Consider the following 144,179-nt stretch of genomic DNA (forward strand, 5'->3'; position numbering starts at 1 on the left):
AAACTAATTTCGGAAGCTGAACATATACATGTTTGAAATGATTTTTCATGATGAGAAATACAGAAGAGCTTCCTGTACAAGTTGCTAATCAAAACAATTTTAAATAGTATTTTCTTACAGTAAACAGCAGTTAAAATACTTAGCTCTTTTTGATTCCCACAGAATGAACATCAAGTGAATAATTACAGCTATAATCTTCTCGGTCTCTTTCCAGAAGTTTTCTGCAGAATTATGTCATTAAGACAGAGCTTTCTGCAAGTAACACGGCTCTAATTCAATTGTACTTAATGGCTCCTACTTCATTTTACTGATTTTCCTTCATATTTAGGACTTTGTGAATGCTTTGTCATGGTTTGTGAAATTGATGACAAATAGAACATTAAATTTTCATTTTTATATATATATAAAGAAACTGACTTAACGATAAAACTACAGGAGAAACCCATATACCTAATAAGGATAAAAAATCCTTTAAAGAAAACTTTTTATTTAAACTCCACATCTTAAACACGGTGACAAAGTATAGTTTTGAAAACTGCATTAAGTCTGAAACTTTTGTCCCTCACCATGCCCTCCCTCCAAATAAATGAGCCAATTTTATACATATCTACAGTATTTAATAAAGATGTCCAAACCAGCCAAAGTTCTACATAAATGTTTCAGCACTTAAAAAGAAACATTTAATTTCTTCTCACTCGGCAAAATTAAATGGAAACATAGCATTTATCCAAATAAAGAATGCATTAAACTGTTTTCCTCTATGGGAAAAGGCAGTATCTTAATATGATGATTTAATAAAAACAACAGGTTAACTCGAGAAGGTAGAAACTCTGTTCTTGTTTAAATGTTTGCCAGTTAATCATATCTGATCAATAATAAACCAGTACTTCTTTTGGAGTCGGAACGAGTATTTTAAACATTATAAGTTAATTGATAGGGTATTCTATACATTCTTTGGCTACATATGTTAAGGAAGTTAAATACACATGAAAGCTACTAGCTACAAGTACCTTAAAATAATACACATTTACAGATTATACAGGGATCAGAGTGCAAACACGATACAAGCATTGTTTTCAGGGACTGTCTTTTTTTCTTTAAAAGAATGAAGAAGTTCAGAAATTGCTCATATAAAGAACAGAAATACTGGTTGTATCCCAATATGGAATTATAACAATTTTAGATTCTTTTACGTCTTTTGAAGATCCTTAGGAAACAAAACATGAAAGCAGAAATCCATGTCAGTTTTCAGAAAAAGTTTAGGGTTATAGTGATTTTGTGAAAATGCTTAACTTTCTTCTTGCAGCATTTCTTCTATTTCTTTATCCCAGTTTTCATCACGTTTTTCTGATTCTGTCACCACCTCATACTCTTGAAGCTCTTGTTGCAATTCCTTTTCCCAATCAGCAGTCTCTTCTGTGAGAGAGAAATTATTTCTGAGAATAAACTTGATGACATAAAATGTTGCTTATTTATATAAAACAAGATGAATTTGCACTGAGTCTCACTTATGTCCCTTGAATTTTATGGACAAGCCTCCTTCAAAACTAAAGAAACCACAAGATCAGAAATTCATCTTCTGACTGACCACAGATAGGAATTAATTAATATACTAGTCTGTATTCCTGTGTGCACACTATAATAAAGAAAGATAAAAAGCAAATACATAGCTTAGCTGTAACAAGCATCCATTTGCTAACTTTTTTCCTACAGACTTTCAGTTTACTATCAATGGAATCTCCCTTCATGCTTTTAAATCTTGGGGGGATGTGGAGGGAAGCTGTGCTATTTAGAAAATGAATGAAGTTATAAAGTTCGTTGAATATACTGTTAAGAAAAAAACAGGATCAAATACTATGGATAATTTTGAAGTGAAGCAATTTTTCTCCTCACTGACATTTGTAGCTAGGCAAACCCATTTAATCCCAGTTGAAGGTAATCATATTTCATACTTCGGGGCAAAAAAATGAGTCAGAAGGCACTCCTGTGTTTTTAATCTGTTTAATTAACTTTGCCTATGATATGTAAGAGCGTGGGGGAAGAAGTGGGTGTTTGATGTGTTACATGTTGGTCAGTACTTCAGCCTAGAAGGTGGGTAATTCCATAGTCCAAGTCAGTAAGGCCAGCTGAGATTTCTTTGAACAAATTACTCATTAATGGATTATTGAAACACTTCCATTAAAAAATTTAGATGCAAGCTTGGCTACATATTGGAAAAAGCAATTTCAAAAAACAAGGATTCAGCAACATCCAAAACAATGAAAAATAACTTCTGAAAAATGTATTATAATTATCTACTCATAAAAGTGTCTTCACTGTAAGTAGCTCATTGAGTATGGCCAGAGCTACATCATTATAGAGTGTTTTTATGCTTTTTTACATTAGTTCTTCTGAACCACTTTTTTTTTTTTTTTTTTTTAAGAATAAACCCTGCTTTTTTTTTTTCTTCTTCTCAACATTGTCAAAGCTATTTATTGAAGGTTAACCATTCCAAATGCATGTAAACCTTTTACAGCAAAGGCACCTGGCAAACTCAGTCTGGTGCAAAAAATGACTTTTTAGCTGGTATCACAAGAAGCCTGACTTCCAAATACTGTACTTTACCTACATTAAATAAAGAAAAAAACACATGCACATAATGACCTATGAAAGAGAATGAATAGAAAGGTAGACAAAACAATACTTCACCATCACTTTCATAAAACAGCCACCTAAGAATTGTCAGTTTCTTTGGACTTACACTCCTCACAGATAACATTCTGTACACGGCATAGTTTGGTGGTAAGAACTATTATTAATTTCTGTAATATTTAATTGCAGAACATTTAATACAATTTGAAAAAGGGTCACAAATCTACTTTTCTAAACTTAATTAAAATATATATTTTTTTTAAAACAACCTATCTTAGAATTACTGTATTTAAGACACAGAAGGTACTAACTGTTTTACCTTCTACTACTGAGGTCTCTTCTCTCTTTTTGTCTAGCACCAGTTGTTCCATTTCTTTTCTTAGGTCTTCCTGATTCAAATTACAGGCATCAAAGGCATCACTCACAAATTCTGATACACCTGGACTTGTGGAAATCTCTTCCTCATCCTGTAATAAGATAGTGTTGTAAAAGTTTACCCAAAAAGTGGGAGGATAGAATGTCACCAATATAAACTTTCACACATTCAAATGACTGCCTTTTAGTTACAGCCAGAAAAAAAAAAACAAACCAAAACAAAACAGAAAACCCAACAAACCAAATGCATTACCCTGACAATTCTTTTCCTGCACAGGCTATTTTCCTTTAAGAACATTTTTTGTACAGTTAACAACAGACACTTAATCTGAAAACGATCTGCTTTTCATCCTAGGCCCTTTCTGCATTCTCTTAAAAACTTTAAAACTGTTTTCGTAGTGTTCAGAAACAATACTGAACTCATAAGTAGTTTAGAAAAGTATGTAAGACTGATACTAAATTTTGACCATTAATTCAATAATGGTTTTCTACACACAAATAAGATTAAGAGAGGACTGTTCTTCGGAAATGTTTCTAGCTTCATTTAGTCCACCGCGTATTATTGCCAAGTGAATGCACAGATGTGCTTTGCCAAGAGTGTTCTCTGGCACTGATTTTACAGTCCAGAAATGAACAAGGGTCATTAGGTGTCTAAGGTAAAGTTTTTTGCAGTGTCAAGCAAAGCTCTTCTTGCTGTTGCAACAAAATAATGTTGCTATGGCAATGCATAATTTAGATTTCCCGCATTTATGCTCGATGTTGCTGAAGAGTTGGACAAAACATAGTACACATTTTTATGAAGGTATCCACTGTGTCTAAATACAATGCAAACCTTCTACTCTGAACATTTTGGAAGTGCTACTCTGAAGAGTAAAAAAATCTTTGTTATTATAATGTGCAGGATACTAATGAAAGTATACTTCAGATAAATTATTATTTCTCTACTGAAAATGAATATTATGGCAGAACAGCAGCAAGTTAGAAGTGGACTGTCAGATATTATAATAGTTTTAACTTACTCAAAAGGATGCATAATTAACTATGAAATAACAGTTTCACATAATAAATGCCAGATAAATATGTTTTTACCTCTTGAGATTTTATCTGAGGCTTTATTGTAACAGGTGGTGTTTTTGGCCGTATTGTTTCTAGCAAGAGAGAAAATCATAGATTACATGTAAATACATAAAGACTACATGAAATCTCAACAGATACTAAATATAGAAGGAAACATTGTATTTTAAATTTTAATGAATCCTGGTGGTTAGAGGCTGAGTTCATCTATAAGTGGTAAGGCATTTGCAACAAACACAAAACCTAGAGAAGGAAATTTCTGATCTTAATTAACTAAGGCAAATTCAGCAAACCATTTACTTATTATGAATCCAAAGTTAAATCACTGGAACCCCTCTGCCCCATTAAACAATCCAAAGAACCACATAAATAGGAACAGCTGGAAATGGGGAAAAATGTTTTCTATAAAAAACTCACAGATTGCATCACGTGCTGCGAGATCTTTCAAGTACAAACATGTAGACTTCCTCAGGAAATACAGGTACGACCTACCATGGAACTTACCAAACTTCCCTGCTCGGGAACTACTACTGACATGGGTACCAGCTCTTACATACAGCAGACTATCTGCACACATACCCCTAAAACTACACAAGAGTGCTCCGGAGTCTCACCTTTCACACAGGTAGAAGTCACTGAAAAACAAACCCTAGAAGGTGTTCCAGATTTCCTAAAACTCACTGCACATTCTCAATGTAGCAGCACGGTACTGGGAAGACAATGACTGTTTACAAAGAAGTACAGATCTTTTTCTTGGTAGATAAAGGAACACCCCAACTTTCCTCCTCATGTCACTAGTTGGGTAGAGGGTTAACAATAAGAGATGGCTGCAGGAACAATTAACCTGCTGGGCAGGTTGTAGTAGTGATGGAGTGCTTGCTTAGCAGTTTATTTGTTTAAACGTGCAAAGCAGCTGTGAGCTTGCAGCTGTGTTTATTGCAGTGTAGCCGGGTGGACCTTTCCTGCTTACTCAGTGATTTCTGAAGAGGGAATTTTTCAGGTTTAATTTCTAAAATTAAGATCAGCTCTAATTAAAATAATTCTCTAAATTGGTAGCTGTCACAGCTTATACAGCTCATCTGCTAAACGGCCACTGCTCTGTCACATCCTCTTTTCTCCTTCCCCTCCCTAAATCTTCACAGGATCTGTTCTTGTACCCAACACCACGTCCAAAGAGGCTCCACCATTCCCAGCCCATTCCCAGGGGAGGCTGTGGAACACGGCACTAACACTTTGCTGTTCAATGGGTGCCCAAAGCACTGGGCAGAAGAGGTGCCTCAGGCTGCACCTCCTTCTCTCATGCAGAAGCATCACAGCAGCGCTGTGCCGGGCCGTGCACCAGTCTACTGCAACTAACGTACCATTGGCACTGTTCTGCATCTACTGGCCTAGCGTCATACCCTCTGCTGCTGATGTGCTCCCTGCCCATGAGGTAACTTAACTCCCAAGTAAATAGCTCTGCCTGAAGGAGCAGAATCTAACATTGTCATAGAACTTATATGCATAGAGTTTCTAGGTCAGAACATGAAAAGCTTTCCATTTGTTCCTTTTTTCCTCCTTCACATGAATCATGCTAGTTAAACTTTGTGAAAACAACACGTAAAGAGGAGACAGATGGAGATAAAATGAAGGCAATTAATTCTGTTTTGTAGACGTTAGCTTTACAAGACACTCTGAATATTATGAAAAGTTACCAACAGGCAAGTACTTCTAGTTTTACCCCCCCAGTTAGGGAATCCAACCTTCAAAAAGGTCATATAAAACAAAATCAACACAGATGATTCAGAGCTCCTACACCTAGGAAGTCTCGAAATCAAACAAAACATATTTACTATAGTTTAGTAAATGTATCTTTGCCATTGCATAAAATATAGCCATTAGGATGGTTAACCTATCTGCATATCCCTATAGCAGTCTTCTGAATCATATGAGAACCTTCACAGGCCAAAAGATGCTACATATTTTTCCCCCCAAAATGAACATATGTTTTGTTTTCAGTCACAATGGTAAAGTTTTACTGGAAGAGCTCTTTGGGTATAATCCAGCAACTTTCTCTAGCACTTTCTAAGCACTTGGATGACTCAACGATGACAGGTTTTGTTGTTCAGTTGCCCTGTCTCTCCTGTAGAATTGAGACACTTCCACCAGAACAGACATGGCTTGGCAAATTTGAGCATTGAACTTTTTTAAAAAAACAAGGTTGTAAAGGAAACCTTCAGCATTTTAATTAACGACAGAAAAAGCTTCTATTTGACTAGCCAATCAGCCACAACAGTGATAGCTTTCTTTTTTTCTGAAATTGGTTTACTGAAGCAGTGATATGCAGAAACAGAAATCAAAAAGCTCAGGGGTAAGGGGAAGCTTACTAATAGTAAAAAGGCTTTGCAAGGAATATGCTTATCAACGATAATGAAGAAAATCTTTTGGCAGAACTTTTGTTTTCTGGTCTTTCCAAATGCAACCAAAAGAACTAAAAGGCAGTAATAAATGAAAGGATACAATATGAAGATTTACTGTGAGGCACTACAGAAACCAGAGAAGACAGTCACCACTCTTAATAGTCTACAATATAATCCTATCAGTTGGTGTAATGAAAAAACCAAAGGAAAAGAAATCTAAAAGGAAATCCAAAAGAAAAAAAAAAGAACAAAATTACCACTACCAAGAACAAAAGCAAGCCAATCCCTCAAACTCTCAAAAAATAAAGACATCCAAGAAGAAAAAAATGATATAAATGCATTTAGATGGCAGTCAGGTGTAAAGGTTTATGAAATAGTGAGAATCCCAGCAATTTCCTGAGTTGGATGGCACCTATACAGGGTAGCAGTAAACACAATTCGTAGAATACAACAAAAATGGGGGCTGAATGTGGTGAGACTGTAGGAGTGCTACAACATGGACAGTTAATTAGGAAACAAGCTTAAGTACAGCCTGCACCAGAAGCTAAAGACAGAAAATCTCTGCTTTGATGAAAGAGTTAGCGTAAGGCATTGAAGAACAGTTCTTTTATGCAAGGAAAAAAATAAAGTTGCAGCTTCCACAAAAACGAATCTTGGGGGATTCTCAGTTAACTCTTGGTAAGAAGTGACTTTGCGTTTTCTTTTTTCCTTTTTTTTTTTTTTTTTTTTTACACAGACATCTAATTATGTGAACTTTGTCAAGAATTAACATCTTTGAGGCTGTTTTTCATATAGAGTTGACTTTTTTCACTCATCTCAAACTATCCTTCCTTTATAATTGCTGACCAGTTTATAGCTTCCTGAAGAAATGACTTTTTGGCCCATATTTCGATGAGCATAAGGGTTAAGAAATGCATGAACACATGAAAAATATTTTATGAAAAAATTAGAAATCCTAAATAATGCTAGTTATCAACAGTATTACTATACATCTTGTCTGATTTCCAATTAATGCAATTAAGTATGGAAAAAGTATAAAAAAGGAAGAAAAACAAGGTTCATGGTTTTGGGCAAGCAAAATGTAAGACACCTATGACAAGATGCTAGATTTACATGAGAATACAGAGCTACATGACACGTAAAAATGAGATGAGTAGACTTTAGTAATTATTACTAGTAAAAAAGTACAGAATTGAAGCTACTTATGCACGTAAGATTAAAAAGAGAATGTGAGTGCAAATGATCAGGAGGAGTCTGTCAAATAGACAGACAAAATAGACAAAACCATACAGCACAGCACAAAAGAGCAGGAGACTATCCACTGAAACAGTTGCCACAGAGGCAGGGAAGGTGACACCAAAAGGCAGCACCTTTAGCAGTGTCAAAGTCATCTATGAGAATACAACTATGGAACAAGGACTCCACTCTGCTTTGTTCATTCTAGAGGGTCTTTGCCTGTGCTAAAACACACACACACTCTGAACAAATCCTACAAGAAAGAAACAGAATGAGACAAAGTGACAGAGGCATGCACACACACAAAACGAAATCAAACAAAAAAACTTGAGGAAACTACAATCCTTTTTGAAAAAAGTACCTTCTATGCAACATGCCAGCCCAGCTCTGTAATCTCCCAATAACCTTCCCTGCAACCCAAGATTTAGCTGCCTGTATCCAAGGAACCAGGGCCCAGATGAGTAACCTTGGCTCAGATTGTGTGGAAAATTACCAAGTTGAGCAAAAATGCTGTGAGAAAGTCTGTAAAAAGTTAAGAAAGGTGATACTAGAGACTGAAGTAGCATTACAAAGATGGGATCATTAGTAGTGTAAAGACTAGAGAGGAAAACTGACATGGAAAGACATATCTGAAAGATCTGAAAAAGGGAAAAAGGAGTCAGCTTGACACTGATCAGCGGGTTGTCAGTCAGGCTGGCAGTGTCATCAGGACAACATCAGCACTAGTGGATTTGATGATGATTTTTTTTTTTTAATCTGGGGATACGCAAATCTTTCCAAGGTACAGCAAAGGCTTTATCCTCCTGCCCAGTGCCTATTCCGCCTGCAAAAATTCCTTGGAGGTGGTGAATGTAACCTAGCTTAGGCTATTATTTTATGAGCTACTAGATATCTTTTGTGTCTCAGCCAGTAACTGCTTCGTACTCTTAAGCTGCACATATTCCTGCAGGAAGAATTTGTTTGCATGCAGGTAAAGATGCCCAGTAAGAATATATTGCATACACTGATCAGCATAACTGAAGAAACATACGTTAAGGTGGCTTTTTTATCTCAAGGTTGAATCTCGGATAGCCTTATGTACTGATCTTCCTCCATTTCTATAACACTTTGCATGCCTTTCCATGTCCTACGTGCCTCTGCCACCACAGTAATTTTACCCCAATATCACTAACTTACTTCTGTTTGACCTGAGGCCTAAGCAAAAGAAGGTGCTGAGACAAGCGAGAGCAAAGGGCATGCTGGGTTGGCTAGGACCTGTTATCTGTCAGGTGAACCAAAGGTACCTGGGACTTCTGGCAGGTCAAAATAGCGCACCAGAAACCACTGGTGGTGGAGAGCCATTATAAGCAGAGTACAAAATTTCATCTCTTGAGACTTGCAGTCTTCTGGCAAAGTTGGCTGAAATTGCAAAACCGGTTAAAAGCACTGGGAGCCCCCTTCCCCCCTTCTAACAAACAGACTGAGTATGAGGAGAGAGATCCTGATTTCATAGAAAATCAAGGATGAAAATTCTGTCACCTGAAGCATACAGTCAGTAGGCATGACTTTAACTTAATAACCTGTGCCAAAAATTTCTTCCACACCTGTCAGTTGACTATCCTCTTCTCTGCCTTTGTTCTCTTCTTTCCCTGCTGCTTGCTGTTGAGCAGCAAGCGCGGTGAGCTGTGCAGATTGTTTAATTAGGGACACTCTGTAGAAATAATTTCTCCAGAACACCTCCTCCTTTACACTAGAGAGAGAAACAGATATCGATTACTACATTTGGAAATATGTTTGCTTTCACCATCTAGCAATGAACTAAAAATAAATATGCAGAGGAAAGGGATAAGCGGAGTTGCCTCAAGTGAAAACTTAGAGATTTGTGATATAAGCAATTAAAAAAAATCCATCATTATAAAAATTCTTGATCTCTTCCACAACAGTTACATTGTCTGCTCAAAACCAGTTTCTCTTGCTTGCAATACGGCTGTTTTGTATTCTTTTGTCATTTCTCCAGGGGGCCTCTGACTATCTGTAATCATCTCTTTGGGGTGTCAATTACACCCTTGGATATGAAGTTTTTTGTTGCTGCATTTACCTTTGTTTGGGAAACAGGTTTTCAACTATTTACCACAATAGACTTAGAAAAAATTAAGACTTCTCCTATACTAAAAACAAGGGGTCCTTAGTAGTTCCAAATTTGTAAGACTTCTGTTCTTTACTTTAATTGCTAAACTGCAATGCACTTGCAATATCCCATGTATTTGAAACTGGTAGATATAAAATACGTACAGAGGAAGTACAGAAAGAATTGAAGGAAGTAGAAAAAAGGTTGTAAGTTAGGAATATTTACAGATACATTAAAAGTACTGTGTTACACAGTTACCAGCAAAAATTACTTACTGTTTAGGGACGAGATCAAACCTCATCCTATTGAGAAGCTGATCTTCTTGTAACATCACCATCGCAACAGGATACATTTGATCAAAGTCAAAATTAAACTGAACACCTGCTGGAGGATCCCTTAGAAAGTTTCGTTTATCCTTTGAAGAACATATGACAGTTATTAACTAATCTCAGAAAAAGGTTATTGCGTTTCACACACACCACCACCAAATCCCACTTCTGACATAATTCTATTACAGCACAAAGCTGTAAAGCTTTTTATAAAAATGAAAAATCATACTGTTGATCTACTTTGACTCAAGTTAATGCTGAAATAAATCCTGCTTACTTCGCACAAGATCAGTACTGTGACACACATTTAAAAAAGTATTTTGAAAATAATTTAACAATGTCAGACAAACTTGTTTTAGAAAAAAAGCAGTTTTAATCTTCCAACAACAAAAAAAACAGATAAATACTTACTGCTGATAAGGCCAGTATTTGTTGTTGAATTGTCTCTTCTTCATTGCTGTCTACCCATGGAGGAACTGCTGCTTCTGTTATTGAAAGAAGGAAAATATTTGCATTTGTACTACTTTAAAAAACAAAAGTTGCAAAAATAAGCAGACTTGCATCAGCAAGTTAGTTCATTGTTCCTTTTTCCTAAACTAAGCTTGAGGCATAAGACATCCATAAGACCACTGTAGGCCTGGATCTTTGCTTACCAGAGGTAAACAAAAACTTTAAATAGTTGCTGATTTCTGTAATTATAAAACAAAAACTGTGGAGGTTTCTTCAGTGTCAGAATTTACTGCCTCTTTGTTTAGTTACTGAAGTAAAGCTGTATAACTGTGTAAGCTGCCTGCAAATAGAAATTTCTAGACTCACTTTAAACATGTAAACTTTGCTTAAATTAAAATTTCAAAATATTAGCATATTAATTTTCTGATAACCAGAGGACACCAATTCTTCACCTATGGTGAAAAATACAGATTTATTACAAATTACAATGAATTATACATTGAAAAAGCATACTGCAGCTGACCTGATTTACATATTTACACAGATGCTTCCAGAATAATTCTGTAGCCTGTACGCAGAGGAAATAAACTATTCTAGATATGTAAAAATTTATTAATCTCTTCACTGCTGATGCAAATTCAGCCCGCAGAGATACTATAATTCATCTGAACAAGTTAACACAATTCTTGTGCACTCAACTATCTATGCCTATTTGCCTATTCACTTGATATAAGCAAACTTCTACCCACATGGATTCACATGCTAATGTGAATGCTAATCCATTAGGCCATCTCTGTCTCTGTCTCCCCTTTCTTGTCAATGTAGCCACCCAGTTTCATGAAACTTGTAGGAATATTTCATCAGATTCCAAAGTTTACTCACAGATACAAGATTAACAATAAAGCCACTAATTATTCAAACTGTAACAAATTATTATATCCAGGTAACACATTAAAAGAGATATAACCCAAATGATGAAGCGTAATGTAGAAAAAAGCGCCTATTTTAAAGTCTCACATAGATCCACTTGTCTTAATAGTACATGGGTGGATAACTCATAGGATTTAGATCACAGATAATTACAGAGCAAAAGAGTTACGGGAAAGCAAAAGAGCAATTATGCCTTTAATGTAAGCAGAGCAACTACTCCTACAGTGACTCATTAAATATTACAGTGCAACCCCTAACCCGTGTTTTTCATTTCATTATGAAAACGTGACGCGACTGCCAAAACTCAAAAGAAAGGTAATCAGCATGACTGTTTTCAATAAATACACAGGCTTGAAATTCAAAACAACCGTGAGGCAACAGCTTTGCTAGCACACTGATCTTTCAGTTGATTTCAGAAGTTGAATTTGGTTAAAAAGCCAAATCTAAACTTACAAGACAACGTAACAATGACATCGCTTAAAAATGTCATCTTCCTATCCCATTGAATATATAAAATTCTGCCATATAAATGTTTCGTTAAACAGAGATCTGATGGATTAGGCCTAGATATAGCTCAGTTACCCAGCCCTCAGAAAACTTTAGTTTATGCAGTATCGTGCATTATTCAAAATAGTTTATATTACCTGATTTTTTTGTTTGTTGTTCTTGGACAAACTTCTTTTGTTCCTTCTGAAAGTCTCCAATAATCGTCTAAAATAAAAATTAGGGAACCACAATAAATAAATTTGCTTCCTTTGTTTCATGTCTGTTCAGAAAATGCTTTCAAATACTTCTCAGTAACACATTCTTGTATCTCTTCTCTCAGGCCCTTTCTGTAAGTTAAGGACTCTGCGGCAATCATACGTTCTGCTTTACTCGAGCATTTGATTTTGCATTTAAACTAAATGAACTCTTTCAAAAATTACATTTATAACTTTATTAAGTTCAGGGGACAAAGATCACAACGGAAAGTCCTAATTTATGGACTTAACCTGAACATCAGCATACCATGCATACCTTTCCCTCCTTACATATCAGACAGACAGACTGTTTAGACCTATTTAAACGTGTTTTAAGAAAGACTAAGAACTTAAAGATACCCTTGGTCTTAGGGTAAGATTCAAGACTTGACTAAGAAATATATCCATTGCAATAAATCAGACTTAAAATTGTTAAGTATGACTTTCAGAAGGTGTGCTTAGCTGAAATCAAATAATTTCTCCACCTATAACGGTGACAAATTTTCATCACAAAATTACATTCAGAAATATCCTTTATAGAAATTAACATTGAAAAATAGGCAATGGTCATGGAAGAGTTATACACTTGATGTAAAACACAGCATTGTGCATTTTGCGGCAAAAGTTTCAGAGATTTAGAATCATAGAATCATTTAGGTTGGAAAAGACCTGTAAGATACCTGGTCCAACCTTTAACCTAGCACTGGCAAGCCCACCGTGTCCCTAAGCAAGCCCCATGTCCCTAAACTCTACATCTACACATTTTTTGAAGACCTCCAGGGATTGTGACTCAACTGCTTGCCTAGGTAGCGTGTTCCAATACTTCACAACCCTTTCAGTAATGAAATTTTTCCTAATAACCAACCTAATCTTCCCCTGGTGCAAACTTGAGGCCATTTAAAACAAATTTCATAGGTAGGAATGCCATAACCTATGTAACAATGCAAATGTTGTTCTGTACTTGAAAGCACAGGCAAAAAAGAAAAAGGAATATTGCTGGAAATTAGAAGTGAATACTTAAACCTATTGTAAGATATTTTAAGATACAAATTTTAAGCAGTAATCAAACAGATCAACAAGTTGCCAAAAAGCATGTAAGATGTCAGGAAAAACCTATCAATTTTTTTTTTTTTAATTCAACGCCCCACCATTTCAGCTTAAGGCTAGTATCACTGAGAAAGCTATTGTAGTGCCTATTATAATAATAAATCATTGTGGTTCCTTCTGGGTGTAAGTTACCTGAATTTTTAGCATTTATAGAATAAAATAATTGATATGGTTAAGAGAACAGCTTTAGGATGCTATAGAAGCTATAATCCTATTTCTCCCATATGTAAACTTTTAAGTCAAAGTACAGAATTTACATTACCTAAAGTACAGAGAAAAGAAAATGAAACTTTAGGCGTAAGAAACTGTCACTAAGTACCTACAGCATATTTTATGAGTGTTACTGCTTGTGTAATAAATGATCAAATAACCTTCTTAGTCTATTTTTCCTTTTTTTCCCCAGCATCATTAAAAATTAAACCATAACAGAAATTTAAAGTGTGTTTTGATGATTAATTTGGAAAAAGGACACAAACATTTATTACAACAAAAACTGAATCTCATTGTATTTAAAAAAAAAAAAGAGGAATTCTTTAGTTTCTGGGAAGGGGTGTCTGAGAGTAGCTGTAGGATGGGGCTGGCTGTATCTCCTGTGCCTGGCACTCCCGGATGCACAGTCCCACTACAACTGGCTTGGTTTTGGCCACTTCCCTTCCAAGCTACCTTTGCTCTACAAAAACACTTGCTGCAGAATTAAAGCAACTGGAGCCTGCAGCCAAGAAATGGGAGGGCAAGAGATGAATGGCAGGGTGAGGGAAAAGAACAGGACCATAGCAAGGTGTTTCATTAGCTCACTGGGTCTTATGAACACATACCTGTATAGCTCTAGGCCCTTACTACACAATATCCACAAAGCTGACCTCATTCTGAATCTTGCTACAGAGACACATTTATGAGACATGTTACAGCATTTCCTCTTCCCACTTAATTGGAAAAAGAAAAATAACTACACATCTCCCAACTGTCTAATTCTTCCAGCCTTTTCCCCTATTTCATCGCTTTGTTTTCTGCTGTTCTTTCTCCAGTATATTTACATCCTGAAGGAAGTAAACACAGGTGCAGCATCGAGTAAAGCAGATTTGGCTTTTTTTTTGCACACCTATCCTGAATGAACATTTCAGTCACATCATTTATCATGACAGGAGATACCTGTAATTGAAATACGCAATTGCTAAAACCAGCTTAAAGAAATGTTATCACATGCTGGATTTGTTACACATTACCAGGACAGTATGCAGGCAGATCTTTCAGATAAAGTATCAAGAAATAAAATACCTTATCAATGATACTGTCGATTTTTCCTTCTTCTACAGACTTCTTTATGGTCTGTGCTGTTTCGGCAACAGATTCAGATATCTTTTTTGTGGCAGCAGTGGCAAAATTGAAGAGGTAACCTTTCACAGATGAGAAGGACAAGAGTTGAAAAAAGGTATCTTTACATCCAGTTCTCATACTAAAATCACATTTCTCTTTATACGTTTGGATACCTACTTGAAGTCTTCTTTCAAAATCATTTAACCCAGCTCTGACCTCCAAAGAACTCCTAAAATCCTATTTTTATCCCTTTCTAGTTCATATCTTCTCTAGTCTAGACAATGATCAAACCATATATTTGATCAAAGTTTCCTGGGAAACAAATCTCTATACTTGAATGCTGATTACTAAATCAAACACTCCTAATTTCTCTTGACATACTGCTTTCCAATCAATATTCTGAAACAATAGCTTTCATAATTTCACTTCAGTATTTCTGAGACCTTAAGCAACGAAGTAACTCTAGCAACAGTTAAAACAATTATATTTTTTAGAATATCAACATGCACAATAAAGTCTGATGAAGCAAGACAAATGAATGCATGAAAAAGTCCTGGTAAGTAACACTTCACATTCCTTCAAAATTCTTAAGACTGAAGCTTGCTCTTGGTGCTTGCCCTTTCCCATTTCCCACTGTGGCGTTCTTCTAACTCCATTAGAAACAGTGTGACAATGTTTGTTTTTCTAAATATGTTCAGTGGGAGAACAGCAATAACAATTACTTTAAAAACTGTAACTAGCATTTTCTGTATCAGCAGTGCTGAAGGGAAGAAAGATGGCAGGGAAGGAACTATGTAGCACAGGCAGTTGCTTGTATTGTTAGCTTCCAATTAAAGGAGTCAGAACAAAGGCAAGCAGCAAGAGGTCTACCAGGAACCTTTAGAAACATTAAATACCAGTTTATTGACAGAGGATCTTAAAAACAACATTGACACTGTTTATTTCTCAGATAATTACACGATGTCACAAACACTTTATTACGTTTAATCAGATCTATTATTACTGTAATATCACTGCCGCGGTATTTACAATGTCAGTAAGTGCTATAGTAAATAATATAATTTTAGGGTTAGAAGGAGGGAAGAAGTAATGGTGGACCTAAATTGCATGGTCGCTACCGAAGATACATTTGAAACATTAGTAAGAACGCAAAACACGTGGGACAATAAGGATCTTTCAGTTATCCCGGAACTGACCCGCACTTTTATACACGGGGCTTTCAAAAACAAACATCACTTCTGTTTAAAACAAACAAATGAAAAAACACCTTCGTTTTTCAGGAAGGGTCTCACAAAAATTCAAGTTCCTTATCAGTTAGAAATGTAACAAATAACCTTACCACGTGAAGAAAAATGTTTTAACACATGGTTGCTCACCACTGGTAGAATGAGTTACTTTGGAACATTCATGTCACCTTCTGGAAAGCTGACTGTCGTTCTCTGAAGCACATGAAACATTCTTTCTTAACGATACCACCAAATTAATACTGAAAAATGGAGAGGCCTAGCTGTCCCTTAAGCCAGCCAGTTTTTTCATACACAACTTCCTTCTGTAAGGCACAGAATGGTGGCAACCAAATTTCTTCCAATAACTTGCTCATATCTTTGTCATCTGTTATCAGGCTTCACATCCCATCACGTGCTTGATAAAAAAAAACACACACATCTGCCTATCTACTACCCTTCATATAGACAGAAATACAGTATCCCTCTTGGGACAGTAGAGGAAGCAGCAGCCTACTGTATTATTTCCTCCTCACAAGCTTTTATTGGTTATTTTATGTATCCATGGAAGCTTCCTTTGCAACGCAATTGTTTTGCATTTGATACGCAATTGCTTTAAGTGCAAAACAGTCTGAAACATTTGCTGCCTGGCAACTTTTTGGTATTGAGCAAAGTGCTTTTGGCCAGTCCTGAAAACAGTCTGAAAAGCAAAATGTTTTTTTTTCTTTCCATTAAGGACGGATATTCTTCTTATGCCAAGGCACTTACAAAGCCCCAGTACGAGGTGGTACTTAACCTTGGAATGGAATTAGTGGTGGAAAAACACTTTGACTTTCAAATGAAAGAGAAAGTTTTGGTTCCTCTTACAAATCTATGCCTGTATTAAGAATATATACCTAACAATACGTTTATTGTTAATTTGTAATGACAAATTCTCCTATCTTTTCTAATGGCATAAGAAGCAAAAAAAAAAAGAAGAACAAATATAAGGCTTTGGTTTTATCAGTAGAATACTTTTTAAGTGCTAGGGGAGTCTTTCACACAGCTACCTTGGTCATTAGTCACGCAAATATTTCTAGGATTATCACGCGTTACAGTAGCGATGTCCAAATTCTTACAAAAGGACCTTTCCCCGACAGTCTTTTCTGGTGTCACAGGGAACGTATGCATGCATCTATTTATCAGTTTCTTTATCAGAGCAAATTATAGGACGGACTTTTTTATCCATAACACTCAATACTTATTCTTCTGAAAATTCAAAGTATTTTTTCCCTCCTGGACAACCAGAGGGGACAGCAGATTAGGTTCTACTTAGATGAACAACCAGGCAAGTGTCTGACCAAACTACACAGATAATTTGCTGCGTTTCAGAAACCCAGGACAAGTAACAAGTTTAAAGCAACACCTCAGACTAATGTCACAGAAGATCAGGGCACCAGTGAGAAACGCCTTGCCTGCAGAGCCGTGTTTTGGAGGAGTTTTACTTAAGAATCTACAACAGCAGTGCAGAATCCTTGCCTACAGCCCTACCTCACAAGGGATAAGCTCCCTGAAATCATCAAAAAAAATTACTTTCCTAAGAAAGATGACAAAAACCCATAGGCACCACTCCTCCTGCAACGACAACAGGACCAGCGGCTAAGCAGGCCCCGTTTAGGCACCGGGAGGACGGGGACACTCGGCCCGGGGGGTACCGGAGGGGAAGCGGGGCGGTGGTGGCGGCGTGTGGGGGTTTCCCCCCCCAGCCCCCGGCACGGCGGCGGGCCGACACTCACTGCCGAGTCCCTTGGCCTGGCTGAGGAGCGCCTCCGAGTCCGCCGGCTCCTGGCTCCGCACGGCTTCATCCTCCTCCTCCTCCTCCCGCTGCTTCCGCTCCTCCTCCTCAGCGGGGCCGCCGCCCTCCTCGGCCGACGGCAGCAGCTTCTCCTCGCCCGCCCGCTCCAGCCCCAGCCAGCTGCCCAGCCCGCGCAACATGGCTGCCGGCCGCTTAACGGCGGTTAACGGCAGCGCCCCTCCGGCCAACAGCCGAGCCCCCCCGCTCCTTCCGCATACGTTACTTCCGGGTGGGCGTGGCCCCCGAGGCGGGGCGGGGCTCACAACCCCCGCGGCGGCGGTCGCACCCCCGGCGCCCCCTCCCCCCCCCCCCCCTCCCCATTTCACGTGCGCGTGCGCGCGCCTCGCGTGGACGCCGCGCGGAAGGTAACGGCCGCGGCGCGAGGCTGCGCCTGCCCGGGGGGAGGGGCCCCAACGGCCGCCCCCCAACGGCCGCCCCCCAACGGCCGCCCCCCAACGGCCGCTCCCCAACGGCCGCTCCCCGCCGCGGCTGAGGGGGGCGGGGGGGAGCCGCTGCCCTGGGGTGGTCCCGTCCCCGTCCCCGTACCCCCGGCTGGGCCCTGCAAGTCACGGCCCTGGGGCTCTTTGTGTCTGCTGCGAGGCAGCGCTGGGCTTCCTCTCGCTGCTGGGGGTCTGCCCTCGGGGGCGTCACGTCACGGGGAGCTCCGCGGTTCGGTGCTGACAGGAAGGTGATGGGCTTCGTCAGTTTTGAGTGGCACGTAGTCAAGGTTTATACCTGTGGATGAAGTTTCTCCCTCTTTTTCCCTCTTTTTTTTTTTTCTTTCTTTCTATAAACAGCTTTGAAACTGACTTACATGGTTATGAAATGTTAATGTTGACAACTCCATTAGCTAATTTACAAAGAGTCTGAAACAGAGTGTTTGCAAACCTTAAGATCTCTACTGTAAAAAAAAAAAAAGTTACCTGTTAAAATTAAATAGCAGGGAAAAGTTATTTCCTAATTATGCGGATTGGGGTTTGTTTTCCTGTGGAGCGCGCTTTCATGCTCTGTGTGTCTTTAAAATTTGTCTTAACAGATGTCTGGTTTGGCTTGTTTCAGTAAACGAATTTTGCATGTTTTTTATTTCTCGATTTGCTTTATGTTACTCTGCAGTTGTGTTATTGGCATGTTTGCAGGTAATGATGGGGAAGGTAAGGAAACTTTCTGTTCCCCCGTTAGTGTTTGCTGTGTGTCCACCTATATCAGTCTTGAGTAAATTCCAAGGGTCACTTTCTCCTGAGTTAAGTGCTTTTGATGGCTACAGTCTCCCTTTTGTCCACAGTGGCACAGAAGTAACGCTTTATTATTTCCTATTATTAGTTGTAAGAGCATTGATAACAACATTGTTACCTCCTTGAACTCTGCCTCCTGAAGCTGTAGACCATATTTATTTATGTTACTTAATAACTTAATAGGAGGAGCTACAACACTCATTCACAAGCGGCTGCTTACAACCAGTGCGTGAAGAACTGTACTGCTTTTATTTGTTGTAAGCACTGTTAGATCATGTGCTGTTACATGTTTTGAACAAATTAGGTACGTAGGTAAGGAAAGATGATTCTTGACCGTAAAATTTTTGCTCTGTGGCAAAATGGTCAAGCATTATTCCAAGGATTAGCCCCTACATCTGCCTGAATATAATGTGAGTGCAGTTACAGATGAGACACGTTCAACATCTGTCTGTTTCAGGTGGGGTGAAGAAATGGTAGTAAAATCTATGCTTGTGTGAAAGGCAGAAGCAGGAGAATAGGAGGGACAGCATCAGCAGCATTTGATGAGAATAGCAGATTAGCGCAACAAGAAGGATGATGAAAAACTTTTAATTGGGATTGTAGTTTTCTAAATTTTTCATCAAAAGTCCTTGTGTTTTTGTAATAATTCTGGCTCTGTTACCGTCCACACTCATCTTGCTCCCATGCAGGCATTCATATATTCTGTGGTCTGGCCTAGTCTTGTCCTACGTGCAAGTCCTCCTAGAGAGTAAAGTTCTCCAGCTCTAAAAATTTCTTTTTATTTTTCCTTCTCACTAGTAACTTGGAGAGGGAGAGTGGGTAGGCATGTGAAGAAAGGCTTCTAGACTCACGATTAATAATTTGCTATTGTGTAAATATGGATGTTTGGGTTCAGTTTTTCTTTCTTGCTCTCATGTTCCATTGTTCTGTAGGATATTGTAAGACCTTTGGTGATACACTTGATATACTGTGAATTGGAGAGGGGAAATCTGCTGAAAAACATAGCGGATGGTATAGCGTTCTGACTTCAATACGTATGGTTAGCTACAATCAGAATTTTTGGAGGGTAAATCAGCTGGAGAGAGAATGTGACTGTTCTGGCTGATGTAGCAAGGAACAACCTTTGAGCTAACTTCTCAACACAAATTAAATTTTTTATTTCTTTAATTTAGAAAGAACCCAGGGTGAGATTCATCTTCACAAAATCACAGAATGGCTGAGGTTGGAAGGGACCTCTGAAGATCACCTAATCCGATCTTCCTGCCTAGGAGGATCACCTAGAGCACGTTGCACAGGATGGCATCCAGGCGGGTTTTGGATATCTCCAGAGAAGGAGACTCCGCGACCTCTCTGGGCAACCTGTCCCAGTGCTCTGTCACCCTCACAGTAAAGAAGTGCCCCCTCGTATTGATCTGGAACCTTCTGTGCTTCAGCTTGTGTCCGTTGCTGCTTGTCCTGTCACTGGGCACAACTGAAAAGAAACCGGCTCCATCCTCTCGACACCCTCCCCTCAGATATTTGTACATATTGATGAAGTCTCCCTTCAGTCTTCTCTTTTCCAGGCTAAACAGGCCCAGCTCTCTCAGCCTGTCCTCTTGCCTAACTTGTGGTTCTAAAAGATAGCTGGCTATTCCTGTCATAGTAGAGAAATAGGTCAGATGAACTATGCCTGTCTTTGGCATCCCTACAGGGCAGTGCATCAAAATGGTACCTCTGTTTTTCTACTGACTGTGGAGAGGACTTAGGCATATAGCTTAAATATGGGCGTATAAGCTGGGAGAGATTGATCCTACTCCCAGAATCTAAAACGATCATTTTGTTGTCTGTTCCTGAAGGTCATTTCATCTTTGGTTCTTTGCATACTGAGACTGTGTTCTTCCAAGGCATGAATCTGCATTAGGTAAATGTACCTCTTTGTCATTTTAGATTTCCACCTCGAGATCTGTGTTCTCGTGCTGATTTTCCGATGAAGTACATCCTGGTAACTGGTGGTGTCATCTCAGGCATTGGCAAAGGGATCATCGCAAGCAGCATTGGCACCATACTGAAATCATGTGGTCTGCGTGTCACGGCAATCAAAATCGATCCGTACATAAACATAGATGCTGGAACATTTTCACCATATGAGCATGGTATGGAAGACTGTCCTGTTACCTTTTGTGTAAATTTTGTATTCATAATCATGCTTATTTGTTTATTTATTTTCTGTGAAAAATAGTACTATGGTAGTTATTAGTCATTTTATCACCTATTTGGCAATGCAAGCTTGTTCCCTACTGCATATTCTTAAGGACATGGTCTGCTCTAAGTAAAGAGAGGTGAAGCCTGGTTGGTGAAGATACTTTGAAGAGTAGCTGCTTACTTTCTATGAAATTCTGCTTTGTTGGGAAGAATCCTAGCTGTTGGCTTTATCCAGTCTATGCTATCTTCAGTTCAACTTGATAAAAAGTTGGAATGGTACTGCAAAACTTATTTGAAACTGTTTTCCTGGACAGTTCCTTGTGAATGCTCTTACTGGGATGTCAGCTGTCAGTGTCCCTAGTGTGAATGTCTTCATGAGAGTTAGATTAAGCTCTAATTTGTGACAATGAAGATCCAGTCAAAACAATCAGCGGAGCTTAGAGAGCTGGCTGTCATGTCATTTTAAAGTAGATGCTTTGTTTGGTTGGCTCTCTACATTGCTGATGAGCTGCAAGACACTCTGACGGGCATTTATAATGTTGAACATTACTTCATCTGTCATGCACGTTACCTTTGGTGGTAAGACTCCTGCAATGACTTGAGATTGTGAGGGTGTATTCCTTCCGTGGATCACATAAGGGACAAGGGGGCAAATGTGGTATCTAATTCCCACATGACTTGTTTTTCCTCTGTTTGCAGAAGAATTTTCATACTGCTTAAAAAAAAACAAAAAACACACAGACTTGTGGGGTAGTAAGTAGCAGTTCACACAAGCCAGAATGGCAAGCCTCTTTTGTGAACGTTTTGGGGGAAAACTGATTGAGTCAAAGGATTATAATTTAGAGATTTCCACTTAAAGTTTTTTTTTTTAAATACAGTTTTTATTCCTCAAAGGCCCGCTTTTGAGAAATGTCAGTTCCACTCTGCTTCTGTTGGCTTTAATAGCGAATTAGTGGTAAAGAGGAGGAACTTATTGCTTCGCGGGATCAGGCATAAATCTTCCTCTCTGTTGCATGCATTGTGGTGTTTTTCTTTTGTTTTTGTTAAACTGCTCATTGGATTGTGGTATTTAGCTGGGATGTATATTTCCATAGTCTACAGAATTTCCCTGCCTTCAGGGGAATTGTTTCTTTTCTCATGTGCAGAGTTTTCCAGCTTTACCCTAGCATCTAGCAACTTCAGATCCTTCAGAGGTTGATGAGCTTCAGAATTATTTACAGACTCTTTGCTTTAAGAGAAGTCTGAACCATGAAGAATATTTTCATTAGATTTTCCAGAGTCAGAAATAACCCTCGCTGTGGGCATAGTGAACTGAATATATGAGATGAAACAACTGAATAATAAATAGTTATCACACTTGAATAAGCATTTATGTACATCATAACTTCACTCCTGGTCCAAGCCTTAATCATTCAAATAGTTCCATACAACAAGAATTTATACTGAAACACTTGGAAAGTGGGTGATAATTCATGCTTATAAAAGCACAGTTTTTGTCTGCCACGTGTAAATTGATGTTTTATTTATTACTGATTTATGATTCCTGGAAATTACTGTCTTCCAATCGGGGATTGTAGCAGGCTACTGAAATACTGGTTAAATATTTTTAAGTCACTTAAATATTTTGGCAATATAACTTACATTCATTTTCAAAACTATTGGTGACTGAGGGTTAGACATTCAGTGTGAAAGTAGTGACTCAAATATTAAGACACAGAATGACAATGCAGATCCAGCTGCAGTGTGTACTTTATTGGTATGTCATCGCAATGTGTCTTTTAAAAGAAATGTTTCTTCAATTTGAAGATATGTTTGTGGTACACCTACGTGTTTAATAACTTGTGGTTATTTTATTGCTTTTCTGTCTCTTATGTTTTTCATCCTAAACTTTCCTATGTTATTTTTAATGTTTTCACTTTCTTTTTTTCAGGTGAAGTTTTTGTACTGAATGATGGTGGAGAAGTTGACTTAGATTTAGGAAATTATGAGAGATTCTTGGACATTAATCTCTATAAAGATAACAATATCACCACCGGAAAGATATATCAGCATGTTATCAATAAGGAAAGACATGGTGATTACCTGGGAAAGACTGTTCAAGGTACGATGTTACATTCTGTGGTATACTAATCCATTCAGACTTTATAAAAGAGTGGGAAAAACAAGCTGCTTCTTGCTGTGTCAGCTTATTCCTTTCTCCTTCCTAGGAGATCTGGGAATATTTCTGTAATGTTGGGCTTCTGGGTTCAGGGAAATAAGGAGTATAAAAAAAGAAGTTGTTTCCTTTCGACTTCCTGCTTGTTTTTCCCTCCTTGCATGCAAAAACATGTACATATGTACATTTGAGATGTGCTTGCCTTAGTACTTTTCCTTTGTCTTGTAGTTGTTCCACACATCACTGATGCAGTTCAAGAATGGGTAATGAATCAGGCAAAAGTTCCTGTGGATGATGACAGAAAAGAGCCACAAATCTGTGTAATTGAGGCAAGTATAGAATCTTTTAGGATCTATATCCGCAGCTAACGCAAAAAACTAGCTTGCTTTCTCTTTGCTATTTACTGTAAAAAAAAAAAAAAAAAAAAAGTCAGACTGCAGTTCTGTGGCGAGCTATAATACAAGGACACATTTTGTATTCTTTATGATTTGTTCTGTGAATGATAGGCATGGTCTTGTCCCTATACAGTTTCTGTTAACTTGACTAAATCCCTTCCAGAATACTGCTGAAATGGAGTTGCTTAAGAATTTATTAATTTATAAAATTAAGAAAGTCAATTACTGTAATGTGAAGTATTTCTTCCAGGTTACAGACATTTGACTGAAGCTGCATACTGTTAATAGCACTGAGAAAACGTGTAATACCTGAAACACCCATGGCCAGTCGGGGATCCTGTAGCATTTTAGCTTTCTGTATGACTTCAAATGCTCCACATTGTTGCCTGTGGAATATTTGCAGGGATATATTTAAACATTGTATGAGTTAGTTTCCCACTTTCTGCTTATATATTTAAGATCTCTGGAAGTAACTTTGTTAATCACTTAACCCACTGATGTTCTGCAGAATTGAACTAATGATTTTCACCCATTCTTAGTAGTGCCTGGAGACAACTGGAAGAAGTGCAGTCATTAACTGCTAGGTATTACTATTAGAGCGGAAAATACAGAAGAAGATCAAACCTGGGAAGAACGTGTCATAGATTTCATGCCTGAAAGCAGTGCTGTAATCAATAGGGTGATAAATTTCAAGACCCAGGCCATCAAGTTGGTCAGGATTTCTTACACAGAAAAGTATACCTTGGTTAAAATATAAATATAGCTATAGGTCTCTTTTATGATGTGGACAGTGACTCATGCTTCATTTAAAGGAAATGCAAAAGCAGTAAATATAGAAGTTGCTCAAGAACATTAATAAGAGATGAGCTTGTAAGTCCTTTAACTTCAAATATAATTTTGTTTCCTCCATGTTAAGTTTTTTGTTTTTTTTTTTTTTGTTATACCTCTAGCCTCATAAAAATATCTACTTTTACTCTTACAGTCCTAGAGAATTCTTTTTCCATTGCACAACTCTGAAGGAGTGTGGTTTTTCTGGTACTGTGAACACAAATGCGCAACACTGTCAAAAGCCACGTGGTGGCACAAAAGGATCATTCTGAAACACTCTTGCTTCACAAGACTTCCATGCTAGACTGCTTTATTCAGTGTTTAGTTTACTACAGCTCTTTATGTCTTTGAAAAACATCGAATTCATGTCTTTAAGTCAGGTTTATCATGGACTTAGTCTTGGACTTTGGGTTGGTAACATATTTAAATGTTTATAATATATTATTTGCATTGTTTATATAGCATTTATCAATGTTCAAAAACCATGATAATACTGCTAGATGTCTGTATCTTGTTGGTCCTGACTGCTTATTAATCTGTCAGGAAAATGTATAATACCTGAATACCTCTATACAAAAATAGTCACATCAGTCTAACTATTCATTAACTCCTGTTCACCACTTAGAAGTTAGTAAAAGTATGGTGCTTACTCCATAGCACCATACGTCTTCCTATGGGAATCTTATGTGTTTGGTGTAAAGTCAATATAAAGAAACAGGAAAATTGTTTTGTTTTCCACAAGAGACAATATGCAGAATAGGTGAGGGCTCTTTGTAGAGTATGCCTGCAAATTTTAGGATTTACTAGATAAAAAATTCAGATAACTTGTTGAATCTGTAAAAGGTAGACTCTTTAAAATATATATATATTTTTTACTTTCTGCCACTGACAGATTCAACCTTTCTTTTTCAGCTGGGTGGAACTATTGGAGACATTGAAGGAATGCCATTTGTTGAAGCATTTAGACAGTTTCAGTTCAAAGCAAAAAGGGAGAACTTCTGTAACATCCATGTCAGTCTAGTACCACAGGTAAGTTATTAAAATAAACATTTTAATTATCGGCAACTTTTATTCTGTATTGAGCTTTATATTTGTTTACTTCTCTAATTAAGAAGGGATGTTGGAGGCGTTTAGAAATTGAGATGAAAGCCAATCTCATTTGGGTAAATAAAAGCCTTGTTAATTACTTTATTGATGTGAGAATGTGTTTTAATGTTCTAAGTTATCCAAAAAAAAAGGTTAATAAATACTGATTTACCTAGAAGGCTAAATATGCTTGTGTTTTGTGCTGGAAGGTGCTGGTACGTTATGATCCCAGTAAGAAAGGTACTCCGCCTCTGTAAGATATTATTTAAAATTCTGTTTGAGGTAACACTGTAAGGAATGGATAATATAGATAATCATACCTCCCTTTAGGTGGAAGGAAACCCAGGTGGTGTTGCATTGAACTACATGCAGCATGCTGGGCTGACTCCATTCATAGAAGAGATTCTTCCCTTTTGGTCATTTGAATTTATTACATGACTTTCTTACTAGGAAACAACTCTATCATTTCTGCTGTCAAGCACAAATGATGTTCTCATGAGAACTTGTTGCTGCATTGCTAGATGAAGACAAGGTCAGATAGGTGATGTAAGTTTCGGTACCAAGTGTGAGCTGCTTGCATGCTCTTCTGGTACAGTGAGCTAGTTGAGTTTATTCCATGACTATTTATCCCACAGCCAAGGGATTGGTGCAGAACAACAGTGCCTGAAGGCCAGGCTGGATGTGCAGCATAGCCCAGCATAACAGTGGTCTGGGTCTACTCAGGTTAACTTTTACGTGGATCACTAACTCCCTGATGTACAGTGGTATTCCAGTCAGGACCACTACAACTTACTGTACAAGGCTGAAAGTATTTTTTTTTTAATTTTAATTCGCAAGTAGATTTTATTTTAAGAGGTAAGTATTCACTGGGGAGATTTCATTAATGAAATGTTGATAATGATGGTATGCTCACACTTTGTGTAGATAAAAAGAGAATATTTACCACTGCATCTAATATTCAGTGGGTTTGATTTTGTGAATTATTTACTGCATCTGATTATTTCTGAGTACTGAAGGCTTTGTGCTGTTGGACACTTTGCATTTATTAGCAAAGTCCAAATTATGAAATATTTCGCTTACCTGAGTCAATTATATTGGAACTTTTACTTTGAAAGACAAATAACAAAATAAACTTGACCTAAATTAGGGCCATGTGCTTCTTCACAGAATTTTTAATGTTTGTAATAATTGTAGTGACATTTCTTTTGTGGCTCTGTTTCGATATGCTTACTTCCTGCAAGTATTATTACTTGCAATGACTTTTCACTTTTAACTTACAACTTCTCTGTTAATGGATTTTGTTTAATAAATTTCCTATTTGAGCTTTAAAAATATGTCTTTCTAGCCTAATGCCACTGGTGAACAGAAGACAAAACCAACACAGAACAGTGTTCGAGCACTGAGGGGTCTAGGCTTGTCTCCAGATTTGGTGAGTTCATTAGTCAATAAATGCAGTTTTGTTTACAGGTCATCTAGAAGTATCCATGCATAGCCAGTGATCAAAGAACAAGCCTTAGTCTCCCACAAGAGACATGAATTTTAGAAGAAATGCAACATATGTGCTGTACTACTTGACTAAAGACACAGGAAGTTAAATTACTGTGGTGGTTTTACTCGAGTGGGCAGCCGAGCTCCACCACAACCGCTCTCTCACTCCCCGTCTTCAAAGAGGAACGGAGAGAAAATACGATGAAAAGGGCTCAAGGGTTGAGATAAGGACAGGGAGATCGCACAGTAATTATCGTGACGGGCAAAACAGACTCAGCATAGGGAGATAGTAAGATTTATTACCTATTACTAATAAGCTAGAGAAGTGAGAAACAAAGGAAAGAAACCAAAAGCACCTTCCCCCCCGTGCGCTCTCTTTCTACCTCCTCCCCCCGAGCGGTGCAGGGGAAGGGGGGAATGGGGGTTATGGTCAGTCTATAGCGCTTCTTCGCCGCCACTGCTTCTTGGTCACTCTTGTCCCCTGTGCTGTGGGGTCCCTCCCACGGGATGCAGTCCTCGCCGAACTGATCCGGTGTGGGCTGCCCACATGCAGCAGCTCTTCAAGAACTGCTCCAGATATGGGTCCGTACCACGGGGTCCAACCCTCAGGAGCAAACTGCTCCAACCTGGGTTCCCCACGGGCAGCAGCTCCTGCCAGGTCACCTGCTCCTGCGTGGTCTCCTCTCCACGGGCTGCAGGTCCGGCCCAGAATCTGCTCCAGCGGGGGTCTTCCACAGGCCTCAGTCTCTGTCGGTGCAGGTCCACCTGCTCCACCGTGGTCTCCTCCACGGGCTGCAGCGTGGAACCCTGCTCCACCGCGGTACTCCATGGGCTGCAGGGGGACAGCCTGCTTCACCATGGTCCTCATCACAGGCTGCAGGGGACTTCTCCTCCGGCGCCTGGAGCACTTCTCCCCCTCCTTCTTCACTGACCTTGGCGCCTGCAAGGCTGTTCCTCACTCCTCTCACTCTCCCAGCCGCTGTGTGGCGCAGCTTTTTTTTTCCCTGTCTTAAATATGTTCTCACAGAGGCGCAAACAACATCGCTTATTGGCTCAGCCCTGGTCAGCAGTGGGACCCTTACCTAACATGGGGCAGCTTCTAGATTCTTCTCACAGAAGCCACCCCTATGGCCCCCTGCTACCAAAACCTTGCCACGTAAACCCACTACAACTACTCGTATTTACTCTAAGTTAACATAATCCAAATAACTCTTAGCAAAATCTTGGGCCTCTACCTATGTTCTTCTAATAGGAGCTTTGCAGAAAAATCATTCTGCATTGCTTAAAAATAATCTAAAGTTCAGATGTCTCAGTTCACTTTGTGGGAAGACCTAGAAGAGCTAGAATGCTTCTGGCTTCTAACATTCTTTCTCTAGTTTCTTTTTATGCATGATTAAGAAGAAGCAATCCTACCCGTGAAACATAACCTTTAAAAAGGAAATATGAAACACATGGGTGAATCCTCAAAGTAAGGTTCCTCAGTTCCTTTCTTTTGTTGGACTTGCACCACGTAGTGTAGTGAACTCAAAGGAAACAAGTTTCATGTCATGTGAATTGGCAGATGATGACAAACGCTCAACTTCCATTCTCTCTCCCCGGTGCCTAGAAATGAGTATGTACTTATTTCCTGGATGCATTTGTTGCTTCACTGGCACTTTTCCTAGGGAGCAGAGAGGAGACATAAGTTAATTACAGCTCCCTGTTGTGATACCTGTATGCCACTGAGCGATGTTAATCTGCTTGCTCAAGTGTGTCTGCTAGCAGCGAAGCCAGGGCAGCACAGCTTCAAATGCCAATACAACCACAGTTCAAACTTATGCTTTGTGTTTTCCTGAGCTGCAGGTAATGCAGCTGAACTGCATTTCTAGTTCTTCAAGAAAGAAAAAGAATAATTTTGCTCTTTCATGTGAGGTTGCTTGTTAAGTCAAAGAATATTTTCCATATTTAATTCTGGAAGTCATTGAGCCCTTTCCATTGCCGTAAAGTCTATTGGTAGAAAAAGCTTCCTACCTAACTCTTCTCAGAAATGAAAGAGAGAATAGTCACTGGTTCTGTATAATATTTATATCCTCACAAAGGAGGAATGATTTTTAAAAGAATAGTTGCACAACTAAACTCTGTGTTGTGCTTCTTTCTGATTTTTTTTTCTCCTTGAACTTTTGCAAGAGGTGACTTTTTGGCTTATGTGCTTTTCTAGTTTCTGGATGTTCTAAGGGCCTCATCTTGTTGCCACTTTCCAGGGAAGAGTACAACTACTTGAATTAGTGACAGAAATCCAGTGGGAACAGATTCCATTCTAAAAAATGCTTTTATGACACAATTTGCCACATCAAGTGAAAAAATGTGAGGTGTGTTAAAAATATTAAAGGTCTTTCCAGCCTTTTTCACAAAACCGCTTAAAAGCATAACTAAGATTTCATTAGGGTTGGCCCCTGTAGAGCAAAGTTGTCTTGGGAGAAGCTGGATAAAGCATCCAAAGCAGAGTAAATGAGCAAGCTAATGATTAAACAGTGTGGGCAATCTTGGTTCAGAGCAGACCGGCTTTAAGCCCTGGCCCAAATACTAATTCACCTGCTAACACAATACTGTGAATGAGAACAAAGAATCTGCCACACACCAGCCTCAATTTTTACTTGAAATAAAAGCGCTTTTTTGCACTTTGAATTTTCTAATTACAAAACAAGAACAATTCTGTATCAATATCTGGTATTAACTTCTGATGCAGGGTAACTTTGCATTGATAACATCGATAATGTTTTCCTATTAGGTTGCACAAACCCTTTTTTTTCCCTGAAAATTTCTACAAGCACTAACCAGCATTTTTACTGTTAGTGGATAAATGTTGAATATTTATATAATGAGAAGAGGTAACCTGTTCTCATCATGAAAATATGTAGATACTTGTCAAGTGATCAGCAATTCACAAAGCCATTGATAATCTGTACATTATCAACTGTACTGGTGTTTGTACTATAGGCACAGTTTTCAAATATCTGTATTTGAATTGGATAGGAGAGAGCATGTACTTACTTATTTACTTATCCACATTTTCAGATTTTATTTTGTAACAGGACCTAGAATTTTAAGTTTATCAACGTGCATGTTTTAAACTACAAATCCAATGGTTTTATAAATAAGGTGTATGAAAGATGTGTTTTGGTAGCTTCAAACTGTTGTAACCTGTTAACTGTAATAGGTTGAGGAAGGAAAGGGTTTTATTTGTGCAGTGCTGCTCTATATTCCAAGCTTCAGGGCCTGAAGTTCAAAATCCCTTTTGTGGTACTAATTACATATGGAAAGTTGAATGTGATTTTTGGAGGCCTTTAAGATATCTGCCAGTGTCCAGCTCCCCCCCAAATTAATTGTTAAAGCTTGTTAAATGTGTATATATGTGGAAAAGGAAACATCTAGTCACTCTCTCACATTTTGAGTTCTTGCCTGGGACAGTTCTGGGGCACTGTACTATTTTTTTTTTTATTTATTTTTTTTTTTTACTGCTGATGGTGAGCACCAAAGCATAGAGAAATTACAGTGTGAGCAACACCTCTTGGCCATGTCAGTAAGTTGCTAAGGCACTGCTTCAAGAAAATCTGTAAATGGTTGCTCTTTTTCTTGGTGCAAGGCCAAGACAACACCTGGCGAAGTTCCTAGAACAGCAGTCGGATGGGCTTCCTTGACAAGCTGTGCAGCCAGGCTGCCTGATGTAAGCTTGGCTTGACTTGTTTGTGATAGCTGCTGCCTTGCTCTGTGGTCCTAGGCATCCCTGAGGTGGCATTTTGGGCCAGTCTCAGCTGTCTGTAAGCAGGAGCCTTTCTGTTCTCCACGGCGGGTTCTAAGCGCTTAATGAGTACACTGTGCCTGCAGATTTAATCGACTCTGTTGCTGCATTTTGAAAGCTGATTATATGTTTGTCTTTGCTGCCCTATTCAATTGCATTGTTCATTGTCTTATTTGTATTACGTTGCTTTGAGCTGCTTCTTGGCCACTGTTATCGTAGTTTTGTATTTCCATGCTGCTTCTGATGTTTTTGATTTCTGTGACTCTATTAAATTGAAACCTGTCTCAGTGAGAAGGATGATAGATTTCCTAGTGGATTTGATCATGTGTTCATACTATCAACGTTTATGAATAATGTTTTCAAATAGTATCCAATTCTTAAGTATAAGTTGGGCTTAGTTCAAGAGAATGCACAAATTGTTACATAAATCTTTTTTGATTATTAGAACACACACTAATTTTCCCTTGGCATTGATTTTCCTGATCCTAGAAGTTTTTGTAAGGGTAGGAGAAGTTGATTAGAGTTCATCAATATCATTGTAGCTAAATGTGTTCTAGCAAGGTGATCAAAGGTTAGCTACAAGTTTCTGAACAAAAAAGGGCTTAATGTGTTTAGTTATGTTTGCGAGAAAGATGGGGAAAATAGTGAATTCATCTTTTAACAGTACAACTTTCTATTAAACTTTCAAAATAACTTGAGGTAGGAGACTAAGTTTTCAAAAGGCACATACAGAGAGCAGTTTTGCATTTAGTTAGTTGCCTGAAATTAGATATTGCAAAAAAAAAAAATCCCTTCCAACAAACACCAAAAAACACACTTGTTTTCTTTGTTGGTAAAAAAAAAAAAATTGACAGTATTTTCTAAAATTCCCAGGTTTTATATGTATCAGCAAAATAATTGCACCAGAAAAAGTCCACAAAGTTAAGAGAGAATTTTCTCTTCTTCAGCCTTCTTTTTACAATGATGTACAAATTAAGAGTTACAAAAAATGTGCTGAAGTACTGAAATGGTAGAAAACATGCATATAAGCTAAGTATTATTGCTCTGAACTTACCTGAGAAGATCAAAATATTTCTTTTGATTCGTACTTACAGAGCTTTATGACTTTGCCTAAAGAATATTTCAATAGTAGCTAAAAGGAAGGAGAACATGAGGAAGTAGCATACAGAGGATGCCAAAGAAAGATTAATACAAATGGGTCAGTAAGGGCAGGTTGACTGATTACTTCTGCCTTGCTAGATAGAAGATATATGTGAGCTATGATATATCGATAGAGCTCCAAAAGAGGGCAGAAAAAAAAGGTGTACGTGCTTGCACTGTGCTTCCAAAGGATATGAGCTTCTTCATGAACAGTATTGAGGATCTTCTGTTGTTTTTTTCTGGTGAAGATTTATGATTTTTTTTCGAATATTATGACAGATTGTCTGCAGAAGTGCAAAACCTATAGAAATGGCAGTGAAGGAAAAGATCTCAATGTTCTGCCACGTGGAGCCTGAGCAGGTCAGTACTCATCATTAAATATGTGGGACAGCATACAAAGATACCTGTGCGTTTCTGTTTTCCACTTTAGACTATTTCATTAATATGTAATTGATTTTCCAATTTTTTCTTGTTGTCATGTACACTATAGCACTTTAACATAAAAATTCCCAATATTTTTAGTTTCATATGTTGAGCAATTGTTGACAATTTAAATGCATGTTACATTTGGTATAATTACTGTGAGAAACACTCCGTAGCCAATAACTTAGGCTCAGGCGAGGATCTCAGTGAAGTAGTAATTTATTCACGATTGCAATGGCGGGCGTCCCACAAGCAGGAGCGCACCTACTGGTTCCAAAACACAGTTTATATACTTTTTGATGACAGGACCCTCCCCTGTTTCCCCACTGAGTGGGTAATCCAGGTTCACAATCTATCTGATGCTTCACAGACAATGCCTGGCCTTCAGTTGCCAGCCTGTTTTTGAGGTGGTAATGTTTTCTCCCCTTACCTGGCTTGACTTAACATAGTGATTTTCACCTGATTGCTCTAAGGAGTCTGGTCGTCTGCATTTACGAGGTCACCTGCTGAGCTTTCTTATCACTGTAAGCATATCTCAATATCACATTCCTTCCTTCTAAACAATGTAACACTGCAAAAACAACATTTCTATTCCCACATTACTGAATGGATTGTAAAAAGTTAATAAAAGGAATCAATTTTTAGTGCATGGTTAATTGCTATACATTGTCATGAAAACCATGCAGTTTCATAGATTGTTTGAAGCTATGGTTGGTTATTGTCCATAAATCATCTCAGGTGGTTATAATAATGAGTGATCAAAGCCATCCCTAAAGCTAGGGATTTTACTTATGTCCATAGATCATCACAGCCACGTGAACGCTCTTACTGGGATAATATGTAATAGGTTATTCATGTCCTTTAACACGCTTAGAACATCTACAGTGTAGTTATATATATCCTTTTGTAATTCACATATTTTGGCCTTAATTGTGGTGATTGATATTCAAATATTAATTTTGATAAATCAAGTGCTCTTTAATTTTTTTCCAGGTGAGAGCATGTTATTCCTCAAAGTAATGGATAATATTAAAGGGATAATAGATGCCAACAGTGATGCTGTATTTCACATATGTATTAATTGTGTAAAAAATTAGTTGTGTAAAAAAAGCTTTTTGTTGTAAGATCTCAGATAAAGGTATACAGGATAGCATGGCCGTTACTTTACCCCACTTGCTGCCTGCCACCTTACTGTTAGTGGAAGGCAAAGCACTTGAACTGTCTTCATGGAAAATCCTCTGTGGTTTCTCTCCAGCCCGAGAGAGGCAACCGGAAATTGAATCAAACAGAAATTGTGTGCACTTCTCTGGCAGTATCAGGTCCCTCTGGTAGCAGCACAACCCTCTGGTATATCACCCATTCTTCCCAGTTCTGTGTTATCTGCAAACTTGCTGAGGCTATGCTCTTCCCCATCATCCAGTTCGTTAATGAGGCTGTTAAACAGGAGTGGACCCAGTACTGACCCCCTGCAGTATGCTGCTAGTTACTGGCCTCCAACTAGACTTTGCACCACTGATCCCCACCCTCTGTGCTCAGCCATTCATCCAGTTTCTAATCCACCCCTCTGCTCACCCATTCCATACATCAACAACATATCTGAGGATCTTGTGGGAGATGGTGTCAAGGACCGTACTGAAGTTTAGGTAGACAACATCCATGGTTCTTCCCTCATCTACTAAGCCACTTGTTTCATCGTAGAAGCTTACCGAGTTGATCAAGTATGATTTCCCCTTGGAGAATCCGTGCTGACCACTCCTGATGATTTCTTGTTCTCATGTGCCTGGAAATGTTTTCCAGGATTGCCGTAACTAGTTGTCCTGGTTTCAGTTAGGACAGAGTTAATTTTAAAGGACTGTTGTGGTTTAGCCCAGCTGGCAGCCAAACACCACACAGCTGTTCGCTCACCCTCCCCCCTCCCTCTCTGGGATGGGGGAGAGAAAGGGGAAAGTGAAGTCTGTGAGTTGAGATAAAGACAGTTTATTAAGATAGGAAAAATAATAACAATAATAATAATAATAATAGTATTAATAGTAATAATGTGTACGAAATAAGTGATGCACAATGCAATTGCTCACCACCCGTTGACCGATGCCCAGCCTATCCCCGAGCAGCCGGCCCCCCCTCCACCCCGGCTAGCCACCCCTATATATTGTTCAGCATGACGTCAGATGGTATGGAATACCCCTTTGGCCAGTTTGGGTCAGCTGTCCTGGGTCTGTCCCCTCCCAGCTCCTGCTGCATCCCTAGCCTGCTCGCTAGCAGGACAGAGTGAGAAGCTGAAAAGTCCTTGGCTTGGTGTAAGCACTGCTCTACAACAATTAAAACATCAGCATGTTATCAGCGCTCTTCTCATTCTAATCCAAAACATAGCACCCTGCCAGCTACTAGGAGGAAAATTAACTCTGTCCTAACTGAAACCAGGACACTAGTCCATGAAAACCACATGCTACTTTGTCCACAGTCTTCCTCTAAGTGTATTTTTTATTTTGCTTTTATCAGGCAACTCTTCCCTCCTCAGTTCAAAGGATATACTACCAAAACACAACCAGTGTCTTTGGCCTGTTTTGGGGCTGTAACAGTCAACAAGACTAATCTAGAGCAGCTAGTGGCTCTTTTTTAATGTTATATGCTTAAGATGGTAGCTGATAGCTATCAATTTTGGAAGACCAGTTGGATAAGCCTTTCTCTCACTGTAGGAGGGCTGTGATTACACTTTTTTGCTATTGAATGGGCACACAGAGAGGTGTGAAGTAGCGTGCATGTTTACATACTTATGTGGTGAATGCAAGTCAAGGATCACTAACTAAGCAAGTATCCTTTACTTCTTGTGTACACTTGTACTCAGGATTCCAAACTCTACCGTCTTGCATAAGCCAAGTGCAGTGAACTTAACTACAAGCAGTTTGGACACTGTTTATAAATATGCATTCTTAATTAAATGGCCCTTGAATGGGCTATACTCATCATTTAATTACATAATCCAATTCACTAAGAAAATTCTTTTAGGAAACTTCATCACATTGTGCTTGGGTCTGTTTTGTGAGGTTTCTTATTCTTTCTTTCCCAGTTAATATTCCTCAAGTTTGTGAAAGAGGAAGAAAAAGGGTTTGTTAGCAAGCATGACTGCTTGTGGGGCAGAAGTTTGTATTAAAACTGATGTGTCAACTGACTTGCTGATAGCCTTGACAAGCTGTATTTATATGATGGTGTAATGAAGAAGTGAAATTAATTTTTATCTTTTGGTTAACTTTTTCCTAGTAGATTTAGTGGAACTTTAAATATTGGCTGTACTTTTTTTTTTTTGGGGGGGGGATAGAGTTAATTTTCTTCATAATAGCTCATATAGTGCTGTGTTTTGGATTTGTTATGAAAATTGTGCTGATAACACACAGATGTTTTAGTTATTACTGAGCAGTGCTAGTACAGAGTCAAGGTCTTTTCTACTTCTGATGCTGCCAGTGAGCAGGCTGGGTGTGCGCAAGAAGCTGGGAGGGGACACAGCCAGGACAGATGACCCAAACTGATCGAAGGGATATTCCCTATCATATGATGTCATGCTCCACGAAGATGATCAGAGGGCTGAAGCACCTCTTCTGTGGAGACAGGCTGAGGGAGTTGGGGTTGTTCAGCCTGGAGAAGAGAAGGCTCAGGGCAGACCTTATAGTGTCCTTCCAGTACCTAAAGGGGGCCTACAGGAAAGCTGGGGAGGGACTCTCTGCCAGGGAGTTTAGGGATAGGACAAGGAATAATGACTTTAAACTAAAACAGGGTAGATTTAGATTAGATATAAGGTAGAAATTCTTTGCTGTGTGAGGGTGGAGCAGGAGCCCCATCCCTGGAAGTGTTCAAGGCCAGGTTGGATGGGGCTTTGGGCAACCTGGTCTGGTGGGAGGTGTCCCTGCCCATGGCAGGGGGGTTCGAACAGGATGATTTTTAATGTTCCTTTCATCCCAAACTGTTCTGTGATTCTGTGATTTTAATAAAAGCTTGGGGGAATGAAGGACAGACATTCAGAATTTTGGCATCTGTATTCCTAAATAACAGTTGTGTGTGATGAAACCTTGCTTTACTGGAAGTAGCTAAACATCTGCCTGTTGATGGAAAGTAGTGGATTAATTCTTATTTTGCTTTGCTTGTAGCTTTTGCTTTACCTGTTAAACTGTCTTCATTTCAGCCCAGGAGTTTTCTCACTTTTACTGTTCCAGTTCTCTCTCCCCATCCTGCTGGGGTGAGTGAACAAGCAGCTGTGTGGTGCTTAGCTGTCTGTTGGGGTTACATTACACTACAACAACTACCCTGCTCATTCAAAAGAAAAGAACTTAAAAAGTAGAATGTATGTAGAATACAAAATGTATGTAGTATACAAAATAGAATGTATGTTTAGCATAAGAAATATTTAGGTAAGACTTTTATATTGTGTTTTTTTTTAATTAGGTGATATTTATCCATGATGTTTCTTCCACTTACCGAGTACCAATTCTGTTGGAGGAGCAAGGCATTATTAAGTATTTTAAACAGAGGTTAAATTTACCCATTGATGACCGACCAAGTGATCTTCTAATGAAATGGAGGAAAATGGCTGACAGGTATTTTAACTCCTGCTGCTCTTTCAAAAGTAGAAGTGTTTGAATTCAAGTTAGGTTTTTAGCTGCACTGAAGTGACCAAATTGGGTTTGGGTCAGGAGCATCCTGCTACTGCAACACCCGTGGAAGCTCTGGGTTTAAAAGCATTGACACTTTGGGGATTTTAGAAGGTATTTTGTGAAGTTAAAGAAAAAGCAAACATTGTGAAAATTGGGGTAATAACACGATATCTCATTTTTGTCAGGTATGAAAGGTTGCTGAAGGTGTGTTCCATAGCTCTCGTTGGCAAGTACACAAAACTAAGTGATTGCTATGCATCTGTTTTCAAGGCTCTGGAACACTCTGCGCTGGCAATTAATCACAAACTGGATTTAATGGTGAGGATATTTCTGGATTTTGCTTTCAGGAATACTCTGAATATGCTTTACTAGTTTCTGTCATATAAAGTAGTTTTAATTCATACGGAAATTAGAAAATGAATTGTGTATAAATACAGACTAGCTAAACATTTCATTTTTTTATAAAAGACTTGTTTAGAGATTAGTTTATTTGGAAGTAGGATTATCTGAAAGGAACACTGTGACTACTCAAAACTGGATCCGATGATTTGATTTACTCTCAAAGGTGGGTTTTATTTGTTCTAGTGAGGCTGCTTATTGTTTTAATGAGATTAGTTTAAGAAAGACAAGAGAAAATAGGTGAATTGAAAACCAATTGACTTTCTTTTTAAAATCTGGTGTCAGAAGCTGATGTTCTTCATTGCAGTTAAATTTGATTGCTCTCAAGAAGTTATCTTCAAGATTCTAGTGATATCAGAATTAGGTCAGTTTCTCCAAGAAAGTAGTTGCTCTATTTACTGTAAAGCACTATTAGAGACAAATAAGACAAATGTCTTGTTTTAATGAGAGCAGAAAGTTGAACTACACGGAAATCTGTTACCAGCCTCCTATTCCTGGAACTATCCATTTCCATTGCAGAGTTTTGCTGCTTGGGGTGGAAAGGTGTGGGGTGGAGAACCAGTGTGAAGGTGTCTATTAGTATCAGTTAAGGGGTACAGAGGATATTTTGGCATCTTGCAGCAGCAAAATGGTAGTAAATAGTCACAAAGTATCAGCACTAACATGCTGCTGCAGTGTGATTCCCGAAGTGATGCAAGATATTGATTAAAGGGGGCAGCTGAAATCTTTTTTCTGTAGGTCATCTGTACAGAGATAAGTGGGTTAATTTGTTGTCTGGGGAGGTGGAAGGAAGCACTTCTAACCAACAGAAAAGGAAAAACAAACACTCACAGAAACTGTTTAGTGTCTTTGTTAATGGTATGGAAGATGAGGTGGAGGGCACCCTCAGCAAGTCTAAAGATCCATCTAAAGTCCAAACTGGGGGGCGGGAGCTCTTTGTATGGTGGAAGGCAGGGCTGCTATTCAAAGGGACCTAGGGCCATAGGAAGGGGCTGATAGGAACCTCATGAAATTCAACAAAGGCAAATGCAATGTCCTGCACGTGACATTGAGTAACCCCATCTGAGTACAGAATGGGTTCTGGCTGGCTAAAAAGTGGCTTGCAGAAAAGGATCTGGAGATCCTGGTAGATGACGAATTGAGCACAAGCCGACAGTGTGCCCTTGTTGTAAAGAAAGCCAACATCCCAGGCCATACTAAGCCAGAGTGTAGCAGGCAAATTGAGGATAGTCACTGTTCGCTTCTATTCAGTACTTCTGAGACCACATTTGGAGCATGGTATTCAACTTTTGTCTCCCCAGTACAAGACGTGCACTGACACAAGTGAGTCTGAGGTAGGGTCACCAAGATTAGAGCGATGAAGTGCACGGCGGATGAAGAGAGGTTGAGAAGTAAGTTTGTTCAGTCTGGAGAAGGGAAAGCTTAGGGGAGAATCTTATTGCTGTCTGTAACTATCAAAGAGAGGGAAGAGAAAATGGAGTCAGGTTCCTTTCAGAAGTACACATCAGAAGATGTAGAGAGAACAGACACAGACAGGAATGTGAAAAATTCTGACTTGATAAAAGGAAGTAAGTTTTCATTGTGAGGGTGGTCAGACCCTGAAACAACATGCCCAAAGTGGTTGTCTCCAGTGAAATCTGGAGATCTTCAGATCCTGACCGAAAATGGCCCTGAGTAACCTTCTGTAATTTGACATGGTTTGAGCAGGGGGCTTGGCTAGAGTCTTCCCAAGGCCATATCCAACCAACCTGATTCTGTCACTCTAAATACTGTTTTATACTGGCAGTTGCATAGTGGGAAAATTTTCTATGTAAGTAACTTTGTTTTTTAGCAAAAATGTGAAATGTGCGAAGTCTTGCAAGTACATGGTTAACAAGTCTACCTGCACACAAATCTAAGCTCAGTGGAGTTTTTGCTTTAACAAGCATGTGAATAAGTGTTTCTTGTAACTACTTCCAGCTTGGCGCTGAAGTGCTAACAGACAAGGACTCCTTCTGTATTTAGCTGCATGTGTTAACCTCCTCTGTAGTTCTTTTTTGTCTGAAGGTTCTCCATATAAACTTGTGTTCTGAAAGAACTTATTATTGTATGTGGGGTCCAGTTTATAACCCAGTATCTACATATGTGAATGATGAAATGTTGATGCTGCTTAAAGTAATAAATTTGCTGGTTCAACGTGTTTGGCAAGGAAACCACAATTAACTTTAGCTATAATTAATTTTTTTTTCTTTTTCTACACTTCCAGTCTATTATATTCTTTCAGTCTATTCTATATTCTCATACCAGTGCAGAACAGCAAGGTTCATAAGTAGTTGTTTTTCTGTTGTAGTTTTGATGCCTTTTGGAGCATGAGAAAAGATAGAAGTATTAGCTAGAAGACAATCCTATCTGGAAAACTCTAGGCGATCTTTGTCTGTTTAACTTCTCCATACACAAATGAGTCCTGTCATTTCAGATGATCTGGCTTTTATGGTGGGTGGCGTCTATGCTATTCTCAGAAAGACTATGTTAAAACCAAGAATCAAACTCTGATACTTTATGGCTAATGCAGTGCATAACCGCCCCACTCATTTGCTCTAGTGGTACCTCAGGAGCCATGGTTATTACTGGCAGTAGTGATTCTAATGCAAAATCTCTGGTAGGACATACATAACGAGTCTGACTTCCTCTTTACAGTTGATGCTTTCAATCAGTCCACAGGAGTGCCTTTCTCGTGGGCTAGACAATGCAGGTTTATCCAGTCTTAAGATTAGGTAAAAAGTGGCACCCAAAAGATAGTAAAGTGACCATCCTGACCATATTTCATTTGGATGTCAGGATAAGGTCAGCACCAGCCTTTGATCGGTGCCCTGATTTCCATAGGAAGAAAAGCAGGGTATACAGCTGTAGAGCACTCTAGCAAGTCTGCTTACCTGGAGGGTAGGAAAATTAGGACTGGAGGTGGCCAGAGCTCTGGAGTTGCATGCAAAGAGGGAAGCAAATATTGGGTCTTAATTGTAGTAGTTAAAGGTTTACTGAGAAATTCATTGAAACTCTTTATAGCCATATTATATAAAGGTTGGTTATATGGTGTGTGCTGCTCTTTCTGTGGAAGAAAATACTATTTTACTACATATTTTTCTTTTGTAGTACATAGATTCAACAGAACTTGAACGTTCTACAGAAGTGGAGAACTCAGTGAAATATCACCAGGCATGGCACAAGCTATGCAAAGCAGAGTAAGTGGCATCAAGTATTTTGTGTCCCAAGTGTAGAGTGTGATATTTACTTCATGTGATGAAAAATTCTTCAGTGAATCATTTCTTAGTGCATCCAAACTGTTGTTATGGAAGCAGATGGATTTGCATGGTTGGTGACAAGTCTTAGACATAGTAAATTATAGTATCAGCCTATATCCTCAAACTCTGTTGTAATCCCTTTGGACAAGTTGCAGTTGTGTTTTTTTTTGGATAGCTAGACAAAATAGTTTCCTTATAGTGCAGGCAGTTGTCAATGGTTTTCTTTGTTAGATAAAAGCTTAGTAAATGCCTATGGCACTCTGAAAACCTCTTTGTTAAGAGTTGTTGGGCTTTCAATTTGTACTTGTAAAGGCATGTAATTTATTGTCCAAATGCACTCATTTCCTCAGTATTACTTAGTACTCATAAAGTTTCAGTTTTAAGATCTTAAAGTTGTGACTATGTATCTAGTTTATTCAAGCAATATATACTTAAGCAGTGAGAACTTCACTGTGAAGTGTGGGGTAAGATGAGACAGCCTGTGTAGATGAGACAGAAATGTCCAAATTTAAATTCTGTGTATTTGGAATGATAATACAAAACATGCCTTTCATGCACTGTGCTTGCTGTTCTGTAACCTAAAAAGTCTTTCTAAACTTGTACGGACTTCTTTTGCTGGCTTGATTCTATGTGTTGGATGTTATATATATGGCTTTCATTGCAGTGGCATTCTTGTCCCAGGAGGGTTTGGAATTAGAGGAACAGAAGGCAAACTCCAAGCTATCTCCTGGGCAAGAACAAAGAAAAAACCTTTCCTCGGTAAGATCATTAGTGTCAGAATTTACTGTGTTTTGGAGGTGTATAGAAAGCTAATTGATATGATATCTTCAAAAAAAAACAAACAAAAAACTTTGTAGACTACCTCCTCTACCCCCTCCACCCCAGCATGTGGTTGGTGAGTAAAAAAGAACAATAGAATCAATCTAATACTAGGGAGGGATCCTGTCTTGGGGAAGTATGTGTGCTGTTGTGAATATCTGCCTTGGAAATAATGCCCTGGCTCGCTATAGCTGCTGTATGAAGAAGGAAGAGAAAGACCATTCCTACTCCAAAGGCTTTATTTGCTATATTCACATTTTATTTAGAGAATCTGTGCTTCTCAATTGAATTAAATCACTATCATTATACTTATTAATTCGTGTGCAGAAAACATAGCTGTCTTTGGACACATTTGCTATGTTAAATATTTTTTGTTGATATATTGATCTATCTTATTACAGTAATGTCTAAAGGTGCCATCTGGCCTATGAGCTAGATGCTTTTTGTGTAAATGCCTCTGAAACTTAGGTTCCTACCCTAGATTTCTTACAATTTTATAAGTAACAGCAACTACTTTGGCTAGTTGCTAAAGTAAAATTTGATTCTGGACATAAGCAAAAGCTTTAGCTTTTGTTTATCTTTACAGTAATTATTAGCAAAATAGATGGGAGAGGAAAAAAAGCAACAATTTTTTTTGCACGATTGTTTCATATATATTAACAATATGCCAAATTTTGAAGAATCTGTTTTACCTTGAGTTGCCATTTTTGTTTTATCTATTTGGTAAGTCTGTGTATATACACTGGGTACCAAGATTTCTGAACAAGCAGTCACATTTAAGATGAAAAGAGCAAGTACATTTGCTGTCCTGCTCTTTGTGCTGTTAAATTCTGTGGTTTTGTTTCTCTTCTAGGAGTTTGCCTGGGAATGCAATTAGCAGTTGTGGAATTTGCAAGAAACTGTTTAAATTGGAAAGGTAAGCTCAGAATGCTAGTGTGGATATGATTTGCTTTGAAGAAATATTATTCTGTACATGAAATATGTATCTATTATTAGATATATTATATAGATCCCATGATTATTCTTAGCTCAAACTGGTCGTGTTGCAAGAGCTAAGCACCCTGTGCGCAAAGGAGTAGGATCTATGCCGATTGCCTGAAACCTACTTCCTGACTCTAAGTCAGGAAGAAGAGTGTAGCAGAGTCTGCTCGTGGTTCACCCCTGTAGTCTTGCTCTAGAGTGCACATGTGGTGATGAGTAAAAGGTGAGAAGGGGTTTTCTCACTTTCTTTTGCATACTTTGTTAGTTAGAATAGCCAAATCGTAGCCATTGCAGTAGTAATTTGAAGAGTTTTAGCTCACCAGTGAACTATTACCACTAAGAACTGAGAGGAAGAAAGTTCGGGAAGTAGGAAATGGAGTATGTGTGACTGAGGCCATATAATCCCCGTGGCTGTTTCAAAATTGGTGCAATATGTGTTTCAACACACGGGATTGTAGCTCAGATGCAGGCAAGTCCTAAAATGATGCAGAACTGTTCCTATGAGTCTGTAGTGTGCGTAGAACAATGGTAATGAGTTTATTTTGAACTTCTTTCAGATGCAAATTCTACAGAATTTGACCCAGACACAAAAAACCCTGTTGTAAGTACTGATTTTTCTCCTACTTGTGTTTTGCGAGCACAAATCTTATGTTAAAAAGGGAGTTAACTGTGTAAGTTAAGGTTTATCTATATTTTTACATGGTAGGACATGAAAAGGTGTCCATTGTCCTTATTCAGTATTGCTTAAAAAGGTATTTTGTTTTTGAATAGTCCCTTGCCTTCCCCTGCTAACTTCTCAGATTTGCTGTGGCTTTATTTTTGTAAGTTTTGTAATGGTTTCCTTGGCTGTAGGCAAGTGGGAGTAGACAATGTTTAAATTGGCTTTACTAGATAATAAAATATAAAGGGAAGCTGGAAAGTGTAGCACAAAGCTATTACCAGAATATAATTTTATATAAAAAAAAATAGAGATTTTATGGAAAGATGTTTTTTTTTTTTTCCTTTCCTTTGAGTAGTATTAAATAGGCACTCCTTCCCCCTGCCCCCACCGCCAAAATGCATATGCATCTCTCAGTTCTCCTCTCGAGAAAAAATTTAATGCTGTAGATAAGACAGGGCTCTCAATATAGGATGCCAATGGTAGAATTTAAGACTGGAGTTCCTACAGTTGTGTTCTAGTTCAGGAGAGTATGGTATCGCGTGATCATAATGGTAAAACTTACAAATGATCAGTAAGAAAGGGTTTGTAAGAAACATAACAGAAAATACATGTAGGAAAGCACTACCTTAGTGCAGGATCTTTTAGTGGATTAGGTAGATGGCTCATGATGCAGAAACAAGTAGTTTATTAACTTCCTTCGCAATAATTTTGTTGGGATTTTTAAGTAAAATGTATTTTTTTCACATCTGCTTAGTCTGTAACATGCGAATAGCAGTTTTTTAAAGTATTTGACCTGTTTGTCCGTGTTGTTTATACACATTGGAGGGATAATCTAGTCTGAACTTTTGAAGGTAAATTAGAGACCTTCAGAGTTCCAATCAGTGTGAGACTTCGTGGTGTCTGGACATGTACTTAGGTGAATAAAGGTAAACTTTGTATTTGGCGTCAAATCTGTGGGTTTGGCATCATAAGAGGTCTCTTCCTTCACCCTTCTTGAATGTACTTTTTCTCCAAAGGGATCCCTTTCATAGTAGCAATGTGTTATAAAATGTGGAAGTTGTTGAAAGTTTACTGTAAATTTTGGGGGAAGCAAGAACAGCAGATTGATTCTGGGACATCTTTGTTTCTAGGGCGTTTTAGTGATAGTTTCAAATGTACAGGATACTTTGCTATTGTCAGGTAGAATAGGGCAGTTTCTTCTTCTATTGCCACCTTATGTTTATTCAACTGCCAAAAGTGATGTTTGCAGTTTTTCATCATACTTACTCTTATTTTTCTAGTAATTCAAGCATCCCTGCTTCAGTAGGCAATGGCTGTAACACTACTAGAGATGATTTTTTTTTTTCTTTAAATAACTGATAGACCTTGATTTTGTCTGAGTCAGCATCAGTTTCTTTGGAAGAAGTTTGAAGCTAATTTGGATCATAAAACTGGCTATTTGGGCTCATGATTATCTTTACGGTATTAACTGTGGTTTGCTCTAATTGCAGAAAGTTTCTGCTCTTCCATTCTAATAAACTGTTGGTTTTGGATTAGTACTGCCTAAGTTTTGATGCTGAGAGCTGGTGGTCTAAACTAGGCATGTAGGTCTCCCCATTAAAATGCAGCAGAAAATGCTTGCAAATAACAAGTTGTTCAGTTTTGCACACCTGCCCTACTTCACTGCATGATGGGAGATCCTTCTGCCTGGTGTAAAGTAGGCTCCTAATTTTCAGGGACCTGAAGTCATGGAGTGTGGGATACATCTTACGTAACTTCAGATGACTTCATTTCAGCTGGTCCCCTCAGGTACCTTTTCAGGATGCAGTCAGATCATGTATTTCAGAAGCCTGCTTCAGGAAGGGGTGAGTCACCCATTGGAATTGCCTGTTTGTCTCCAGGATTCTGAGGATTGTTCACAGTAGCTGGCTCAGATGCAGAGCTCAACATTTAGCCAAAGTCTGGAACATGGAAGCTTGTCTGCTGCAGCCCTACTGGCAGTTTTTTCTGTTATAGAAATGGTAGTGTTTATCAGTACAATATAACATCTTGACATCTCAGTTCTGGGTGAGAAACAGCTGTGAATCATCCCTATATGATTGCACTAGAGGAATCTTGCACTATCAATAATTATAACTGTGAAATAATCTGTTTTAGCAGAGTCTGTCTCATGCTAAAAAACTTCAGATATTCTATATAATAACAAATCAATAAAAATGATTGGAAGAGAAGCAGATTAGTAGAGTTTGTGAACTACTGAACTGATGTAGATGTTTCATTATCTATGAAAGTTGGAAACACCATATCAGCACTGATAATACCTTGTGATGCCACCGTGTGATTCAGCTGAGTCCTAATTTAGAACCAAACCAGTGTACTTTTCTTTTGGTTCCTGCTCCTTTGGAAACTGAAGGGGGAGAAGAAAGGCACTAGTGAGTCAGCAGTTCTATTTTCTCTAATTTTTAAGACGGAAAAAATGAAAAATGTAGTTTGTCAGGGGAACTGAGGGGCAGCCATAAAATATGCATCTTCCTATATCCCTTCTCAGTTTGTTAAGCATTCAAATACTCAAAACAATTCTTACCAAAATAGATAGTTTCTTCTAAAGTACACATAAAATCTTGGTGTACTTTGCTTCATTATTTGCCTTTTGACTTTGTCTCTAAAAGTTGTTGTTCTCATTCTCCTATTTCTCTGCATCTGTGAAAACATGAACTTTTTTCAATTAAAAATAAAAACTGAGATTGTCAAGTAATTAAGTAACTTGGAATTAGCGTTCCAAAGGAACTACGAGTGACTGAAATGGTGAGAAATGATTATTGTTAACTCTATCTCTCAATTAAAATGGTACGAGTTCTACTATAGAAGAACATTGTATTAGTAACAAGTCCTGAACACTTCTACTTTTAAAGTTTTTAGTGTGAGGCACTGTAGCTTGTTCTGTTTTGAATAATAATGTACAACTGAACGTGCAAATACAGTGTTGCATGCAATGCTGAATATTTGTTTCATTTCAGCTATTCATCCATTTCTTGTTCTATTGACTACCACTACAACAATATTACTCAACCTGGGCTCTGTAAAATCACCTGTGAGAAAAAAATCCTAAAGCTGAATATTGATGTGGTGAAAACTTAGAGGAAATGCCAGATAGAATTTGAAAATATTAATAGTCTGTGGGTTATAAGTTGTATTTGAGAGATTTGAAATTATTTGATATTTTTCATCACAGTTTAAATTCAAGATGTTTACTCTGATGAAAAAAGAACAATCACAGAGTCATAGAATCATTAAGGTTGGAAAAGACCTCCAAGATCACCTGGTCCAACCATCCCCCTACCACCAATGTCACCCACTAAGCCATGTCCCTAAGCACCATGTCCAACCTCTCCTGAAACACCCCCAGGGACGGCGGCTCTACCACTTCCCTGGGCAACCTGTTCCAATGCCTGACTGATCTTTCAGAGAAGAAATGTCTCCTCATTTCCAACCTAACCCTCCCCTGGTGCAACTTGAGGCCAATCCCTCTAGTCCTATCACTAGTTACCTGTGAGGAGAGGCCGACCCCCAGCTCCCCACACCTTCCTTTCAGGTAGCTGTAGAGAGCAATAATGTCTCCCCTGAGCTTCCTGGAGAAGACTCCAGCCTAAACAACCCCAGTTCCCTCAGCCGCTCCACACAGGACTTGTGTTCCAGGCCCTTCACCAGCTTCGTAGCCCTGCTCTGGACATGCTCCAGGGCCTCAATGTCCTTCTTGTAGTGAGGGGCCCAAAACTGAACGTAGTACTCGAGGTGCGGCCTCACCAGGGCAGAGTACGGGGGGACGATCACCTCCCTGGTCCTGCTGGCTGCACTATTCCTGATACAAGCCATGGTGCTGTTGGCCTTCTTGGCCACCTGGGCACACTGCTGGCTCATGTTCAGGTAAGCATTGACCAGCACCCCCAGATCATTTTCCTCTGCATAGCTTTTGAGCAACACTCCCCCAGGCCTTGAGCGCTGCCTGGGGTTGTTGTGGACAAAGTGCAGGACCCGGCACTTAGCCATGTTGAACCTCATCCCATTGGCCTCTGCCCATCAACCCGTCCTGTCCAGGTCCCTCTGCAGGGCCTTCCTACCCTCTGGCAGATCTACACTTCCCCCCAACTTGGTGTCGTCAGCAAACTTACTGAGGGTGCACTCAATTCCCTCATCCAAGTCATCAGTAAAGATATTAAAGAGGATGGGCCCCATCACCGATCCCTGGGGAACACCACTGGTGACCCATCGCCAGCTGGATTTCACTCTGTTCACCACCTCTCTCTGGGCCTGGCCATTCAGCCAGTTTTTAACCTGGCAAAGCGTGTACCTGTCCAAGCCATGCGCTGCCAGCTTCTCCGGGAGAATACTGTGGGAGACTGTATGGGCTTTGCTGAAGTCTAGGTAGACTACGTCAACAGCCTTTCCCTCAACCCCCCAGTGGGTCACCCAGTCGTGGAATGAGATGAGGTTGGTCAGGCAGGACTTGCCTTTCATGAACCAATGCTGACTGGGCCTGATTCCCCGGTTGTCCTGCACATGCTGTGTGATTGCATTCAAGATGACCTGTTCCATGATCTTTTGATATAGGAGTTTTTATCTGTTTCCACCAGACCATGCATTTTGCATTAAATTACCACGTTAAGTTTTTGAGTTCGGTTTTTCTTCAACACAGGTTTGATTTCACTAAGGAAAATGAATTAAGTGTATAAGCACTGATCAGTCCTGCACATTTCTTTTCTAATCTTGGTTGATTATTTATTGGTCATGTTCCCATTATATTTTCTTAAGCTTTCTGCTCTACTTTCCAGCCCTTTGGATGATAACAATAGGTAAATTATTGTTGTTCTTTGCCGGAAAGGTAGCTCTTTAGAAAAGTGATGCACTGACATCAGAGTAGTGCCTAGCATGAGTTTTGTGTTGAAAATGATAATTTTAGCCAACAATAATTCCTTTAAGATAATAATAATTCCTTTTAAAAGGAATCTGTGTATTCTGTGAAATGCTAGTGAACTTGATTCACTGGGTGGCAAAACTGATTTGCATTTAGTTCCATCTTCCTTGTCTTTTCTTCTACTTTTAAACTTTGATTTTCTTTTTTATTTTGTTAAAGAAAATAACGAAAAGGCTCATAAATTTTATTTCAGGTGCATCTGGTACCATTCTAGAAAAAAAATCCAGAAATAATTCTTTTTTTTAAAGCTACTATTAATTGTGACCATGGTTTTTCATGACCCATTTCATCTTGTGTAGCATCGTGAAACTTTAAGTATTGTATAGAGTAAAATAAAGCGCATGTTCTACAAACTCAAGAAATTGTGTAGAAATAGATTTTGCCAGTAGGTGACGCTCTTATAACACGTTTATGGATGCCCACTTGGCCCATTCAAGATGTCAGTAACCTGATTGAACTCTAAAATATAAAATGTTTTCCATCAGATGAAAAGGAACATGTGTCCTGCTCATGCAAAGGCACTTCTTAAAATTCTGTGATATTGTGTGTGAAGTAGCTAACGTTGGTTAGTAAGCAAATGTGTATGTGGTGCATTTTGTATTAAAATTAAAGTATATTGTTAATTTAGAAAAGTATTTTTTTCATAAACCAGAAAAAATACTGAGTGTTATGATTTTTGTTTTCTCCCAAGAAACATAACATGCTTTAACAGCTAAAGGGTTTGTGTAAAAGTATGGCCCAGTAGCCTGTAGGAACATTCATATCATGTTTAAATACCATAATATTTGAGGCAGCTATGCATGCAGCACTGCTGTGAAGTGCTTTATTCTGCATTCTTTAGTGGGGGAATGCAGGCATGGGAATAACTCATATGGGGTCTTCAATGCACTTGATGTGCTTTACCATTACCTTGGGTCTTAAAGTCCTTAAGTGACATGGAGATCTGGACGTAATTGGTCTATCAGGATAATGGGTGGATGTTGATGTTAAAATTCAGTCCAAAATTTTTAGTTCTATAATAGGGTTAGTGCCTAATCCACTGAATTAGTTTTCTGCCAGGTGTATTGGGTTTACATGGCAAGGTTTTGGTAGCAGGGGGTCTGCAGGGGTGGCCTCTGTGAGCAGAGCCCAGCAGCTGCCCCATGTCAGACCGGAGCCAGCTCCAGCCGGCTCCAAAAGGGACCTGCTGCTGGCCAGAGCCGAGCCAGGGTGTGGTGCTGGTTGGGACAGCAGATTTAAGGAAGTGGAAAGAAAAACTGCTGTGCAACAGCAGCTGGGAGAGGAGTGAGAAGCAGCCCTGCAGCCCCCCAGGTCACTGCAGCAGGAGGGCAGGAGGTGCTCCAGGCAGGCAGCAGCAGTTCCCCTGCGGCCTGTGGAGAGGCCCCTGGTGGAGCAGGCTGTCCCCCTGCAGCCCATGGGTCCCACACGGAGCAGATCTCCACGCTGCAGCCCTCCCGTGGAGGAGCCCCCGGTGGAGCAGGTGGATGTGGCCTGGAGGAGGCTGCGGCCCACGGAGAGCCCCCACAGGAGCGGGCCCCGGGCCGGAGCTGCAGCCCGTGGAGAGGAGCCCACGCAGGAGCAGGGGGTCTGGGGGGAGCTGCCGCCCGTGGGGGACCCGTGCTGGAGCAGTTTGCTCCTGGGGGATGGATGGACCCCGTGGTACGGAGCCATGTGGGAGCAGTTCTGGAAGAGCTGCTGCCTGTGGGCAGCCCCCGCAGGCTCAGTTCGGGCAGGACGGCGTCCAGTGGGAGGGACCCCACCTGGAGCGGCGGAGACAAAGCGTCAGGGACTGACCGCAGCTCCTATTGCCCGTTCCCCTGCACTGCTTGGGGGGTGGAGGGAGAAGAGGGTGCATGGAGGGGAAGTTGTTTTTAGTTTGCTTTTAGTTTCTTACTGCTCTAGCTTGTTAGTAATAGGCAATAAATTACATTAATCTCCCTATTCTGAGTCTGTTTTGCCCGTGATGATGATTGTTGAGTGATCTCCCTGTCTTTAACTCAACCCCTGAGCCATTTTCATCCTGTTTTCTCCCCCTTTCCCTTTAAGGAGGGTGAGTGAGGGGGCAGTTGTGGTGCAGCTCGGCTGCCCAGCTGAGTAGAAGTTCCCTTTCTCCTCCTTTATCTTTTTCATTAATTTCCTTTTGATGAAGTAAATAATAATCCTCATGAAATATGTTGAAAAATTATGTGTCACAGGGAATCATGCAATGAAAAGGTTAAAACCACACCAAATAGATGTAATGTATGTTTTAATTTGAAAAGCAATCACTTAGTTCCTATATATACTTATGCATTCTCATTTACAAGTTTCATAACAAAAAGGAAATAAATGCTTATGTAAATATAACTTGAAACTAAGATGGAAATTTGCAGTCATCGTATTTAACATAGCAATTTTACCTTGTTATTGAAAATAAATACCTTGGTTTTTTGAAAAGTTTGAACTGGTTACCATATGGAAATGTCATCTTATATGAACGATGAAGCTGAACGGGACAGAGTATTAGGTAGTATACACTAGGGGACACTGTCCAAATGGAATAATGTATCTTTTGTATGTTTTCTAGAAAGCATTTTATTTGAATTGCTCTAGAGGTCAAAATAGTTAACTCAGGAAAAGTAGGGTTTGTTAAACAACATTTTCTCAAATAACATTTTAGTAGTGTGAAATAAAGACAGTTAGTTCCAAACTAGTTTTTAGGCAGCCTAGCTGGAAAGTGTGCCTAGCCAACATGCAGGGAACACAATGCAAGACTTAATCTGTTGTATGTCGTATAAATCTTTATTCTGTATTTTTTAAAATTGCGACAAGGAAATCTGTGGATTTACATGTATACATATACTGTCCATGAATGCTAGGCTCTTCTCCCACAAAGCAGTGATAGCCATTCTCGTAGACGCCTCACTGTCCTGTACCGGTTATCTTTTTTATCAGCATCACAAACTCATCAAAGCTGACACTTCCATCATTATTTTTGTCCAATGATTTAATTACGTTGTCAAGTGAGAATGAGTCCTGTTTTTGTAGAGGAAAAAAAAAAATAATGAAGCGAATTGCCACAACTGTTCTCCTGTGAGGAACATTGCCAAGAAGCGTTCAGTCAGTAAGAGTGTTGCCTGAAGATGTTACTGGTTGTATTTACCAGTTTTACTGGTTGAACTGGAACTATAGTGCCTGCTATTGCCTGCCAAAAACGTTAACAAAGTTACAATAACAATTTGAGAAGTATAAACTATTGTTTCCTTTTTCACTTGCCATTTCAGTAGGTGACTATAACCTGAGTGCTCCTAAATAATAGTTTATACTACCAAGACATCCACATATACCTAGTGAAAAAGCCAGTGTGCCTGTCATAACCAAACTCCAAGTATTACTCAGACAGGTTACTTCAGTCTTGTGGGTAAATTTTGTTTGGGTTACCTTACAAAATTTAACAAAAAGAGCAGGTGCAGCAGCTGCAGCATGCACGTAGTCACCACTAAAAATTAACATGCGCACCACCTACTGCTTTATTAGATACTAATTTAGGGCGCACATGTGCTGTTTGAAAACATGTTGCTACTTTCAGCAGTCTTTGGACCAGGACCTGAGAGTCTCTTTCACTCCCCTTTTCTCCTCTTTAGTAGGAATACTGTGTTCACTGTTGGAAAATTCATGTTAAAGTAATAAATCCAGTTTACATTATTAGCTTCTCTTCTTCATATGACATCCTGATGCAGGGAGTATTCTGATAATATCCCTGATGAGGGTAGTTAAATATTATAAAAATAGTTTTGAATAATATATATATATTTTTAAATTTTTTCTTTCTTCATTTTTTATGTCTGTTTTATACTGTTCTGTCCTGCTTTTATGTTAATTTATTATGGTGCCATATATTTTTGCAAGCAGAGTAGATGGTTGAAAATGTCTGATATCCAGATGAAAAAATGTATTATTTTTTTCTGAACACTGCTATTTCCACATACCTGTGGAAATGGGTCCTACACTAACGGTCTACATCTAATACAAAAAGCATTATCTTTCTGAATTTATCATCACATTTCCTATAAATTTTGGTAATTAATTTCTTCTGACAGTTGTTTTTAAAAGGGAAAACAGCTTCATGTATTCTATGTTGTTTGTTTGTTTGAATAAGCCACTTCCTGTTAGTGAAATAACTGAACTGGATTGCACTAGTTCTTAAAATACTGGATTTTCTGTTGAGGTGCAACTTCTTTCAGACCTCTAGCAAAAATTGCTCTTGTTTTGTTTTGCTATCCAAAAGACGTTATTTAAGACGTATTTTATCTGTCTAGCAAGGAAATGTAGATTGAGTCATAATATAGTTTGTGAAAGATCTGGTAGAGATTATATATGAAATCAGAACCTAAATTTCTTTTTTTCCATTGACAGAAAATTGATATTTTTCTCTCTGGCTTGGTGGCATCTCTTTTCTTCACTTGGCATCTTTCTGAAGTGGCAAATATTTGCTTACTTTGTGATGGTGAGAAATTTGACTAGGTAGAAATTGGACCATGTCTCTTACTTTTAAATTTGCCCTGCTGTTTAACTTACAGATTTTTCTATATATTTTCTAGATTGAAAATACATTATTTAGATTGAAACAAAACGTATTTTATAAGACTCAGGTGCAGTATTCTAGGTGAAAATTGGATAACATTAAAAACTTTAGATTTTTGTATTTTATTTCATAGGACTTTTTTTTTTATAAACTCCCTACATAGTTATCTGTTTGGAGCTACTGTTTATTAATGTGAATAAAGTTTCGTAAACCAACCCTTAAGGATTATTTATGGAGTTTGTGAAACCATTTGGGCACTTAATCCACCTTTCAAAAGATACTTGCAAAAGTATCTCCTTTTTCCTATCTATTTCATAGGAAGTACAGTGAACATAACAAGAGTGAGACTTACCTTCAGGTACTGTGCAAATTGATTCTGAAGCAGATTTTTCAACCCACCAATGGACAGTGCAGAGGTGCTACCCTCCATTAAAGCATATTGGGTAAAATATTTCAGAAGGTTATCATTGAGTAAATGTTCCATGTTTCTCAGATGTTGTCTTGTAGAATAACTGGAAACAAAGCAGACAATAATAATCCTATGTATCAAAATGTTTTTTGAAATACATCTGACACCCAGTTTGTTGGTTTACTAAACATAAAAAATCATCAATACTTAACCTAGATGAAAAGATTATTTTTTTTTTTTTCTGTAAAACTGGCTTAACTCTTATGGGGAAAAATATTTAAATTAGATTCAAAGATTAGAAACACCCAAGGTGTTTAGGTCTTGCTTACCTCTCTCAAAATCCAGAGCCTTCAAAAGTATCCAGCACAAGTGAGAGTCTCAGACTGGGGCTACCTTTATAGTTGCTTGCATGCTCCACCCCGATTATGAAACTAGTATTTGTCATTGAGTCAGTGCAGTAGTTCTATTGTGTTTTCAGTAGTTAAAGGAATAGGGTACCTTGGCAGTATAAATGACTAATTTTTTATTTTTATTTTTTATTTTCTGAAATGGGCCATGATCAGCATCTACTACTGCACTTGATATAGGTGTCCTTGGTCTTTATAGGCCATCCTGGAGAGGTTTTTTCTCTTCAATTTGTGTATTTTATACTTCAGGACATATCATACCCAACACAGCCTGAAAAAGGCTTCTGTGGGGATGCGTATAGCATTTGTTCTTATAATAGACTTTTGGAAATGCTAAAAAAAAATAAATCGTTTTTAAATAGATTTAAGCATATATAAAACATGAAGGAGACATTTGCCCTTTCTATGAGTTGATGATGACCAACACCAAAGCCTATTCTCCAAATCTTGTGCTATTTCTTAGTGTAGGAGAACAACGGATGTGCTCTGGGATGAAATTTTGGTTGCCAATATTAAGAATCCAAACACTCCATGATGTGAATGGAAAAAGAATGAGCCATTCTTAATGGGAAAGTTGAATCTAAGGTTCTGAAAAATTGTTCCTTTTGGTGAGCATAACTGAGTATTGTGTTCAGCAGGTTCTGAAATCATGTTCAACTGATGGTCTGTGAGGCATGTTTGAGTGATGTACTGCCCTGGAGGCTGATGCTTCACAGCCCAATACTGAGTGAAGTACTGATGCTGTTTTTGTGTAGTGGGATGAGTTGGTGGCTGTGGTTGTGGTTTCCAATCTACCTGATGTCTACTATTGTTGGGTTCTGGTGTTTAGCTCTGTGCCTGCTGACTAGATCTTTTACCCTGAGCATCACTTACTGAGAAAATTTTCTAGATCTCCTGAACCAAGAGCTTTGTGGGTCTGTAGAAGATGGATTTGCTGGGGGGGCATTTTTTTGAAACTGCAGGCATATGGGTTTAGGATACACACCGGGTAAGTTGGAGGTTTCCTGGGTAGACTTTCTTTAGCAAACTTTTCTAAATGAATCATATAGATATACACCTTGCATTAGCAGCCTACTTGCATGTGCTTATACTCAACTTCCTGAAGTGTCATAGAGAATGGGATTGGGAGAGTCCTCTAGAGATCATCTAATTCATTATTCCCTTTCCCCTAGATTGTGATCACTGCTATTTATGTTGGATACCTGCTTAAGCTATTCTGAAATGCTTAAATGATGGAGACTCTCCAGCCTCCTTATCTGCTTTGTTGCTTATCTTTATTATTAGACAATACCTAACCGTCCAATAAGACATAGGATAATGGCCTCATGCCTTGCTGCACTTAAACCCTTTACTACAAATAGGGAAAACAGACTATTGTCTATGTTCCTAAAAAGGTGTTTAACATAGAGAAATCCCATCCTTTTCTTTCTTCTTTTTTTTGTTGTTTTCTTGTTCAGAAATCCTTGCTAGTTTAGTCTTCCTTTGGGAGTCCTTCTTCTTGGATCTACTCATCTTTTCGTGGCTTTCTGCAGTTGGTTTACATCCTCCTCAAGATGCTGTGTTGCAAGCTGTACGGATTGTTCACCACTCTGAATGGGTGCTCATGGTGTTGCAGTTTTATATAACGCCTGAAGCACTTGGTTGATGGTGGGAGCCTGTATGTAATTTTACAGGAAGGTAGCAGGCTACCGTGCTTGATAGTAGAAGACTTTGTCAAGTTTCTTGTTGCTTTATTCCAAGCTTGTTGTAGGGAGGACATATACATTGTTTTCAAATTCAGCACAAAAGTCTGGCGTTAGCTTGAGGGTCAGAGAACTGGGGTCAGGCATCCCCCAGTCTGCGTCTGTCCAACTGAGAGATGAAGCTGGAAACACACTTTCTCCTGCTTGTTTCTTGACTTAACAGAAAGTCGGTAGCTGCTGCTGTCCTCACTAGCAGAACCTCTACTGCTGCCACTGTCGATGGTGGTATCAGTGCAAGTAAGTCTGTGAGTCTCTAATGTGTTGTATGGATTAGGACAGTCCCATACACCAAACTGAGCCATGAAGCTCATGAGCTCTAAGCTCATTCATGACAATAAGATAGGATCCATTTTCTTTTTAATTTCTTTTCCTGAACAAAATGAAAAACATCTTTCTTTCTCCTGCCATCTTGTTTTTAACTATTGGTAGATGATGAAATTTTAACAGTAGTGAATTACCAGGTGATCTGCTAATGCTCCCACTTCCCTTCTGCTAATTTAGCTTGCTTATAGCTCCTGCATGTAGTAGCCTTGCAACGCTTTGTCCCTTTCAGAAGCAGTGTCAGGAACCTGATGTGCCTGATGTGTATTATCATCATAGAATGGCTTGGGTTGGAAGAGACTGTAAAGATCATCTAGTTCCTAGTATTGTTGACATTACAGTATTTGCAAAATTCCTTTAAATTTCAAATGGCTTGTCTTTACTTGTACCAGAGGCACTTTGCTGTCACCAGTCTTGAAGATGTAGTGGTAAGTTGCTTAGTAGTATGGAAGCAGAATTGTATTTCGAGGGATAACAACTCAAGGAATTCAGCACATTAGCCTTGTTAACCTGTTAAGGGTTCATTAAGAAAGAAGACCTGATTGCAAAATAGCATAACCAGTTTTACTGAAGCATCTACCCATGGCAGTGAGAGACTGATGTCTGGAAATGTAGTGACCCACTTAAGAGTTACACAGGAGTTGTAGCTGAACCTTGGGATGAATCCAGTCTCCTCAGATCAGTTTTATTCACAAGGTACTGTAATCCGTAAAGGGTAATCTGAATGACAGAGAGTTGGGATTTGTAGTTTAATCTCCCAATTCTTTGTCCTCTTCTCTCTCAGACAGACCGCCCCCTCCAAAGGTTTATGTGGTATGTCTGTCTGAGCTCTCTATCAAAATCGTAACAGAGCTCAGTTTGACAGACCCCTGTTGATTCTCTACAAGACCACTTTGTGCAACGTAACTGTTGTTCTGAAATAGGTACAGAGTTTATCTGGTGCCACCCAGCATTTGAAGAATGCTGTCCAGAGGCAAGGAATTGTGGTCACTGTCTAAGAATTTGAACAAAAATTCAAGTATGTTACTGTTGCCACTATTAGGTGATGTGTGACTAGCAGGCAGCAGCATTTATCTATGCTGAATAACAGTCCTTGGTATCAAGCTTTGACTGATGTCTGTGCAAGCTGACTTCCAGTGTAGAAGCAGCGTTCCAGATTTGGTTACAATGTTTTGCTGCTCTTTCTTGGGTATATGAAAATATATTGTTCCTGCAGTTTATGGCATAATTCAGTTGGGTTTGCCCTGGGCTAGAGAAGTCATGTTAGCAAGCACTGTATCCTTTTGGAATTGACGTTTTTATTGTAGCTTAGATACAAGGCCATTAGCAAAAAAAAAAAAAAAAAAAAAAAAAGAACTGAGCTGATCATGTGTTGTCAATCTTTTTAGGGATGCACATCACACACGTCCCTGTGATAATTGTGTTTCACTTTCTGTGATGCTGTCTGCAGATTCAAAATTCACTCAAAGTGGGCTGTTGCTGTGTATTGCCCTGATAAACTGTTTTCTGGCATATTTGAAGCAAGCAATTCTAGTCATGTTGGAGAGTAAGAGAATACTAGCTGCAGGGATGGCTGAAGTGTGGGCACTGCTGCTAGTGGTAGGAGTGGTGGAACTTATGGCATCATGGTCACAAGATCTTGATGCCTGTTTAATTATGGATTAAGTAGAATGGTAACTGAGGTGCTATCATTTTTTGTCTGTGTCACATCCTTTTTTCCACTGTGGATGGCTGAATGGCATGTGAATCTGTGCACCTTGTTTACCTTAACATGCTGGACTATAAACTGGGTTAGTCTTTGAGTAGATTTCCATGCCACTGACACTGCTGGAAGGGACAGGGCCTATGCCAGAGAGGTGGGGCTGCTGTCACCTGGGGGCAACAACTGTCTCAGTCATCCTGTTTAATCCTCTGCTGATAGGTTAACACCCTACCCATCCAGTATTTTTCCAGGTTCTCAGGTGTATTTTTGAGTACTATCACCGCTGTTACTTGCATGTGAGTCCTGATGAGTTAAGAGTGATCTGAGGAGTCTCTGAGGCCTATGTTGCAGCCTGCCTGCAGTATAGAAATGTCTACTGTCAAGGTGAAGTTGGCTGTAACTGAGAGCATATGTTTGTGAATGTTGTACATATGGCAAGAAAGAGCGGGGGTTGTTAATGTGCTTAGTATTCAGTTATTTCTGCTTGTATACTGCTTGTGCATCATCTCTAGCTTCCAGGCATCAGTCGTTAGATCAAAGTCCTCTGTTTGGTCAGTTATCTCCAGCCATTCTTGCATCACCTGCAAAAAGAAAAGGTTTTAAAGCTGGAGTGCTGGTAGTCTACACATAGGACCTTTCTCAAGGTGTATGTTGGTAGAGGTGAGAGCTAATTCTAATGCAAATGTGGGGAGTTGTGGTAGAACTTTCTAATGTTGCTAGTGCCACGAGATCTTACTGTCATGAAAAAAAAGAAAGGACAGATTGGGAGATAAGGAGCATGCAGTTAACAAATTTTCTGAAAATGATTAAATAATTTTGTGCGAGAAGTTCAGAGAGCTGCACTACAGTCATTGTAGTGAACCTGTCATTGCTCTGAGGTATGACACTGTCATATGCAAGATGAAGATGAATTGTAAAATCCTTTATGTGTCACAAGTGATGCATTCCTTATGTTAAAATTTCTATTGTTGTCAGGCTTTAAGTGGTGACGTGTAAAAGGGCTGTCTCATCTCACAAATGAAACTCAAACTATATAGGTTATCCTTGTTATACTGTAACTATACCTCATAAGATGTTGAAGGTGTCTCCCTAAACAGGACTGGGTGGGGCTGCTACAGGGATGAATAATTTAATATGATGCATTGTTTGTAGTCAGCTTTAAATTGGTGGTGTTATTCATTGTAGCTATATGTGTCAGCTTATGTTGTCATATATACACATCTGGCAGACAAATAATGGTATCGCAGAAGCTCCCTGTGTTACAGATATTCCATGCTACATGAGACAGTTTTGAGGGAGACTGTGTTTCAGGAAGGGGTTTTCTCCTTCCACTTTCTGAGCCTTGGCTCATGTAGCAGTGCAATAAGGCTGTTGTTTATAAATATGCTGCACCTGAAATTTACAGTTAGTGTAATTGGTAAATATATATATTTATTTGTTCCTTCCTAAACAGATTTGTGTTTTTTTGGAATTTGAGAGTGTTCAAAAATGCGTAAATGTGCATTTCAGCAAGGCACATGTAGGTTTACCAAGGATTAACATTTTGTTGAGTTTCAGATAGGGCAAAGTCAGATAAGTATAAGTAAGCAAATGCAGTACAAGTGGCATTAGAAAGCTCTTTATTTTCCTAGTGAGATTGTCTTCTCTCTCAGCTGTTGTCTGGCCTTGCAGGTTCCTGAGCTCTCTAGATGTTTCAGTTGTATCTCAGAACCCTGCCTCATCATGAACATGAAGTTGATGAGGTAAGGTATGATCAGGTTCAGTAGTTTTTTCAAAGTGTTATGGCTCTCATCAGTGCAAAACCTTACGGACAGACTGTTCAAAAGAGGCCTAGAGGTGCACTTTAATAAACAACATGGTCATGTAATGTTGGAATCACTTGGAACTGAGATGTCTAAATCCCAAAGCATGAAAGATACTAGTAAGGAGCTCCTTTGTCCAGCTTCTTTCTTGTCTAGAGATACCTACACTATGCTTTCATGCAAGTTCAGGACTGCTGTCTGTGAACGTAATAATCCAGCACAATCCCAATAGTGAGTCAGAAATTACACATCTGATTGTCTCGATCCTGGAAGGGCCTTATCCAATATTTATTCTAGCATCTTATCTGATATGCTTTGAAAAGGGGCCTGATATGAGTTAATGATGTTTGTTTTCAAAACAAGCCAACAGCTCAAGATGGCATTTCATATATTAACATGGTAGGTTACTCTTGACTTTGTTTGTGTGCATGTGCGGAGGATGGGGAATCCTGGGTTCTGGCTTCTCTTTCCAAAACTATTTTGCCTTTTATATTAAAGATCAGGAGCTGGGAGAGTGAGAACTCTGAATTCTTGACCACATGTGGCAGTGTGTACCGTTGAACAGGATGCCTGGATGTCCTTGTACACTGAGCAGGGACAATGGGCCCTCAGCACAGTTAAAATGTTCAAGGAAGTAAAACACTGAAGTCCTTTTAACACAATTTTGCTACAAGGAGCCTTTGGGGCACTGTGACCCTGTTGCAGCTATTCCGGCATTGCTGCTGAAGTAGAAGGAAATTTCTGAGACATTACCATGGTGCTTCAGTAAAGGTGCTTGCCCTAGGAAACAAGCACTTAATTTCCTGCAGGATCGAGTGCATTTGGGGAAAAAGTCAGCAACTGTGTGAGGTGCTCTTAAGGGAGGCAGAAATGAAGGTAATTTTATATAAGGCTTCTCTGGTAGCCACCTCTAAATCTCTGTTCAGTTTCTGTGCCTTCAGCACCCATGTTACAACAATCAAGTCAGCCTCACTGTCCTGGCCACTCAGCAGCATAAGATGCAGAGGCAGAAAAATAAATAGCATAGGTGGCTAGGCAGTGGTAAGAACCATAGACTTTCCCTTTGATTCAGAGAAAGGGGTGCTTATGTGCTCTATTTGAGCTCCAGTAGTTGGTAATTCTCAGAAGTCTGCAGTGTGAAATGCCTAACATTAGTAAGATTGTTGGTTGTATTCTGGGATATGTTTGATATTTTTATTACCAGTGTGAAACATAATAAAAACGATATTATAAAGTAGTGGCTTTACCTTTGGCATACAAATCTCTCATCTGTTAGCACTACAGCGTAGTGATTTGTAGATATAATAGATATTCACTGATTTCTTTCCAAGGGAAGATTGTCAAAAAGCTCTCTAAATAAATTGCCATGAATGACTCTGCTTGTCATGTCTGTTAGGAGAATTTGGGACAATGGAAGCAAAAGGCTGCTAGAGATGCTTTTTTTTTTCTTTTTTTATCCCCTCTCCATTTTGACCAAGTCAAGTGTTACCCTAGGACATGAGGAAAACCAAAGCTTAAATCATAAACCAGGATTATGGTAAGAGTAGTTATTGTCTAAGAATACTAAGCAGGTGTCTAAATATTATATTTGTGATTATGGCCTATTGGCAGACATATATCTATACAAAAACTATAGTCAAGAATGGATAATGCTTATGTATCTAGCTTAATTTTAGTGTTTCTAATTTAAAATAATTATTCAATCAACGCCAAATTATCATAACTTCAGTAAGTATCAGCAGTAGTAGTTTGTAAGTTCTCAGTTTACGCAAATGCATCAAATGCGCAGTTTTTATAATTGTAAAACAGAATTTCAAAGAAGTAGATTTGCATTTTATAATGAACTGAATTTAACAAGTTATTCGTGTCAGTCATAACTCATTTGTAAGTCGTGCCAGTGAAGAACCTGACTATCAATTAAGTCGAATTTAAGATTCAACATCACAGCCAATTTCATTTATTTTTGGTTGCTGACTAGTCTTGCCTTCACCACAGAAAGGCTTTTCCTTCTCACCAATAACATGAGGAATTTCACAGTTTTTCTGTAACAAAGTACAGCTTTAAATATTTTCTTAGTTTCTTGAACTTAATTTTCTTAACTTCTTAAAGGTAACTCCTTGGATTTGGAACCAAGAATGGAGACAATTCTATAAGAAAGTTTTAAGTGCCTTTAGTTTGTAAGGGTGTGCACCGAATGTAAAGTGGAGCTAGGCCTTAAGGTTAGGATCAATTTGGAACAGACCTATGTAAACCAAAGATACCTGTGCATGCTCTGTATTTCAGAACTAGCATAACGTTGAAAAAAAAGAGAAACATTGGTTTTCCTCTGAGATATTACTAAAGATGATTTTCCCCCCACCTCTGCACACTTGCCTTCTCTTGTACATTGCATCCTACAATTAAAAAGCCCTAAAATCTAGCTATGAAGAATGTGGAATTATACATTTGAAAATAATGAAAATTTATGTATAAAAGCACTTGGTGATTATTTGTTGTGGCTAAAATATAATATAGATTTAATTAGCTGTGGCTTCTATTGGGATTATCATTTGGCCTGGCTAATTACAGACAGCCTGCGTAGGGATTGGAGATTAACTTGCCATGAAACTGTTAGCATTGGTCTTCACTGGTGAAAAGGAAGCCCAACAGTTGCCCAAGAGCCTGGCAAAAATACGAAAACCTCAGTATTGCTCAATCTGTGAACTGAAAAATAAGTTTTGACAAATCACAGCAGACATGCTGTGTCTGCAAATAACAGATCAGCAACCATTGCTTTCTTGCACAGCTTGACTCTGTGCAAAACTTTTTTTTTTCCTTGTGGCAAATAAAGTATTCTAACTTTCTCAGTATAATCCATTTTAAATAGAGATAATTAGATAAACCTTCTTGCAAGGCTTGTGTTTTCTTTTCCTGTAAGTGATGGTAACAAAAACCGTATGAATTCTGCAAGACGAAATAAATTACTGTTTTTTAAATGTATTATCATTAGCCCCATTATGTGTTGGATATATTTATATTAACACCTTCTCAGCTAACTTACCTGCTTTTTCCCTGTGTTGTCTGAGCTGGACCTTAAGTGACAAGACAAATTTAATCATCTCTGTCTGTTGAGGCCGTTAGAAAGCCAGTACCTAAGCAAACAACTGAAACAGATTCTAAAAGTTCTTTCATTAGGGACTTGATTTAATTTCTTTTTCATTCCACCATGTCCTTGTAAACTCAGGATATCCTGAAGTTTGAGTGACAAGTGACACTGAGAAGACACTTATTTGAGATTAAAAAAAAAAATTAAAAGGGAAGAACCCTGCTTTCCTTTTAGAGCCAAGATAGAATTGATGAAATATATTTGTGAACTGTTAGAGGCTCGCCTGGGAATCTGTTGGTTTTTACAGTAGGGAGATATCATTAGCTGCCTTGTTTCTAAAATGTAGGAATAAGATTAGGTATCTCAGAAGTGCTGGTTTCTGCTTCTGCTAGGTTAAACAAGTCACTTAATCTATCTTAATTTTCTCATATAATGAAAAGAGGTAATGAAACATCCTTGTGTTTGTGAAGTGGCTTGATGCCTACAAAGGAGATGTTTTATGCAGTAGCTGAGAACTTCCATCATTTTTGTAACAGCTTTGCAGACATCTGGGTGTGAGAACTGGAATTGAACATATGCCTAAGGGTGCAAGGGGAAGAAAAAAATTGAGGAATTCAAATCAGTTGCATGGTTTTATTGGAGGGTGGATTTAATGAGATGTGAGTGGTCTATTCATTATGTTTGTAACTATATCATTTTAATAACAACAACAACAGAAAACTATTAGCCAAGGTTTTCCTTTTAATAAATACCTATCCTTTCCTCCTCCCCAATAAATTTATCTGCTGAAAGTGAGGTAGAAGGAGACAAAAAGGTTACCCAGAAGGGAAAACTTAATTCTGTATATATTTGCCTGCCATCCTTGACTTGTATGCGGTAATAAGATAGTGTGCAGTCGGGTAGTGAACAACAGAACTCCATTTGCAGTGGTTTCCATAGCGGTTAATTGTAGACCTATGCTTTTTAACTTAACGTTTTTTCATGTGCTCTCTGACTTTTCGTTCTGCCATCAGAGTCACAAGCTATTAGATCTGCAGGTGAAGGATAAAAATGATTTTCATATGGGCACCATTAAATAGAGGATTGCTTTGGTGTGAGAGGTTGTAGCAGCTCCGTGTTCCTTTGTATGTGAGTTACCTGCTGTGCTGGCTGTACCTTGTGTCCCATCCTGTGCCAGCTGGTGACACAGCCTACAGCTTCTGCTGTGTGGCAATACCGGCGTTCTTTTGCTGGTTGCTTCGTAAACATTTTGTGTGTAGCTTTTGAGGGGACTGTTGCATTATCTGCTGCAGTGATCTGTAGCCTGCCACCCACACTTTTCACAGAGGGTGTCTGAATTATTTTGGGTGTGTTCACCTGATGTCATGCTAATTAAATACCTGCTTGATTTGTGGCAGCGTAAAGGTGATATTACTCTCTAGATGTTACTTTCTTTGAAACAACATAGGTACAATGCTTCCGGTAGGCTTTCACCATATTGTTGCTAAACGAGAAATGATCTAAAGATCCATTTCTCTTCTCTGGACCTTTTGCTAAGAGTTCTCCACATGCATGCACACATCCTCTTTGCTTCTTTCTTCCCTTTTTTTCTTGTCTTATTTTCTCATGCTTTTCTCATCTGAGGTAGATTTTATATTTTAGTAGTGTCTACTGTATTCATCTCTAAAAATGAATATGTAGATTTGTAATTCTTTTGGTTATGTGATCTGTTAGCAAACTAGAACTGCAGAGGTGTGTCTGTACTCTCACATTAACTCCAGGCTGGAGCCCACAGTCGAATCCAAGCATTCCAGTGGTCCTCACAGGCACCTTGTGGTGGGAGGAAATGATGGACATTTGAGCTCTCCTGAGGTAGATGGCATAGATGCAACTGGTCAAGCCACTTGTCTTTTTTAAATGCAGAACTTGACCCCAGATACCTGTGTAGACGCAATTAAAGAAAGCATATTCCAAGGGATTTTGGATCATTTGATGTTGAGGTCAAGAAAGTTAATGTAATAAGGGAAGGCTGACAAGGAGCTCAGAACTATGTTAAGATCTGGACAGTGCTGTTTATCAGATTTTTGGAGGAGGCAGAACAGACAAGGCAAGACAGGAAGGATCCTGCTGAGAAGGAAGACATCATGGCTTCAGCTTGAAGTAAAAGGGATTTGGATTGTAGGTCATAAATCATCTTCCAGAGTTAAGATTCTTCAAGGCAAGATGATCTTTGGACAGATGAAACTTCTCTGAGTGGAAACAGGAAATAATTAAATGTAATGTACAGCGTGTGACTTGAAGCATCCCTGAAGTGGCTGGCATGTGTAATTAAGGTAATTTATCTTTGCTATGAGGTTAATATAGATATCATTCCTTTTGGTTTTCTGAAACTGATGAGATGTGTACAATTGTTGTATACACAGTAATGAAAATGCCAAGGTACTTTTTTTTTTTTTTTTTCTTTTCCAAGGTAATCTAACTCACAAAGTTGTATCTTTGAAATGATCTCCTTATGCTCTCTTCTTCTTTTGGTTCTAATATAGTTCGGAGTATTCTTAGGAAATCCTAGAATTAGAAGGCAGTGCCTTGATTACCTTTATATGCAGCAGTTCCTTTAGTTCTTCCAGTTCTCCAGCTGGTGTGAGAAAGGTTACGGTGTATCTGTGGTAAGGAGGATAACAACTCCTGGAGGTAATCTGCACTGTTGCTCTTCACTTCATGGGGGGCGGGAAAGAAAATCACATTACTCATTGCTGGAGAGCTTTCCAGGGGACTAGGTGTCTGTTCTCTATGACTAATGATATATCCAGCATTCAGATTGTTCTCTGTAACTTTGGGAAAGTTACAGACATCAGAGACTAGATAGGCCAAGGAATGTGTATTGTCTCAGGCATCCCATGGAAGACAGGAATAGGAGTAGATAAAATTACAGTGATTGTGCCAGAGACTTTCTGCCAAAAAATTCCCTGTTATAGTATGTCTATTCTGTTATTAGTCCATAAGATTATCACTATAAGAATCTCTCAAATTGGTAAATTAAGTAAATGGGAGGACCACTAGGTAATGGGGCAGCCAACTTCAGTTCCATAAGCTCTTTCATTTTGTGTGGTTTTATTATGAGTAGCAGAATGTTACTGGGTGGAGACATGACTTTTAAACAATGACTCACTTTATTTTAAAAATAAATTAAAATAGAAGCTTTCAAAGAAGAATATAAAATATTCCAATATCTGCATAGTAGATATGAATTGCTGTTTAAACAGAAAAGCGATCCTGCTTGCCTTCCGAAAGAAGTTGCTGTAGCTTGCACAGTGTTGTTTCTGGTTATGATACTTTGTGAGATGCTATTTCAAAATTCAAAAAGAGAAAACAAAGAAAAGAAGAAGGAGGTGGAAGATACGAAGTGTGACTATGCTGTAAATGAGTTTGAGACTTACTCTAGCCTTCAGTATCTTCTCAAGAAAGTTATAGCTTAAGTATAAAAGAAGAGTTGAGAAGAAAACAGGCTTGCTCATCAGAACAAATTGCTTCAATTAAAGTTACAGTGGTTGGCCTGAATTGTTTCTTTGTGTGGTTTTGCAGAGTGGACTCAGCTGAGTGCTTGTTAAGCTAATTAGATTTGTCACAGGATTTTGGCACCAGGACTAGAGTAACATTTACTTTCACAACTGTCTGCAGTAGTTCTATATAACTTCAGTGGTGTGTTTATTTATTTATTTTTTGGCAACAATATACAATCCGCAAAATACCTTATAGAAGAGGTTTGACATCTTCACTCAGAAGTGTCTTTAAAACATTTCAAGATATTTTCTCACTGCTTTGCTTTTTATTGAGAACTTGGATTGTGTTTTTTTTTTTTTTTTCTTAGAAGTTGCAAATTAAAAGAATAGGGATGTTTTTCTGAGTAAATATATTCTTTTTCATTCTATTCAGCTTATTTTCATAAAACGTTCACCTACCAGAGACACTAATATAGTTCAGCTAACAGAGAATTATCTTCTTGATGTAGAAATGTCACGTTTTAAATTCTGGTGTCTCTTCAAAAAGTGTCTGTTTTAAGAGGTGATCAACCAGTAAAGCTTGTGGTCTGCCTCTGATGTTTGGGCATGGTATGAAGCCTAATACCTTCATTGGAAAGAATGACACTGGACTGGTTCCTATATATCTGTGGCACAGAAATCTTTATGGACCTAGAATCCTTTTATATTTTTCTTTCATTCATTTACTCCGAATTTTTTAATGAGGCATTTCTTAAGGCAGTGTTAAGCAATAGCGATAGTATGTGCTTTTTTCCTCTTCAGTTTAAAACCTCAGTTTAATGATATCTTAACCAAAGGTACAGTAACTAAAGCTAATCGGTGAATTCATCTTAAACTTCATGAAGTTAAACTCGGGCAAGCATATTTTGTCAGATAAAGAAAAATGATTTATCAGACCGAAACACAGGCGGGATAAAGCTGTTTCTTTTAAAACAGAAGCTAAGCCACAAAAAATACAGGTATGTTTAGGTTTGTATTCTTATAACTGATATGGATTTCAACCTCTGGATGGTGTTTGTCCTTTTACTTTCATCTGGGAGTAGAGCTCTCACATGAAAACTTCCAGTCTTTTTCAGTATTGAAGAACCGTTATCTTTCTTTTTTTTTCATTTAAATAACTATCCTTTCAATAGGATGTTTTTCCATCCCCAATAAACGTAACAATTAGTCCACAGATGTATTTATTTTCTATTGCAATAACTGTTTTATTTTAGCATGTGCACATAATTTCAGCACATCTGTGGCAAATGTTCCTCCCTGACTGTTTTGGCAGGCCTGAAAAAGGAAACAAATGGCTGTGGCGAGATTACTCAAAAGAAACTTTTGAACTGATCCAGGACTTTTCTAGGGATTTGTTCTCCTCTCAGTTCTCCTCTCAAAAGTTAGCAGGGAAGTTTTATCCAATGGCAAAAGTACCTTCCAAGCATAATGAAAACTAAAGTAGGGCAATCTACAAATTTCTGCTTGCTGAACGCTCTTTTTCTAAAAGAAATGGCTCTGTTCCTGGACCTTGATCATCAATTACGAAATTAACCACTGGGCAGGTCTGGAACATAGACAGGATATTGGGATGATTTATGACACCGTTCTGCGGTAAGGATTAGAGGTTGTAATCCAGGCAGTTTTACTTGCTTGCAAATCTGGAAGTGTTCGGATTATGCTGGTGAAGTTGGATGGAAAACAGTTGCTAGTTCTCCTTGTGTTTCCTAAGGACGTATTCCTTTTTTTTTTTTTTTTTTTTTAATGGTAGATAGATGGCATTTGTTCAAGAAATGCTAGGAGAGGACAGGTCTTGCTATTGAGTATGGTCTGGAAGTTCTGGAAGTTGATACTAGAAATTCATCTTGGTGAAGGTCTGGAGGAGTAAGTACCTAAAGTAAGCCATTTTTCCTGTGGCTCAGTGCTTGCTGGTAATGAAGTGATCCTAACTAACACTACTTTGTTAACAAATGAGAAGAAAGTGGAATGGATGCTTGCTCGTGCAAGATAACTCAGGGTAGAGAAAGTACAGAACATAGTGGAAACATAATACATTGTGCTTTGTCTCTACTAAGGACAATCTCACGTCTCCTTGACTACTTTGCATGGCTTAGGCAGTGGACTGGTCTGTGCTGAGTCTTCCATGGCAGTTGCGGGTAAGACAGAACCAGTCTCTCAGTCAGGGTCCATAAAGTATACTGCTGTTTAACCAGCCTCAGGCTGTAAGCGTGTGATTATCCCTACGTCAGCTTCGTGTTTGATGGAGAGAACACAAGACTGTCTCCCTATCTAGGGTCTTTCTCCTGCTTCAGAATGCTCTGAGAGAGACTTGCTTCTTGACTTCCTTTTTCTGACATATTTCATGTGGATTTAAGTGAATTTGGTAAGGGCAAAATTTCATCTAGCAATTTCAGTTGAAGGTCCCCCTCAAATGCAGTGACAGTTTTGATTGTTGAATAGTTGTATGTGGTAGGGAGGGAAGGCTTTCCTAGCTGTAGATATCTGCCTGATCATTCCAAAATTACACCAGTGAGCATTTGGTCAATAATTGTCAAGCGAACTGGACCAGTCCAAAGTCTGAGAACACTTGTCCACTTACAGTTATTCAAGTCTGTAGCAAATCCTGCACTTCCTGGCATGGCATGACTGGCACTCCGGTATCTTTCTGTAGCCAGCCCTATCTAACCTTGTTCATTTCGTTAACATTAACAGTCTGAAAACTTACATTGGTTAACTATTTAAGCTCTGGGATGTGTGGTTGGCATAACTAGAGTGAGTTCTGAAATGCTGTTAGGCAATATCTGTATAGGCTCTGCATATCAGCATCCCCATTAACTTTCTCAGTTCACTGCACTATAGTAATGAGTGAGTGAGCAATGTTTGAAAAAGCAGTACAGCTTTAGTGACTTTTTTCCTGAAGAAAATACTACAAAACATTCTGTACCAGAATTTCTGCTTATTCAGGCAGAATCCGTCTTAAAGAGTTTTTTGGGATTTAATTAAATAAATACCTTAGGGCAACTATTTAATCCTAAAATAGGAAACAACAAATTTCTGGAAAAGAGGATTGTCCAAGCTGGAAAATGGTTGGCAATAACGTGCTGCGGGATGGTCACATAGATTTTCAGGATAAAAGGAAACCCTGCAAGCAGAACAATAACTTGGGTAAAGAAGTCATGTAAATTAGTTTCCAAAGTTTAAGAGATTTAACCTGATATTTGTTGGGATGTTTGGATACTGTGCTGTGGTTCTGTGGAGAGGCAGAGGACAGGATTTTTCAAGCTGGTTATTCAGATCTCTGTGTAGCTGAATGAATCAGCTGTTGATGATTTCTGCTTTGATCTTATACATGATGGTTGTCATTTTTTGGAAAACAAACATTACTTCAAAAGTAAACCAGAGTAACAGAGCACTGAGTATTCTGAAACCTTCAAGTACCTTTATGGCAATTAATTGTGTCCTAGAGGGCCAAATGCTTTAGATAGATGGGCAGTGGTGGGGTTTGCTTGGAAACCGGAGAGCTTTAAGGGGCTAAGGGATTTGGGCAGGTGTGTTCACCTTGCTCCTTCTTTTGGTACTTGAGTATGTTAAATCCCTGGTTTTGAATGAATGAGGGAAGAGCATCCTTCTGCTTACTTGCCAAGTGGGAAGCTCTCAGCACCACTCTTAACATTGCATCAGTCAATTTTTTTTCTTAAAAATGCAAGAGTTGATAAATGAATGGGTCGTCTAGTTTGGGTTGTGTCTTTGTTGGTTTGTGTTGCCTTTTTTTTTTTTTTTTTTCAAATCCATGCTTAGCAGGGACTCATATGCAAGAGTGCTTGCCTTTGTATTCCCTGCTCCTGTCACCTTTGCTTCCGCACATCTCTTATGTGCTCAGTCTTAGGGCCTCTTTTCAGTGTTCAGTTTATCTTCAGGCTCAGGGCTTCTCCTGGTGCTCTGATCAGCACTTACATGAATAGTGATTTCTTTCAGCAATGACATTTGCTTACCGGACAAGAGCAGAGCAAAAAAGGCAAAAACTCTAAAAACCCACTTCCAAAGATAACTTACCAAGCAGTTGTTCAAATCAAACAATTCTTTCCCCTTCTTTCCACCCCCTAGCCCTCTCCCCAGTGTAACCAAGGTAGATAGATTCTTCAAAATGGCATTGCAGGATATGAAGCAAAACAAAGACAGAACTTAATGGTCCTGTGATGGTCCTGTGACGGTCCTGTGATGATTAGTAAAGTGATACGTGTTGGATTTTCAGAGCCTTGGTTGCTGTATGTTGAGTGTCCGAACTTTTCTCATTAGCTTTAATATGTTTTCTAATGACAGTGAAACAATTCAAGCAGTAGATTTCTGAAGGAAAATTGTATTTCATGGGTAGTTAAAGTTGCTTTTCATCAGTAGTGTGATTTAATATCCATCAGACTGTTTTATATCTAGAATGTGCTTTGTGTTATGTCAGTGATTTGTTATCTATTTCATGTTGGCTGTCTGGTGTGTAATATGTGATCTCTGTAAAATCCCTGTAGTGTTAGCAGTTTTCAGAGATTTGAGTTAAAAAAGACCTAATTAATGCCTTATCTCTTCTTGCACCCTCCCTACTGATGCTTTTTTGTTGCTTGTGGTGCCTCTTGTTCTTTGCTGTTTTTGCTCTTCAAAGAACTAATGCATGGTGACAGCTGATGTATTCTGTGGAGGGAAGCATAAGGTCTTTGAAGAATCTATTCAGTTATTCAGAGTAACCACCACTTCAAGATTTGTCTTTTATCTGATCAAATAAATTCCGTAAAATATGGCGAAGTTTTCCATAATATGAGTTGATTTTCTGATGCTTATTACTATCCTTGGGCTGTAGGGCAGCAGTGTTGCTTTTCCTTTGAAAATTGCTTTCATAGACCTTGTTGCAAACTCCCGTAATAAATACATAAACATTGAGGGTTGTGCTGTGATAGCTGCTGACATCGAGCAGAACCATGGAACATATCAAAAAGTAAGATCCAGAGTCAAAGTAGCCCTGTGTTGCTAATTCACAGGTAACTTCTTTCCTCACCTGACTACAAAAATTAATATCAGAAGCCTTTTCTATTCTTTTACTATGATAAGCCAAAAAATCTTGGAGAAGATAGAGAGCTGGTTTATAACGCAACATATCAGTAACAAAACATGAACACACACAGTAAGTTGCTTGATGTTGAAACTCGGTAGGGCTTTTACGTTGGTACAAAATCTGCCACCGATAGAAACAAGACTGAACAGTTGTATAATGCGATATTTCTTAAAATACATCTCAGTTAAGACTTAGCAGACATTAATGCACATTTTAAGGGTTGGATCCTCTTCTGATTATGTGCCCCTGACCACACATACATGAAACATACATTTGACAACTAATGGTTTTGAATCTTCCTGAAGAACACATTTAAACACAGTAAATTAGTGAAATTTTCTATGGCCTGCATAGACAGGTCCACTTAATTTGGAATCAGTGTTTTAATTAAGCAGTTTGAGTTGAGCAATGTCTTTCAAGAAGTTATCATCTCCCATATTGTATCTCTTGCGGTTCTGTTCATGGTATTACTCTCAGAATATTTTGATAGAAGATCTTAGTTCAGCAAATACTGAAAGGCAAGAAAACAGTGAAATATAAATTTCTCCGGGGGGCGTGGGATGACCTCATTATTACCATGATTCAGTTAACAAATTTAAATCAAGACGTTCTGACTCAAATTTTTAGGATGAAAAATCTGAAGCTGAGGTTAGGGGCAGTAGTTAGGTGCTTGATGCACTTTTGAGAATGAAGGAATGTCAAATCTTCACTTTAGCCTCCAATTTTTATTTTTCAATCTTAGCGTTTGTCTCGTCAACTGCAAATGCTCATGAAACAGCCACTAAAGTGGAATTTTTATATTTTTGTGATTGGAAGAGAAGCACGCAACTGAAATATTTGGTAGCTGCTTGGGACCATTTCATCCCCATTTGATGGGAGTCAGGAGTACAACTTTAAAATTATCTGTAGTGTGGGTATAAGCAAGTAAATAAAATCTCCTGGAAAACTTGTGTGTGGTTTCAGAGGGCCAGAGTATTTGACATATACACACAGCTTATTGTAAACACTCTAACTGCTTCTGTTGTCTGGTGCTGTGTTTTTTTTTGTTTTGTTTTGTTTTTTATGTCTACTATTACAGAAAAGAAGTGAAAGTAAATGGAAGGAAATAAACAAGACAGTCTCGTCATTTTTAAAGTAGCATGGATTTAATGAATGATTTTATTTTGAGTATTTCTTGAGTTTTTTCTTTGAGGTTTTTTTTTTTTTTAGCTGCACAGTCCTCACCTTTGGGTTTTTGGGAGGTAATTAGAAGATTTGTAATATCCTACTGGTTTGATCACAACTTCTGCTCATGACATTTTATAATGAGTATATAGTTTATAAATAACATTTTGAAGGTATAAGGTTATACAGAGATAATTGCACAGCTGAAATGCATTGGCACAAGGCCAAAGGCTAAGCACTTTCCACCATCCCTTGTAAATTGAATAACTTCACTTTATGAAGTGTATCATCAGAAATTGTTTTCATTACTCCCAGAGGGCAAATTAAGGTTAATAAAAATCCATTTCCAGATTACCCAGATGTGTGAATATTTGTATTTTTAGAACCTTTCCTTGTCAATCATATTTCTCACTGAATATGTATATGCAAATACAGGCATGTAGGTCATAGTTTCAGCTCGTTTCTACTATTCTGAATGGTTTTACCTCTGTGAGACAGGCTTTCTGTAAACACAGTTGTGAGATCCATCAGGATTATTCAGACTGAGTAGAACTAAACACCATCCTTCCCTTAAGAGGTTCTTTCTCACATCCACTGAATTTCATTGTCTTGGATTTAATTTAACCCACGAAGCAGCCATTTGACCCATCTGCTTCAGTCCACAAACCCACTGTTTGTATATCCTCTTTTTTAAATGTTAAATAGCATGTTCTTCATGGGAGGCAACCCAGTATTCTGTGGATGCTTAGGCCATCTAAGAAACAGACTCACAGCATGGCTGAGGCTGGCAGGCACCTCTGGGCTCACCTGCTCCAAGCCCTGCCCAAGCAGGGACACCCAGAGCAGGCTGCCCAGGCGGCTTTTGAAGATCTCCAAGGAGGAGACCCCACAGCCCCTCTGGGCAGCCTGTGCCAGGGCTCCTCACCTGCACAGCACAGAAGTGCAGCCTGGTGCTCAGAGGGAGCCTCCTGGGCTCCAGTTTGTGCCCAGTGCCTCTTGTATTGGCACTGGGCACCACTGAAAAGAAATGCTTTTACAAAAGTGATTTAGGAGGGAAGTTTCATCAGTTTTCTCCCTGTGATAAATTAATTATGCATATAATCTGAAATAGTACACCTGTAGAAGTCATCTCTTTTAGTAGCCTGCTTTAACAATGTTATAGTCTTGTTGCAAGTTTTGTCTTCTGTTCATTCTGCTTCCCTGTGCCCTCCCCTTCTCAAAAAAAAAAAGAAAAAAAAGAGAACTTCCACTGTCTTATCAAGACAGCTGTTTCTGCCTCTTAGTGTAAGAAAGAATATTGTATATAATTAACAGTATAAGAAAAAGTATAAGGAAGGGCCTAGTGTACAGTAATACTGAAAATAAAGCATTAGGAAAACCAAAGAGAAATTCTAATTGGAAATTCTTGGAAGAAAACTCAATGATGTTACAATTTATAAATCTATGCAGTCTTTTATGTGATTGTTGCATTTTTTTTTCTTTGTTGGACAAAACAGTGTTTAAACAATTTTTCTCTAAAGGTCATTGACATGCCAGAACACAATCCTGGAGATATGGGTGGAACCATGAGACTGGGGAAGAGGAGGACTGTTTTCAAAACACAAAATTCTATTTTAAGTAAGATATATTTTTGCTCTTATCGCCTGCCTTTTGGACAGGAACTCTGTAACATGGCAAAGCAAAAACACCGAAGTACATTTTGTTAAAGGACTACAACCTCAAGCAAGCAGTTGGGTGGCAGCTTCCTTGAGCTCATACACTCTGATTCTGTTTCCATGTACGTTTACCCTGGATCAGAACGAAAAGCTGAGAAATGAGAGAAATCTGGAAATTTCAGTGAAAAGCTGAATTAGGACCCAGCATTTTACATTGCTTTAAATAAGAAGTGAGGAAAGTGTTGAGATAGCTGAAATGCATTTTATGGTTAATTCGCTGTTTTGGGGGGAAGATCAGAATGCAAGGATTTACTAAGAATGTCTCTTCTCGTTTCCTTCCTATTTTCTTTGAGTTGATAGGACATGCAAATGATGCATTATCTCCAGTGTGAACCAGGGCTTCTTGTTCTACCCCTTTACCTTTTTGGTAGAACTAACCCAAATTCCTACACATGCTCTCCCCAGACCTAAATGTTGCTAATCATTCCCTAGAATCACCAGTACATCTCAGCTTTAGACATCATCTGGCCTCACCATATAAGTCCTCTTCTTATCTTGACAATGTTGCTAGTTTGTTTCCTAATTATAGCCTGACTTTGCTTAACTCCAGTCTCTGATCCAGCATCCCTCTAGGCCTAGCCTAGCCCTGGAAACAGTCTTGTTTTGGGAGAGCAAATTATTTGTTGCAGGAAAATAAAATAATTTTCTGTAACAGGATGCTTCAAAAGGCAAAATAGAAGCAATCAGAATATAGAACAAATTATTCTATTTGAGCTATATGTATTTTAAAATTCCAGTAATATCTAGGTCTCTTACTAACCAGCCTACTATACAGTAGTAACATAAGTGGTATTAAAAATGTGTAAAATAGAGTTTCTTGTTCATAAATAAATTTGGGCATATTTCCTGTATTGCCCTGCTCAGATATTGGTCTAAGCTATTACTATATTTAGCTTTGAACTTATAGAAAGTATCCTTCTGAGATTTAAAAAAAAGTCTACTTCATCAGGAGACCAAAGCATAATACATATTTACCTTTAATGAAAAATCTGTCTTTAGGGAGAATATCTGTATCTGTGCTAGTGAGCTGACTGACCCAGGTGATACTTTGCCTAGGTGTAATACAGACATGCATATCGCAACATGCACTCTTCCCTTTTCACCTTATTTTAGCTTTTTTGTGGCCTCAACATTTCTTGAAAAGTTTAATAAAAATTACAATGTGTTGCTACTCTTGATCAGTATTACGAGTTGTTTAAATGACCATACTTGTCAAAGACTTTGAGAAAGCTCTGGTAGTCTGCTCAGGAAGTCTCTCTCATTCCTGTTTCTAATGCTTTACACCTTGAGTGGAACTACTGTTTTTGAAAAAGGGTCTCCTTAGAATTAAGTCATACACTGTTTTTTGCAAAATTGCAGTATTACTGCTCTACAAATTCTTGGAGATCTTTTTGGCAGTTCAATTCTTGTCCTAACCCTCTGAGACAGTACTCCTAATAATGCTATAATAAATTAAAGCAGAGTTCGGGCTATGGCTGTGATAGAGATGATTAAATGCTGGTTTACTACATATCTTAAAATTACTCCTTGTTGGTTTTCAATGTAGAGCATTCCAGATTAGGCTCAGAGGGCTGCAAAAGTCATTTGGGTAAAGAGATCAGGAAAACAGAGAGAAAAACAACATTCAATTTGTCAGTGGAGGTATGCCAGCTGCCAGGCATAATCTATTAAAATGGAACAGATGTTAGTAAAAGGCTGTGGTGCTTCCTTCACTACACATTTTGTATACAAGTGTTGTAAAACCTGCAGGGATTTTATGTTGCTTTTTCATTCTTTTCATTCCTGGTTTTTTTCCCTCATTATTATTATTTGGGGTATTACAGTGTAAATTAGTTTATTCATGGTCTTCACACTCTAAAGTCTATCTAAGCTACTTTTGTTTGGTGAAAGTTGAGTATGAAACCTGAATAAACTCAGGTAACAGTAAATTAAAAGAAACTAGTCATTGCTCAGAAAAACAGAAAGCTGGAGTGAGATGAATAGTGTCCTGTTATGTGTTTTCCATGTGGAAAAAAAAGTAAAGTTTAAATTACAAGCTGTATGTGTAACAACTATTAAAGCAACACGTTAGTGTTAATTGCTTTTTTTTGTGTGTGTATTCAGGGAAACTTTATGGCGATGAAATGTTTGTAGAGGAGCGACACAGGCATCGATATGAGGTAAGCTCTGTTCATACATTTTGTGCTCAAAACTTAAAGCTTAAGCAAACCATGTTTCTGCTGGTAGGCATGATTTGCTTTAAAGCCAATGAGAGATTTCTTAAATAAAGTTAAAACAAGGTTTACTAATGGTTAGGTAGAGACATCGAGGTTGGAAGGAACCCCTGTATTTTGGTTCAACTAAATGCTTGGAGCTAAGCCAGCTTTAAAATTAAATCAGGCTTCTCAGGGTTTTGTCCCATTTTCTTTTGAATGTCTTTGGAGATGGATATTCCACAATATCTTTGGACAACCCATTCTAATGCTTAACCACTTAGTTTGAACCATTCTTCCATTATGTCTGATAGGAGATTCCCTTGGTCACTTTGTGTCATTTCTCTCTCACTCTTCTGCTGTGAACCTCTGAGCAGAGTCTCTCTCCATCTTCTTTATACTATCCCATTAGATAATTGAAGTCAATAACCAGCTCCATATTTCACCTTCACTGCTCCAGGCTGAACAAACCAAGCTCCTTCAGTCTCTTCTCCTGTGTTGTATGTGCTCCAGCCCCCTGACCATCCTGGTGGACCTCTTCTGGATTTGCAATATTTTGTCAATGTCTGTCTTGTACTGAGGGGCCATAAACTGGACACAGTACTGCAGAGGTGTTCTTGCAAGTGTTCAATAGAGGGGAGCAGAGCAGTTTACTGTCTTACTAAAACTTTTTGAGAGTGATGGTAGCCACTGACTTGATTTCCTGTGAAGTATTTGAAAGGTACAGGTTTATAATCCTTAAGTAGATTGCTCCTGGTCTGACTAGGCTTAGATTATGCTCAGGAAGTCCACATTCTTTCACAGTCTAAATGTAAGCAGATTTCAGAGGCTAATTCAGATCACAGAGAGAGAACTCAGAGGCTAATTCAGATCACTTGCTTCTTAGCAATCATGCAGGGGGATGGTTGGATCACATGATCTTGAAGGTCTTTTCCAACCTTAATGATTCTATGATTCTACAGGCCTCTGTTATAGGTCCACACCTCTGCTATAGGTGCACACTTCTGTTTGAGAACATCTGAGCAAAGGTATCTCTGTATGTTCAAAATTCTATCGTCCAAATAGACAGGCAGTAGCTGGACACCATCTCTGGGATGGTTCAGAAGGCACCTGAATCCATAAGCATCTCTAGAGGGGCCTGAAATATCAAATGTTGCATGTTACAAATTGATTGAGTCAGCGTTAAGTTTCCTTAAAAGGCTGGGAGGAGAATGTGATGGTGGTGCTCAAAGTCTGAATATTAATGGAGTGGTTAGAACATCACCAAGGAAATGAAACAGCTTACTCCAGAGCTCCTGTTTGAGGGATTTTGAACCACAGCTCGTGTCATAGACTGCTGAATTGTGATATTCAAAGAGGAAGTCAATCTTCCCCCCTGCTATGATAGACCAGTTCAAAAACAAGGAATGCAAGCTCTTTAGAATCAGGAAGACAGCAAGCAAGAGGGACTCTGGCTTTAATCTTTTGTATGCATTTATTGTTAAGGCTTTAAATTACTGATTCATCTCATATAAAATAAGCGTGCCCATTTTTGAATATTTCTACCAGAGAGTTGTCAAAACAAGAAAGCAAAAATTCCCAACTCTTTTCCCAATTCTTTTCATTCCTGTATACATAAGTAAAAGCGCTACAATTAACTACTACATTTTGTTAAACCAAAAAAAAAATAGAACTACAATTTTATTATTACTTTCAATATTTCAGGTGAACCCCGAACTGACTCACAGCTTTGAAGAGAAAGGTTTGAAATTTGTTGGCCATGATACAGAAGGGAACAGAATGGAAATTATTGAATTGGAGAGTAAGTGTCTCACTTGTCTGTAGTACTTTCTACATCTATTAAAACTACGTAAACTATAGGTAGCTAAATTGGATGTAGACCAACACGTAGCTGTCATAACAGCCAGGATCATATTAGGGAGTACTGTTGACTCCACTTGTGTATTACAATAGGTGAAGATTCAGAGGATTTTATCAGCCAGTGTCTTATACTTCTTCTCAAGGACTGTGCATGTATCAGATTATCAGGAAGACACTTACTCCTGTTCCAAAAGGTCATAATTCTAGCTCAGTGGCATTTGGCTATGTGGAAGCATAGAACGATTTGGGAGGTTGTCTATTTCAACCCTCTGTTCAATATAGGGCTACCCTCAAATACAGATCAGGTTGCCAAGAGCCATATCCAGTCAAGTTTTGACTGTCTCCAAGTTGGTTATTGATTGGACTTCAAACCACTCACCACTATTCTTTGAACCCAGTCTAGCCATTTTTAACACATTTTGTAGTCTGCCCATTCCATCCATAGCTCCTATCTTGGGTGCTAGGAAACCGTATCAAAAGCCTTGCTAAAGTCAGAATTAAGGAAAGCTACTGCTCTCCCCTGATCCAAAGACTGATTATTCCTAGTTGCTTTACTGTCCTTTGTGCGTCTGAAAATGGCTTTATTTTGCATTCTTGCCATAAACCAAATTTAGGCTGACTGGCCTCTAGATCCCTAGATCCTTCTTCTTGTCTTTGTTGAAGATGGGCATGGTGACTCTGTTTTTCTAGTCATCAGGTACTTCTCATGGTCACCACGACCTTTTAAAGGTATAAGCCAGGTTGGCAATGATGTTGGCCCTAAGCCAACCTTTCGATCTTCTCAGTCAGGTTTAATAACTCATATGTATTTAGTTTGCTTGAGTTTATGAAATATGCGTACATGCTATATAACCAAAGCATAAAACATCACTGTAAAACTGTGACGTCTGCATCCTTGCAGATAGAGACCTTTAAAACTTGACTAGGCAAAGTTGTCAGCAACCTGATTTAATTCTGAAGTTGAACCTGCTTTGACCAGGAGATGGGACTAGAGACTTCCCAGGGTGTCTTCCAAACTCAGCCAGTTAGTGTCTGATTACCCCTTGTTTGGAATCATAGGAAAAAAAAATCAAGTATGAATATCATATAGAAAGCAAATTCCTTTCTTTCACAGAAGCTACTCAGATAAATGAGAGTTTGATTCTGTGGAAATCTGGTAGCACTGCACTGCTTTACCAAGTAAAGTTTGATGCCTTTTCTAAAGCATTCCAAGATAAAAAGGAGCTACAGTGCATGTTTTTATTGAACATTTATACAGAGCAGCTCTTAGAAACAGTCCTTTTGGTTTTGCTTGAACCCTTGAGTAACTCCTTGCTGTTAAGTCACAGTTGGCAGGATGAGTACCAGGCACCTGAATATGCCGGCTACCTTACAAGATTTTTTTTTCCTTTCCTTAAATGGCCAAAAATTACCATTGGTTTAGATAAACTCCATGCACAGAAACAGAAATATATCATGAGAACACATTATCATTCTATCATTCTATATAGAGTGTTATTTCTGACATATTTGTGAGAATTCATTTTGTACTCCAAGGTATATTGAAGAACAGTCTTGTGATTTTGAACAAGGGTTTGAACATAGACATCTACTTATAGTTTCAAGCAGCTGCACCGTAGAGAGTAAAATGAGAACAAAAAATACATAAACTACTAATTGTCGTGGTATTCTTTATTTAGTTTGTTCCTAGTAGATGCATGTTTGTTCCTGTTGTGCATATTGGTGACTGGCTGGGAGGCTATTTTGTCTGTCCTGCATGAAACAACTTCTATAGAGAGCATCATGAAATAAATCAGGCAGGATTTTTAAATTGCATGTTACTGTGGAAAGAATAAAAGCATCAGTATAACCTGGAATTATTTCACAATGGGCTGCTAGGAGACTCTGATTACCAAAGAAGAAAAACAATCATCATAGGGAGGAAGCACAGAAATAATGTTATACCAGATAGCTCAGGCAAAGCTGTTAGCAAAATATCCCCACAGGAAATATACAATACTTTGTCATTGTCTTGTTTTACCGCTTCAAAGAACTAAATTGCATAGTAGAGAGAAAGAAGTTATGGGATAATTTTAGGATCCCAGGTTCTTTTTTAAGACATAGCAGCAGAGGGAAGAGCAGTATACTTGTTTATATTGTTTATCTTCAAAGAAGAAAAGCCCTGCTTTCTTGTTATCCCTTATTCTGTACTGCAGAGAAATTCCTTGAATGTTTGGGATTGTTTTGGAAATTGTCAAACCAGAAAGGGTCTGTGGTTAATTTCGTCCTGTATCCTGATACTAGAATTGGTTAATGTTAGCTTCTTTAAACTGATATTCAAAGAAGGAACAGGTGCACAGCATGGAAGAGCATGAAAATAATGTTCTATCCTTATTCTTCCAAAGAGGACAGGAGGGATGCAGAAGCAGCCATAACAAGGTGCTATGACTGGAGAAACAGAAAACTAAAGATTTCAGAGAAGACAAACCAGCGCATCTTGATTAGTGTAATAGACGGTGTTGAATGATGATGTTATTGTCATCTTTCATCACCCAGGATAAACCGCAGGAAAGAAGAGTACCATAAGAAATGAACATAATTTGGCTGTAAAAAACGTGGCATGTGAATTAGGAAGAAGTTTCTAAGAAAAAGGAGGGACTATCAGAAGAACTTTCCAATGGGAGCAAAAAAATCCCAGCGGACGTTATGGCAGAGCTTTGACCATTTGTGTGTGAGACTAAGTGATGTCACTGCATTCAATAACAGGAGACTAGACTTAATGGCCCAGCAGATCTCTTGCAGACCCAGTTATTTGAAGCTTGTTTTTCCCTATTTTCTGTGTATATTGCTTTCATATTCATCTCATAGTGTGTAAATAGTTGCTGTAAGGTAATGCCTGGTCTTTCAGGAACTGTTCTATTTTCCCTTCAGGTATGTGTAAGTGCACATTCTGAATATGTATGCATGCTTAAATGTAAATGCTGGATACCAAAACACTATGAAAAATAACATGAAATAGGCAAAATTAGGGTTGCCTATGTAGCATTTTTTTCCCCTTACATGTCTGTACAGATTTATTATTCAGCTTTTAGTTACATCATTGTGCATGGTAAAGTTGAATCACAGGATGATTTTTCATTAATTTGCTTTACTAACCTTCTGCCACTGTTGTCAGTTGCTTTCCATGGAATAAAGTTGAGGTTACCACTGCCCCACCCTTAAATTCACACATGCTAATCTGGTTTCTAGACTCTTGTGTGAAATCTTCAATAAACTTTTGTTCTAACAGTTCTATTATTCTCTTCCTAAGTCTTTTAATTTTCTTTGACATCTGTGTTGTAGACCACCCATATTTTGTGGGAGTTCAGTTTCACCCAGAGTTTTCCTCAAGACCTATGAAACCTTCACCTCCATACCTTGGACTGTTACTTGCAGCAACTGGAACACTCAATGCATACCTGCAACGTGGTTGTAAATTGTCTCCAAGGTAATCTTTCTTACTTACCTGCTTGTAGTTTCACAGTCACTTTGTTGGAGGGACCATTCTGTCCAGCTTTTCAGAAGTCCAGAAAAGGAAAAGGAGTTCTTCATATATTAACATATTTGTTCTGTGCAAGCCTAGCATAAACCCTGGTATAAAAGTGTCTGTAAGCAGTGAGCATATTCCTTGACTTCCTTGTTTTCAGACACTATTAGGGCTACAGTCAAATTCGTACGTTGTAACCAGAAGGAAGTAAAACAAACAAACAAAAACCTTTAATAAACCTAAGTTTCTGGCCTACTGTGTTAACTTCTATGAATGATAGTCTTACAGGGAAAGAGATTTGCTAGAGGATCAAGCAATGAAGTGTAATTCTTATCCAGCAGTATTTTAATGGCTGCAGTAACAAAACAGAAAACCCTGATTCTATTTTGCAGTAGCTAATTAATATAGTCTAGTAGAAACAGGCCTGAAACAAAACAGTTGTAATACCTTTAAACTTACGGAAAGGTTTGGATCTAGATTAAAACTATGGTTCAGCCATATTGGTTGTTTTATGTTCTTTTTTTCAGGCATCCCAGTTGCCTTGGTCATAGAGTTTTTAGTGTGTTTGTTGAGTGTAGCAATACTTTTCAATAAGTGTTAGCTCATTTTTGTTTATTCGAATGATATTAATAAAAGTTACAATTTTGTTAATAAATTTCATGTTAATAAGGGGGTCAGAGGAAATCCTAGGGTACAATAACAACAACAACAAAACCCTTCAGAATCGTTAAACAGTAACACTATCCAACCCTGGCTTGCTGGCTTCTCGTATAAACAAGGCATTGAACTTAGTAGTTTTGTTTTCTTTGAGCACTGCTTTTTATTCTTAAATAGAGCTCCTTTTCTTATGAGAAAAATAGAAATTGTAGAAATTTTACTGAGGTTTCAGTAGGAATGTAAAATAGCCAAGCCAGACCAGAACAATCCATTTTGTTACTTCTCTCCACTTCTCTCCTTATGGATATCACCTGTCTTTCATAAATACAGTTCGTCTTCACTTATTCTGGCCAATTCTGCGATTGTGTACATACAGAGATAATTTTTCTGATCTGCAAACTACAGTGTGATCAAAATATTCCTGTTACCTTAACCAAAGTATTCCTGTTACCTTAACCTGTTACCTTTCCCTTAAGGGGAAATTATTATTAGTGATCATAACCTTAAATACTTTTTAAAATCTGTGCCAGTGCATTACACAGGACAAAATTTTATGGTGCTTGGTAGCATGGTAGTCTTCAAGCACAATGATCTTCAGGCATTTCCTCTTGTGAGTGCTCTCTGTCTCACAGCTGGTATTGTTTCCCAGCTCCCAATATCCTTCTCCTTCTCTTACCAATTCCTCCTATAAGTATACATATTCATCTCTCTGAGATAAAGAAGAATTACTTGGTTTGAATAAGTGGTCCACATGTGTCCTACTAATTTCGATTGAAATCCCTTAGCAATGTAGTGAATGTTTTCTAACCTTGACCTGAGGTTGCAGCAGTTACTGAATGTGCTGCACGTAACTTCTATTGAATATATATTAATTCAAGTAAGTTTATACCCAACTTTTTCCTTCCTGTTCATACAAAAAACTCCAGGCAACACTAATATTTAGCAAAGACAAGTTCAAACCCCCAAACTTTATATATATATATACACACACACATATATATATATAAAAGAAAAGAAACAAAAAACCCCCTAGATCTTAGCATTTACTTTGTTTCACAGGAAACAGCCCCCTCTGTCCCCACCGAGAGAGAAATAACATTGGAAAAGCAAAAGATTCTGAGGCTAAGATAGGATCATTTGCATTACACCACAACCGCTCATATTAACCTATCCACCTGCTGAGTGGAAAGGATTTCCAATTTAAACCTTTAAACCCCAGAATGGTAATGATGTCATTGAACAATGAAGCTAAGACGTGCAGTAACAAGACTTCGAAACAAATTTGAGAAGAGGATTTTCTGTACACCTCACCCTGTACTGCCTACGTGAGTTGTAGTCATGCTGTTGACTGCAGCAAAGATGTAACCCAAAAAAGAATTTGTGGAGGCCAGCAAGTTGAGCAAAATGTTACCTAAACTGTACTAAAAAAAGATCAACCAACCAACCAAAAAAATAAATAAAAGGAAAGTTAGTGTTGCCGCCCTGAGACAAAGGGAAATGCATATTTCAGCATGAGATTCTTAACAGGAAATCATTATGTTAGAACATTTAACAGCCCCATAATTAGGACACAATTTTAGAACATCTGACACATGGACAGAAGCCCTAGCTTCTAAGCTAAGCAAACAGTTGATTTAAAGATGCATCACACTTCTTAGGAGAGTGTCCTAAATAAATTAAAGCAAATAAACCTTCACTTAGACTTCTTTTTGTGAGGCCTACTCTGGTAAATGGTCTGAAAATGCTTACACGCAGGTATGAGCTTCCCTATTTGAGAAAGGAATGCCTCATCTGGAATAAATTTAGTTCCTAGGAACTTTGGTGCTTAGAGGCAGTTAAGAACTATGGAACAAAGTATCTCAGTAGTGAGATACTACTTAGTTACCTGAAGTGGTAAAGTGGTAGTTGAGCATGTAAGTTGCCTTTGTAACTTCTAGTGCTCAAAGACATAAGTGCCTAATGATCATTCGCTTCAGTTCCTGGTGAATGCTTTTATATCATGACCTTTTCCAAATCTTTACATGGAAGTACTGAAGTCACCATTTCACGTGGAGCAAAGGAAGATGTGTGGCTGTTTACATGATTGATTTTAAAAGACAGAGAAGACCAGAACCACAAGAAACTCTCAAAAAGTATACAAAACCCTCAAATACAGAACTCTTCTTTAAAATAAACCAAAAGGTTTTAATAGAAAACTAATGGAGGAAGAGGGGAACTTCAGATGTAATATTATTAGTTTTTACAGTGTCTTACAGAATTTCACTTGGAAAAAGTAACGAGAGCTGTCTTATCTTTGGGCACTGTCCTATGGAATGCAAAACCACTAATGGACAATAAAGCCATGCTGCTGTGGGCATTTTTTTCTTCTTTCCCTGAAGCTAACATCTTTATTAATGGCCCGCAAAATTAGGCTATAGCACATTAATGATCACTGCAAATAGTTTCAAATAAGGGAGAGCTGAAAGCACTATTCAGAACAAAGAAATAGTATAAAAAGATACAGAAAATTTAGAAACCTGAGCTGTAAATAATGAAATGATATATTTCTGTGGAGGAGGAGGGCAACAGGGTAAAGGTAAATAATTTAAACATAAATGTCCAGTAAATGGGGAGGTTATGTAGTAAGTGAGATATGTTCCTAGGTGAGAAAGTGTTGGCAAAGAAGACTGCTGCCAACATAAATTTCTGCAAGTCATTTGTGAACATGGTAAGGGAAGGAACCAATGCAACACGATCTAGTAAGAGTAATCTTTTAAGTTCTGGGCAGGTTACTAATAAAAGATGACCCATAAGTCATATTCAGGGACAAGGAACAAAAGTGGTCAAAGGATAGAAAGTAATGCATAAAGGAAAAAAAAAATCAAACAAACCAAAAACCTTAGAAGATAGATTTGTCCATGTGGTGCTCACTGCACTGACGCAGTCCAACTGTCTCCCAAACCTGTTGTGTTAGGGAGGTTTGGGCAAGCACGTGTAAACAGAACAGTAAAAAGCCTGTGTGACTTTTTTTGGTGTGTAAGTGACAAAGGAGATATTGGCAAGGCTATCCCTGATGTCCCCTGTTAAGTACTCGGGTCCACTTACTTTGCAGGTGGAAAGAGGGAGTGACTGTCATGGAATTGCAAAAGGACCTCTCAGAGTTGCTCCAAAATTAGAATCTGGCATATAGCATTGAAAGGGTTGGACCTCTTTAGAACTGACAGTGGTAAATAATGTGTCATATTGATAGTTTTAAAGGGTGAAGGATGTTATCAAAGAAGCACTGTTGAAGAATTACAAGTAGCTGTAACGGAATTCGTTTTTTTGAAGGTGAAAAGTGAGCTGCATCAAGAAAGATTTAGTAAGTGAGTTACACTTCACAGTAGTATAACAAAGAATGTGTCACTTAATACTTCATAAGCTAGAATGTGTGATATACTTAGCAGCGTAAGTTAGCAGGACAAATAGGATGAAAGGAACTGTCCTACTTGTCCCAAACGATAACACATCTGGCACAGTGTTATATTTCTGCTAGCGAAAACGAGGCACTTCAGAGGAAAGTGAAGGAAATCTTGTGGATTGAAGACTGTCAGAGAGCAGCAGGAGTGGGACTGTTCCACTGAAAAAAAAGAAAAAAAAAAGACAATCCAGAAGCCAGCGATGGCAGCTGTACTGGTAGGGGTTGTGTTCTCACCAGCAGGAAGCAGTGCCACAGTCCCCAGAGAAGGCAAGAGGAGTGGCTCCAGTGGCAGTCACTGCAACTGCTGTTGCAGTTCACTGTGAAGTGAAATATCAGCTTGGTACCGTATTTCTGTTAGTTATGGTTAGATTAGGTAAGGGTAAAAGTGACCAGAATTCTTCATCTCTAACCTCAGCAGACTGTCTTGAAGATTGACTAGATGTAGTGACACTGTGTACTCCATGTTTTGTTCTTTTTTTTTTTTTCTTCTTGGCCTTATCTTTATACTGCAGACCTCATGGGGAAAAAAAAAAGATGGACTAGAACTGCTGTGGTGGCCTCAGAGTTGCTCACTATCTCCTTTTTGTTGTAGGAATCTAGTGTTGCAAGAGTGGTTACAAACAAGATGAATATCTTGGCCAAGATGTTTATTAATTTTTATGCAAACTGAGAGAAAAGTTGCTGAAGGAAGTTATAAGCATATTTTTTCAGTTGAGGGCAGTGTGAAAAAGAATTTCATAAAGGAAAAGCCAGGCTTATATGGTTTATTCACCACCACCACCACACATACACACTTTCATAGCCAGCACATTTAATTAAGATTTATACAGCATATGGAATAGTAGTAGGTGTGAGCACAAAATATCCAATTCATTTTTGTGTTTAATATCTGTGTAGCAACTCAGTGTAGTTTGGAAGGAAGCACACATTTGTTCCTAAGAGGTAATGGCTATTTTGTGGTTAATACCACCTGGAGTTTTTCTTCACATTATTTGTCAGTTGAATATAGTTCATATCACAGGAAATGTTAGGAACTTCACATCACTGTCGGTTTGATGCGATAGCACCCAGGCCCAGATATGCTAAGATTCATGTGTGCCTGTTTGCAGCTTAGCTCTTGAAGGAGTTCAGGTCTTCTGGGAGCCTAATTTCATCTTGTTAACCTGATGCCACAGCTTCTGGGGATGCTTAGAGAGGCAATTCAAACAGATGAAACTGTGAGACTGACAATTACCTGTGTATGAAGCCCAAGGGTTGACCATTACCTAGGTATTTCCCCTCCCTTTCTTGCCATTGTGGCCTGCCTGTTAGAAATAAAAGTGACTTACATTTAGCAGAACTGTTGTAAATTAGGAGAGACAGTGGGGTGCTACTGCAAAACAGTCAAGAAAGTAGTGACAAGAGCCCTTTTCTGGGAAGTGGATTCAAACCTTGTACTGACTGGGCAGTGTGGGAACAGGAACAAAGTTGTCATCTGCCAAGTCACTGGTTTAGCCTCTGGGCTAGTCGCTAGTTAAGCTACTACAGACTGAAAATGGAATGGAAAGTTGGGGTTGATAAGTCAATGAAATGACTGAAGCATCCGGCAATGTGTGACAGCTCCTGTGGGTGACTGACTCCAAAACCTACATCACTGAGGAGGGGAGTACTGATGATGAGAATATTTGGTGGAGATAAATGCCTAACATTCTTCAAGAGATGAAGATAAGCAGTTCTCCATTCACTTCATTGGTTCCTGAGTGTTTTTACTTAGATGCCTGAGGGCCTTATAAGGGTATAGGATGATCTGGGTTATATTTTTGTGCTGCCACTAGGCAGCAAAGACAATAAAAAAAAAAAAGTACCGCAGAGAACACTCACTTCTCTGAAAGTTTTGGGCTTAAGCCAGAGTTATCATGAGACTGCACAGCTCTCTGCAATCAGTAATTTTGATCTGTGTTCTATGGACAATTTTTGCTATTTTGCTGTTATGTGAAAATGTAAAACTGTTTTAATAATACTGAATTTTTATTCCATGTTTCCACGGGTACTTTCAGAAAGAAGTAAGTACAGTGTCAGTGATGTTGTGTTTGTGTGTGTGCATCTGGCATGCTTGATCATACTGTTAACAACACTTTCCTCACTTGAACTGTGTAATTGTTCGGCAGCTGGAGAAATGATCGAATTGAGAATTTCTAGTTAGCCTGATATGGCACACTCTTTACAAGATCCACATCAGCAATACGCAAAGAAAGGGCAGAATACTGTGGGCAAAGTCTTAATAGTTGTTAGAACAGTCAGAATATCTACCCTGTCTTGTACTGAAGTTGCTACAGTGGTTTGCTGTAGTTGTGGGAGGCTCCCTGAACAGTCAGAGGTAGAAATTAAAGAGATGTCTGTTGGTTCTTCTCCTCCTGTCTCACTCTGTTAAAATGGCTATGTTTTTACTTAATCTTTAGTCGAGTTTTTGCAAAGTGGAGGAGGTGAAATTCAGTCTAGAAAACAGTGCTTAGTAACGAGCATGAGTATGACTGAGTTCAGTTTGTTCACTATCCCACATTATAGTCTGGATCAAAGATCTCCAACTGTGGTATTACATAGTTCTCTTTGAAACACTACAGTCACTGCAGATCAACTGATAAGGCTGTGTCTAGGTGGGTCATGGGTTGGTTATGTGCTTGATGGCCTAATGGGAGACCATGCCCAGAGGCAGGGAGTGTTACGTGACTGAGGTCCTGTTGGCTTGGTGATTAAGAGTAAGAGGTAGCAAGGCAGGTATGCGATGGCTGGAGTAGAGGTGATACCCAAGGCTAGCACTGGCGTACCCACACAAATGAAGTCTGACATCCCCACCTGTATTCTGTTAACCATACACTGCGCTCTGAAGTATCACAGAACTGACCAGCATTATTGCTGTTCACATGTACTTGTCAGTTCCCTGGACTCCCTTTGCTGGCTTCTAATCTTAGGAAACTCAGATATCTGGAAGACAGACTGTAGAGGTGAAACTTCATGGGGAGGAGGTTGAGTCTGGAGGTTTTTCTGAAGAGGTGCAGTGTGTGCACTTACAATTAAGATAAACCTGGAGACCTGATAGACATCACTGGGTAGATACCACAAGGCCCTTAATTTTAAATTAAATTCTTAGCTGACTAAGAATTTGTGGTTTGTGGGTACTTCTTTCTTTCAGTCACTGTGGTGATTTCCGTCCTTCACTGTTTCCTTGTTCTAGCCACTTATGAAATGATCATTTGCATGGCAGCTTGTTCTGTGAAAAACAGTCTGTTTCTCTCAGGAAATAACAGAAGAGGGTAAAACCTCAGGAAAAAGTGTCAGGATATTGCTTGGTGGAATGAAAATGATTGATGTTCTTACTGGAAAAGCAAGAATCATAATTTAAGTATAAAATAAGCTTTATGAGTAAATAAAGTCTTAACTTGTTTGGTCATTTTCTTTACCATAAAAAAGAAATTCCTTCTAGTCTTATGCTGAATACCTGTTATGCTCCATGCTGTTGATTATGATTGCATGTGTATGGCACCAGCAAACTATAGAATGAACATACAGTATCCAAACAGAAAAAAAAAAACAAATCGAACATACTGTTTTTATGGTGGAATATTGTTTCTCATCAGTTCTTAGACTCCAAACTTTCTTGTAGAAGCCCATTTCTATAGAGGAATGTATTCTAAAACACAAAAATTGAGCAGTAGGTTAGAATAGTTTTCTGGAAATGGGTTGCATTTGAGGAAAGTGTTTGTCATACTCATCATCTGGGTTGAAGGGCTTGAAGTAAAATATATATTGCTGTACATATTTTCTAACTGTATTGCTTTTAACAGTGACAGCTACAGTGACCTCAGTGATGACAGCTCTCCAGAGAAAGAGTTTCCTAATTCAGAAACAAGCTGAAATGGTTGTGTGAGAACACAGAAATGGACGATGCTATTGAGGTAAACTGAATTGTTTTGATACTGCTTTATGACATTTATTTGTTCTTGACTTAAAACAGGAGACAAAGTTATCTTGATTCTCCCCTTCGTTTCAAATCCCATCTGAGAGCTTATGTTTTCTTCCTTGCCTGCAGCAGTTAATTATTCTCCTTTTCTGCTGCTTAACTCAGCAATTACATTATTAAAGTCTGCTAAGTGTTTTGGATACAGCTTATATGTAGGATGCTGTACAAAATCAAGTTGTGTTAGTGTTAGAAGATACAATGAAAGCACATTCAAATATCATGTTTTCTTTTCTGTTGCTTTGGTTTGCAAGTTTGGATCACTTTGAGTACACCATGTTGATACAACTTTTTATTTTGCCTTAATATTCATTTTTAATTTTATTTTATGCATTGTTTATCAAATACATTCCAAGATAAATACTTGGATTCAATCTGCATGGTGATTGATATACAAACAAGTTTTATAAAATTGTGGCTTTGTTTGCCACAGTGATGTTTCTTATAGGGCTGGTTGTTTTTTTCACCTGTAAAGATAGTAGCCTGACATTGCTGGTAGATGAGATTCCTTTTCAGTCTGGAGATCATATTTCCTGTGAGCCACCTGACCTCTGCAGAATCTGGGACCTCTGCAGAATTTAGGCCTGAATCTCAGTCTTACTCTTCTCAACACACATTCATCAGAGTTTTGTCTGGCAAGGAACTCTTATCCATATGTACATTCATGCTTTTTAGTATTTTTGAGCACTTCTGTAAGCAGGATACAACTTTTTCCTGCTCTGATTTTATTCCACTCACATCATGTAGTTACTAAGCAGCTGTGCTTAATCACTAAGCTAGTGATTGAGGCTGCATATGAATGATGCATTTCCACCTGATGATTAAAATACTGGTGTGAGATGCTAGAAATTGGAGTTTTGTCCTTAGCCACAACATGGGTTTCTTCTGTGACATTTATTCTTCCCTCTCATGCATCACATATTAAAGATGATACTACATCCCCAAATCATGAGAAAGGAGAATAGAATGTTAAATGATTGCATGATCTGCATGCAGGTACAGTACTGATGCATGTCCTAGAATGACCAAAAAAATAAGTAGACATAATGTTTCTTTTCACTCTTGCCCAGATCCTTCCTACCTCCAAACATTGATATGGCTCTGTTTCTTCAGACTGTCATATAGTGCAGGACAGGCCTGTTAGCTCTGATCTTGCTTTTCTCAATAGGACTTATGAATGACAATTGTCTGTTTACCATAGCAGTTGTGACTTTTTCAGTGCTTGGACGAATGTTCTTACGTGATGCTTTCAAGTGTAGTAGCCAGTAGTCACAGACGTGTCACTGGTGGATACCAACTGTATTCAACAGAATTACTCTAGAAGGAATTCCAGATCTAAACAAATGATAGAATACCTGTAGTGTTTACCATGCAACTACTTTGGAGTTGAAAGAAACTGGCATAAGCATAAGGTAAACTGAGTTACAGAAGAGATGTTTTTAATAATTATTTTTTCCTTTTGTTCTTCCTTCCCCTCCCTCTTTTTATGTTACAGAAAGTTGGAAATGGGGTAATACTGAATAGAAGAAAGTGGAAGACTAAGCTGCTTGTGCTCCTTATTATGAGAATACAGTAACTTCTCACTTACTATTTTCAATTATTCTCTTTACAGAAAACGGTTCTTCTGTCCTTTAGCAAAATCTGTTTGTATAAACGCTGTTTCTCTTTAAAAATGACATAAATGGTTGCGCACCTTGGCTGTTAATCATTATTGATCTTGTCCTATATTTCAGAATGATCTCAGGTGAATATGCATTATTTCACCAGTTCACAGTTATTCTTGCTTTGAAGGAAGGTTTGATTGTTTTCATTTCACCTTAGAACAGTAAGATGAAATACATTTGTCTTTGTCAATGAGGAGGGAATGCATGAAAAATTTAAGGGGCAGTTGTCTTGTCCATGAGCAGTAGAGAACGGTTTTGGGTTTGTTTCCCTGTTAAGCTTGTTGTATGTATGTGTATATATTTTTTCTTTCTTTTTTTTTTTGCTGTTCAATATGTACAAATGAGAAATTGTTTTTGTATTTCAGCTGTCTGTGATTATAATAATTGATGTTGGATATGCATGTCTTTTCTCTTGGCTTTTATATGTGATTCCATTTGACAAAAATTCGAGTTTGTTTGCTCTGTTTCCCCTGAAAGTCTGATAACATTGAACCTACCAAGTTACAGAATTGATATTAGAAGGCGTTTTTGTATTCATATTTTGTAAGAGAGAAAGTAAATGCACTCATATTTTAAAATGCAAGCTGTATGCTTGCACGAAAGTTGTAGAAGAACCAGTCATAAATGTGGAGCATAATCTGGGATCCAGTTGTATAACACTCATTTAATTTCAACAATTGAGTATAACACTGAATTAAAGTTCACCCTTGTTTTCCCTCATCCAGTGACCACACCATGGTGATGGGACTCACTTGCAGTAGGACAAAACAGTGTATTTAAATTTAGAAATCACAAGTTACTTCATTGTGTGACAAGTGCAGGCTGCTCTTGCAAAGCCAGGACAATAGCCTGAATCACTGAGACAGAAAGGGAAGGTGAGAGGTGAGGTACTGTGTGCAAGGCTGGATCCCATTAGCACAGTGGCATCAGTAGAGCTGTCAGAGGAGATGGACCTGAGCTATGTAATTGATAGGCCCCAAATGCTTGAGGCACCCCTTCCTATAAAGAAATCATTTTAATTGTTAGCTTTATGTTTCACTATGATTTTGGGGAAAGTGGCTTTTTTTAGTTGATCAAAAGGTAAATATCTGTACGAAAACAAAAAGCACCATGTCCCTTTTACAGTTTTGTAAAACAGTAAGTTTGAGAGCTTTGTATTGCTTTATGAAATCTCAGGTTACTCAAACAATATATCTCTTCACTAAAGAAGCTTTAATGGTAATGAAATAAAAAGTGTTCCTATGGAAGTGGTTGTTTTAAAGTGTTTTGCAAATATGTGCCTTACAAATAGCAGGTATTGTCAGAATTGGTATCACTGTATGTCTTTCCCAATGAGAGACTGGCTACTGGCTTGTGAAAAGCAAAACATTTCCTAACTCTATCTGTAATGTTCAAATGTATTTTCAAATATATTTAATGGTGTTATTCAGAAGTGTTTAGATGCTGTCTTGAAGAATCTCGGTGCCACTTGTGAGCTGTGGTGTCAGAGAGGGAATTTTTCAGTCTGTCGTTTCCAGTTGTATTGTCTGTGATGTGGCCACATCTGTTTGATCTGTATGTTCCTGGTTCATCAAGATGAAACAGTAGGAGTTAAATGTCCTAGGAAACTGCTAAAGTTGGTTTTATGTAGCTGTGTTACAGAGAAGTTGCGATTTATTCCCCCAAAAAATGAGGGAGAAAAAGAAACACAACATGGAATAGAGCTGGAAACAGCACCTTAATCTTCCAGTGCCCTTCCCAAACCTCTTCCTGCTAACTATTCTACACAAAAGACTGTCCTGGAGATAGACACATCACTGCCACAGGGTATCTATCTCCCACTTGAGCTGGTAGAGGCAGCACATGCCATTTCCAAAACTGAAGAAGGCAAACAGGCCTTTTCCAGCCAATTCTGGACTACATTAGGAAGAGTGTTGCCTTCAGATTGAAGAAGGTTTTCTCTCTTCTCTACTCAGTGCTGTTAAAGCCACACTTGGAGTAGTGTGTCCAGTACTGGGAAGCCCAGTACAAGAGGAAACATGAGCATACTGGAGAGAGTCCAGTGAAAGACCACAAAGATGAATAAGGGACTGGAGCATCTCTCCTGTGAGGAAAGGCTGAGAAAGCTGGGACTGTTCAGCCTGGAGAAGAGAAGATGCAGGGGAACTTGGCAATGTATACAAAAACACCTGAAGGGAAGGTACAAAGAAGGTGGAACCAAACTCTTTTGAGTGGTGCCCAGTGCCAGGACAAAAGGCAGTGGGCAGAAACTGGAGCACAGGGGCCTCCCTGTCAACACCAGGCAGCACTTCTATGCTGTGTGGCTGATGTAGCACTGGCACAGGATGCCCAGAGAGGTCGTGGAGTCTCCTCCTTGGAGATCACCAAAAGCCACCTGGCAATGAGCCTGGGCAGCCTGCTCTGGGTTTCCCTGCTCAGGTAGGGGGGTTGGACCAGACAACTTCCAGAGGTCTATTTCAGCTTCAGCCATTCTATGAAAAGGAGTATTGTTGGCACAAGCAGCCTATTGCTAAGCTTCACTAGCTAAAGAGAGAAGAGAATGTGAAAAGCCAAAAGTTTTACACACAATCATAAGTGTGAAGAAATAATTCTTAAGCATGGGCAGAGGGCAAAATTTGAAGGTTGAATATTATCCCTTTGAAACAAAATGTTTGTGAAGTATGCTTTTGTGTATTTTCAGACCTCTCATCCTGTTCCAATAAGGATCTCCAGTGGAAATATATTCCTTTCCTGGTGTTATATATATAGCGGAGAGCAGTATTTTGTTAGCACTGACAGGACAAGAAAGCCTGCTAGTATGGAAGTGCACACCAAGTTTTATCAAAATGTGGTTGCTTATATGGTTTTTATTTGCATGTGAATAATGGAATTTGGATTCTTGTAAGGGCTAACAATGAAATAAAGCAGTTTGCTTTGGATTTATTATTCCAAAATGGAGTATATAATGGAAGAGATATAGAAGAGAGATACATTGTGGGAACCTGATCTGCTTCCGTGCTTTTTGTGACCTTGTCTTGACAGACTGGGATCAGTTCTTCATCCTTGGGAAACATGAACTGTTGAGCAGGTGACCTAATGCACTAAACTGTTTAGATCAGGTACCACTGGTTAAAACTCTTCTTTAATACATGCTTGGAGAACATCAAGCTCTGAAATCTATATTTTCCATCCTCTGTTGACTCATTAGTTGACTGTTGCTTAAACTCAAGGTCTGTATTTGTAACAGTAAATAAATTAGAGCAGGGACAATAGTCTGTTTTGAGTCCAACTGCAGTGGCGATGATTGTATCCATACAGCTAAACCTTTATGGACATGCTGGAATGAGGCCGGTGAAGGGCAATTGAGATGGAGTGTCTGTGATATGAGAGGCTAAGAGAGTTGGCATCATTAGTGTGGAGAAGTGAAGGCTTTAAGGGGGATCTTATCAAAGTATAATATGATGTTCCCTTCCCTGATGTGAAGGGAACAAAGTAGATGGAGGAAGACTTTTTTCAGTAGTGCCCAGTGACAGAAGAAGACGCGATGAGCAGGAACTGAAACAAAGGAAATTCTACTTAAATATAGGATATAACTCAGGCATGGTTCTCCTAAAACTTCTCCGCAGGTGTCTGAGCCCTGCCTTGTCAGGAAGATATATGGGGAGTTTTGAACAACAGCTTGAAAGTAGAGGACGCATTCTCTGCAAGAACTTCTGCAAGCAGGAATTGCAGCCCCAAGCCAAAGGAAGTTTTCAGCAGAGAAGAGGCAGATTGGCAATGACCACAAGGGCAGGGCCTTGCTGCCCAAAAGGATGTGGAGGAGGTTAAGGGAGAATTTTGTGTCAAAGCAACAGATAAGTTAACAGTCTGAGCTAACCTCCTCATGGTAGCAATGTTAGTTACCATAGCAAAGCAAACGAAATGTTCTTCCCAAACTGTGTGCGTCTTGATGACAGTAGGGAGTGTAATTACTGCATATAGGACTTCTGAGTCAGCTGGGCTACAGCTGACAGTGAAGCCAGGTCACCATGGAAATGAACGGGGGTTGTAGAAACCTATGTGGGACTGGCTAAAGCGCATTTCCCTCAACTTCACTGTTTGTAACAGTGCGTGTAACCGTGCGTGTAACACGTGAGGTGGCTGAAATTTGCTGACAAAGGGAGTAAAAGGGAGATCAAGGAAGGAATCATTATGCTTTGTGAGAGCACTTGGCCTCCTCCAGTATCCTGGGGAAACTCACTGCAGTGTGACAGAGAAAACAAACAATACAATGCTTTCAATACGTAGGACTGACTAACACCTGATCCTTGCACATAAGCTGGAGGAGGCTCCTTAACTTGATCATCTATGTAAAAGTCCTGTTATACTTTTGTGTCTCAGCATTTCATCCCACATGGTGCTAAGTTTTTCTCTGGTACCATAGCAAATCAGTAGTGACAAGCTCTTTGATAACTTCCACATGAGGTCTTTCTCTTGCCAGTTCACCCTGTACATAGTGTTGACATGGTCACAGCTATGTTAAAGGATTTCACACATCTTCCCAATTAGCAGCCTTTATATTTTTTGTAGCATTTTTTTTGTAGCAATTAGTTTAGTGTCTCAGATCAGGGTGTCACCAGATCAGTTTAGTGTCACCAGATCAGGGTGTCAGTACTGTCTAGATTTTTCAAGCATTCTTCTGTACCTGAATTGTTGACCACCATAAACTGACAGGATTAAATAAATTAAGGACTTCTTTAAAATAAAATTAATTAAGGACTGAAATGAAAGAAGTTAAGGACTTGTCTATGGGACAGTTGAGTGATCAGATGCAGCCAGTATGGGTTTATTAAAGTCAAGTCCTTCCTGACTAACCTGATCTTCTATGACAAGATGACCTGCTTAGTAGAAGAGGGAAAGGCTGTGGATGTTGTTTACCTGAATTTTAGTAAAACATTTGACAGTGCATTCCATAGCGTTCTCCTGGAGAAACTCATGGCTTGGACAGGTGTATGGTTCACTGGGTGAAGAAGTGGCTGGATGGCTGGGCTCAGTCATAGTGAATGAAGTTCAGTCAAGTTGGTGGACAGTCACCAGTGCTGTTCTTCAGGGCTCAGTATCAAGGGCAGTTTTGTTTCACGTTTTCATCAATGATGTGGATGAGGGGATCGAGTGCACCCTCAGTAAGTTTGCAGATGACACCAAATTAGGAGGGACTATTGATCTGTTTGAGGGTAGGAAGGCTCTGCAGAGGCATCTGGATAGGCCAGATTGATGTGCTGAGTCCAATCACATGAAATTCACCCAGGGTCAGTGCTGGGTCCTGCACTTCATTCATAACAATCCTGTGCAGCAGTATAGGCTTGGGGAAGAGCGGCTGGTAGTTTGTCCAGTAGAAAAGGACATGGGGTTGCTGGTCAACAGCCTGCTGAACATGAGCCAGCAGTGTGCCCAGATGGTCAGGAAGGCCGATGGCATCCTGGCCTGCATCAGAAATAATGTGGCCAGCTGGACTAGGGAAGTGACTGTCCCCTTGCATGCACCACTAGTGAGACTTATGAGGAGCAACTGAGGGAATGGGGAACGGGGTTGTTCAGTCTGGAGAAGACAAGGCTAAGGGGAGACCTTATTGCTCTCTACAACTACTTGAAAGGAGGTTGCAGTGGGGAGGGTCAGTCTCTTTTCGCAGGTGGCAAGTGATAGGATGTAAGGAAATAGCATCAAACTGCACTGGGAAGGGTTAGATTAGATGAGGAGAGGGTGGTTGAGCATTGAACGGGCTGCCCTGGGAAGTGGTGGAGTCCCCATCCCTGAAGGTATTTAAGAAATGTGGATGTGGCAGTAAGGGGCATGGTTTAGTGATGGGACTTAGTAGGTCAGGTTGATGGTTGGACCTGATGATCTTGAAGATCTTTTCCAACCTAGATGATTCTATGAAAACAAGGATATAAAAAGAATCTACATGTTTTCTACCATGAAAGAGTTTTATATTCGTGTAACCATGTAATGACTCAGAATATTTACATAAATATCTGTTAGCTATCCAAAGAAAAATTGTGTTGCTTCAGTTGAAAGTTAGAAATAATTCCAAGAATGTTGATTTTCCAATCACTGTTTGATTCTTTTACTCTTACCTGTGTGCAGCTTTCATGGAGTACAGAGATGGACTAATCCTGTTCTTTATTCTTATAAAAGTGACTCATCTTCAGTACTGTCTGGTTCCTTGCTCCTTAAAATTCCTTCTGGATTGCAGGATCTAGCATCCTGGTCTGACCTAGCTGACCTGTTGCTACAATAATGACTATTAAACTGTCTTTCATTTTGTAAAACCCGTGTACTTTAATCTTTATGCTTTGATGGTTTGTTTGTACATGAAATATTTTCTCTCCTTGTAACATCCTTAGCTGAGGAAATTGGTTGCATTATTGGACCTCCTGGTAACATGCTCTTACTAGAAAACCAGCTTTTCCTGAAATGCAGGCAGCATCCTGTGTTTCAGGAGTGCTGTGGGAAAGGTAAATCTGTCTTTTCTACCTCTCTGGGCTGTCTGATTAAAAATTTAAGAAACTTAAGAATCGGAAACTGCTACTGAAGTTAACAATAATGTAGTTTGGATAACCTAAGAACTGACTCAAGTCTAGGATTAAAGCACAATCCAAAACTTAATCTACTTAAAGGAATAGTTGGGATAGTCTAATCTCAGTTTCTGCATACCATAATCTCACCCAATAATAGCTTCAATAAACTCCTGATTTCACAGAGTTCATTTGAGAATTAAAAATGTGACCTTAGGTGTCATTTAGTTTGAGTACCACTTTTCCTGTCTTTGGAACATGCTCTTTCTTGTCCAAGTCTGAATTAGCAAGTTGTAGAAATAGTGCAGTTTTGGCACAAACTCTCTCCGTGTACTATGTGTCATTGGTTCCTCACGGCAGTTTTTGTGAACCAGGTCTCAGTTCTTTTTGGAGGAACTAAAACTGAAGATCCGTTCCAAATCTTGGGGTGATTCAGTTCTGAACCCATATGGGGGCCTCCAACATGCATCTCATGTATAAGCACCAATGGAAGGCTCTCAAACTATCAAGTGTTCCAGTGATGCCCAGAAATGCTTCCTACACTACGTGGGTGATGTGTTCACCATCCTGTCTGTTCATCATTTGGCTGTCACACCTCAACTCTCTCTTCAATTCATTTTCCATTCCTACTCTGCAATATTTAACACCTTCCACCTCTCAGAAAATTCAAAGTGGTCCAGTTTGGGGCCTCAAGAAAACTACACTGCTCATGAATACGTTGAAGTACAGAGAATTTTCTTGGGCAGCAGGTTATCTCAGTGACTATCCTTGGAGGTTGCTTATCTCCTGACTACTGATGAGTGTAAGGACTGGCAAGCAAGGCTGCATTACATTTCAAAATGTGAAGGGAATGTTCTTGAATAACTGGCATCAGGGCTGTCTGGCAGGTGGTTTTCTGGAGAGCTTCCAGAAGTCTTCAAGTGGGAGCATACTGCTGAGCCAGTCTGGACTTCTGAGCCTTTGATTCTCCATGCAGGAGAATAAGGAGGATTCCCTGTGGCATTCCTATAGCTGACTTAACATAGGACCCCTGTGAAGGCACATCCAGAAATGTCCCACCAGCCCTCTCCTTACAGCTTACCTTAGCAATGTGCTGTGTCAACATGATGAATTCCAGCTGCCATGATTATCACTCGCTTCAGCAAACTGCCATTATACACAAGGATCTTGGAGGCCTGAGCCTGAGAGCAGAGTGTGCTGATGGAGACCAAGGCAAAGAAACCACTGAATGTGCCAATCTTTTCCATGTCCTTTGTCATTAGGTCACCTGCCCTGTTCAGCAGAAAACCTGTGTTTCACTTGGTCTTCCTTTGTCTGCTCAGATATTCTGTCTTCCCTCAAGGAAGAGAAGATGTAAGAGATTGTGTGCCAGTTACTTCAAGGTGTTGTTACTGAGGCTTCAGGACAAACTTCAGCACACTTCCTTTCTTACCCCACTTCTCAATGCAACAAAGCCTGAAGATCCACGTGATAATGAGACCTTAGTCCAACTCGCAGCAGGGAGGCAGCAGTGCCACAGTGCCACTCAGGAATGGCATGAGGTGGAACAGAAACAAGATCTCTACAGATGACATATTCTACAGACGGTGGTGGTGGGCTTGCCAACACAACAATGCCAGCTGTCAGAAGCACATGTATTGACAGGGAGGCCCAAAGGGACTGTGGCTGAGGAAGCAAGGATTAATATAACAGTTACACCAAAAAGCGTCAACTCACAGGTATGTTGAAACATCCGTCTCTGGGCCAGGCTGTATCTGTTCTGAAGTAAATAACAAACCAAATATTAAAGGAGCACAACTGGGCAGCGCTGACCACTTCAAACTATGACTCCACTCCTGTTGTACCAGGTTACTGGGAACCCAGCTGAAGTCCAGCCCTGCAAAGAGCAAGATCCAGAGAAGAGCTTTCAGCCTAAATACCTTAAAAGAGGACTAGGATAGGAGCTGAGTGCCTGTATTGAAAACCATCACACAGAGGTTTCTCACGCAGCTGCCACACAATCAAGCAGTCCTGTAAATTCACCGTTTCTTCATTTTTTTGCTGAAAGCTCCCACAAATTTCGACATGTCCTGCTCTGAGTTGCTGGGACTGTATCTCCACATGAGACCAGAAAGCAGATAGCGCTGTGTTCAAGTCACCCTGGATGGCCTGATCTGGGTCCTCTTTGAGCCCAGTAAGTGTCCCACTTGAGAGGTGGGACGTTGTGCAAAATGCAGCACCACTGTCATTGTTTTAAAGCATGTGAACCATGCTCATCTAAGCACCTGCACAGCGTCAATTTAGCTAAATGTCAATGTCTATGTATGAGATACTCACTGCAGGCTCCTTTTATAATCAGTAGAAAACAACAGGCACTTTTCAGTCATCCTTAACAAATCAGATGAATCACTCATGGATATTGCTTCTTTCTTGTCATGAACCGTAAAGAAGAGCCTGGCCCAAATGCCTCACGTCTGTGGTTGGATGAATCCAGTTTCTAAGTGTAGATGCTGAAATGAGAATTAGTCACTATCACCAGCCTATCATTTCCAATTGGCTAGATATAACTTGTGCCCTTGTTTTGGGGAGTTCAGGTAAGCAGATTCACCCCTGGTTGAAGCTTCCCTAGAGTACAACATTCATCATTCCTGTAGGTCTTAAATCATCCTCAGGATATTTGAGGACTCAAATTTAGCAACTATTTCTTGTCTAAGCCTGGCCAGGATCCTGCGTCAGAGTCTCCCCAGTGTGCTTGCTCAGAACAGCATTCTCTGAATACCCTTGCTGGGCAGAGCTCCATGCAAGACAGCAGCAGCAGCATCTGCATTTCTTTGTTCCACTGTCTCCCTTGCTATAGAGTCACAGAATGGTTTGGGCTTGAAGGGAACTTAAAGATCACCTGTTTACAACCCCCCTGCCCTGGGCAGGGACACCTCCCACCAGACCAGGCTGCCCAAAGCCCCATCCAGCCTGGCCTTGAACACCTTCAGGGATGGGGCATCCACAGCTTCTCTGGGCAACCTCTCCCAGTGCCTCACCACTCTCATAGCAAAGAATTTCTTCCTTATATCTAATCTAAATTATTATTTTTTTAGTTTAAAACTATTACCCCTTGTCCTATCCCTACTCTCCCTGACCAAGAGTCCCTCCCCAGCTTTCCTGTAGCCCCCTTTAGATACTGGAAGACCACTGTAAGGTCTCCCCAGAGCCTTCTCTTCTCCAGGCTGAACAACCTCAACTCCCTCAGCCTGTCTTCACAGCAGCCATGTTCCAGCCCTCTGATCATCCTTGTAGCCCTCCTCTGGACTTGCTCCAACAGGTCCATGTCCTTATGATGGCCGAGTTGAGCTGAATGCGGGGCTCCAGGTGGGGTCTCACGAGAGCAGAGCAGAGGGGGACAAATCACCTCCCACACCCTGCTGGCCACGATTCTTTTGATGCAGCCCCAGATACGGTTGGCTTTCTGGCATTGCTGGCTCATGTCAAGCTTCACATCAACCAACACCCCCAGATCCTTCTCCTCAGTGCTGCTCTCAATCCATTCTCCACCCAGCCTCTATTTGTGCTTGGGATCACCCCGACCCAGATGCAGGACCTTGCACTAGGCCTTGTTGAACCTCATGAGGTTTGCACAGGCCCACCTCTCCAGCCTGTCCAGGTCCCTCTAGATGGCATTCCTTCTCTCCAGCGTGCTGACTGCAGCTTGGTGTTGTCTGCAAACTTGCTGAGGGTGCCCTCCATCCCACTGTCCATGTTGCCAGCAAAGATATTAGATAATACCAGTCCCAATACCAACCCCTGAGGAATACCACTTATCACTGGTCTCCACCTGGACAATGTTGATTGCAGCTCTTTGAGAGCAACCATCCAGCTAATTCCTTATCCATTGAGTGGTCCAGCTGTCAAATCCATATTTGTCCAATTTAGAGACGAGGATGTCATGCAGGACTGTGTCAAATGCTTTCCACAAGTCCAGGTAGGTGATAGCAGGTTTTTTTCCCTTATCCACCAACTCTGTAACCCCATTGTGGAAGGCCACCAGATTTGTCAGGCACGATTTGCTCCTGGTGAAGCCATGTTAGCTGTCACCAATCACCTCCTTATTTTCCATGTAATTTAGCATAGTTTCCAGGAGGATCTGCTCCGTGATCTTACCAGGCACAGAAGTGAGGCTGGAGATAATAATCTGTTTCCCAGAGCACTTCCCCAGGAGCATGGGGACTCCTGGTCAACTTCATCCTGAGTTTAAGTGGCAGCCAGACTCCCTCTCCTTTGGGGGCCAGTTCCTCAACATGGTTAAGATCTGTTCAAAGATCCAATATTCATTGCTGTTGGGGCAATCTGCAAAAAAGCCACCATTCTTGTGTTGGAGAAACAGTAAATACATGATTCTGCAGATTAAGTAAGAAGTAGGCCCTTGGGAGGGGGGGAACATGAGTCCAGGTGTGTAGACTACATATGTATTTTAAGTAGCTATTGAATAAAATCCAGAAACAGTCCTTCACAAAGAGCCCCAGAGCATAGGCCCTCCCTTTGTTATACTAGTGCCATAATAAATAGGCTAATGAACCCTTTTTTTTTTTTCCTCTTTTTGGCCAAATGTGTCTTGAACCTTTTCTCCAGGGTGGCACAGATTCAACAGGAAGAAGTGACGGCACTTTTTTTTTTTTTTTTTCTCTAATGCTTGGAACTTGCTGCATCACTGCTTTGTCCATCCACTTATTATCCCTGCTGGTTCATAACAGCCTGTGCCAACTTCTGTTTCTGCTAGTGCCAGCCTCAGGCTGGGGAATGCTTATTAGCTTTTCCTCTGCTGGATGTGCTACTCACTCATTCATCTGTCCTACCCAGGACTTCAATTTAGTTTATTCCAAGAGGAATATAAAGAAGCTTGTAAACATAAAAGAAAACTGTTCTCAGAGTGGTTCCACCACAATCACTACTTGGAAGAGCTTGAACTCCTGTTAACATACCTGCCTAATAATAAGCCTTGATTGAGTCTCAGGGTTTGAGGAATTTGAATAAGCATCCAAGTTTGAACCATCAAACATTAACTTCTAAGGCTTGTGGCTGGCTAATGTACTTTGCCTGCGCTTAGTCTTGGGAGCATAATGTGACAGCTTTTACAGAGGTTGGTCAGTGCTAAGTAATTGCTGAGCATAAAGGAGGTTCACAATTCAGAGTTATTTCTGTGTATGCTGCATTGGAAGGTTTCCCCCATCTTACTGTTGATGTTATTACCAGACTTGTGCATACAGCCTCACAAGGATAGCAGTCTTGGGAGCATATTCGTTCAGTTTTACATAAACTTTAAGAAAGGTTTGACCAACAAGCATTTCTCTCTGACCAGTTGAAGACACAAATATCTCCTGGCTACACGAATTTTGATAGCAGCACAGTATTGTGAGCAGGAGAGGGTCAGACCTCCTGAGTGGCATGAAGTAGGAGATTTGCTACTGGCCTAGGAAGTGAATTAAGGAAGACATTATACATGTAATGATCCACTTTTACTAGATACAGCAGTGTAGCTCTGTGTTCGCTAGCAAGTGAAGATGTGATTTCTCACTGAATAGAGAAGTGTGTAGATGAAATCCTGGGATTGCTTTAGTGGAAAATTTTGACAGGACTCTTCCTGGGGCAGGCTAGAGTAATCACACAAAACAGGCAGATGGAGTTTATGTGCTTTTATATTTTATGTTCCTGTGGTGCAGATATAAAAGTTTGACCAAGAGCCTCAGCACAGCTTAAAATATAGCTGTGTAAAGTAAAAATATAGGTACAAAATAAAATGCATACATGACTCTTCTCTGGAACTGTTTTTTCTAAGGTGATACCTTCAGCATCTGTTGGTCACCTTGTCCTGTCAGGTGGAGGAATATGTGAATGTGAAAGAGATAAAAGACTGTTAGGCAGTCTGCTTGCTTGCTTGCTTTGATTTTCTCACAGTAACGAGCTTTAATTTGCAAGGGTGTTAATTTATGTCTCTTTTGTTTCTACTCTGTAGCCTTATCAAAATTCTGGTAATATTTAATGCAGTGTTTGGCAGCATGGACTTGATAAAAGAGCAGGTGCCTGCTGCTGTCTAAACTAATACCAGATGTTTTGCTCACTCTTGGACACATTTGTTGACATTTTGTAAAGTTAAAGAGAGAAGACAAACTTGAAGGCAGATGTAAGAATCTTCACTAAACTAACAGATTTATCTAGACAATTTTGACAAGCTTTTAGATCATCTGAAGAACTTGTGTACATGAAATTTTGTTTTTCTCAACACTATAACTTGGTCTAATAAAAATACTACTTCTCCCCACAAACCATGCCTCACTTTACTGTTGCCTCATCATTGCTGTGCCAAAAATACCGAATCAATTTAGCAGTATTTTTCCACTGTATTTCTCTGTCCCTACTCTAGGGTAGTCCATGATGCTCTGTTACCTTATTTTTATTCTGTAAGGAATTAATCAGACTTTACAAGGCTTTTAGGTATTTCAGGATAGAAAACATTAATAGATCCATCATCAGTTTCTCATTTGTGTTTTTGTGACAGGTCAACAATCCCTTAATAAGCTAAATATTTGCACTTACCATCCCTCTGACAGTTGAAAATTACATTTATTTTTTTTGCCAGAAAATTATTTGACTTACTATTGTCACAAAATAATCACTGAAGATGAATCCTTAATTCATAGATTGCTAAGTATCTGCCAGTACATTTTGTCCACAATTATCTTCAGCAGTATGGATGTTCTGGGTTTGGGACACCAAGGCGAAATGAGTAAGCTGAACGACAAAGACAGTCTTCATTTCTGAAATTGAGAAAATTTCCCTGGTAATTAAACTGTACTTTTTTGCTGTTGCTCAGGTTGGATTTTATGAACCGTATCAGTGATGTTAAGTCCAACCCTATGTGTACTTTTATTCATCCTAGGAACTTTCATCCTGAGACTGGCCAGGCTCTTCTTCCTCTTTTGACTAACAACTCAGCAAAGGAGGACAGCCTATATATTCTCCCAGGCTACCTTTTATTAAAAATATCCAAGTATTAGAGAAAACATTCTTTTACTTTATGTTCTTTCCCATTGAGTTTTCAAATATTTGACTCGGAGAGTCTTTACTTAAGAGGGTCTTTACTTTAAGATTGTGTTGTAAAATTGCTTTTTATGCCATCTTTTTCTTCTTTTATGTCATGTCTTACACTTCGCATATCTCAGCTTGCACCATACTTAGTAAGTGAGAGTCCTGAAGAGAATTTTAAGGAAAGAAGCCTTTCTGTTTGTAAGAATAAACATCGCTTCTGGCAAAATATTCTTACTGTGCTTTCTTTCTCATTCCAGATTTTTGACCAGCTCAGTCTGGAGGTTTACATATTTATATTTAATTTTAATTTATCTTACCCAGGGGCTTTTAGCTATAATTTCCTCTGAAATGAATTTGATGAATCAGCAACTGGATGTCTATTATGCTTTTTTCCATGTTTCTTTAATGGGTCTCATGTTTTCTTAGTTGTATTACTTTGAAAAACTACAAAAAAGTGAAGACTACTATACCTTTTTGTACATAGTATCTATGAACCCAGTAGTGATTCCCCATATGTCCTGCTGCTTATTGCCATGGCTATGCACTTTTTGATATATATATTTTTTAAAGGTAGCTTTTGTATCTCTGACCTATATTGTAATTTGTAGGATAGATGTGTGATCATATGTGATCATAGCTGGTTTAGGCTGTGGAGAAGATGCCCTGTTAGAGTCCAGAACTGAGGCTTGAGAGACAGGATCTTATTCCTCACAGTATGATCTTAGGTAAGTGAATTTGTTAGTACATGCCTCAGTTCACCCAGATGGATGTCCTTTGGAAAGCATTGTGGATGAAAAGTACTGTATAAGTGTTTGGTGAGATGAAAAAATCATTTGAGGGATTATGGTTTCATGCATTATGACCTAAACTGAGATGTATTTTAGATACCAGCTTTAGAGTCAGATATAGCTCTTATGGATTTGAATGAGAATTTATAACTCCAAATACCAAATGAAGTTCATTCATGTCTATGTAACATATTAATGTACCCAAAGGCAATATTTGGCCCTCTGCTTTCAGCTAAGCTGTAAATGGTATGGAAAATTTATGTTACAGTGGCATTAAGAACTTAATTGCTTTAAAGCTAAATTGCTACAAAGACTGTTCTACCAATGACCTACAATTAAAGATTTGTGCATTATGGTGAATCTGAAAATGAAAGTCCAACTTTGGAGAATAACGGATCCATTTATTCTATCTATCTAATAATATGGAACTGAAATGCTACCACTGGATCATCAGTGTTGTTGCCTGAACACATAAGTATTCAACAAAGAATTTGTTAAAAATCCATTTCCAAACCACAATCCAGAATTCCTCCTTCTCTCACAAAATGAAATGTCACTATTTTATTCATATTTTTAATTTCTTCTACTAAATAAAAAATGTTCTTACAAGTGAGCTTTTAAAAAATTATTCATATTGTTTCATATTGTTTCATATTGTTCATACTGTTCATATTGTTTGCAGGGAAAATCCTTGGTAGGGGGAACCTGGAATATTATTGCTTTAACAGAATCTGAGTACTATCCCAGATTATAAATTCGTGTTCCTCCTTTGCTTTCCCTGGTACTTACTACAAGACAAATAAAATATGCAACTTTTATTCTTGCTTTATTCTTCTCTATAAATATTTGATTAGGCAACAATGTATTGTGCTAATAAGCCTTACTAGCTTATAAGGACTTGTTTTTCAGGTCATCCTCTAAGAAGGCCTAACCACATCCAAGGGAGTGCTGTAGCCAGATGTCAGATCCAAAGAAGAAAAACGTGCCTGGTCTGAGAAGGACAGCTCTCAGCTTTCTAAGCTTAAAAAGGAGGGGATGGGGACCTTTACCACAGCAGAATCACCACTGGTTGCGTGTGAAAGGTGCCCAGCATAGACACTGTGTTTAAAAATGATTATCCCAGAAGTAGACCAAAGCAACTGTGTTTTGGTCTGGAGTAGGCTTATACAGTATTCGGATTCAGCAAGGCTAGGATTTTAAATCTCAGAAACTCTTTTTCATAGTTTCCATGGCATTTTTATTTCAATTAAGTCAGAATGAGATCCTAGGTTCCTTGGCTGTGGGAAGTAATCTGAAGTCAAAATAAATGTTTTAGAGGCACCAACTGAAATCAAGGGGTAATTCAGAAGAATGTATCATGATATTGCCCATCTCAGTAGTATGTTTTCTGCTGCTGCTTGAGCAGAATGTTTCGAGTAAACATTGCAACAGCTGCAGCTGAGCTGCTGGTTTTGTTTGCCCCACGTGTTGCAAACTGCCGTGGAAGATCTGTGTTTTGGAGCCAGGTGTCCCATGCTTGAGCTCGTGGGAGAGCACTCCTGTTACCACCAGCGATAAGGAGGTAAGCCCTGGAGAAGCTGCCTGTGACTCCAGGCCAGGAGAGCTCCAGCCGAGGCTTGCCTTGCCAGCAGCACAGGTCTGCCCAGCCTGCGTGGGCTGGGGAAGCATGAGGAGGTGAAGGTGACCGAGGTGGTGGCTGAGGCTGACAGCGGCATCTCCTCGCTGAGGATGTGCCTCAGACAGAGCCTGCGAGCTGCTCAGCTAGCTGACGCACTTACCTGGCTCCCCAGGGCTCTTTGGCAGTGATAACTGCCTTTTACCCAGTTATTTCTAGCCTGTTTCCACAAACTTTGGAGGAAATTAACGTTTCTGACACCACTGCTTCCTTGTTGCACTTGATTGAAAATTTCCCGAGAGTTAAGAGAAGCTCACTGACAGACTGAGAAAGAGATGCAGAAGTCTCTTTTTCTTAGGAAACAGGAAAAAATGGTTATTATTATTGCATTTTCAACACCCCAAATCTCTTACAAGGCTTACAGCCTTATGGCATGTAGATGGGACACAGCTCTTACCATAAGGAGCTTGTAATATGTTTTAACAAGATAGACAACAGAGGCAAAACATTCCAAAGTGTTTAATGCATCACTTCAGAAACAATTATGTTTTCAGAATTAGAGTCCAGAAGCTGCCTGCTGCCGTGTGTGCTTGTAGTCGTTTCCATTTACTGCAGATTTAAAAATCCAAATATTGAATTTGGTTGTGTGTAATGTATTTGGGGGAATGGGACATTAAAAGAAATTTGCAAGTGCTATGCCTACCCTATGTAATACTATATCCCAAAGCCCAAATTGCACTGTAATGTTACTTAACAATGCAATGAGCTGTAAAATAGACAGTTTTTATGCAGCTGAGCCCTCAAGCTTATTCCTACTTTTAAAGCACTGGTTTCTTACTGTGGAAACAAACAACTGAATAATATACATTGCTTTCTTTCATGTTCTTTATACCACTATTATTTTTGACCAGACAGGACAATAATACAATCTAAATGATCTAGATCGCCAGTTTTCTTCCTTAATAGGAAAGATAATGAATGGCTTTGTTTTGATGGCTTTATTGCCTGCAAGATAATGAAATATCCCAGCATGGATTTCATTAAGCTTTCTCTAGTCTCGCTATGATACACCCATTAAGAGGACAGATCTCTTTGATGTGAAGGGAAGGAGATATTTCAAAGAGTTTAACACATTGTGAAAATCTGGGCACAGCTGTCACCGAAGGAGTTGCTGGGTCTTTAGATCAAGGCTGGCTTTGGCCAAGAAAAACAGAAGCACTAAGTCAGCTTATCAAAGAGGAATAGTTCATGATGCCGTAGGTGTGAGGCTATGAGACCTCTGGCATTTAAACTTCCTTGTTGTTCACAGGGTTCTAGGTTAGAGAGCATGTGCTGCTTAAATACCTGAATACTCACACTGGTTTCATTCACTGGCTTCCAGGGGGTGGCAAGGAGCATAGGGCAGACTTATCCCTAGCAGGTCTGGTCGCATGGACAGGATATTCAGCCTCAAGACAGCTGCAAAGAACGACTTAAGGCTTCAGCTGGGAAGCAGTTTAACAACCTTAGGCTCAAATAGAGAAGGTTGTAAATAGTCAAATTGCCTGTATTCTCATCCCAAGGATGGAAGAAGGCTAGGACTGGAGGGAGGAGAGAATATGAGTCCCCTGAGGTATTTTTCAACTAAAAAGTCATATTCTTGTTGTTACGAACAGCTGCATGTTTTATTTATACGATGAACACAGCGAATACAAGGCCTATGTTGGAAAAAAAACAGGAAGACACACTGTATGAAAACAAGAATATTATCTATTTGATCCTTACATGAACAGGAGAACTTTGAGGCTGGAAGTATGAGAGGCCAGAGGGTAAGGTTATGCACTGATGTAAAAAAAAAAAAATCAATTTGTTCTGTTTCTTTTTCTCTCTCTCTTCTCTTTTTTTTTTTTTTTTTCCCTTGGCAATTGTTCATGAAGAAAAAAGGCTCACACAGATTGTTTAATATATGCCTTTTGGATTCAAGTGCACAGGAACCATAGAAACCTGCACAGAGAAATGCTGCAGCAAGTAAAATTGTAATCATAATAATAATTAAAAAAAAAAAAAAAGGAGGCTGAGGAGAATTGAAGCACCACAAGGTATCAAGGCAATGGGTTGCACCATGGCCAACATTTTATCGTTTCTTTCTTTTCGTCTTGTTATCTCTGTGGTAGGCAATTGCCAGCTATAACCAGTGATTGTTTTCTCCTATAAAAGTATTATAACAATGTCCCAAATAGTAAATAATAATAATATATTAAAAATAAATAAGTGGCAGCAATTCTTTAATGAATTAATGCAGGGGAAAGAAATTAATACTTGCAGTAGTCTCCTTAAGAAGGCCCATGTACTCTGTATAACAAGATGCGTGTACCAAGGGAAGAGGATCACAGATGTGATGCCTGCTCAGGTTTTACCTGGGTTCCTCCCTCTCCAAGGAGCAACTTCAGTGGGGATTGCCAAACAGACTTTACTGCTACATAGCTGACAGCAGTAAATGCTGTGACTTGAGATGAAGAGATGAAAGTGGGTTTCCATTCTTCTCTCCCTCTCCTTTCATACTTGCCTGAAATTGGATTAGTCCTTTGCTGTGACTGAAACTACAGTGACAGCTTCCTAAAGGTGGCTGGGCAATAGACCTTTCCCCATGGTTTTCCCACAAGGTACAAGTCAGTTCAAACCTTAAAAAATCAGGATAGCTGATAGCTAGCACAGATTGAAACAAGATTTCAGGTTTTCAACCTATGCTGTGAAGAATTAATTGATTCCTAAGAATTAAGTGTGTCTTCAGTTGTTTTCTTTCCCATCAGTGTGGATAAGGAAGCTGAAGGGAGATGACAGAGTGCTTACCTGGGCGACTTGCCTGTCTCCATGACTGCTGCAGACAGGTAACACTTGCATTGGTGGCTCTCTGTGATGAGGCAAAACAGCAGAAGTGTAGTGCCTGGTCTCATCAGTCACAGGCTCTGCACGTCTAATGTAGTTTTGTCTAATGACACCTGCTTGTTAAGAATACTGAAGCCAAATTATTTTGGGATGAAAATCAGAGAGATATTTGCTCATTGATGTGCCATGTTTAGATGGTTTCACTCTGTCTGGCCTTTTTTTTTTTTTTTTTTGTCAAAACCATGCAAATTTATGACAGTTTTTTTTTTTTAATTTATTTCATTTGTTTAATAAATCATGATCTTATGCATATTTGAATTACCTTTTTGTTCATGCATTTTCAGAATTCCTACTCACAAGAGAGGAGACACAGGGAGAAGGTCGACCTTCTCCCATGGCAGATGGGTACCACTGGGAATCCTGTTATAAACAAAGAGTGCAGATTACTTTGCTCTTTTCCAGGTAAGCCATCCCAACATCTCCAACCCAAATGTTTATCAATCGCTGAAATACAGCAGCATCTGGGTATTCCTCACTTTCCTTTTTTTTTTTTCTTTTTTTTTTTTTTTTCAGGATTATGTGGGCTAAACTGTGGCAGCAAACAGATGCTCTGAGACATAAACTTTGTGCTAAGTATTTGCACAGCATAAGTTTAAGATAGAGGCATATGATTCCTCCTGGAATACCTGTGATGATTTCAGAGGTGATTGCTCCCCCAGGTGGAGGAAAAATGACGTCTTTTCTTCCACTTCAGGGCGAGTAAGACAGGGTAGGTTAAACTGGCTTCTAGTGAATATTAAATAAATCTGGCAGCTGGCACAGGACTGATTAAGGAAAGCTCAAGCAATCAGTTCTCCTGATTCACAGGGAGTAGAGCTCACCTCCAGCAGGGAAGCTATAGCACATGGATTGACAGTCATTTCTGCACAGCACATCTGACCATGGTTAAATTAGCCTCTGAGGCCCCAGCCCAAGCAATTGAGTAACAAGTTTTTGGAGCCAGTCCTTGGAAGGTTGAATTTCTCAGATAAGAAATGGAACAAAGAAACAAACAAACCACCCAGGCTCAAGCCCATAGCAGGTCAGATAATAAAATGTTCGGTTTTATTTCTTCCCCAGTGGCCTGAAAGGATGATTATAACTGATCATCAAAGTGTGCTCTGACAGCTACTCCCAAACTCATTGAGACTTAAAGAGGTTAGGAGAGAATTCCCCTAGGCATTCTGGCGATGGAGTTATTGATGGATCTGTTGCATGGTTGGATAAAGCTTGATTACCTCCTGTGTTGTGGGCTAGGAATAATCCACACACCTGCTGGAAGAGTGAGAGGATTAATAGCAATTAATGCATTAATTTTGCCTTACTGTCTTTTTGATATTTATTGTTTGCTTTTATTTATCAATTTATTTATTGAATATTTATTGATTGCAATTTTTTTGCTTTTAGAGGAAATATTCATCATTCTTCTCTCACAAGCAGGGGGAGTGTTCTCTCCTGCCTAGAGATGTGCCATATCCATTGCTTCCTACCAGGCCTCCTTCCTCTCCTTGTCCTGGCTTTCCCCATCAGGCCGAGTCAGCACCTGCAGTGAAGTTTCTCTCTGGCTTAAACCCAGGGAGCTTTCTTCCCACGTAAATCACCTTGGTGAGGCTGCTGATACATGCTAGGGCTTCCACAGAGTATGGAATCAGACCTTCGCCTGGCCCAACATGGTCCTTTTGGTCCTCTTCCCACAGCCTCTTTTTCCTTCTAGTTCCCTTGAACGGCTGTGTGTCTCGCCAGCCTTCTCCTTTCTTTTTATTGTGATTTGCACCTCTTGCTCATTCAAAATGGGTCTGTTCCCTCCCTTGGGTTGCATGGGTGCCACCAAAGGCATAATTAAGCATAAATTCTTTGCTTGTCCCAGGTAGGTCTGAAATGGCTGAGAGAGGTTTTCAGGGGAGTTTCCCTGTACTTTGGTACGCTGAAAGTCCTCTGGGTTGTGTCAGTGAGGGAGCTGGCCGCAGTGTGCTCAGGGAGGGCTGGACTCTGCATTGAAGATGTCACATACTCTCTAGAGCATCTGTGGGGTGTCTGGGAACCATGAAGCTTATCTGAGTTTAGAGGGGAACCTCTACGAGACTCTGTGCAGAGGTGCAAGTCACATTCCTGACACCAGCTTCCAATTTCTACTGCACTTCAAATCACTCCTACAAAACAAGGGGCAAGAAGGCAGGAAGAAAAATCCAGGCAAGGAGCAAGACCATTTTTTGACTATTTTTGTTCTTGGAAATGGTTGGCCTCTTCTTGCTAAAGTTTTCCGGAAGGATCAGTCAAAATTAGATATCACATATGGAAAATTTCAGTCCAGACAGATGAAGTTTTGCAAGGAATAATTAGCTCAGAAGTGGGCCTTCGAATAGGAAACGCTCAGCCACCTTCATAGCAGGCAACACTACTAAATTTGCTATGACTAAGCCTTGGTATTGATTTTGTTGGCTGGTAGTGGAGAGATAGTTTGTCTGACTCCTGTAATTTAATTCAGTTAATTAGAACAAATGACTATGTCATTTGCCAGGACCACTGCTTACTTGCCTGTTTTCTTTTTCCATGCATAACTCCTCGTATGCTGCCACAGGGACCATTAAACCACGGAATAAAGTTCCCACAAACCGACACTCTCTTTTTATATCTGAATTCTATCTCTTTGCTGTAGCTAAGCCAAATGTTTAACTAACCATGCTGCATGATTTCCAAGACTCCCAATGGGAACTGCTTGCAAAGATATATTTATTGTCCAGCATGCATATACTGCCCCTATCCAATTAGGGCATTTTAGTCATGGTGCTACTCGTGCTGAGGGTCACACAGTGCGAGGACCTCCCTTTAAAAAGAAGAAGATAGCTGCAAAGGCTGTTTATATTTGCTTGGTGAGTCAGAGGCTGTGGAGATAAGCTTCAGAGTGAATGAGACAAGGAGTCTAGGTTTGGTAACCTTGCCAGACTGCATCTTAAGCTATTTGCTGCCTGAACATGCCTCCGTCCTGACACCAGCTTTGTCAGTCAAAGGGTGTTTTGAAGCAGCTAAGTACAGGTTTTGTGCTATTCTTTGTCACCTTGTTTTTCAGTTTTCAGTTTAAGAGGCAGCCAGCTAAATCTGTTTCTGAGTATTGTAGATGAGTATTGTAGATGATGTTGCACTAAGGGGCTGTTCGTGTAGGGGCAGATGTGGAATAAGGCTTTTCTCCCTCTGCCTCTCTCCAGAGAGGAAATTCAATCAAGCTGTTATTTTGCTGTATCTAGAAAATAGGAAACTTCCCTCACAAAGGGTGGTGCTGATTAGGAGAAAATTGGTACAAAGAGTGCTCAGCTGGAACGGGAACAAGGGAGAGGTGACAAGCCCAGGACATGTTTCCACAGTGAACATTGCTGTTCAGGGTCATACCATGAGTTTTTCTGCCCCAGCTCTTCATTCCATCGTAATCTTTTTCTTCATCTCCTCCTCCTCCTCCAGGGAGACTCATCTACGCCCCACAGGAACGCTGCTCATCTATACGGCAGGGCTGGGAGCCAGGAGGGCTGCCTTTAGGGGCAGGTGGGGAAAGCCCAGCTCTCCTCCCACCCTTCATCTCTGCTGCTGAGCACCAGGAGTTGCTTTTGGAGCAGGTGGTGGAGCCAGGAATTAAGAGGTGCTGGGGCTGGGTTGTGCAAAGAGTGGCTGGGCTGGGCCGTGCTCTGTTGCATGATGCAAGGCAGGGCGTGATGTCTGTGCTCTGAATGCTGTGTGTTTTATTTATAAACATGTGCCTGAACAACTCGAGGGTTGCTGGCTTTACATTTGTGTAACACTGCGATACACTTGGGGTGGCAGATCGCCCATCAGCAGGCTGAACTCGTTCCTGCCCTTGTTTGGTATGACAGCAGAGCACTTCAAAGCCCAAGATGTTCTGAAAAGGGCATTAAATGCCCTCACAAAAACCCAGGTGAGACATGCTTAAGTAATGTTAACCCTTTACTGGGTCCCATTTTATTAATGACAGCATAGCCCATCACTCATCTCAACTTTCCTTATGGGTTTATCAGGTCTTTTGGCTCTACCCACGTGGGCTTCAGACAAACCACATCTCCACCTTCTCTTTGTAAAGGGTTTATTTTTTTAAAAGTAGTTTGATGTCAAAAGCAACCTGTCCTCACAGCCTTCTACATCAATCACTACGATGATTAGTGACTAGCCACAGAAAGCTAAGCAAAGACTAGAACAAGTGGCACAGTCTGAGGAGGAAAGCGGTACTTTTCAGAGTCCTCACGGAAACCAAAATTAGTTTTTAACACCCTGTGGTGCGGTGAGAATCTTTAGCAATCAGTGTTCAGAGAACTGCTCGGATATGTCTGAGATGACACCCAGCATCAAATGCTGCTGGCTTCTCCCATGGATCCTAGAGGACATCAGAAAGTGTGCTTGGTAGCTGCCTTGGTATGGTGAGTGTAATCTGGAAAGAGAAGGACCTCCCCAGGCAATAGAAAACTCTCCACAGACATGCAAAGCTGGCTACTGCAGAGGTTGCCATATTCCTTCTTGCACAGAGTCCAAAAGAAGACGTACAGCAGAAGCGTAGTTAGGCTTCAGCCAAGCTGTGCCCCGTTGGACTGGAGGCCTGAGCAGTTTCAAAGAACCAAGGAGCGGGGAAGACTTTCTCATCACTGCCTCCCGTAGAGCTTGGGCTTTCTTTGCACTGAGTTGTCAGCCCTGTCGCCTTTGGAGGCTGGTTTAGTTTGTACCCTCTGAGAGAGCACTGTCCCTTAGGGTCTGAGAAGGGCTGGGGCAGTAACAGAGGTGGGATCCACCAGCAGTCCCAGCTGAGGCAAGGTAACAAGTCAGACTGGAGCCCAGTCAGCACCAACAGAGGCACGCCGCGACATGGGTTTGAGGTCCATACAGCCAGTCAGGGACGGAGACACGACTCTGACTGGGATGCTCAGTTGCTGAGGGAGGCCAAAAGGGACAGGGCTAGGTGCAGCCATTCTGCAGTGCAGCCGAAGCAAGGATGGGGCCAGGGCAGCTCCTGGTTTACACATTTCAAATCTTAACACTTGGCTTTCTCTGCAGGGGTTTTGTGGCATACTGTTTTGTAACAAATATCTTGTTTTGTTAAGCTGCTGATATGGTGAAGTATGCATTAATACAGACTTCATAACTTATGCTTTTCTGTACTTCTTCATCACTATCATGAAGTCCTTTATGAAATATTAAGGGTCTAGTCAAATGATGCCATTTCAGGAATAGCACTGAAACATCTTGACAATGAAATTAACTTCCTCAAACCAGGATCACCTCATTGTTTTTATTGAAACAGAATATTTGGTTTGATAAGAAATAAGGAACAAAATGAGCTGAAAGCAATGCCGAACAAAACATCTTGTATTTCCCATCATCTATAAATGACATTCTCCAGATTTATGCACATGCACTTATTTCAGCGTGTGGGCCCAGAAAACAGTACTGGGATGGTTAAAGTGTGGTGGAGAGTACTGTAAGAGCAAATTTCCGTAACCCTGGCAACATCCTGACTTGGAAATGTCTAGCTTCTTGCTTTGTCTGCCTTGTTTCTCTTAAAGCTAGCAATGAGGTTAAATTTACTAGTTTTCTTACAACACTGGAAATACATGTGAAGATAAACACTTCAAGTGATTATAAAGACATTAGCTAGAATGGCATTGAGAGTGACATTTTGTTACTAATTTTACTAGAGGAAATGTACAGACTGTATTGTGTGCTGCAAAATTATTTCACACACTTTGAGTTTTTTTTTTTTTTAAGAAGTTATCCCTCTGCTTGCTCGTGTGAATGTGTTTGAGAACATTAATATTTGAGTACTTCTCCAAGTTAAAAACATGCTAGGAATTCCAATATGACTGAGGAAACTAACTTCTCAGGTCTAGAATGAAGAGAAATGGCAATAACAGTAGGGCACTTTTTTTTTTTTTTTTTTTGATTTTTTGTTAGTGACAGCCTTCCTCATTAATTGCCCACAGAAAAATCCAAAGGGACTGTTAACATCGTATATATGATTTTCACAACACAGGCCTCTGAGCCTTATTTTATGTGTCACATCTATGGCTTCTGAATTAATTACAGTGTATTTTGAAAGACTCCCAGGCTGGATTTCATTTTTCCTGGCTTCAGGTGCTTAAAATGCTGATGAAGACTTGTTGCATTTGAGCTGTTTAAAATCTCTTCAGAATCCAAATAGAGAAACGGGCACTTGTAAGACTGATCAGCAAAAAAAGAAGGAATGGATCAACCAAAAAATTACAGTTTGGAAATCAAGAAGATTATGACTAAAGTCAGAACTTCAAGAAAGGCACTCATTTAGAGTTTGTAATGCACATTCAAACAAGTAAGATGTTTCTTCATCAATATAGATGCCCAAATAGACATATTATGGTAATCTAAGGACAGCCTTACAAATAATTCTGTTTTACCTCATTTTCAATTGAACCAAGTAATTCTGAACTTGGTGATAAGATATGTTGACTCAAATTTGAATTCAAAGAGCTGAATGCTGGTAAACTATGCAGTGAGACAGTATTCAGAATTATTGAAAGACTAATTAAAAGCAAGGAACTGGATGGGTAATGGGATAAAACACAACATGACTTATAGTCTCCTGACAATAGATTGTGCCAATTTTACCTAATACTTACCTCTTATGAATTAATTATTTTTTGATACAGGGGAGATTAGATAGCTCCAGTCTGTCTGGACTTCAGTAAACCATTTCCTCATTGGAGATGATTAATCTGTCTGGAGTTTTGTGTATTGGTTAGTGTGATAGTTAAGGAAATGGCAAATAAGCAGATGGCAAGAAGCATGCAGTGGAGGGGAACTAATCAATAGGAAGAAAGAGAAGACTCGGATTCCTCAGGGATTGGATGTGGAACTCAGAAACATCTTAGAGTTTGTCAGAAAAAGCAGGAACACACTAGTGAACCCTTTTCATCATAACAGCTGGGAGGTAGGAGCAGTACAGGAACAAGAGGATGGTCTTAAATCTTGACATAATAGAGGAGTAATGAAATTGTAAAAGTCAGAATTACAACACTGCTAAGTAGCAAAAATTCCTGCTGTAAGCTGGAATTCATCAGCTGGAAACAAATGAGGAAGGAAAATGACCTCGTTATACTGAACAGCTAGCTGCAGGATGAACAGATTGAGGCACAACTGTGGGAAGGCTAAAGAGGGGTCTTTGGCTGGATCATGCAAAGTACATCCCGCGGAGACTGGAAAAATCTCATTTACCTTACCAGAACCACTGGTAATTTCTCACCCAAAACATTGTGCATCGTTGAGAGGATCCATCCTTTTTGAAGAGGAATAAGAAGTGGGGTAAAAGGGAGAGAGGATGCTCAGAAGAGAGGAGAGCCTGTTTTCATACAGTTAACCAAGGGGCTTTACTGCATTTAACTGACCTAAATGTTGATACAAGAATGACTGGAAAAACATGGACAAGAATGATTTCAAAGTGGAAATGTTCCAACTGGTAGTTGGTTTCTAGTAAGAGTAAAAAAAAAAAAATCAATGTTATGTACTTATCTCTTTATGAAAAAATGTGTACGACATGGCTAATACAGATGACAGAAGTCTGGAAGTCTGGTTCTGATGATCTGAGAGGACTCTTCAGTCTTCTTTGCTCAATGAATCTCCTCTCATTGTCATTTTCTCAAGAAGTGGAGAAGAATTTTGGTAAATATCCACTGAGTTCTCATGTCTTTCAAATAGGCATGCAATGGCAATGTGAAAAGGTGACATAATTGATGTCTAAGTATTGATCTCATCAGATATTCAATATGGTGGTTTATTTGGAAAAAAATCCAATTAAAATAAACACTGTGTGGAGAATACAATTTTTCAGTAGTAAGTAATATGTAGTGAAGAAATGTTCTTGATACATTTACATAATCAATTGCTGTTCCTCATACACTCAATATTTCTCATCTAAAAATCTAACATAAAACATGGAGGGAACTATAAAAATGTGTGTTATAATATATAGACATGTACAGGGTTATTCAATACAATTATAGAATAGGAACAGGTTGTACAAGAATGTAACACATTTAATCTTAACTGTGAATGTTAAGTTAAGGGAGAGTCTATAAAAGTCTTTTTTACTTGTGTGAACATTTTAGCCACTTTGTGATATTCTGTATGAAACACAGAAAATGTAGTACAGAGTACATAGGGTGAATAGGACCAAATCATGAGAGGGATGGTGATGCTAACAGAAATGCTTGCCTACTACCAAAGGCATGCTGAAAAAGGAGAGGTCTTGCAGGACACAGATATCAGTTTTGCACTTGACAAAATTGTCCCTGAAATTCAGATATTTTATGAATTCACTGCTAGTACTTTAAAAGGCCTCTTGTGAGCAGCTGTATAGTTTACAAAGCGAGTGTCATGGTGAAGTGATAGGATGGGACTTTTTATTTACTGAGATTTACAGAAAACACCAACTTCTCTTTGCTGCCTGGTGTTGCTGCTCTTTTCAGAACTCAACAGCATATTTTGGGCCTTTTTTTTCACGAGTTTGGAAACAAAAACAAAAGCTGCACTATATAACTGTGCATAATAACTGTCCTTTTGTATTTATTTCTTTTTCTTTTAAGTAGAAAATGTTGGTAAATCACCGCTGCAATTATTTCATTCTTTTGTATCTATGTAATAGTTTCTACTTGACTTTCAGGAGGTCATTATGGTAAAGGTTTTTCGTTTACAAAAAACAACAAAAGCGTTGATGTTACTTCCGGGAATGAGGATAAAATTGTTTCATTAGAGTGTGTGCTGGTAATTACTTTTATATTTAGAATCGGAAATGACAATCTAAAATCAGAATATTTCATTAGTGATAATGAATTTTAATTTCTGATAAGTAAAGTATTCCCAAGGAAATTACAGATGTTAAAACTACAGTGAAAAACTCTGGGAGAAGGTTAAAGAAACTGGGTTTTAGCACTTTTTGGTGTCCTCTTGCTTAATAATAGCTATCAACAAACTCTCTTTGTTCATTTATTTTTAAATTGTAGAAGCATAAAAAAATATTTTATATTCAAGATATTGATGATTGTTTCAGTTCATATCAAGGTAGACAGTGTATCTAAACAGGACTTTTTCTTACAGGAGAGTTTGAAACTGACCTGATAAGCAGCTTATGTGTAACTTTAGTTGTTCTTAAGTACATAGTCAGGGCAAAAACAAAGCTTGGCTTATTCCGAACCTGTGATTATTTTTGAAGTAAAGCTGTACTTGAAACAAATCTAAAATGTTACAGAGCCCGCACCTCCTGGGCCAATATCTTTAAATGAACATGAAGGAATAATGCATAACCTATTTTAGGTGACTGACATAAATCTGACTGGAGAGCAAGAGAGAAGCTGGATCTCCAGGAAAAGACTTAGCAAGAAGTTTGTTTGATGGCCCCTACAAACATATTTTCTGGGAAGCTCTTTGAAGATAGGCTGAGACTTCTCTGAGGCTCTCTGTTTTTATTTCACAAATGGTACAATGAGGAAAGAGTCTCCAGGGCAAAACCTCCCCACACAATCAACTGTCAAAAAAAATGGTCAATGGCAAGGTGAATTTGATGCCCAGGGACATGGTGGAGCACCATGTTTTAGAGAGCCTTTCATTGACTATACTTCTTGCTGGTCCTCTCACTTCCCCTCCTGTTCCACATTTTACGTGATTTCTGCCTATCTTCAGGGAATTCAGAGTGTTAATATCTCGCTATTATATATACACAGGGGCGTTTTGAGGGTAATTTTCATCATGAATTAGGAACTATATGCCATAGCTTACTGTGCCTGTAACTAACAGTGGTCTTCTGGAGAACAACTTGTGGGTTGCATACCTTGATATGAGCGTGAAATGTCTCTGTAGGCCTCAGAGGTGAGGACAGCTTAGTTCTCATTTCCCTCACCAAGACCATGTCAAAATTGATGTGAAATCCCAGTCTTGAGCTATAACAGAGATTTTTTGCTCCTGCCTTGCTTTGGAAAGTTCAGTCTATTATAATTCCCCAGCCCTGCTATCGGTGGATTATCCTGAAAGAGCCAAAGTAAAGTGGAGCAGATCTACAGAGAGAGCTGAGGAACAAACACTCCCCACTCAGTCATGGTGGGAAATACATCTCTGTTGCCAGAAGGACACCTAAGAATAAATAACAGAGAGCAAGTCAAAACCAGATTAAGTGCAATAAAAAGACTCTTTCAACAAAACAAGAGGGGGTGTGACTTTTGTGTCTCCATTTGAGATGCACACAAAGAGAAGAATGCTCTTAGAGGCAGCTGCTTTGGTTTGAAGTAGTCAAGGCTGAATGTTCTGCAGAAGACATCTGGTGAGGGCGGTGCAGGGGAGAGCTCAAACTCCTTTTCCCACAGTAACAGAGAGTGGGAAGCAGCTCTTAATAGTTTTGTGGCAGAGTCCCTTTTTCTATTTCAAGAACTATTTTGCTGATATGTTTGTGTTGCTGTTTTGTTCAGGACTGTTTTCACAGAGCAGTATCCCATCATGTTGGGTGCTGGCCAAAGACCATCCTTGCCTCCCACTGGACAATATAATTAGCTGATGAGCTTCTGATGGGCAGGGTGGTAGACAGAAACTGCAGATACAGTAGGTGTCTTGGTGGTGCCAAGGTTTCAGCAGCCACAGAGCAAAGGGGATTTGAGGAGGAGGGTGAAACAGGCAGAGTGTGAAGGAGCTGAAGAAGGTTTTTGTGGAAATAATTAGGTACCAGAGCACCTAGAGGTGCTTGAAAAACTCCAAAACCCAGCATTTTCTGGCTTCTGTAGAGTGACAGCAATTGGAGACATTCAGTGGAGATTGCCCCATTTCTATCAGTGCACAGCAGAAAACATGGAGAAATTCAGCAGTTCTGAAGCAAGCAGCAGGTGCTGTGCAGGAACCGTGCACTTCTGATCCCTGTCCAGGACCCACTCATTCCCACATTTCCCTGTCACGTAACACCATAACAAAAATTCTTTGTATTTGAAAACCAATAAAAAAGTAGTACTGCATTCATACCCCACCTCCCCACTATGCTAGCTTTTTTCATTCAGACATTTTTTTTCCCCAATTAACAGTCACTTAGGAAATAAAATTGGATTTCAGCCAGGATTCAGTCTGTAGGTATGATTGGTGACAGAAACACACAGGCAGAATGAGCCATTCCCCATCATTGCTTCCTGAATGCCAGTATTCGGGAACTTGCCAGTAGTGGTATAAAAGTATTTTCTCCAGCAGGAAAAGACTATTTCAAATCAGAAAATAAACTGCAAATCCAACAGGATTTGCAATAGACTGCGGGAAGATGTGTGTGTGTGTATAGTCAAAAAGCAATGAGTGGACAAAGGAAAAAGAAAAAGACATTACCTTTACTCTGCAGTAATGTTCTGAGAGCTATAAAGAACTTGATATTCAATAATGCTTTGCATATGCAAATGCTTTATTCTTCATTATTTAATCAAATAAACCATTTATTTTTTTCTTAAAAAGTCTATCCAATCTGCCAACAGTGCTATTTATTATGAAATACACTATTTTCAGATGGAATACAAACTATTTTTGAAAAACCCATCACTGCCAACTGTCAGATCATTGTCTGGCCATGCACCTCTTCCCTTCCCCACCCGGCAGGCCACCTTACTTCTCTTTCCTGCCTTTATCAGCTCTCTGAAACCTAGGACACAGTGCTTGTTTGGAAAGTAATTTGTGGCTTATTTTAATGTGGTTCAGCAAGTTTGCAGGGTTGGCACAACGTGAGAGGGCAGTTCTGAACTGCACTTTGGCAGCCGTCCTTGGGTTCATCAGTGATATGCTGCAGCAACATTCTTCCTCATGCACATCTCTGGTACAATAAACCCACTAATTTCATCTCCTGAACATGGGCAAGAGCTTCCACAGGAATAGACAGGAATTTTCCAGCCACTGGAATTGAATAAGAGCCTGCTTTCTCATTAGGTCTTGTGCTAGCTACTACTCTTTTTCCATTCATGAAGTGCTGTTCCTTGACTGCTGTTCCTCACGCATGCGGCTTTGACATTCACCTTCTGCAGACCTACACCCTAAAAAGCCCCTTTCCCCCTCATGTCCATATCAAGCAAATACAAAAACACTGTGAAGGAAAGTAAAAAAAAAAATCCACCCTCCTGCTGTTGCAGGCAACAGCATCATGCAGTCCTTTTCAGAAACGTGTCAAGTTCCATCTTAAGCATGACTTATTCCTTTATCCCCACATCTCTTAACAGGAAGGTTGCTCTAAAACCTTGTTGCTTTGATGTCTTGAAGCCTTTAATAGATCCTGATTACATGGTTACATGCGATTGAGGATGTGATGATCTATACATATCCCGTGGTCAATTCATTTTTGAGTATACACTGTGCAAATATCATCACTCCCTGATTGCCCCCAGCTCAGGCTTCTTCTGTCATCTTTTATGTCAGCTGTAAGCTTGTTAGAGGACAGACTATTGTCGCATTTGTCCAGAGTACTATGTGTACCTCAAGAATTGAATGAATAACGTGTTACACCTGTAAAGAATGGATATGGGCTTTAAAAGGTCAAGCAAAATGATATAAAATGATTAAATGGCACAATTTCTGATTAAAAATGGAACATTTTTAGTACTTAAAACTTAGTAAAAGCATGTGATTATATATTTAGATAAGAAACAACCCAGCAGAAGAGTAATAAATTGTGTTAGATAGGGAGACTGATTAAATAGACACAGGACTTTTAAAAAGAGTAAACATTATACAAAAGGAATAGAAGAATAATTTGATAATTAAGAAAGGCATCAACTGCTATTTTTCCCACTTGCGTATTTAATTTAGAAAAAGCAATTTTTTGCAGTCACTAAAATCTCCTACCTCTAGGCTACAGTCTGCATATACTGAATATTTCTAAATGTCAGACCAACTGAGTCTGAAAGCAACAACCTTGCTCTACAGGTGCGTTGACTATAATTAACAGTACAATTCTAGTACTGCAATAAGAAGGAGAACTGGTCCAGAAATTTCCCTAGTGTTCCCCCAACCTCCTCAGATGTATTTTTAGAAATACACAGTACTCATGCCAGTTAATTCATCTGCTCATTGCCTAATGTTGAGACAGATTTCATTTTCATTTTTCTGAGACTGTATTTTAATAGTTGTTTTTACAATTATACTATTTGCTCTATCAAAGTTCTTTAACACAGTCTTATAAGTTGAGAAATATGGGTGAAGATGTCACACATGTAATTTATGAAATGAATAAGACGGAATGAAGTAAAATGGTGACATTTTATAGCTGCATCTCTTAGAACACGAGACGGAAAGGCATGGCATACATCAAGACGAGAAAAAGAAATCAGAAACACTCTGACTGTGTGAACTAACTGAAGTCACAAACCTGAGACATTGTAATTGAATCAGTATGTTTCTCTATGTGCAGAAGGGCATCAATGGTGAGTTAACCTGATAAGCGTTTCCTATAACTGTTTCTGGTAGTATAGAGAGTACAATGAAAAACACAAAGAGCACTTTACTTATCAATCAATGTTAGTTTGTATAGGAGGTTTTACAGCAATAATTCCCCTCCTTCCAAATGCAAACTAAAGGAAGCTCAATCCCTTTTTAGGTCTTCACAAACAGCAACAAGGGACAAAAGTTCATAAGCCACTGGGATTTGTGAAGTATTTATTAGCAGTTGGTTATCTGGCCAGTATTCTGCAAATGGAATCAGAAGAGCTTAGAGTCTCTTTTCATTGAAGCCTCTCAGTGGTCTTTTGGAAAAGGTAGTAGAGAATGATGGCAGAGAGCTATGTTTTCATTCACTTTTTCAGCACACAAGTAAATCAGCCTGTAACAATATACCTACTGAGACTGTCTTCTTCTGATGTCAGTCACTCATTTTTCCAGGTAAGTTGGAGCACTTTTCTATATGAAAAATTAAGTGACACTAAATTTTGGAGAGTAGAAAACTACTTTAGTGCTTATTCAATGAAAAGAAATGCATATATTAAAAGCCTGGACTTTCAAAGACAGAGAGATTGAGAGGAGTAAGTGTGGAATTTTACCTGGAGCCCATCAGTTTGGTGACACTGTTCTTAGCTAGCTAGTGATCTAGAAAGATGATAATGAAAGTGTATTAGCCTCGTCTCCTAAGAAACTGAGCTCATTCTCTGATGCTGCATGGATATATCCACCTTCAGCTCCCCTCGCAATAACTTGCAAACTTCTGGTTCGGTTTCAACCAAATTTGACAGTCTGTAGAAGGCCTCAAAACACTGCATTTCTGCTCACTTCCTTGCTGAGGGAAAGGCATTGCAGCCTCAGCTCAAGTCATACTGGTGGCCAGAGGATCCACACGGAGATGGAAGAGATACTCCGGCCAACTTCAAAGCCTCCAGTAGTTTGTGTGCCATGGCAGGCCATCAGCTGCATGGCACACGGGGACAGTAACAAGTGAAAAGTGCTCTCCTCCATCAACAACTGGCTCCTAAGGGGATTCTTTGGCATTTACTACTAATAAAGAAAACCCTGGACAATGGCAGTTTTCTCTTAATTAGCATTGTTTCTTTCTCCTTAGCAGGTTCTCTCATATCTACTGACGCAGTAAGTTCATGCTGCAACCTTCATACAATTCAGTTACCTACAAGACATGAATCAATTAGAAATTGGGCTCCACTAGTTCTGGAACTGCTTCTTGAGATTTTTTTCTTGAAGTAAGAATTTCTCTACTGCTGCTAGCAAACACAATTTTTAGTGTGTGCTATCAGCCATGTCTCTTCCTCTCTCCCACCACAGTTTTACATGATGAGAAATCTGTTGATTCCAACCCAGCAGAAATGTTCCTGTCCTACTCTTCTATAGTATAATTTGCTCACGAAAGGCAAAAAACAAACAAACAAAAAAACCCAAACCAAAACCTGACAGCAGAATTCATTGCTATAATTTAGGGAGGTTTCAGCAAAATTAATGAGGTGCCATTACCAAGGGAACATGGGCTGTTTTCTGCATAATTATTACTATTTATATAACCATTGCATCCAATGTATTATTTTCACATGCTAGAAGCAACAACGAGCTTCCTTTGTGTTGGTGTGCATGAATAATACATTTCAGTGTCCAGGCACACCCTGTAGGAAATGAATAGGGACCAGTTTAAAGTCACAGAGCAGCTGCGTACTGGTTTTCTCGAGAGCGAGGCATAAAAATAAAGCAGGATGTGAAGTAAAAGGCTGTTAGTTTTATTATAATATCCCGTTGTTATTAATTGACAACAGCTGTGAGGCAAGTTGTGAGACACCCACTTCTGGAATGAAATGTCTCCAACTGAATTGAATGTATAGGATACTTAAAAGAGGCAGATATGGCAGTGAGAGAAAAATCACATCTCTATCTACACCTGCAAGGGAAGTCAGCTTCTTGCTCATCTGTATACAGTGTTGGTACCTGTTCTTGTGTTAATGTCAGTACACGGATTCTTACATTTATTTCTCAACATTACATAATGCAAAGTGATTCCCTCAGGGATGAATCGTTTGTAGAGACAAAGGTAAAATATTCTGATAGGCTTTAAAACAAGCAGTCTAACTTTTGTGGGCAGGGGTGTGTGTATGAGTGTGTGCATGCGTGATTGTGTTGGAATATATTTTAACTCTTCAGAATAAATCTTGCTACAGGTAGAAAGCAAAATGTCTACCTACTTTCAATGATAAAATGATTGCCTCCCTAAATCAAAGCCATATCGTTGTCTGAGTTCATTTGGACGTTGTTGACAAAATTTATGTATGTTCTCCACATTGGTATTACAGCAATAAAACTCCTCGGTGTTTTATTTTGCTAGTGGAAGTGAGACAAATGTAACATAATCTTGAAGACGGGTAGCAGTAACAGGCTTTCTACTGACTGTGAGGGGTCAGAGCAGGGTAAGAGCAGGCACTGCTTGGAGAGGACAGAGGAAAAGGAGACCACTGAAGCTTAATGAATACAGATCTAATCCATGACACCATGAAATCACAAGCTCCCACTGCCACAATGGACTTTTCTTGGCTTATATAGAGAAATTGCTTTAAGTGGTTATAGTCAGGCCAAACTGGGACAACAGGGTAGGGCAGGGACTTCTCCCCTTAGTGTTCCTTTCACCCTACCTGAGAAAAGCGACCGTCTCTTAAGAGGTGCAGAGTATCTTAAGTGATTTTTCCTTGGCTCATTTGATCCAGCTTGACTCAGTTCCTCTCTGAAATGACTGCAGCTGGATTGTGTCACACCCAGCAGTCTGCCTTTGACCTGTAAAAGGAAAATATGCCTTTTTTCTCTGTATGACTACTGACAGTAGGGCTTAAGTATAAATCAATCAATCAATCAATTTGCAGCTGTGAGTCTCTGTGTTGCTCTGCAGTAGCCAGGTTTTAGGCTCCATAAGACAGAAACTGGCAAAGGAAATGAAAATGGGGTCAGTGATGCCAGGAAAATGTTTCTGACATACAAACTAAAGGCCTTTCCAGTGCAACTTGAATCCACAGTCATGGCCTTCATTTCCACAAGAAATGTCTTTCAGTACAGAAAGATATTTTACATTATTTTCCCCTCTAGGCCATCCAGGAGTGTACCTTTTATTCTGTGACATGCTACATATTAGCAAAGGCAGTTAGGATTTGTCCGTGGAAAAATCCTTCCCTTTATGGCCTTGGCTACAGATGTTAAAAGTGTCTCAGGTGGGCTATTTCTCTCTTCCTAATCACAGAGATGGGGAGGGTGGGGAAATTTTTCCTGCTGAGGATTACCTTGACTGGGCAAGCCCTCAAGTTCCTCTGCCCAGCTGAAGCCCAGCAAGCCAGCAACTCACCACACCTCTGCCCCGTCCTGCTGCACTATGGTCAGTGCCACAGGGAGCAGGAGCCGTGAGCTGGACCTGCAAATGCTGGGCAACTCCTCAGCTTCACCAGAGAGGCCAGAAGAAGGGTGTGCACTTCTACCTTGCTCGTTTAAGTGGAACAAAGACTCAGGAGACATCAAAGCCTCCTCAGATATCATCTCTGCCCCACTCATTTTCACCAATGCTGCAGCTGCATCTGGTTTTCAAACTATAGGGGGTATTAGGAGAAATTGGGGGAATGGGAGAAAGGAGTGGGAAGATATATATTTTTTTTCTCTATTCTTTTCTTTCTTCTTTTGTGAATAAAAGCATGGGAAACCTACTTTATAGAGCAGAAGAAAATGCCAGGGCATGTAGGATTTTTTTTGAAAAGGAAGTTTGGAAAAACCTTAGTCAATGAGGCTGGGCAAACACCCTTCTCTTAGTAATGGAAACCAGAATTTACTTTTTATGAATTTGTAAACTTCATGTCTAGAACAATGTAATTCACTTCAAGCTAACAAAAATCAGTGTCTGTAGAAAATGCAACGTTGAAAACAGGAACTACGGAGGACTTACAGCAGCTGCAGGCAATGCTTGTTAGTTCAGCTGACCAACCAATATACAGTGTTGATGGGTAATAATTCATCATATGGGTTAGTGACATTTCACTAAATTCTTCAGGCTGGAGTACCTTGGTCCAGCTATTTGACTCAAAGGCATCTGCAACACTGAGCTCTTTAATTACCTATCAGGGTATTATCTAAATCCGTTCATTTTGTCTGTTCATAAATTAATTATAATTAATTATTAATTATTCTCCTGGGAAAGGTGTGCTGGGGATGAAAGTGAGCATGGAGCTCCCTTGCAGCCCCCACCTGGGCACTGGAGCCAGCTGCAGGGCTGCTGGGGCAGCTCTGTTAGTGCAGGCACACAGGCAAACCTCGAGTTTTGTTTGGGAGGTATCTTTAGGGAAGACTTTCTGAAAGCCCACCTGCCTTCCTTCTCCTGCTGTGTACATTTAAATCTGTAAATACACAACAGTAAATAAAGTTAAAAAACAGGCAAGAATCTCAAAGTAAATAGATCTAACAAAGTCAGCAGAAGACTTCAATCATCCTGGTAGCTGTTGGAGGGACTACACAGCATGGCATAAGCTATCCAGGAGGCTCCTGGAATGTGTTGATGATAGCTTCCTTCTCCAAGTGATAGAGGAGCCAACTAGGAGAGGTGCCATGCTGGACCTCACCAATGAGGAAGAGCTGGAGGGGAATGTGAAGCTGAAGGGCAGCCTTGTCTGCAGTGATCACGAAATAGTACAGTTCAAGATACTTAGAGCAGTGGTATGGCAATTTCTCACATCAGGGCAAAGGCAATCCCAAGCACAGATACAGGCTGGGCAGAAAATGGACTGAGGGCAGCTCTGAGAAGGACCTGTGGGTGTTGGTTGATGAGAAGCTCGACATGAGCCGGCAATGTGCACTTGCATTCCAGAAAGCCAACTGTATACTGGGCTGCATCAAAAGTAGCATGGCCAGCAGGGTGAGGGAGGTGATTCTCCCTCTCTGCTCTGCTTTTGTGAGACCCCACCTGGAGTGTTGACTTCAGCTCTGGGGCCCCCAGCACAAGGAGGACGTGGACCTGTTGGAGTGACTCCAGAGGAGGGCCACAAGGATGATCAGAGGGCTGGAGCACCTCTCCTATGAAGGAGGGAGGGAGTTGGGGTTGTTCAGCCTGGAGAAGAGAAGGCTGCAGGGAGATCTTACGGCAGCCTTCCAGTACCTAAAGGGGGCCTACAGGGAAGCTGGGGAGGGACTCATTGTCAGGGAGTGTAGGGATAGGACAAGGGGGAATGTCTTTAAACTAAAAGAGGGTAGGTTTAGATCGGATATAAGGAAGAAATTCTTCACTCAGAGGGTGGTGAGGCACTGGCACAGGCTGCTCAGAGAAGCTGTGGATGCCCCATCCCTGGAGGTGTTCAAGGCCAGGCTGGATGGGGCTTTGGGCAGCCTGGTCTGGTGGGAGGTGTCCCTGCCCATGGCAGGGGGGTTGGAACTGGGTGGTTTTTGAGGCCCCTTCCAGCCCAAACCATTGTGATGCTATGATTCTATTTTCAGCATGTATTTGGATTTGGGAAGAGTCTATGAGAGACAGTATTTTGCTGATAAAGCCCAGAATGCTGTGAACTAAAAATAAAGTTATTTATATCTGTTAAAAAGGATTTAAAAAACTGTATGCATAAAGAACTGCTTGAGCATATACTTGGAAATGGAAACTGGGTGCATTTGAATCTAAGTATTCATGTCTTTCATAGACATATGAATTTAAACCTTTAAACAGCGAACTTCTCCTTTTCTAAATTGTAAACTAAATATTAATGCTTTCAGTACTCAATTTCAATGTAGGAACTAATGAGTTAGATTACAGACATCTCCCCTTTTTCGTGTACATTTACATTGTTACTGTGTTGCTATCTAGCCCAGAGATAAGTTCTAGCAAAAACATTGCTCACTCCTTATTTCCAGCTCCAGCCAAAGTTATAGAAATTTTCTCAGAAAGCAAACTAGCGTCCCCAGATTAAGGCTGTCTCTGCTCTGATGGGTTACAGGGAGACTGTGGAGCCCTGGTGAGCAGGGTGAGAATAAGTGAGCAGCAGCCCAGTGATCACCAACCCCAGCTGGATGCCTGGAAGGTCCTTGATGAACATGGGAGCACACAGGCCTGCATAGCAAGACCTTGCTAGTTTGTATTTTCTTTTTGAGATTTGATAGGAGGGAACATCGCCCACTGAAGGACAAGTGCATAATGACTTCTGATGGTTTTCCTGGAAGACTGCTTGATGGTCAGGTGGTCTGATGGTGTTTGAGACTCGTTGACATGATGACTGCTTTTATGGCTCCTAGCAACTAGTGTAATTGGTTATGCTTGTATAACTTTTATATAGGTATATAACCACTAGTAGTGAGTGAGTAGCACTCCAGCATTTAAGAATACTTAAAAGTAATCACTCTGTGTTCATTGCCTTGATGATTTTCTAGGAGAAAACAATTTTGCCTTTTCTCTATTTGGTTACATCATGCTCTGTATGCATATGAACTTATTGTACATATATGTTAAAAATAACTTAAGAAGATAAAGTCGTAAAAATTGCTCTGCAGTCAATGTGGTGAAGAAAGGAATTACTGCTTTTCTCTCCTCCAAGCTTATTTCCACGTATTTTGTGGTAGTGTCAGCCTAGAGCAAAAACAGGGGTTTGCCTGTAATGAAGGATAAAAAAGAACTGGTTTACCATCTAGAGATGAGGAAAAGGAAGGAGAATCAGAATCACAGGTCATGTCTTAAATATATTGTTCCAGTATTTTGTCTTATGTTACAGTGCCTTTGTCTTGAAATACACTTGCTTTTCATTATTATTATTATTATTTATTATTATTATTTATTATTATTATTTATTATTATTTAATCTACATTTTTCTGTAACTGTGGGTTAAAAGTTCTATTTCAGTTTATCCTGTTTGTCAGTCCTGCCTTAGAAAGGCTTTCAGAGCGCTCTTGTTTGTCCTCTGGTCTTTGGAGGACATGAGGTGCTGGTCCTAGCAGATGAGTGCAGGCAGATATTACAGGTCCTTCAGGAGCCATGAGAAAAAGAAACCACTTCAGTACTGCTGCACTTCCCTGAATTTCCTTTAATGACATTCTTGCATTGAAGAGCAATTGCTTGGGTTTGTTGTAGAAAACAAAAGCTGGTTACTTCAGCCAACGCATCGACACATCAAGGTGTCTGGATAATTATACAGGATACAGCTTATCAGGATACAGCTGTTAAGTCTTTATACCTCTTATCCTATTTTCTAGGCTCAAGAAATCTGTTCTCTTAGCAAATCATTTATTAAATCAATTCTAGACTCATTGGCTTTTGCTTCATTTTGCACAGTCCATTCACGTAATGTGGTCTTTCTGTTGGTTTCATAGAATTCCCTCCCATTCAGTTCAATTTGTTAATGTTCATATTGCCTGTTGCTATAGCAGTTAAAAACAGAGATAGCGGGAAGGTGCCCTAATTAGAGAAGAACATACTTCCCACAATCTGAGTTAGCTTTTGGTCTGCTGTGTTTTTCTGGTCGGCCATGGGTTTTGTTTTTATGCTCTGAACAGAAAACCAGTGCAGAGGGGAGGGTGCTGGGTACCATGGCCAGGTTGCACAAACATCTGCAAAGGGTCCTTGGAGGCCAGGATATCAGCCAGGGTGCCTGAAATCTGTGGGGAGAAAGCTGCTGAACTGGGTGCTAGCAAAGTGCCACAATATCTCAAGGAACAGTAAATACATAATCTTGGAAATTTTGTGGTAAAACATGAGACTGGACCTAGAAATGCAAAAATTCAGAAAAATGAGCTACCTCATTTTACCTGCACTTACCATGGCAGTTAAACATCATCTGAGATGTGGGTGCTGCAGGTAGCAGGCACAGTGTCAGTGACATGGGAAACTGGCCCGGAGGTACCTCTCAGATGATCAGACAGGAAAAAAAAGAAACGAAGCTGAAATACAGAGCAAACTCTAGAGCTAAAAGAAGAAAAGGCAATACTGGAGAAATGGGTTAAATTTTGAAGGTTCGTTGCTACTTAGAGACTTCTTATTAAGGAAGCTTGTAAACAGGGGACTGTAGGCAGAGGAAGAGGCTGGCTCTCCAGAATAACACTCTGATGGTTTCTTGCTTGTGAGAATGCATGTATCGATGGCATATCCTCAGCAACATCTGCAAGAGAGTTCTGACAGAGCAGATGAGAACAGATGAATTCTTTGGGTACCTCCTACTGCTTGTAGGTTTCCTTTTGTTTCTTTTTGTAACCTCATTCCCAGTTCCATAAATAAGTTACATTGCTCCTGTCCGCTGTGAGAAAAAAAAAAAAAAAAGAGATTTTGCTTTTCCCTTGAAATGGGTCTAGCGACAAACACAACTGAAAGGTGAGGTGACACTTGCGGATTCTGTGTCTACTGGAAGAGAAAATCTGGTTAAAGGCTGGGCTGTAGTAGCTGAGGAGTAGGGGCTGGCCATGGCTCCAAGCAGAGCAGCTGCAGCATGTTCTTCATGCCTCAGTTAGGGGGATGGTGATGGAGACTATTTCAAGCTTTTGACACACTGACTTTGTTGGGGTTCCCGCCACGATAAGCCGAAATACAAATGCTCCACACTGTGCTCAAGTCCTCAGTTTAGATGTAGTCTTTCACAGTCATATTGACTTCAGGACTGAAGAGGTGAACTCTCTTGTTAACTCACCAGGAGTATTATGACTGACTCCTCTATTGCTACCTTTTTTGCACCATGCTCACCCCTGCCATGTGTATATATATAAATATATATGTGGAAACAATGACATGAAGACAATGAACAGAGAGGTGTTAGCATGGGGGAAGCTTTTTGCAGAGAAGCAGTTATCAGCTCTGCATGCAAGTTCTCATCACATTAGCAGTGTGGCTGGTGACTTTTCTTAGTTCTCTTACTCATGCTGGAGGGTTTCAGCCCTGATGCTATTGTATCTGCAGACAACATAGAAAGGCAAATTATATAAAAAGAAGAGCTAATTTCTCCATGTTAGCATAAGCAGTGAGCTTAGATGGGAAAGCCTGTAAATCAGAGTGTAGATCAGAAAAGTCTGTATTCAGTACTGGCTTGGTTGCAATAATTGTTAACTACAGTTGTACCCTAATAATCTGCTGAAGTGGCTTGCTAATGGGTGTATGCTTTGTATGTACAAAACCATCAATAAATAACAGCCCACTATGGGGCTCAATGCTGCTAGTATGGCAAACCATATTTCCCTTTCCAGCAAAATATTTGTATCAATGCCAATTTTCAATTATAAGCTGTAATTTTATACATTGCAATTTCTGCATGTTAATAAGCATTTTTTTTTTCACCACACAGATTATAAGAAACATTTTGGGTTATCTGCTGAGAGAAATTATATGGTTTTCTTTCAATATGAAAAAAAACACAACAGCTAAGAAACACTCGGATAAATATTCCCTCCCTCTTGCCCTTACCAAATTTATACCAATCCAGTCAGTAGGACTTCTCATTACATTTATAATGAGGATTTTCTCCTACTTAGCTTGCCTGTAGGAATTCCCTCTGAGTCATTTCTGTGAGGAGAGAGCAGGAAGGGAAAGCCCATGTGGTCTGTAACATCCCTCTAAGCTCTTTGGATGGGATCCACAAATCTGGGCTACACTGTCTATTATCAACATATGGTTTTTATTTTATTATTTTATTTTATTTTATTTTATTTTATTTTATTTTATTTTATTTTATTTTATTTTATTTTATTTTATTTTATTTTATTTTATCTTATTTTATTTTATTTTCCAGTGGCATCCAAACTTAAGACTTTGTTGTCCTAAGCTGTCTCTCTTAGGGGAGATAACCTTTCTATTACAAGGCCAGGTAAAGAATTAATCTGGCTGTGTGGCCAACTGGTGCAGACTGGCTCAAATCTGTATTGTTCACACCGTTAGTGCAGATTGATGATGTCTAAACTACATGGCACTTGGCCCTGGTTTCCGCTGGGTCCATGCGGATGCTCCTCTGACTCAAAGCTGGATTTACTTTTCTGTGTGTTATTTCAGTCCCTGTGCCTCAAACAACAGGAGGGCTGTGCTTTAAACGTTTTGAGTGGTGTTTCCATAGAGTAGGTGTGGTGGTTTTACCGTGCTAGGCAGCTGAACACCACAACCGCTCTCTCACTCCCCCTCCTTAGATGAGGAGGGGAAGAAGTAAAGGAAAGAACAACTCATGGGTTGAGATAAGGATGATTTAATTAAAGGAAAAAAAATAATTATTAAGGAAAGATTATTATTAATTAAACAATTTAACTAAACAATTTAACTAAACAATTAACAATTTAACTAAAGGGGGAAAAAAAAGAAAGGGGAAAAGGGAGGGGGAAAGGGAAAACTAAACAAAACAAGTAAAGGCTATGTGGAAGTGCAGAGGAAAGAAACTACTCTCTACTTCCCACCAGTGAGCGATGCTTGACCACATCCTTGAAGCAGGGCCTCAACGCACGTAGCCGGTGTTCGGGAGGAGGACAGATGTTTTCACGAGAGCCCACCCCTTCCCTCTTCTTCCTTTTTCCACCTTTTATTGCTGAGTGTGACATCATATGGTATGGAATATCCCTTTGGTTGGTTTAGGTCAGCTGCCCTGGTGATGTTTCTTTTCTCACATTTTTGCCCACCCCTAGGGGGGTTAGAGAGAGTCCTGATGCGGTGCCAGCACTGCTCAGCAGCAGACACAACACTGGTGTGATACCATTGCTGTTTTAGCTATGAGTGAAGAGCACAGCACTGTATGGGCTGCTGCAGGGAAAGTTAACATCCCAGCCTGACCCAGTACAGCAGGATGTAAGATTACACATCCTGAAGTGGGACATCTGTTTGAGGGTGCTAAGCCTGCTGGAGTATCGCTGAATGACCCCACAGGGAAGGAGGAGCCCATGTTTGGATACAGTCTAGAGGGAACTATTCTGCTGTCTTCTGGGCTGGACATGTTCTGGATGATATCTTAGAGAGAATTAGTTGATGTGATCTGAAATATATCAAGGAATAAGGAGAGATATATACTCAAAGGCTCAGTGTCTAAATATTCTTCCTGGCCCTTTGTATTTATCATTGTTGACATTCATAGAGTCTGGAGGGTCTATCTTTTTTGTCCACTACCAAAGGAACTTAGGAAAGATTGTATATGAATCCTTATGTAGTCATATAAATGTCAGAGAAGCTGGCAGAAACACGCTTGGAAGAACAGATGACAAACATATGCTGACTCAAATGAAGATCAAAGTCTCAGTTTTCCACCCAACTCCTCCAGTCAAACTTCATGGAACTCAATTTTGGGTTTGGATAACACTCTTCAATGTAATGAACTATATCTGGAATTTATGGAATGGTTTATCAACAAAATGGTGCTTAGGCTGGAGGGTGACTCGGTTGTGAATATATAGGTAAAATTAATAATGAATTCCTTTATTATTCCACAAGGACAGAAAATCATACTTCATGAACCCACAGACCCTCAAGAAGTGTAAATGTGCATGACACGAGGCAGCAGAAATGGTCTGTGAAAACTTAAGAATGTTCAACAGAAGAGAACTAAACTGATGTTAATTCTTATATTCTGGGATTTTATTTTGGCCCTGCTCTGCAAGCAGACATAAAGTTTGGTTGAGTTGTCTGAGCACAGTGTCAGTTTTGCTGTCCTTGATGGCGGAGACATCTGTGCGGGGCGGGGAATGTACAGCCATGGAAGGGCTATGCCCTTGTGGAGCAGCATCTTTCAGCTGAGGAGATTTGTCGGACATCTCACACGAGAAGAGATGCCCCTGTGTTGGTGATTGAACTGTGCCCACTGTTTGGAAAAAAAATATATATATATTTTTTTCTTTCAAAAGAAATTAGCAACCAGACAATAAAAATGTGCTCAACTCTTTTACTTTTTTTTTTTTTTTTTTTTTTTGGCCTTGTCTCACATAGACTTTTATTTCACTCAGAGGAGTCAGGAGATTCCCCATGTTTGTCACTGTAGTCACCCATTGTTTCTCAACAGTTTCACTCCCAGAATAAAACAGAAGAAAAAAGTGGTGGCCAGGACTCCTGCAGACCTACCGGTACTGGGAGCACTGGCTCTATCTCAAGGTTCTCCCCACAACATATCTGCGATAAGTCCTTAGTGCTTCCTTCGGTCACTGTGGCCCATGTGAAATGGATGTAAATTTTCTTAAATGCACCCTCTGATCTGTGTAAAATAATGTTTCAAAAATGTAATCACTTCCCAGCTGTGGCACTCTTCTCTCCTTTTCCTTTCACCTAGAGGTCTTCAGCATCACCCAGGGTAGAAGGTGAAGATGATTTTCCTTTGGTTAATTTCCCCACATTTCAGCTATGTGAGCATGAGAAGGGTTGAATCCACCTAAGTGTGAACTGGAGCATGCCAAAAGCTGGAGGGCAACATTAATAAGACAAATGACTTGAGACATTGCCTCTGAGGGGCAGGTTGAAAGAATTGCCTTTGGTTGTATAAGGAGAGGATGGAGGTGGGGAACATCGTAAAAATTTTATAATATGTAAATGGCAGCTGTGAAGAGCATAACAATTAATTGTTTTCCATGTCAAATTGCTTTCTACAACTGGCGGGAAGTCATCAGTTTAATTGCAGGGAAGATATAAATCCAATTTTGGGAAAACAAGCAAACTCTAAAGATATACAGTGACAGAGACGTGGGAGGTTTTGGAATCCCCTTCACCAGAAAATATTGAGAACTGTCTGATCAGACAGGGCCATCTCTCCCTCAGTGTGGGACAAGGATCTAATGGCTCCTTGAATTTCTTCTGCAGGTGATTCCTTTGCCGTTTACTCCATAGCAATACTCCCAGTAAGTTTCCTGAGAAAACAGCCCTATCCATGACAATAGGAAAAGAAGGGAAAAAAATAAAGACTATGGCACTCTGAGATAAAAATGAGCAAGCTGTTGACTAGAAGGCCATGAATAGATGCCATGAAATCTTGAACAGTTTTGGATGCTCTGTATTTATATTATTCTTCCGTAAGCAAAAAGTTAATATGCAATTTTAAATGTTGGCTTTCAAGTCATACCAGAGGAGAGGTATGAGGATTGCACACGCAGGACTGTACATGTGCTGCTCTGCTCAGAGTCTTGCAGAGTGCTTTAATTTTCTTTGATAAAACACCAAGTTCTGCAAATTTTAATATGTCTTTTTAGCTTTTGGAGAGGGTGGTTTTCTTGCTAACTTTTCATGTGTATGCTGAATGGCTCATTACAGAATGCTCTATATGTTTCTGTAGAGGAACTGTTGAATGATTTCATACCAATTATTAGGAGCAGGAGAATCTCATCAGTATAGGTTGACATCTATGTCTAAAGAAAAATGTTCATCTTATACAGACAGGATGTGATAATGTGATAGAGCTCCCAGAATGCTGATATAATCCTCTACCTGAACATAAATTAGGGTCTGATATTTATTAGGTGACATAGTCTGAAAATGGATTTCAAATGGGCAATCCCCCCCAACAATTATTCTGCAGAGGAATTCTGTGTATTTGAATGCACAGCAGATATTTTGTACAGTATTAGCTCACAAAGGCCAGATTTACTAGGGAAAAGGAACTGCTGAATCTAATATATAATTTTAACATATATATATTGAAATTCCTACAGCAGGTAGCTTTGATGCTTTCGATATGTTTGTGAGTCCAGGTATAGCCTAGAGCTTTACCAGAATGACAGCAATTACCATTCCCTACTGCCAGTAAAAATTAGCCACCCATGAAGAAGGGAATCAAACACTACCAACTGTTCAGTGAGAATGAAATCTTGAATGGATATAAAATTAATTCTTCTTCTCCTTTGTCATACTGTAAATGAAGGAGATGTAATGGAACATGAGTTTGATGTGTCTGAAGCTATTCCCATTGCAGTGAGTAGGATGCTTCTAGATAACTTCACTGGCATTTTTGTTCAGTCTACAGAAATCTTTTGCACTAGTCAGAAGAAAAGTTTTCTGAAGAAGAAATGAAGAAAAGGAAAGACACATAGATGTGATTTCTGAGTTACAATTGCTTGTCCTTTTCAGAGAAAAGAAAAACAAGAACAGTGAAGAAAAAGGTTATTATATTATTTGTGAAAATAATTCATGTAAATAGTAGTTGTGCAAAGTGATGACCAATGAAAATACTGTTCAAAATTTATGAAAGGTAAAAATTCATTAGTGAACCTTGAGATACATCACAAACACCAAAGCATTGAGACTCCATAATAACAAAAATAGTAATTGTTTTTTTTTTTTTTTAATAATTTTTGTAGGCACCTTTTGCTTATTGACTATAACTTTTCTAGCTATATTTATTTTGCTATTATCTTGTCATGAGAAAAATATGCCAAAGTGTACTCATAACCTTCTAAGCCATTACAGTTTGCTTGGTGCTAGGGCTGCATCTTCTCAGAGGAAGCTGGATCATAGTGTGACTGCAGAGCTCTAACCAGTCTGAAGCTGATGCCTCATCAGTCCTTCCATGCTGGAAGCCACTGAAAGCTCCCCTCCGTGCTTCTGAAACTCCTGGATCAGCCATGGTGGTGAGGGAACACATCCTCACCCACTCTGTGTCACCTCAGCTTTGCCAGCATTCTCAGAAAGACTGGCCTTTGCCCAGAAGAGTTTCTGGCTCACCTGTGAGTGTCTGTGTCAGTGTAGCAGCTGCCCTCAATCCCTGCAGGGTCTGTGAGAGTGGTGAGTTTCTCAGGTGGATAGTTCCTGTTGTCCAAGCTAAGGTGATACTGACCATAAGGGAAATCATATTTCTGTCACCTCAGTTAAGTACCTGAAGCTATTGGGATGGATTGACAAATTGACACCAATATTACATTGATAACTTTAGCCTTTGACTCACTTTTAAAATTATAGCTACTGTAAATGAAGCCCTTTGTTTCCCTGCAGGACTTCTTTGAGGAGCACTGGCACTGGTTTAGTGTTCTGGGGGTGATTATCACAAACACCACACTCCCTAGATGAAAGTTGAGAGTGGGAGATGTGTTCTTAGTTATAAGAGGAACCAGCCTGGAGAAACAAGCAAGAAATTAACATTTCTAAATGATCCAAGTGAAAAGTTTGAATTAGATAGTCCATTTTGGGGATGGGTAAGTTATCACTTTTGACAATCTGACTTGGCTTCCTGATGTGCAACAGCACACGCATTGTCGTGGATTATAGACACGTTGAACAGCTTTATACACAACATTAAATCACACTGAGGTGCACTACTTACTTAGATATTCATATCTCCATAATTGGGAACTCAAATTTATGTCTGTGCTAATATGGATGTACTTATGAACCAGGCAGGTACATGCAATGAGCTACATGTCCCCCTTTCTCACTCCATCCCTTCACTTGGTTCATCATTACAGGTGCCCTGGAGACTCAGAGGAAGATTTTGCAAGGCACACTGAGTGACAAAATAAGAGGATAACTCTCACTGTGTGTTTAAAATGCTCTTCAGAGCTTTTGTTTTTCTTTGGTAATAGAAGCAAGTGTAGAAGTATAGAGGTCTTATTGGAAAATGGAGGCGCAAAACCTGGTTACTTGAGTAATTGTCTTCTCTATTAGATACTACACAGATTTGGTTCTCCAAATTCAAAGCAAAGCAAAACAAAACAAAACAAAACAAAAACCAACTGTCCTCCCCAAACTCTCAAGCTCCCAAATCTGAAAAAAATGTAAATGAAGAAGTTTAAAAAGAAGGCTTTATTTATTTATTTATTTATTTATTTATTCATTTTTAACTTCATGGTCAACATAAGGACAACATCAAAGTAGAAATGTCTCTAGAGATATGATAAATCTAGTTTATTTTCCAAAATGCTGTTGCCTCTCAATGAAAAAGCTATTATCTACATAATTTGTGCTTAATTTTATTTCTCAAATACTAGATTAAATTGTCCATTGTTTCTAAAGTGTGTCTGTGCTTTGATCTCTGTAAATTACCTCATGTAACAGGAAGTAGGCTGATTTTTCAAGAAAAGGTTATTTTTATATTTACATCTACTAGAAGAAAAATGACATTCTGTAGTCATACATTTTCTTACTGACGTGAGAATGAGAAAAATTTTCAGTACACACATACACACACTCTCATCAGAGATTAAAGAGCAGAGGACCAGACCAGTGTGTACTGGACATCTCAATATTACAGGTGTTTGAAAGGAAGCCAGCAGATGAAAGAATGTTCTTTTTTGGAAACGCAGTTCTTTCCTCCCCCAGTCTTTGAGATGCAGTTAATTCCTTTTTATTTGAATTTACCTTCACGAAGACAGATGAGATTAACTTCAGTTAAAAGGACATGGCTACAGTAGAAAGATGGCTACATTGTAAAGGTTTGCTTTTGCTTTGCAACATAACATCCCAACAAAGAGGTCTTGCAGACTAGAGTTATCTCTGACTTAAAACAATGTCATTTAGTTTGCCTCTTCCACGTTTGTATTCCCAGGGGAAGAAAGTCACGGACTGAGGGCAGCATGAAGAATACTAGAGACTGTCTATCAAGGCTGGGCAGAAGACAAAAGAAAGATGACATCAGTTACCTCTTTGTACTGTTCTGAGTGGCACACAACATGACAAATGGAAATTGCTTGCAACTGGTGAGGTGAAAAAAAGCTGTTGTTATTGAATAGGTACATGCCTTTGGCTATAAGACCAGCAAGACATCTTCCTACAGACTTTGGCTTGTCTACCAAAAGTTAGTCATACAGGCTGGGAGAGAGCAGTGAAAGCGTGAAAGCTCTATTCAGCAGGGTGCATGCTCTTGCATGTTGAATCCATGCTTAGTGCCTTTCTAGAGCCATGGCCAAAACCATTTAGAAATAATTCACAGAAGTCAATTTTTCATTTGTTAGGTTACACAATAAAAGCCCTTCTACACACCCACAAAGGAGCTCAGAGAGACAATGGCAGGAGGGGGAGCCCAAATAATACCCTGGCCACTCCTAGGCCTGTCCCAGGAACCACCAGTCCATCACAGGCCTGTGTCCCCAAGCCCAGAGGAGCACAGGCACACAAAGGTAGGTGGAAACTCAAACTAAGGACTCAGAGGAATAAATGACATCTCCAAGCATCTCCCAGGAGATCTTTAACTCCAGAGTGCAGGTGTGCAACCCATCACAAAAAGTCACCAGGACCATCTCTCCAGATGACCTTCTGGACTTAGAAGGGTTTCTGCCTGGGGGTGAGACATATGGGATGCAGGGTAAAAGGGAGTTTGGGATCACACAGGACTTACTGTGGAAGTTTAGGGAGGAACCAAAGGTAGGAAAAGACGAAACTAAAAACTGGCGGAGGAGATCAGTTTAAGAAATCAGAATGACTGAGTATCATGGAGTCAGATGAGAATTACTTGTAGAGACATTATGTATGCATTTTTGACTTGTGAGTAAGACAGTGTTGATAACACTACATTTTGGGTATTGCTGAACAGTGCTTGCACAGCATCAAAGTGTTATCCATTCTCCTTTTCCCACTTCCTCCCTCACCCAACAAAATCAAAGGCTGGGGGTGCACAAGAAGCTAGGGAGGGACTCAGCCAGGGCAGCTGACCTGAACTGACCAAAGGGATATTCCATACTGTAGGATATTGGGCTCAGTGAAAAAAGCTCAAGGAAAGAGGAGGAAAGGGGGACATTAGTCACCATGGTGTTTGTTTTCCCAGGACACGGTTATGTATGCTGAGTCCTTGCTTTCCAAGAAGTGGCTCTACAACTGCCCACTGATGGGAGGTAGAGAATAAACATTTTATTTTGCATGCATACACAGTTTTGGTTTTATGTTTTAAACCGTCTTTATCTCAATCCATGCATTTTTCTTTTATTTCCTCTGCATCCTGCAAGAGCAAATGGCTGCGTGTGTGTTTGGTTTTTGCCAAGGGTCAACCCACCACAGTGTATTTTGAGAATTTCAGTGTTATCTACATTATGTACATATGTGTGTATTACCTAGATCAGTACATGAATATGCCACATGAACGTGTGTTTCGTGCTGGAAATTGTGTAGGAATATCCATTTTCCAGTAGTTTGGTTGGAAATAGTTTTTGAATTGTTGTAATAGGTTAAAAGCAAGACCATTCAGAAAACTGATCTCATCCATATGATAATGTGCAACACATACTAAGTAGAATCATAACGTCTTGATCTTTTCACTTATTCTTTGCTCGGTATTTCAACTCAGTGAAATTTTTGTAAGATCACCCAGATTCTCTGAGGAGGTGAAACTGCTCTCCAAATACATTGCTTTCTGGAGACCTGCAAGAGGGGAGGCTGACCTACCTTTTCCTTCACTTGCTTGGACAGGTCCATAGCACTGCCGAGAACCGAGGTGGGGCCATCAGCAGGATCCCTCTTGCCTTTTCTAAAGGCAGGCATCACTTGCCTCTCTCCAGTGTCTGTACAGAGAGCTGGGGTTTATCAGCCTTGGGCAGTAGCAGTTCTGAATTGCTTGCTGCCTTCTTGAATAAAGCCATCATGCAAGGATAACCTCTCCATCTAGCTTTATCTCTCTAGTTTATGTGCTTGAATTAGAAACCAAAGGATCTCTGCAGAGCTCTGAAAAACCTGCTGGGGCCTCATTACCCATTCAGGCTTTTAAAGTTCCTAACAGGAATTCCTGCTCCTACTACCTGGTCTGCCTAAGACATCCTACTAAGTAGGCTGAATACAGCTTTCAGCAATCAGTAATCCATTTTCACCAACTCCTCTTTCAGTGCCCCCCCTGAACACTGACAGTTAATGGAGAAGAAAATCTGAATACAAAGGACTTGTGTGAATTGAGGACAACTGCTGCTCTCCGTATCTTTATTAAGTGTAGTGGTGCTTGACTCACAATCAGAACTTGGAGACCTCAGATGATGGAAAAGTTGTTTTTTGTTTTTTTTTTTTTTTAAGTAAAATCTCTCTGCTTTGTGAACTGACCTAAAACCAGACTTGCAAACTAAGGAGCTACAAAAATAACAGAGTGGGAGATGAAAGGTGCAAGGTGCATAGTAAGGAAGGACTAAATAGAATATACTACACCTGTGGAGCTGCCCCTCCTGGTCACTCTACCATTCTTTAGAGAGCACAGGTCCAGCTATTCCCCTGACAGTCCCTGACCTTGCAGCCCTTACCACCTTGCATCAGCTGAGGATCTAGCTCAGGAAGAACGAGAGAGCTATGCATTGCACAAGCCTCCTGCCTGTGTCAGGTGGCACTGGGTGTGCACCGCAAATGCAATAAAGCTGTTTTGATAACATTCAGGCAATACTACTATAAGAAATATTAATAACAAGTAATTATCAAATCATTATATCTACATGTAACTACTTATCTAGCCGCTGTCTAATGGATCACTATTTTTCTACAGTGAATTAGTAATGACCTTTTAACAAGTATGTATGTCTGACTAGGACATGCTGTTAAATATCAGTTATGTTAACAGGAAACCATAGCATGAAAGCTGTTGAAGAAAACCTGGCGTATAGTAGGGGCCCCCAAAAGTATAGGAATGAGGTGAGAGAGGCCTTGAAAACGCAGACACGGGATGATAAGAATGGATGAAACTCTGTAAAAGTAAGCCTGAAGTGGTTGATTACTGATGACTAAAGGAATGCAGACAGCCTTAGGACCTTGGTAAAACAGGTTTAGAGGATGAGACAAGCATCCAACACACATGAAACTTACTGTACATAGAGAAAACAGATACAAGGAGGAATGAAGACCAACGAAGAAAGAGCCTGTGTTAGCTAACTTGTAACAGTAACCTCCCCTATCAACATCTGATTCAAAGAATCACAGAATCACAGAACTGAAGGGGATGGAAGGGACCTCGAAAGATCATCGGGTCCAACCCCCCTGCCAAAGCAGGTTCCTTAGAACAGGCTGCCCAGGTAGGTGTCCAGATGGGCCTTGAATATCTCCAGAGAAGGAGACTCCAAAACCTCCCTGGGCAGCCTGTTCCAGTGCTCCGTCACCCTCACCATGAAGCTCTTTCACATGTTGGTGCGGAACTTCCTGTGCTCCATTTTGTGGCCATTGCCCCTTGTCCTATCCCCACAAACCACTGAGAAGAGGTTGGCCAAATCCCTCTGTCTCCCACACCTCAGGTATTTATACACATTGATGAGATCCCCTCTCAGTCTTCTCTTCTCCAGGCTGAACAGACCCAGATCTCTCAGCCTTTCCTCATAGGGAAGATGCTCCAGGCCCCGTATCATCTTTGTGGCCCTCCGCTGGACTCTTTCCAGGAGATCCCTGTCTTTTTTGTGCCGGGGAGCCCAGAACTAGACACAGTACTCCAGGTGAGGCCTGACCAGAGCAGAGTAGATTCCTCCAAGCAAAGAATGTGGCATGGTGAAGATATGTTATGACATGTTATGACCCCCGTTCCACTGACCTAAGGAACCAGAAGGGCAGGGGAAAAGTGAGCAATACACCATGGGAAGGGTGGATACAAGGGAGTTTATTTAGCACAAATTTAACAATATTTTTAATGAGGCTTTTCCCATAATAATTATATAATTTGGACAATAACTTTAAGTATCATTATAACTGGACTAGTAATGACTCCCTGATTAGACTTTTGAGACTTTAATTAGAATAATAACATATCCTGTCTTTGCATACATGGTGCACTGTCCACAGAAGTTGCATGGGATGTTTTGGTTTGAAGTTCATTTTAATTTGTGTGCACTACATCCATATCTTCCACATGCTTCAGCCAATATTTGCTGTCTGAATTTGGGTCCTCCTCGCCTGTCTTAGGAAATTCATCATAATCTGGCGCTTATTGGTATTCAGCAGCCCTTTCATAGTAGTTTCTGTGACACAGTTGTTTCTAGCTA

General features: G+C 39.5%; 2 protein-coding genes and 1 long non-coding RNA gene across 8 annotated transcripts; 2 read left to right on the forward strand and 1 right to left on the reverse strand.

Annotated features, from left to right (window-relative positions):
• Positions 1-467: 467 nt before the first annotated feature.
• SYAP1 (synapse associated protein 1) lies at positions 468-17,896 on the reverse strand. The gene is made up of 9 exons (XM_040532918.1): positions 17,691-17,896; positions 14,654-14,772; positions 12,176-12,242; positions 10,563-10,636; positions 10,098-10,237; positions 9,299-9,444; positions 4,096-4,154; positions 2,951-3,098; positions 468-1,416 (listed from the first exon to the last, which is right to left on the reverse strand). Exons 1-9 carry the CDS (start codon positions 17,887-17,889, stop codon positions 1,289-1,291), a joined length of 1,080 nt encoding a protein of 359 aa, XP_040388852.1. The 5' UTR covers positions 17,890-17,896; the 3' UTR covers positions 468-1,288.
• Positions 17,888-93,920, forward strand: CTPS2 (CTP synthase 2). 6 transcript variants are annotated; one of them, XM_040532794.1, is made up of 20 exons: positions 17,888-18,114; positions 20,908-21,113; positions 23,093-23,263; positions 23,546-23,646; positions 25,453-25,569; positions 26,972-27,055; positions 32,312-32,392; positions 36,890-37,041; positions 37,284-37,416; positions 40,627-40,715; positions 41,440-41,534; positions 42,448-42,510; positions 43,133-43,176; positions 73,499-73,595; positions 75,797-75,852; positions 77,590-77,686; positions 81,067-81,211; positions 87,383-87,388; positions 89,168-89,278; positions 90,836-93,920. In XM_040532794.1, the coding sequence occupies exons 1-19, from the start codon at positions 17,888-17,890 to the stop codon at positions 89,235-89,237; spliced, it is 2,034 nt and encodes a 677-aa protein (XP_040388728.1). In that variant the 3' UTR covers positions 89,238-89,278; positions 90,836-93,920. The 6 variants fall into 6 exon arrangements, with proteins under 6 accessions (XP_040388728.1, XP_040388737.1, XP_040388747.1 ...); XM_040532822.1 differs by lacking the exon at positions 17,888-18,114 and adding an exon at positions 18,235-18,437; XM_040532831.1 differs by lacking the exon at positions 17,888-18,114 and adding an exon at positions 20,481-20,501.
• A 15,810-nt stretch (positions 93,921-109,730) lies between these two features.
• On the forward strand, positions 109,731-112,079 carry LOC121058091. The gene is made up of 3 exons (XR_005814068.1): positions 109,731-109,863; positions 110,206-110,323; positions 110,435-112,079. It is a non-coding gene; the product is annotated as an uncharacterized LOC121058091 (long non-coding RNA).
• The last annotated feature ends 32,100 nt before the right edge of the window (positions 112,080-144,179 follow it).

The sequence above is a fragment of the Cygnus olor genome, chromosome 1, assembly GCF_009769625.2.
Source record: "Cygnus olor isolate bCygOlo1 chromosome 1, bCygOlo1.pri.v2, whole genome shotgun sequence".
Classification (NCBI taxonomy): Eukaryota; Metazoa; Chordata; class Aves; order Anseriformes; family Anatidae; genus Cygnus; species Cygnus olor.

Coding starts and splice junctions, on each gene's coding strand:
- CTPS2 (XM_040532794.1), top strand. CDS start 17,888: ATGGCTGCCGGCCGCTTAACGGCGGTTAACGGCAGCGCCCCTCCGGCC. Junction 25,570..26,971: donor ATGTCAGTCTAGTACCACAG/GTAAGTTATTAA, acceptor ATGTCTTTCTAG/CCTAATGCCACTGGTGAACA. Junction 75,853..77,589: donor GACACAGGCATCGATATGAG/GTAAGCTCTGTT, acceptor TCAATATTTCAG/GTGAACCCCGAACTGACTCA.
- SYAP1 (XM_040532918.1), bottom strand. CDS start 17,889: ATGTTGCGCGGGCTGGGCAGCTGGCTGGGGCTGGAGCGGGCGGGCGAG. Junction 10,637..12,175: donor ACAACAAACAAAAAAATCAG/GTAATATAAACT, acceptor TTTCAATAACAG/AAGCAGCAGTTCCTCCATGG. Junction 1,417..2,950: donor AGAGACCTCAGTAGTAGAAG/GTAAAACAGTTA, acceptor TCTCTCTCACAG/AAGAGACTGCTGATTGGGAA.